Raw genomic sequence first — 144,179 nt, 5'->3', positions numbered from 1 at the left:
AAGATCGAGTTTGAAGTCGTGAACTGGGAATCACAGTATCACGCTATACTCGGAAGACCAGATTATGCCAACTCCATAGCTGTACCGCACTATGCATACCTCAAGCTGAAAATGCCTGGGAGCAACGGGACAAACATCACAGTCTATGGAAGTTTTTCACGCTCGGACAATTGTGATCGCGACTTTCAGAGGATTGCTGCAAAGTTTGGGTTAAAACGGGAAATTGCCGATCTTCCTTCTAAGTCATCGTCACACGATATTAAGGAAGAAAAACAAGTCAGGAAAACCGAGAAGAAGCCAGCCGACCTTGCTCCAGAAGCTTCGGCAGCAAAAGCTTCGGCAGTTGATGGCACATCAGTCTTAGGAGACAGCAAGAGACTGGCAATCGCTGTCGAGACCCCTAGTGAAATCAACGACGCTTCGAAAACCGCTAACGTGGTGGACAAGCCGGAAGATAAGAAGAACCTTTTCCTTGCTTAAAGTAGATGAATAATGTTTAGTTCTTCCTTTATTTTCAACAGGGCCTCCCTTTTTTCGCCCTTTAGTCACGTGCTTACTTTATTAATGAGAACTTAAGTTTTGATTCCTTGATAAGCATTGCAGTAATTCGGAGCATCTAATCCGCATCATCGTAAACCTTGCTTACACCCCTCGGTGAACGATGGTGCAACGTAGTACGCGGCAAAAGATTGTGCTCCGAAAAGGCCTCTACGAGTGCTAAAGGATGCAAAAACAAACAAGGACGGTGACCTTTCCCTCTGCTATAGATGCGTCTACGAGCGCCGTAAATAGCAAGAGTTTGGAAATACATATAATACAACCCACATTCGATATTTTACTTATGGAAATATCAAAGAACAACGGGCTCATCGGCAGAGTTAATGCTCCCGATATATTCGGGAGCTCCTGTCAGAACATGCATCGGTTGAAAGCAAAGTTGCGCATACAACGGGTTTAGCAAGATCTGCAACACGAGCTGATCACTCAAACAATTTGTTGACCAACGAATACACATACGTTTAAACGGGCAATTAAGATTTGCTCCTCCAAAATTTGCCAACGGCATTGACATGGTAAAAGTACATACACATGTATCTACCGAACAAAAAGTTTCAACTATGCAATCCAAACGCTTGGATGAAGTAGCCAAATTACCTATTTACAATAAGAACTTAACCCTGAATTACTCTTGCGGAGTCTATCTTTCTTCAGGTATCTTCGAATCCTTTTCAAGCTTGTCGACAATTATATTGGCGGGCAACACTACCTTTGGGTACAGCGTCTCCAAATCACCAACCGCATTGGCGATAGTCAGCAGATTCGCCGAAGGATAACGTGCAAGGACGAGGGCAAGTGTAAATCTGGCCCCTAGAAAAATCTGAGCTCGCACCAAGTCTCGAACTTTCTTGGTATTCCCAAATGCAGAAATCAGAGTCAACAGCGTAGGAGGGACCGCGTTCAAGGGGAACATCGTCCTCCAAATTACCCTCAGGGCTTTGTAGCACTTGTCGAAGAAATGGTGGACCTGCTGGACCCGATCTTGGAATTGTGCGACAGCCGAAGCTTTCGAGTGCTCCCTCCAGAAAATTTCCTCGGCTGATGATAGCTGAGTCAATGCGTTCACGCGCTCGTGAATCCGCTTGTTCTCTTCGGCACGGTTCAGGGCTATGACTAGCAAAGGAATTGACGAAAGATCAGGCAATGCGCTTTTGACAAAGAATAATAAGCACACGGACTAGGAAACTTACAGTTCAAACTTTCAGTGGCCTTATGCAGTTCAGTAAGAGCATAGCGCTCTACGTCGGCTGCAATCTCGCCTTTCTTCTTGATAATGGCAGCCAAGGCATAGGTATTGCCCAGATCATTTTCCATCTGCGCAATCCGATCCTTCATACGCTGGATTCGATCACCTTCAGAAAGAGCACCCGAAGAATCATCCACAAACGCAGGCACTGGGAAAACCTGCAAAAAACAGCGTTGATACGTCCAAAACTTATCTACTTTCCCGAACACTTTTGCTATTGTTTTGCCTCTAATTTGTGTATTTTGGATACAACTAACACGGACTAACGCTGTTTTCAGCAGAATTGCCCTGGTGTCTTGTTTTGTGCAGAAACTCAACTTTCAGGAAAATCCCCGGGATTAATTCCAATGGGCCTATTTTCACAGAAGATGGACGGAGCCAGAAGATCAGAAGGAGGGGGGCCACGAGGCGCCCACCCTACAAGGCGGTGCGGTGGGCCCCTGGGCCGCGCCGGCCTATGGTGGCGGCGCCTCGGCCAGCCTCCGACGCTCCCCGGCCCTTTCAACTGCTTAAGGGTTTCAACCTAAAAACGCACGGGGGTTAGACGAAATTGCCAGAAGACATCCAGAACACCGCCGCCATCGCGAAACTCCGTTCTGGCACCCTGCCAGGACGAGGAATTGGAGGAGATCATCGCCATCATCACCACCGACGCCTCTCCATCAACCAGCCATGCTTCCCCCATCCATGTGTGAGTAATTCCCCCGCTGTAGGCTGAAGGGGATGGTAGGGATTGGATGAGATTGATCATGTAATAGTCATAAGATTGTTAGGGCATAGTGCCTAGTATCCGTTGTTTGTACTTTTATGATATTGTTGCAACTTGTTATGATTAATGCTTGTCACTAGGGCCCGAGTGCCATGATCTCAGATCTGAACATGTTATCAATTCATGATGATATTCATTGCTTTATGATCTTACCTGCAAGTTGTATACACATATTGCTGTCCGGAACCCGAGGCCCCAAAGTGACAGAAATTGGGACAACCAGAGGGGAAGGCTGTGATATGAGGATCACATGTGTTCACGGAGTGTTAATGCTTTGCTCCGGTGCTCTATTAAAAGGAGTACCTTAATTACCAGTGGATTCCCTAGAGGCCCGGCTGCCACCGGCTGGTAGGATAGAAGACGTTGTGCAAGTTTCTCATTGCGAGCATGTACGACTATATATGGAACACATGCCTATGGTTGTTTAGTACTTGGATACTATTTTATTACTATCTGCAAATGACATACCTTGATTGTTACATGATTTCTCTTATCCATGCAGCGCCCGTTCATCCATCCCTGTGCCTACAGTATTTTAATCCTGTTGTTTACTATAATCACTACTGCTGTCTTTGTTGCACTGCTGCTGATATTTCACTACTGCTACTGCTATAAAACGGTTGCTACTGATAAACTCTTGCGAGCAAGTCTGTTTCCAGGTGCAGTTGAATTGACAACTCCGCTGTTAAGGCTTACAAATATTCTTTGGCTCCCCTTGTGTCGAATCAATAAATTGGGTTTTACTTCCCTCGAATACTGTTGCGATCCCCTATACTTGTGGGTCATCAAGACTATTTTCTGGCGTCGTTGCCGGGGAGCATAGCTTTATTTGCAAGTTCACCTGGATTGATATTGTTCGCTGCAAATCCTCCATCATGGGTAAACCTTGCGATACTAAAGTCGCCATATTACCATCCACTACAAGAAAAGGTACAACTCTGAGTACCTCTGCTGCTCTTGATTCACCATCTGTGATAAGTCAACTTGTTTCACCACCACAAGCTTCACGTGTTGGTACTTCTGCTGAAACTGAAAATTCCTCTGATAATTTTGATGATGCTTCTACTGTGCTTGATGATAATGGTTCATTAGGTCCTTTTCTAGATGCTACAATTGCTAGGTCTAGACAAATTGAAAATACTGAAATTCCTAATGAAAATATTGTTACACCTGTTAATTCACCTGAGTCTGTTGAATACTCTAGTGATGATCTTGATGAAGATTATGTGGAACTTGATGATGATTTTATTAATAAATGCAATGCTACTACTGATGCAAGTAATATTAAAAAGTTTCTTGCACAACGTGCTGTTAGATATAAACTGTCTCCTGATCCTAAATTTGCCACATCTCCTATAAACATTAAGGATAAGGATTACGATTTTTCTCTTGATTTATCTCATACATCTATTGTTGAGAAAAGACCTTTTTGTGGTACTGAAAAAGAAAGTGCTGTAGAACACATGATTGAGCTGTCTACTCTGAGTAGCTTGTTTTCTGATGATACCAAGAAGCGTACTTATTTTGTTGCTAAAAAATTTCCTTTCTCATTAAAGGATGATGCTAAAACTTGGTATAATAGTTTGCCTCATGATTCTATTGATAGTTGATACGTCTCCGACGTATCGATAATTTCTTATGTTCCATGCCACATTATTGATGATATCTACATGTTTTATGCATACTTTATGTCATATCTATGCATTTTCCGGCACTAACCTATTAACGAGATGCCGAAGAGCCAGTTGCTGTTTTCTGCTATTTTTGGTTTCAGAAATCCTACAAAGGAAATATTCTCGGAATTGGACGAAATCAACGCCCAGGGTCCTATTTTAACGAAGCTTCTAGAAGTCCGAAGGAGAGACGAAGTGGGGCCACGAGGTGGCCAGACACTAGGGCGGCGTGGCCTGGGCCTTGGCCGCGCCGGCCTGGTGTGTGGGGCCCTCGTGTGGCCCCCTGACCTGCCCTTCCGCCTACTTAAAGCCTCCGTCGCGAAACCCCAGTACCGAGAGCCACGATACGGAAAACCTTACTGAGACGCCGCCGCCGCCAATCCCATCTCGGGGGATTCAGGAGATCGCCTCCGGCACCCTGCCGGAGAGGGGAATCATCTCCCGGAGGACTCTTCACCGCCATGATCGCCTCCGGAGTGATGAGTGAGTAGTTCACCCCTGGACTATGGGTCCATAGCAGTAGCTAGATGGTCGTCTTCTCCTTATGTGCTTCATTGTCGGATCTTGTGAGCTGCCTAACATGATCAAGATCATCTATCTGTAATGCTATATGTTGTGTTTGTCGGGATCCGATGGATAGAGAATACTATGTTATGTTGATTATCAATCTATTACCTATGTGTTGTTTATGATCTTGCATGCTCTCCGTTATTAGTAGAGGCTCTGGCCAAGTTTTTACTCTTAACTCCAAGAGGGAGTATTTATGCTCGATAGTGGGTTCATGCCTCCATTAAATCTGGGACAGTGACAGAAAGTTCTAAGGTTGTGGATGTGTTGTTGCCACTAGGGATAAAACATTGATGCTATGTCCGAGGATGTAGTTATTGATTACATTACGCACCATACTTAATGCAATTGTCTGTTGTTTGCAACTTAATACTGGAAGGGGTTCGGATGATAACCTGAAGGTGGACTTTTTAGGCATAGATGCATGCTGGATAGCGGTCTATGTACTTTGTCGTAATGCCCAATTAAATCTCACTATACTTAACATATCATGTATGTGCATTGTCATGCCCTCTCTATTTGTCAATTGCCCGACTGTAATTTGTTCACCCAACATGCTATTTATCTTATGGGAGAGACACCTCTAGTGAACTGTGGACCCCGGTCCATTCTTTTACATCGAATACAATCTACTGCAATATTTGTTCTTTACTATTTTCTGCAAACAATCATCATCCACACTATACATCTAATCCTTTGTTACAGCAAGCCGGTGAGATTGACAACCTCACTGTTTCGTTGGGGCAAAGTACTTTGGTTGTGTTGTGCAGGTTCCACGTTGGCGCCGGAATCCCTGGTGTTGCGCCGCACTACATCCCGCCACCAACAACCTTCAACGTTCTTCTTGGCTCCTCCTGGTTCGATAAACCTTGGTTTCTTTCTGAGGGAAAACTTGCTACTGTGTGCATCATACCTTCCTCTTGGGGTTCCCAACGAACGTGTGTGTTACACGCCATCAATAGTCCAAGTGTTTTGCTTGATGTTTTCTTTCGGAAATACTTTCCTGCTATTGCTCAACATATTGCTTTGCAGAAAATTTATAGTTTTGACCAGGAAGATGGAGAGAAATTGCCTGAAGCTTGGGCAAGAGTTTGCTCTCTTATCAGAGCTTGGCCTGGACATGATTTGGAAAAGCATGACCTACTTGATATATTTTATAGTGGACTAACCATTGAGTCTAGGGCATACCTGGATAGTTGTGCTGGTTGTGTTTTCAGGAAAAGAACTCCAGACGAAGCGGAACAATTATTGGCTAAAATAGGCTGGAATCATGATGATTGGACTACACCTGAACCAACTCCAACGCCAATATTGAAGAAGAGGGGTATGATTAAATTAAATGATGAAGATATGAGGGAAGCCAAGAAATCTCTTAAGGAGAAAGGTGTTAAATCTGAAGATGTGAAGAATTTACCTCCCATAGAAGATTTATGTAAGATAACTCTCCCTTCATCCATGATTGAGGTACATTTTCTTCAACGCTTTAGTAGGGAAGATATTCCGTACTCAAAACCTCCTGACCAATGTTTAGATGAGTTTGATAATTATATTGTTAAGCAAGATAACTTTAATATGAGAGTAGAGAATCATTTAATGGAAAATTCTCGAGCTATTAGTAAATTGCATGATATTGTGGAGAGAACCTCCAATGATGTTAAGATGCTTGTTAAACATTTTCATATGGTTCAAACTCAAATTGATCAACTCACTAAAGTGCAAAACGACTTGTTGAAAAATAGTTCTAAAGAAAAACATGCTTATGAAGTAACAACTAGAGGTGGTGTTTCTACTCAGGATCCTCTATATCCTGAGGGGCATCCCAAAAGAGTTGAACAAGATTCTCAACGAACTAAAGAAATTAGTGCTCCTTCTAAGAAAAAGAAGAAGAAACATAAAACTGTTGTAGAATCCTCTGAGCCTGTTAATGATCCTAATAGTATTTCTATTTCTGATGCTGAAACTGAAAGTGGTATTGAACATGATAAAGATAATGATAAGAATGATGTTTCTGATAAAGATGAGATTGAAGATGAACCTGAAAAGCATGCTAAAAATAAAAAGTATACTAAAGAAGATTTTATTGCTAAGAAACATGGTAATGAAAGAGAACCTTGGGTTCAAAAGCAAATGCCTTTTCCTGCTAAGAAACTAAAATCAAAGGAAGAAGAACACTATAATAAATTTTGTGATTGGATGAAACCTTTGTTCTTGCAAATCCCTTTGACTTATGCTATTAAATTGCCTCCTTATTCAAAGTATATGAAAGATATTGTCTCTAACAAAAGGAAAATTCCTAATGAGGAGATTTCCACTATGCTTGCTAATTACTCTTTCAATGGCAAAGTTCCAAAGAAGCTGGGTGACCCAGGTATACCGACTATTCCTTGTTCCATCAAGAATAATTATGTTAGAACTGCTCTATGTGATTTGGGAGCAGGAGTTAGTGTTATGCCTTTTTCTCTTTACAAGAAACTTGATTTAGATAAGTTGATACCAACTGATATATCTTTGCAAATGGCTGATAAATCTACTGTTGTTCCTGTTGGTGTATGTGAGGATGTTCCTGTTCAAGTTACTCAAAATTGCTTAATATTAACTGATTTTGTTGTGTTGGAAATGCCTGAAGATGATAATATGTCTATTATTCTTGGAAGACCTTTTCTTAACACTGCAGGGGCTGTTATTGATTGCAATAAAGGAAAAGTTACTTTCAATGTTGATGACAAGGAACATACTGTTTATTTTCCCAAGAGGATTGATAAAGTATATGGAGTTAATACAATTTCTAATTTGAGATCTATCAAAGTGGGAGATATTGATTGTCCAATATATGAGCCTAAAGAAGAATATCAAACTCTTGTGATTGGATCCATAGCAATACAATACAAGGTAACATGATTGATTTGAGGTTTATTTCTTCTTATGACATGTAAAAATTATTTGGTGGCAAGACTTGATCAACCTTGTTAACAAGTATATTTTATATGCATAGAAGAGCTAAACAACATTTCTTTCTTTCTCCACTTGTTTTACTTGCTGTAGTACCACTTGTTTTGCAAGATGCTAAGTTGTTTAGAAGTTTGAAAATCTTTTTCTGTCCTGAATTAGTAATTTTAGCACCCAGAAATGTGCGTTTTTCGAAGTTCTCAAAAATTTACAAAAATTATACCGTTGGTCTTATTTTTCAAAGAGCAACCTGGGAGTGCCTGGGGCTGACCAGTGGGGCACCCCAGGGCTGCCCCCCATGGGCCGGCGCGTCCAAGGAGGGGGGCGCGCCACCCTGTGGTGTGGGCCCCTCCTTGCCCCACTAAGTCATCTCTTCCTCCCATTCTACTCTCTCTCCCGAAAAAACTCGTACCAACTTTCTCTCACTCGCGTTTTTGCTCAAGAGCTCAGGATTCTTCGATCTCTTTGCTCAGCCCAGATTTCTGTCTGAAATTGGCACATTTGCTCTCCGGTATGTGACTCCTCCGATTATCCAAATAGAATTTTGTTTGGTTAAGTATATCTTGAGTATTTTGCTGCTGTATGTAACATGTTAAGTGAGCTTGCATGCTTGTTCTAAGTTGTAAAAATTAGTTTTGATGCATGTTTAGTACTCTACCAAGTTCCTATAGTAGTTTCCCTCATTTATATGTCTCCAAATCAACTTTTATAATGTTTGTTGAAAAATTTCAGAAAAAGAAGATGCATAACCATACCTTTGGAGAAGTGTTCGAAAGAGAGACGACAAGCACGGGGAGGCCCTCAAGGGAAGCCACTCGAATTAGATGATCCTATAATGAGGATATCATCGCACCGAGCTTCGAAGTTGAAGAGGATAATGGAGTTCCTAATGCTTCATCCTTTCCATGCTATGACTTTTTGCGTAATGAAGGGCTGCTTGATGACTTCTTGTTCCTCATTAATAATGTGGGCTTATCTACCTATATGGAAGATGAGAGGAGTCAATACTACATGCTAACTAAAATCTTTGTTGAAAGCTTTAAGTTCAACAACACACACTTCACACCATCAGTTACATTTAGGATTTATAATAGGCCTATTACTATGAAGTTGAAGGATTTTTGTGTTGCATTGGATATTACTCCTGTAGGTATAGCGAAGAAGATCGAGAAAAGCCCCAAAGCTTTGACGGAGCTCTATCGAGAAGTTACCAATGATGATGGCCGCACCATTCAGCGTGGCAAGATAAGAAACATTCAACTCCCTGCCATTAGATATTTCGCTTACTATCTTGCTACTAGCATTCTTGGTAGGGAGAACACTAGCAACATTTCTAGTTATCATCTTGCTTTTCTAGTTGCTGCACTTACTGGAAATACACCTTATCATCTAGGTGCTCTTGTTGCTCGTCGTTTATCCAATAAGGGGCCTATTTTTGGAGGAATTGTTGCCTCACGTATTATGGCATATCTAGATCTTCCTCTTGATCCTACTGATGAGAAATTAACTCCTATAAGGCTTGATATTGCTGCTATGAAGAGTCACCAATTTGTCACAACTGACTCTAGTTTAGAAAATATTGTCTATAAAATGTTGTTTATTGACGGGGATGAGAGGGAAATCCCTTTGCCGCAGGCCAATTTGTTCAGTGTTCACAGGAGACCGTGGTCGCACTCTAAGGAGGAGGTGGATGAGCAGCTGAGGATACATGGTTTCCACCAGCAGCATGACTCCGAGGACGCCGAGCCCTCCTACGGGTACACCGTCACGTATCCTGGTGCGTCTTCCAGCACATACCCAGAACAGGATCCTTCTTCGTCATACTACGGAGGTGCCACTTCATGGGCACCATGGGATTGATCTCCACTTAGGCCAAAAGCCTAAGCTTGGGGGGAGGTATACCGGCATCACTCATTCATTGCATATTACAATTTCCGGATACTTGTACATACTTGTTTAGCTTCTTAAGGTGGTTTCTAATAAGAGGGAGATGATATTTGGGGAAGTGCTGTTTGAAAACAGATTCTGGACTGATACCAAAAAAATTCCCAAAAACAGCTAGAACGTTATTTTGCGAAGCCAATTTTTGTGCATGTTCCCCAGGTTATTATCTAACTTTCATTAGTTGAGCACTTTTCGAGTTGAGCAGCGGAAGATTTTCGTAAAAATAGATTAATGCACTGCTGTCAAGTTTGACGAATTTCTGCTACTTTGTGTTTATGTGACTCTTTTAACTTTCATTTTCTTGTTTTTTGCTTTGTTTCTTTCCTAAAACACAAAAATACTAAAAATATTTCTGTTGTTTCTCTTTACCATTTGTTTATTTGGTTTCTTGTTCCTATTTTGCTTTATTTACTATCGTTGGTTTGCTATGAGAAAATCAAAAAAGATTTTGCTTTATTTGCGTGTTTCCTTTTGTTCTTGTTTCCAATTCGAAAACACCAAAAATATTTGTTGTTCTTATTTGGTTTTGTAAAGTTCATTATGGAGTTCAGCGGTCTCCGGTGGCTGGAGCTTGGTTTTCGTTCCATATTATTCAAGCTACACAAGTGAAAGGCAATAATGACGATCTACGACAACTTGACTGTGGTGAGAGGCTGGTATGAACTCTATTTGTTTTCATTTTTTGTACATATACTCATCCATGTGAGCATGCTTAGTTGGTTCATGTGAGGTATATGTCATTTAAGAAAGTTTAGTAGTTCATGATCTCTCATGTTTAGCTCCAATTTATTAATATGAGTAGCATGTCATAAATATTTGCTTGCATTGTTTTATTCATAGATAGGTATGACATTGTGGTATCCTCCTCTGAATAACTCACTTGAATCAACTTGGCACATGCTCACGCATGCATATGACTGAACAAAAGTCAATTAAGCCTCGATGATTTACTTTGCTTCAGAGTTCTTGTATCACTCTTATGCCTCCGTTAATTTTATTTTGTCGCAAGCATGATTATGACAGTTTTTGCTCTCTTGATTGTCGCTTCCCAGTCTATTGCTAGCCTTCACTTGTACTGAGCAGAAATGCTGCTCGTGCTTCCAAACCCCTGAAAACCAAGTTATTCCAAAGTATCCACCGTAAATACCTATGCATGGCATTTCAAACAATTCCAAGTAAATTCTTATGTGCTACCTTTAAACCTTCAAAATACTTCTCAATTTGTGTCGATGTTTTATAGCTCATGAGGAAGTATGTGGTGTTTTATCTTTCAACCTTGTCATTTACTCCTGACAGACTTTCACCAGTGGACTAGTGGCACATCCGCTTATCCAATAATTTTGCAAAAAGAGCTGGCAACGGGGTTCCCAGCCCCAATTAATTAACTTTCATCAATAATTCTCTTCACATGTTTTGCCCTGATTTATCAGTAAGCAACATAATTTGCAAATAGACACTCCTCCATGCTATGTGAATGTTGGAAGGCACCCGAGGATTCGGTTAGCCATGGCTTGTGTAAGCAAAGGTTGGGGGAGTGTCATCCATAATGAAACTAAAATACATGTGTAAAGAAAAGGGAAGAGGGATGATCTACCTTGCTGGTAGAGATAACGTCCTTCATGGGAGCCGCTCTTGAAAATCTGGTTGACGAGGTAGTTAGAGTGCCCACTATCATTCGTTGACAACAACAAACACCTCTCAAAACAATTTTACTTCTGTCTTTAGAAAAATGAAAAGCTCTAGCACATGTTAATCCCTGCTTCCCTCTGCGAAGGGTCAATCTTTTACTTTTATGTTGAGTCACCATCCTTTCTTTGAGCACCTTCTTGAGAGCATAACTATCATTCTTAGTATAATATGCTTGTCCCAAAATATGATTAACTGTGGTATAACTTTGACGCTTTTATCTTTGATAATCTCTACTTCCAGTCTTTCCATGAATTTCGAAGGTGCCCGGGCATTTATGTTTTGCTATACAAATACGGGCAAGCGCGATACCACTTTATCATATCCTTTTATGAACATTGCAATCTTGCTGATAGACATGATTCATGATGCTTATTATTAATTTGTTGGTACCTTTTCCATGATTGACATAGTTATTAGATGAATTTATTTGCATGTATCTTATTATGAATTGCCTAAGTACTTGTCCATATCATGAGAATATTTACATCATATGAACAAATGTGTTCGTGAAAGTTCTTTTATCGCACTCAGTTGTTAACTGAATTGGTTGAGGACAAGCAATAAGCTAAGCTTGGGGGGAGTTGATACGTCCAAAACGTATCTACTTTCCCGAACACTTTTGCTATTGTTTTGCCTCTAATTTCTGTATTTTAGATACAACTAACACGGACTAATGCTGTTTTCAGCAGAATTGCCCTGGTGTCTTATTTTTGTGCAGAAACTCAACTTTCAGGAAAATCCCCGGGATTAATTCCAATGGGCCTATTTTCACAAAAGATGGACGGAGCCAGAAGACCAGAAGGAGGGGGGCCACGAGGCGCCCACCCCACAAGGCGGCGCGGTGGGCCCCTGGGCCACGCCGGCCTATGGTGGCGGCGCCTCGGCCAGCCTCCGACGCCCCCCTTTCGACTACTTAAGGGTTTCGACCTAAAAACGCACGGGGGTTAGACGAAATTGCCAGAAGACATCCAGAACACCGCCGCCATCGCGAAACTCCGTCTCGGGACAAGAAACTTCGTTCTGGCACCCTGCTGGGACGGGGAATTGGAGGAGATCATCGCCATCATCACCACCGACGCCTCTCCATCAACCAGCCATGCTTCCCCCATCCATGTGTGAGTAATTCCCCCGCTGTAGGCTGAAGGGGATGGTAGGGATTGGATGACATTGATCATGTAATAGTCATAAGATTGTTAGGGCATAGTGCCTAGTATCCGTTGTTGGTACTTTAATGATATTGTTGCAACTTGTTATGCTTAATGCTTGTCACTAGGGCCCGAGTGCCATGATCTCAGATCTGAACATGTTATCAATTCATGATGATATTCATTGCTTTATGATCTTACCTGCAAGTTGTATACACATATTGCTGTCCGGAACCCGAGGCCCCAAAGTGACAGAAATTGGGACAACCGGAGGGGAAGGCTGTGATATGAGGATCACATGTGTTAACGGAGTGTTAATGCTTTGCTCCGGTGCTCTATTAAAAGGAGTACCTTAATTACCTGTAGATTCCCTAGAGGCCCGGCTGCCACCGGCTAGTAGGACAGAAGATGTTGTGCAAGTTTCTCATTGCGAGCGCGTACGACTATATATGGAACACATGCCTATGGTTGTTTAGTACTTGGATATTGTTTTATTACTATCTGCAAATGACATACCTTGATTGTTACATGAGTTCTCTTATCCATGCAGCGCTGATACGTCCCAAACGTATCTATAATTTCTTATGTTCCATGCTACTTTTATGATGATACTCACATGTTTTATACACATTATATGTCATTATTATGCATTTTACGGCACTAACCTATTGACGAGATGCCGAAGAGCCAGTTGCTGTTTTCTGCTGTTTTTGGTTTCAGAAATCCTAGTAAGGAAATATTCTCGGAATTGGACGAAATCAACGCCCAGGGTTCTATTTTTCCACGAAGCTTCCAGAAGTCCGAAGAGGAAACGAAGTGGGGCCACGAGGTGGCGACACACTAGGGCGGCGCGGCCCAAGCCCTGGCCGCGCCGGCCTGTTGTGTGGGCCCCTCGTGACGCCCCTTGACCTGCCCTTCCGCCTACATATAGTCTTCGTCGCGAAACCCCCAGTACCGAGAGCCACGATACGGAAAACCTTACAGAGACGCCGCCGCCTCCAATCCCATCTCGGGGGATTCAGGAGATCACCTCCGGCACCCTGCCGGAGAGGGGAATCATCTCCCGGAGGTCTCTTCATCGCCATGATCGCCTCCGGATCGACGTGTGAGTAGTCCACCCCTGGACTATGGGTCCATAGCAGTAGCTAGATGGTTGTCTTCTCCTCATTGTGCTATCATGTTAGATCTTGTGAGCTGCCTATCATGATCAAGATCATCTATCTGTAATGCTACATGTTGTGTTTGTTGGGATCCGATGAATATTGAATACTATGTCAAGTTGATTATCAATCTATCATATATGTTGTTTATGTTCGTGCATGCTCTCCGTTGCTAGTAGAGGCTCTGGCCAAGTTGATACTTGTGACTCAAAGAGGGAGTATTTATGCTCGATAGTGGGTTCATGCCTCCATTAAATCTGGGACAGTGACAGAAAGTTCTAAGGTCGTTGTGGATGTGCTGTTGCCACTAGGGATAAAACATCGATGCTTTGTCTAAGGATATTTGTGTTGATTACATTACGCACCATACTTAATGCAATTGTCTGTTGCTTGCAACTTAATACCGGAAGGGGTTCGGATGATAACCTGAAAGTGGACTTTTTAGGCATAGATTCATGCTGGATAGCGGTCTATGTACTTTGTCGGAATGCCCTGATTAAATCTCATAGTACTCATCATGATATATGTATGTGCATTGTTATGCCTTCTTTATTTGTCAATTGCCCAACTGTAATTTGTTCACCCAACATCTGTTTATCTTATGGGAGAGACACCACTAGTGAACTGTGGACCCCGGTCCTATTCTTTACATCTGAAATACAATCTACTGCAATTGTTCTTTACTGTTCTTCGCAAACAAACATCATCATCCACACTATACATCTAATCCTTTGTTTACAGCAAGCCGGTGAGATTGACAACCTCACTGTTACGTTGGGGCAAAGTACTGTGATTGTGTTGTGCAGGTTCCACGTTGGTGCCGGAATCTCTGGTGTTGCGCTGCACTACACACCGCCACCAACAACCTTCAACGTGCTTCTTGGCTCCTGCTGGTTCGATAAACTTTGGTTTCTTTCTGAGGGAAAACTTACTGCTGTGCACATCACACCTTCCTCTTGGGGTTCCCAACGGACGTGTGTCTCACGCGCATCAAGACTGTTTTCTGGTGCCGTTGCCGGGGAGATCAAGACACGCTGCAAGGGGAGTCTCCCACTTCCAATCTCTTTACTTTGTTTTTGTCTTGCTTTATTTTATTTACTACTTTGTTTGCTGCACTAAAACAAAACACAAAAAAATTAGTTGCTAGTTTTACTTTATTTACTGTCTTGTCCTCTATATCAAAAACACAAAAAAATAGCTACTTGCATTTACTTTATTTAGTTTGCTTTATTTACCACTGGTAAAATGAATACTCCTGAGAACACTAAGTTGTGTGATTTCACTAGTTAGGCTTAATGGAAAACAACAAAAATATTAGAGATCTTTATAGTATTTATCTTGAGTTAGGACATGAGGTGTTTGAAGAGAAAATTAAAAAACCCATGGAACTTTGTTTGCAAAATAGTTGTAGCAATGTTATTAGCATGAACTCTTTGAACACTATTATTGCTAATGCTATGGAAGAATTTAAGCTTGGGGAAGCTGGTTTTGATGAGCATGATATTTTTAGTCCCCCAAGCATGGAGGAGAAAATTTTCTTTGATGATACTTTGCCTCCTATTTATGATGATTATAATGATAGTGGTCTTTTGGTGCCGCCTACTATGGAGAGTAAATTTTATTATGATTATACTATGCCTCCTACACTTGATGAGAATAATAATGATAGTTACTTTGTTGAATTTGCTCCCACTACAACTAATAAAATTGATTATGCTTATGTGGAGAGTAATAATTTTATGCACATAGCTCATGATAAGAATGTTTCATTTGATTTATATTGTTGAGTTTGTTCATGATGCTACTGAAAATCTTTATGAGAGAGAAAATATGGTTGTAGAAATTTTCATGTTACTAAAACACCTCTCTATATGCTGAAATTTTTGAAGTTACACTGGTTTTATCTTCCTATGCTTGTTGCATTATGCCTACATGACTTGTTTATTTACAAGATTCCTTTTCATAGGAAGTGGGTTAGGCTTAAAATTGTTTTGAATTTGCTTCTTGATGCTCTCTTTTGCTTCAACTCTTATTTCTTGGGAGTGCATCATTAAAACTGCTGAGCCCATCTTAATGGCTATAAAGAAAGCACTTCTTGGGAGATAACCCATGTTTTTATTTTGCTACAGTACTTTTGTTTTATATTTGAGTCTTGGAAGTTGTTACTACTGTAGAAACCTCTCCTTATCTTTATTTTATTGCAATGTTGTGCCAAGTAAAGTCTTTGATAGTAGGGTTGATACTAGATTTGGATTACTGCACAGAAACAGATTTCTTGCTGTCACAAATTTGGTCAGGGTTCTCTGTAGGTAACTCAGAAAAATCTGCCAATTTACGTGCGTGATCCTCAGATATGTACGCAACTTTCATTCAATTTTAGCATTTTCATTTGAGCAAGTCCAGTTCCTCTAAAAAAATCGTCTTTACGGATTGTTCTGTTTTGACAGATTCTGCCTTTTATTTCGCATTGCCTGTTTTGCTATGTTTGATGGATTTCTTTGTTCTATTAACTTTCAGTAGCTTTGTACAATGTCCAGAAGTGTTAAGAATGATTATGTCACCTCTGAATATATGAATTATGCACTGACGCTCTAATGAGTTTGTTTTAAGTTTGGTGTGGAGGAAGTTTTCAAGGGTCAAGAGAGGAGGATGATACAATATGATCAAGAAGAATGAAGAGTTTAAGCTTGGGGATGCCCCCGTGGTTCATCCCTGCATATTTTAAGAAGACCCAAGCGTCTAAGCTTGGGGATGCCCAAGACATCCCTTCTTCATCGACAACTTATCAGGTCACCTCTAGTGAAACTATATTTTTATTCCGTCACATCTTATGTGCTTTACTTGGAGCGTCTGTTTGTTTTTATTTTTGTTTTGTTTGAATAAGATCGGATCCTAGCATTCTTTGTTTGGGAGAGAGACACGCTCCACTGTTTCGTATGAACACATATGTTCTTAGCTTTATCTTTATTGTTCATTGCGAAAGTTGGACTATTTCATTCATGGACGTTGCTACGCGGCGGCGCCGCACAAAAACCTCACCCGTGCGGCGGGTGACGTCACCTGAGACAGCGACCGGTGGGGAGTGGTTAAGCAGGGTACGGTATGCATGCAGTCCACGAAAGAAATCAAAGGCCTACACTAGCTCCACTGCGTGTAGCAGTGCATATGCCACATTAAAAAATAGGTCACATGCGTTCAACGTGTCCTATCAAAAGCATCTACAATAGTAGCATGATCTTTGCATGCTCGGTGCCGCACAACGAAGAGAAACATTTCGGGCCTGTTTGGTTCCCAGCCACAGTTTGCCAAGCCTAACTTTGGCAAGTGTGGCAGCCACAAAAGTGTGGCTAGGATTTTGGAAGCCACAAAATGTGGCAAAAGTTGGCAAAAAATTCACTCTATGACAAGTGGGCCATATAATTAATGAAGTGTGGCAGCTCTAAAGTGTGGCAAGAACCAAACACATGCCAAAGTGCCAAACTTTGGCTTGGCAAAGTGTGGCTAGGAACCAAACAGGCCCTTCGTGTATCCTCTAGCTCACAACTTAGTGCCAGTTAATTGATATTTGTTGCCCATTACTAATTGCCAGGTTAATTAGACAGTGCCTGCTAGGTTAAGTACGCCTAACTGCCAGGTTAAGTCTAACTACCAGGTTAAGTACGCCTAATTGCCAGGTTAAGGGATAGGCTTAGTTGTTACTCCGTACTTGCCAGACTCATTACACAAGAGAGTACCTACCAGGTTAATTAGACAGCACCTGCCAGGTTAAGTATGCCTAATTGCTAGGTTAAGTATGTCTATTTGGGATAGGCTCAGTTGTTACTTGCCAGATTCGATGGTTCCAAATTATTCAGATACTAATTACCAGCTTAAGTAAGCCTCATGGCCAGATTTATTAAACATAATTGCCACATTAATTATGACAAATCACAAAAATTATGTGCCTAATTGCAAGACTAATTAGGACCGCACGAGCTACTCAATCCCCATTTTTTGGACCATACCGCTGCATCCAGATGGCCTCCGCCGCCCAAGCCTTTCCAGTACCGCCGCAGAAGCCCGCCGCCCTCCGCCGCTTGAGCCTTTCCGGCGCCGTCGCGCGACCCTATCCCGCACCGCCGCGGAAGCCCGCCGCCCGAGCCTTTTCGGCGCAGTCGCGAGCACACCGCCCTCTGCCGCGGAAGCCCGTCGTCCGAAACTTTCCAGCACCGTCGCGAGCCCGCCTGTCTCCATTGCAGGAGCCTTTCCAGCGGAAGCCTGCCGCCCTCGTGGAAGCCCGCCACCCCACTGCAACCCAGCTCGACGTCTTCCCCTGCCTCTGGATGTCTTCACGGCAGCTCGACGATAGGGTCCGATGCATCCTCGCCGCGTGGTGGCCTCTCTTCGAGCTACCGATGAACGCTTCCTCCCAGCGCTCGGCGGCGGCGTCCCGCTGCATCCTCACCGGCGGTAGCCTCCTCCTCTCTAACGCCTCTTCGCCCTCTCTACGCGGTGCTGCTGGTCTAGAGAGAGAAGAGAGATAATGAGTGGTCCAGAGAAAGTGAGAGCAACGTGGGGAGGGATAAGCCAGCGAGGAGATAATGTGATCGGTTCCTAAGAGGCGCGATGCATTTTTCCTAATCACAACGCGCGCCGCACGGAAGGCTTATGCATGCGGCGCTTTTAGTTAGATTTTCCCTTCATTCATTGCTATATGGTTGGAAACGGAAAATGCCGCATGTGGTAAATGGTATAATGTCTTGAATAATGTGATACTTGGCAATTGTTGTGCTCATATAGATCATGTTTAAGCTCTTGCATCATGTACCTTGTACCTATTAATGAATAACTACATAGAGCTTGTTAAAATTTGGTTTGCATGATTGGTCTCTAGAGTCTAGATATTTTCTGGTTAAGGTGTTTGAACAACAAGGAGACAATGTAAAGTCTTATAATAGCTACAATATGTTCATATGTGAGCTTTGCTGCACCTTTTATACTTGAGTTTGCTTCAAACAACCTTGCTAGCCTAGCCTTGTATTGAGAGGAATTCTTCTCGTGCATCCAAATCCTTGAGCCAAATACTATGCAATTTGTGTCCACCATACCTACCTACCACATGTTATTTCTCCGCCATTCCAAAGTATATTACTTGAGTGCTACCTTTAAATTTCTATTCTTTGCCTTTACAATATATAGCTCATGGGAAAGTAGCCTTAAAAACTATTGTGGTGAAGAATATGTACTTATGTGTCTTATTTCTTAATAAGTTGCTTGTTGAGCGGTAACCATGTTTCTGGGGACGCCATCAACTTTTACCTTTGTTGAATATCATGTGAGTTGCTATGCATGTTCGTCTTGTCTGAAGTAAAGGCGATTTTCATGATCAAATGGTTTGAGTATGCATACTGTTAGAGAAGAACATTGGACCGCTAACTAAAGCCATGATTCATGGTGGAAGTTTCAGTTTGGACACAAATCCTCAATCTCTTATGAGAATATTATCTGTTGTTGAATGCTTAAGCATTAAAGAGGAGTCCATTATTTGTTGTCTATGTTGTCCTGGTATGGATGTCTAAGTTGAGAATAATCAAAAGCGAGAAATCCAATGTGAACTTTCTCCTTAGACCTTTGTACAGGCGGCATAGAGGTACCCCTTTGTGACACTTGGTTGAAACATATGCTATGCAATGATAATCCGTGTTAATCCAAGCTAATTAGGACAAGGTGCGCGCACTATTAGTATACTATGCATGAGGCTTGCAACTTATAGGATATCTTATACATAACACATATGCTTTATTACTACCGTTGACAAAATTGTTTCTTGTTTTCAAAATGAAAAGCTCTAGCACAAATATAGTAATCCATGCTTCCCTCTGCGAAAGGCCTTTCTTCCACTTTATTGTTGAGTCAGTTTACCTATTCTTTCTATCTTAGAAGCAAACACTTGTATCAACTGTGTGCATTGATTCTTACATGTTTACCTATTGCACTTGTTATATTACTTTGTGTTGACAATTATCCATGAGATAAATATGTTGAAGTTGAAAGCAACCGCTGAAACTTATATCTTCCTTTGTGTTGCTTCAATGCCTATACTTTGAATTTATTGCTTTATGAGTAACTCTTATGCAAGTCTTATTGATGCTTGTCTTGAAAGTATTATTCATGAAAAGTCTTTGCTATATGATTCATTTGTTTACTCATTATCTTCATCATTGCTTCGAATCGCTGCATTCATCTCATATGCTTACAATAGTATGATCAAGATTATGATAGCATGTCACTTCAGAAATTATCTTTGTTATCGTTTACCTACTCGAGGGCGAGTAGGAACTAAGCTTGGGGATGCTTGATACGTCCCAAACGTACCTATAATTTCTTATGTTCCATGCTACTTTTATGATGATACTCACATGTTTTATACACATTATATGTCATTATTATGCATTTTCCGGCACTAACCTATTGACGAGATGCCGAAGAGCCAGTTGCTGTTTTCTGCTGTTTTTGGTTTCAGAAATCCTAGTAAGGAAATATTCTTGGAATTGGACGAAATCAACGCCCAGGGTTCTATTTTTCCACGAAGCTTCCAGAAGTCCGAAGAGGAAACGAAGTGGGGCCACGAGGTGGCGACACACTAGGGCGGCGCGGCCCAAGCCCTGGCCGCGCCGGCCTGTTGTGTGGGCCCCTCGTGACGCCCCTTGACCTGCCCTTCCGCCTACATATAGTCTTTGTCGCGAAACCCCTAGTACCGAGAGCCACGATACGGAAAACCTTACAGAGACGCCGCCGCCAATCCCATCTCGGGGGATTCAGGAGATCGCCTCCGGCACCCTGCCGGAGAGGGGAATCATCTCCCGGAGGTCTCTTCATCGCCATGATCACCTCTGGATCGATGTGTGAGTAGTCCACCCCTGGACTATGGGTCCATAGCAGTAGCTAGATGGTTGTCTTCTCCTCATTGTGCTATCATGTTAGATCTTGTGAGCTGCCTATCATGATCAAGATCATCTATCTGTAATGCTACATGTTGTGTTTGTTGGGATCCGATGAATATTGAATACTATGTCAAGTTGATTATCAATCTATCATATATGTTGTTTATGTTCTTGCATGCTCTCCGTTGCTAGTAGAGGCTCTGGCCAAGTTGATACTTGTGACTCCAAGAGGGAGTATTTATGCTCGATAGTGGGTTCATGCCTCCATTAAATCTGGGACAGTGACAGAAAGTTCTAAGGTTGTGGATGTGCTGTTGCCACTAGGGATAAAACATCGATGCTTTGTCTAAGGATATTTGTGTTGATTACATTACGCACCATACTTAATGCAATTTTCTGTTGCTTGCAACTTAATACCGGAAGGGGTTCGGATGATAACCTGAAAGTGGACTTTTTAGGCATAGATGCATGCTGGATAGCGGTCTATGTACTTTGTCGTAATGCCCTGATTAAATCTCATAGTACTCATCATGATATATGTATGTGCATTGTTATTGTTATCACCAGATTTTGGCCAAATCAGGAGGTGGGCCGTAAGGGAGATGGGCTTGGAAGATTACACGTGGAAGATCTCTGAAGCGGCCTTGCACGAAGAGTTTGGGCTAGATTGCCCGTGTATCTTTAATTATGGTAGATTGTATCTTAGATTAAAAGTTAGAGTTTTACCCGTGCACGGTTAGGTGCACGCCTGAATTAGAAAGTCCCCTGGACTATAAATATGTATCTAGGGTTTATGGAATAAACAACAACCAATGTTCAACCAACCAAATCAATCTCGGCGCATCGCCAACTCCTTCATCTCGAGGGTTTCTACCGGTAAGCAACATGCTGCCTAGATCGCATCTTGCGATCTAGGCAGCACAAGCTCCACGTTGTTCATGCGTTGCTCGCATCAAGCCTTGTTGATGGCGAGCAACGTAGTTATCATAGATGTGTTAGGGTTAGCATAGTTCTTCGCGTAACATGCTATCGTAGTGCAACCCTTGCATATCTAGCCGCCCTCACACCTATCTCAGGTGTGGGGGCGGCACCCCGCTAGATCTTTATTTAGTAGATCCGATCCGTTACGATCGCTCCTCGTTCATCGAGGATTAGTTTAATATCTGCAATAGTTAGGCCTTACAAAGGGTTGGAGGATCCAGCGGCACGTAGGGTGTCGTTTGCTAGTCCTAGACAGGATGTTCCGGGGATCAACCTCGTGTTGGTTTTTAGGCCCTATCTAGGATCGGCTTACGATCACCGTGCGTGGCCGCGAGGCCCAATCGTGAGTAGGATGATCTGATTATGCGGTGAAAACCCCAGATCGTCGTAGATCTAATTAGCTTTATCTTGATCAAGCAGGACCACCATATATTCGTGCACCTCGTACGAATCATGGGTGGATCGGCTCCCTGAGCCGATTCACAGGAAAACCTGAGAGCCGATCGAGGCTCGTATTTAATGTTTACGTGTATGCCATGCAGGAAACTAAGCGAGGCATCTCCATCACCTTCCTGACCAGGTATAGGTCAGGTGGCACGCCCTTGCAATCAGCATCGGACGTGTGACCAGAAGGCTTTGCGGGCCGTCGCTCGGAGGGACCTCGGCCAGCCGTAGCCCTAGGTTGTTCCCGGCTCTACTGTGTTGCCCGTCGCTGCCCGCCGGTGGGTTTCGGACGTCAACACATTCTGGCACGCCCGGTGGGACAAGCTTCTACATCAACCACATCGCCATCTACATCTGAGATGGCGGAAGACACGCCAGTCACGTACGAGGATCTGACCGACGAGCTCAAGAAGAAGTACGACGAGATCAAAGTCATCCTCAAAGCCGACCTCATCGGCTCTTTCCACAGAACCCGTTCACATGGCATCAGGTGGAAGGGGTTCTCGCCTAATGGTGCACTAGATGGGATAGACCTCTCTGCCCCGTCGGAAGAACGCACCAGGTCCCTGCGGCAGGAGATCAACTAATTGGTGGCTCACTCGCTACACCGCCACTCTGAGAACCTGGTCAACACGTTGGAGCGTGTCGCTCTTCGCGTGATCCAGGAGATCATGAGGCACCAGTACTCGCCGTCAGGACCGGCTCTTGGGACGCATCAAGGGGAGTTGCCACTCCAGTCCCGTCCACCACTGCCATTTGCGTGGGCAGCACCAGAAGTGCCAAATTCGCCGGCATTCGTCGTGTACAAGATCGGTGGTGACCCTAGTGACTGCCAGTTCTTGCAAGAGGCGCCTAAGGAGATCCCTCACGGGTACATGTGCACGTATGTGCCAGATTGCGGTAACTGGACGCTCGCAAACCAGGCCACAACATCAGGGACTTCTGGGAAAGCAGGAGGGACGTCAGCAACAGATCTTGAGAAGCAGACGTGGCTTACTAAGTACGCCACCCCGACGAACCTCCAGAGCTCAGCTCCTGCAGTTGGCTCAGAGCTGGAAAAGCAAACATGACTGGCTAAGTACGCCACCCCGGCGAATCTTCAGAGTTCAACTCCTGCAGCCAGCACAGCGTATCAGATCAGCAACATACTGAGAGACCAGTTCGGCATGGTGCCGAAAAGGAGGGCAATCGGCTATTCCAAGCCGTACCCCGACGACTACGAGATGATCCCGCTACCACCTAAATATCGGCTCCCTGATTTCTCCAAATTCAGTGGATCAGATGGTTCCAGCTCCATCGAGCACGTGGGCCGATATTTGGCACAACTAGGACCGGCTTCAGTGTCGGATCAACTACGCGTGAGGCTCTTCTCACAGTCCCTCACGGGATCGGCTTTCGGGTGGTACACCTCGTTGCCACCAGACTCCATCCGGACTTGGAAGCAGTTGGAAGAGCAGTTCCATATGCAGTACCATTCAGAGGCTTCCGAGTCCGGCATTGCCGATCTAGCACAACTACGTCAGAAGCGTGGAGAAACTGTGACAGAGTACATCCAGCGCTTCAGGAATCTTAGGAACCGATGTTATTCGGTTCGTATAACTGAAAAGGAAGCAGTCGAGTTGGCAGTAGCGGGCCTCGCAACACCGCTCAAGGACATGGCCTCCCAAGCAGACTATCCCTCACTGGCGCACATGGTTCAGAAACTGTCGGCATATGAACAGCGCCACCCGGACCTGTACCAGGACAAATTCAAGCGTGCAGTAGTCCTGGTTGATGCAGAGGAAGACGAAGTTTCTGCGGGAGATCAAGAGGTAGCAGTGGCTGAATGGACTCGGGGAGGAACCCCCGTGTCCTGCAGATGGGTAAAGCCACCAGGCCCGCCCATGGGGTTTGATTTTGACCTGACCAAAACTGAACAAATCTTCGACCTCCTGCTCAAGGAAAAGCAGTTGAAGATACCTGAAGGTCTCAAATTCCCCACGGTGCAAGAGCTGAACGGAAAGCCATACTGCAAATGGCACGACTCGCTCTCCCATGCCACCAACGACTGCAGGGTATGGCGTCAGCACATCCAAGCGGCGATAGAAAAAGGGCGTCTAATTTTCAACCAGTACGCCATGAAGGTCGACACCCAGCCCTTCCCCGCCGTTAACATGGTAGAATGCACTTACCCTGAAGGTTGCCAGCCAGGATCCTCGTTCAGCATCAACATGGTAGGACCTGGGCACCACTCTGGCAAAGATGGAGACGAGGGCAGCTGCTCTCGTAGCAAGGACACAGAGGAAGCCGCTCCACGCGATCGGCTCCATCATGATGGCAAGCGCTACGTCACAGAGGGAGAAGTGAAGAACATAAGATATCAGCGACCCCTCTCTGATCACCTCCTCAACAAATATGTGAGTCAGTATGACCAACGCCGACGATCCAGCGATGATGATGAAAGAGATCGTCTGGCTAGAGAAGCCAGAAGACATCGTCGGCACGATCACGATGAGGAGGAGCACGAGCGCCGTGCCAAAGGAGAATCAAGGGAGCAAGATGACAACGACAGGCACTAGGACTGCCCCTTCTTCAGACACTGCTGGGATTCAGGAATGAGCCGATTGCCCACAATCGGCAATTGCCCAGAATGCAACCAGAAGAAGAAGGAGGCAGCCAACGTGTCCGTGTTCAGGCGCTTAGGGCCTCTCCCGCCACAAAGCAAACGCGCTGAGTCCCCTCGGTGGGCAGATCTCGAGGATTCAGAAGACGAGGGACAAGAAGAAGAAGACAGGTACCACCGGCCAAGGTGGTGCCCCGATGGACTCAGCCGTTCCCAAAAGCGCAGGGTTCAGCGATTGCGCGGCCTGGAGGAAGCCGAAAGGCTATACTTGCATACGTTAAGGAAGGCACGACCTGATCTGGCTGCGAAAGTTCAGCGAACCCTGGACGAAGAGGGTCGTCCACGGAAAATGGAGTGGCGTCCCAAGCAAAGGAAAGCCGATGATGAAACATCGGCTGGTACGAACATGGTGCTCGTCCTTCCGACGGAGTTTAGTGCTCCACGATTACACGATGCACTCAAGGTGGACGACGGCAAGCGCATCAAGTCAGAGGTTGGGCTGGTTTTATCCACCAGCCTGGCCGAGTAGCAAGGGCAAACCGATGAGCAAACGGGGCAAGGCTGATCCTTGTGATCGGCCCCAAAAAATTATGAAGGAGCATTACAGAACCTTCAGTCAGCGCTTCAATCGATATGGAGGCCGATTCCAGCAATCGGCCAAAATTATCTTCACCACATGTTCTGCTTGTGTTCAGATTTAGCCATCGCCAGCCGGCCACGTCGGCGGATGAAAGTCAGCACGAATCCTCGCGGAGCCGACGTGCAAGTGCAGTGCCCTGGCTAACCACAAAAGCCGATATTTGCAGTCATCTGGCAGATTCGGCTCGGGGGGCATATAGTCAGATGAACATGTGCAGATAAACATGTGTAAACATGTGTGCAGTGAAACACTGGGAGCCGATTGGGAAAAATCGGCCCAGTAAAAAAATTTTAGAAGCCGATGCGTAGCCATCGACTCTAGTACAGTTACACAAGACCAAGACCTACTGGCTATGTGCTCAAAGTTCAAATCAACATCGACGTTCAGTGGAATAAAGCTGATCAACGATCTGTGCATCCTCGCCGGCATTCTCGCCTTGATTAAGGCTCGGGGGGCAGCTAACTTGGTAGATGTTCTGGTTTGGGAGCCGATTGGAGTCGCATCGACTGACCCTGCATCGTGATCTTCTCTGAAAGCAGTTCAGGTGTTGCAAAGGAAAACTGCTAAAGCTACGGAGAGGAACCGGAAAAGGAGGCCGTCGGCTTTACAGGTTTTGGACCGTCCTGTCGCTGCAAGAAAAGGAAAGGGACTGGATTCTCAAAATAGCCGATGAGTAGTCATCGGCTAAGGGATTGCGAAAAATTATGGTCAGATATCAAATCGCAGCCTGAATTTGAGAAGTGCTTGACTGACGGGCTAATCGACATGTGAGTCCGGCTTCATGGGCGTCCAAAGGAAAAGGAATCCGATACGTTGCTATCGGTCTTGGTATGACAAGCGGAAGGGGTGAAACTGGATTAATTGAAAGATGAATTGAAAGAACAATTTTCATTAATTCAAAGGAGCGGCTTTACAAGAAAGAGCCGATGGCTCTCAAAAGAGGGATCTGGTGCCTAGTGCACTGCTACTACTAGTCCTATTCTACTAGTCGTCGCTGTCCTTGTCATCACCGCCGTCGATGTCGTCGGCGCTGCTCCCAGGAAGCTCCTCGTCGCTCCTGCCCCAGCCCTTGGCCGGAGCCTCGTCTTCCTCGTCATCATCATCATCCTCGCTGTCCGCCCAGGAGCGGAAGCGCTTGATCGGCGGATACCCGATGGAGGAGGAGGATTCATCCTCCTCCTCTTCCTCCTCGTCATCATCATCATCTTCGCTGTCCGCCCAAGCGCGGAATCGCTTGGCCGGCAGAAGCTTAGCGGGGGAAGAGGGGCCGCCCTCCTCTTTTTCTTCTTCTTCCTCTACTTCTTCCCCCTTCCCGTCGGGGGAGGTGGGGTTCGCCCAGGGATGGAGGTCGTCTTCACTTTCGCTTATCAGCTCCCCATCGATGAGGAACTTGAGGTCCTCTTCCCCATCGGTCAGAGGCATGTCGCCCTCTGGCGCGTGATCAGAGTTCCACTCCGGCTCGCTCGAAGAGAAGGATTGGAGGGAGAGGCCGGACGAGACAGAGGAAGAGGAAGACATCGCTACAGGGGAAGAGGGTTTTTTGGTGCCGATAGCTGGAACAGAGGAAGGGGATGAAGAGGGCTAATCGATCGGCACAGTTAAATAATGAGAAGTCTGGTGGGAATTTAACGCCATTGCAGTTTCCGAGGAAGTGATGCCAAAGCTATCGAATTTTGCAGAGAAGCTGGAAGGACAGGGCATCATGATGAAGAATACTGCGGCAGGTCTGCTTTGCCACGACATGACCCTTCGGAGGAAAAACAGAGTGGTTTTGAAATTATCATTGCCAAAACCAGGGGGGCATGTGTTATCACCAGATTTTGGCCAAATCAGGAGGTGGGCCGTAAGGGAGATGGGCTTGGAAGATTACACGTGGAAGCTCTCTGAAGCGGCCTTGCACGAAGAGTTTGGGCTAGATTGCCCGTGTATCTTTAATTATGGTAGATTGTATCTTAGATTAAAAGTTAGAGTTTTACCCGTGCACGGTTAGGTGCACGCCTGAATTAGAAAGTCCCCTGGACTATAAATATGTATCTAGGGTTTATGGAATAAACAACAACCAACGTTCAACCAACCAAATCAATCTCGGCGCATCGCCAACTCCTTCATCTCGAGGGTTTCTACCGGTAAGCAACATGCTGCCTAGATCGCATCTTGCGATCTAGGCAGCACAAGCTCCACGTTGTTCATGCGTTGCTCGTACTGAAGCCTTGTTGATGGTGAGCAACGTAGTTATCATAGATGTGTTAGGGTTAGCATAGTTCTTCGCGTAACATGCTATCGTAGTGCAACCCTTGCATATCTAGCCGCCCTCACACCTATCTCAGGTGTGGGGGCGGCACCCCGCTTGATCTTTATTTAGTAGATCCGATCCGTTACGATCGCTCCTCGTTCATCGAGGATTAGTTTAATATCTGCAATAGTTAGGCCTTACAAAGGGTTGGAGGATCCAGCGGCACGTAGGGTGTCGTTTGCTAGTCCTAGACAGGATGTTCCGGGGATCAACCTCGTGTTGGTTTTTAGGCCCTATCTAGGATCGGCTTACGATCACCGTGCGTGGCCGCGAGGCCCAATCGTGAGTAGGATGATCCGATTATGCGGTGAAAACCCCAGATCGTCGTAGATCTAATTAGCTTTATCTTGATCAAGCAGGACCACCATATATTCGTGCACCTCGTACGAATCATGGGTGGATCGGCTCCCTGAGCCGATTCACAGGATAACCTGAGAGCCGATCGAGGCTCGTATTTAATGTTTACGTGTATGCCATGCAGGAAACTAAGCGAGGCATCTCCATCACCTTCCTGACCAGGTATAGGTCAGGTGGCACGCCCTTGCAATCAGCATCGGACGTGTGACCAGAAGGCTTTGCGGGCCGTCGCTCGGAGGGACCTCGGCCAGCCGCAGCCCTAGGTTGTTCCCGGCTCTACTGTGTTGCCCGTCGCTGCCCGCCGGTGGGTTTCGGACGTCAACAGTTATGCCTTCTTTATTTGTCAATTGCCCAACTGTAATTTGTTCACCCAACATTTGTTTATCTTATGGGAGAGACACCACTAGTGAACTGTGGACCCCGGTCCTATTCTTTACATCTGAAATACAATCTACTGCAATTGTTCTTTACTATTCTTCGCAAACAAACATCATCATCCACACTATACATCTAATCCTTTGTTTACAGCAAGCCGGTGAGATTGACAACCTCACTGTTACGTTGGGGCAAAGTACTGTGATTGTGTTGTGCAGGTTCCACGTTGGCGCCGGAATCCCTGGTGTTGCGCCGCACTACACTCCACCACCAACAACCTTCAACGTGCTTCTTGGCTCCTACTGGTTCGATAAACCTTGGTTCCCAATGGACGTGTGTCTCATGCGCATCATGCGCCCGTTCATCCATCCCTGTGCCTACAGTATTTTAATCCTGTTGTTTACTATAATCACTACTGCTGTCTTGGTTGCACTGCTGCTGATATTTCACTACTGCTACTGCTATAAAACTGTTGCTACTGATAAACTCTTGCGAGCAAGTCTGTTTCCAGGGGCAGCTGAATTTACAACTCCGCTGTTAAGGCTTACAAATATTCTTTGGCTCCCCTTGTGTCGAATCAATAAATTGGGTTTTACTTCCCTCGAAGACTGTTGCGATCCCCTATACTTGTGGGTCATCAAGCGTCAAAGGCATGGCGGATCGCATCGCTTCAGCATCAGAAGTAACTCCCATCGGGAGAATGCAAGCATAAATGTCATAACAAGGGTACACTAGCAGCATTGCTAGCACGGAATTTATTACAATCACAAGTTTTGCGACAAGAACATTGTTTCACATCAATTCAAAAAGAAGTTTGTTACAAAAATCAAGGGGCTTGAGTCTGGGTCGATAAACTTGGGCCAGCCGATGTTTTCTTTGATGAAACCAGCTCAAGGAGCTGACGTGCACACTTAAGAGCTTCCGTTTTGAAGGTGCTTAAATCAATTAACTGCCCATCTTGATCTTTCGGAAGCTCCCTAGACATCTCCTCAATATCGGACTTGAAGCCATGACCCATCATAAGTTAGAAGGCTAGGAGGGCACCATAGGTACGTGAAGTACGTTTGAATACCTCGATAACCTCCTTGGTGTCGACTGTGAAGGCATCGATCAGCTGCCCCAGAGTCTTGTCTTGACTGATCTTGGGGAAGATCATCGAGTGCATTCGCGCCATGCCACCTTTACCCTTATCAAGGAGCTCCCGTGTAAGCTGGTGTGCGGCAAGAGTCATTGACACAATGTTTGCCGGAGAGTTGTTTGGAATTTTATCCAAGGCATCGGCAGGGATGTCAGCGGCCTCTGCAAGGGAATGAAATGGGAAAAGTTACTATCAAAGGGTCGAATTTGCAAAGTGATAATCGATAGGGAAGCATAAAAAGAATTACCAAGCAAAGCCAAGGAAGACTGGTGAAGAAGTTCATCTTTTTCAGTCGCTCGAGCTTCGGCGACCAGCCTAGATGCTTCCTCTTCCTTCAGCTTCTCCGTCAGCCTGCTGAGTTCCTCCTTCAGGGAGTCGACCTCTTGGCGAGCTGCGGCGGCTATTTTGTTTGCGCCTTCCAACTTCAAGGAAGAAGAGTTAACTTCCTTCTGCAGCCGAACCTTGTCCGCTTCCAGGGAAGTAAATTGGGAGGCGAAGGCCTCCAAAGAAGATATAACGCCCCGCAGATCCTTAAGGAAAGGGGAAAAATAGATGTTCGATGAAGAATCATTAATCAAGGCACATTCAGGGAAATTCGCGTTGGAATCGAGAAAGGCTTACAGGTTTTCCTGAAGGAGGGGTCGTGGCGGCAGCAGTCGAAGGAATATCTTTCCCCCTAGAAAGGGAGGAAGCAGTCGATACTTGGGCAGCGGGGGTTGCAGTAGGAGCCGAAGCTTCGGAAGCTGCGACATCCGGCAGAACGGCGCCCGATTTGGCTTTCTTAGACGGAGGCCCGATGAAAACTTCGTCACTACGAAAGGGAATGGTTGGCGAGAATTATGAAAGAAATGCGAATGATAAAGGCAGAATACGGATTCTAGGAAAAAGGCGCTTACAGGTCAAAGAGATCATCCTCGTCGGCAAAGCCGCCGGTTGATCTCTTCGCGGGTGAAGCTCTGGCCTCCTCCACGGTTGCATTAACAAAGGCATCATGATCAACGTCGTCATCACGCACTGATCCCGCTGTGTCGCAAGTATCATTGGCTGGGGGAGGAAGATCGGTGTAGATAGCTTCAGAATCTATCGGGTCATCGTGATCGCTCTTCGAGTTCGTGTACTCGGCAGTATGAAAATCAACAGGGGCTGAGGAACCTCTTCCCTCGGAAGTGTCGTTTGGTAAATCATGCAAGTTTTCAGAAACTATGGGGATCTGTCGAAGAAAAGAGTAAATAAGAACAATAGTAGTTGTGTCAACAAAGTGGAACAGGGTAATAAGAGTATGAGAAGGACAATTTACCTCTGTCAGCGGATGATCGGCATCAAGAGGAGAATAAGAAGATACCAACGGGATCGAGTCTTCCTGGCTAAAGAGAGTGAGACGACGAACTTCATCAAGCAGCTCCTTTTCCGATAGTTCAGCGATGTTTATCCTGGTTTCATCCTTTGGACCTGAATACAACCACATCGGACGAACCCTGGCCATGACTGGCTGGACTCGACGTTTCAAGAACACCGCGGCCACCTCTGTGCCGATCATGGTTTGACCATCGGCTTCTTTGATCCGAAGGAATTTGGCAAATAACTCATCGGCTGATGTCCTTTCAGCAGGAGAGAGGATGTTCTTCCAAGAGTGCTTGGGCTTGGCTTCAAGGACGTCGGCAAAGCAAGGAAGCTGGGACTCGGTTGTTGAGGAATCCTTAACATAAAACCATTTCAGTCTCCATCCTTGCACGGATTCTCTCATTGGGAAACTGAAATAGTTGACTTCTGAACGGACAACAAACCCCACTCCCCCAATGACAAAGGGTCCATTGCTACTATTGTATCTCTTTACGAAGAAAATTTTCTTCCACAACCCAAAGTGAGGCTTGACGCGCAAGAATGCTTCGCAAAGGGTGATGAACACAGCGACGTGGAGGATTGAGTTAGGGGTGAGTTGCCACAGTTGGATTTCATAAGTCCGCAGAAGACGATGGAGGAACTCGTGAGCAGGAAGCGAGAGACCCCGATACAAGAACGACAGGAACATCACGATAAAACCAGCAGGAGGATTGGGCCGAGAGATCGCACCTGGGAGAATCACATTCCCCTCATCAGAGGAGATTAGCCCAAGGCTTCGGGCCCTCTTCTCATCACGCTTTGTGATGGAGGACGCTAGCCAGTCTCCGGGTTTGGCTACGGCTACCGAGCTTGGCGGCGCTGACGGCGCCGGAGCTGGGGGAGGAGCATCTGACGCGCTTCTCTTCGGAAGATTCGAGGAGGCCTTGGCGGCGGCGCCACCGCTCGTGGAGCTGGCGGCGGTAGCGAGGTTCTTCTTCTTCACCATCGCAAGATCTGGAGAAGATCTAAAAACGGTGGCAGCGGCGCAGCGGTTGTGAAAGAGAAAGGTAGAAGAAGAACAGGAGGATGCTACGATGAATATGAGAGAATGATAAGGATTTTATCCTGAAATTTTTTAAGAAGGGGAGAACTTGAGGATTGCGTGGGCACGTGTCGTTGCTGCCAGTTCATTAAGAGGACCCTTTCTCCATCGTTGATCGTGGAAATCGAGGAGGCACCTTGGTAACTGTACGAGGAAGGCGGATATTACTTAAAAACAGAGCCAGGCAGAGGTAGGATGGGCCCAGCGGGTCGCGTCCTGTCAGTCAAAATCAAAGTGTCAATAACGTCATCAGTGACGTCGTGAGAAACCCTCGAAGCATTCGAAGAAATGTAAAAGGTATCGGATGGTGAACTTGAGTCTATGTACGGATCGCGAGCATCCGCACCTAGACTCGGGGGCTACTCCCATCGGGAGCGCTGGACGCGCACCCGATAAAATGAGCACTCGAAGATATTCCTGTGAAGAAACATTTGAAGAAAAGGATGGAATGCTCAGCTCGAGTCTGCACCTGGTTACAAGCGCCCGTGTCCAGACTTGGGGTCTACTCCCATCGGGAGCGCTGGACGCGCACCCGATAGAACTTTTTTGCACTCCAGGATCATGCCCGGGGACTTGATTCTGTGTAGGGTGACGTTGTTTTGCCATTGGCAGTTAACCAGCAAAAGTTGGGCATGTTACTCATTATCCCTTACGCGCGGAAAACTTTTCGAAGAATACAAGCCTTAGTGCAAAAATATCGGATGACCCATGAAGACTTGCAGAAAAACTTCGGCAGAGTGAAACGCTCGAGTGGTACAACTTGAGTCTACGCACGGATTGCAAGCATCCATACCTAGACTCGGGGGCTACTCCCATCGGGAGCGCTGGACGTGCACCCGATAGAAGAAGATGATGCTGATACAAGATGGACAAAAACAATCAAGGAGAAGAACATTAGGTGGAGGCATGCTTTAGTCTCTACCCAAACTATCTTCGGCTAAACACTCGGGGGCTACTGACGTGGGCATTACCCTTCGGGTAACTGACATTGTCCTACCCTATACGATCTAGCTGGAGGCCCATGAAGGTATTCGATGGCAAGATGGGCCACTTGGATGACGCAGTAGAAGATTCCTTGGCGGGCAAGACAAGGAAGGAGCCGAACAAGGAAAGTTTAGAGATAGAACTACTGTAAACCTAGTCGTACTCGGTTAGATCTCTTGAGACCTGGCCTCTTATATAAAGGCCAAGAGAGGGGCTGCCGAGGGACACGATCAATCTTAGCAAATCTTAGCCACCAGAACTCTAGAGCTAGGTCACCGCAGCACTTAGCCTTTCGACGAGATCTCAGCCGAACCCTTCGGCACCCCATTGTAACCCAATATTCTTATAATCAAGATCAGACAGGCAGGACGTAAGGGTTTTACCTCATCGAGGGCCCTGAACCTGGGTAAATCGCTCTCCCCGCTTGTCTGTGAACCGATGTCTCGTGTCAGCCTACAGGATTCCATCAACCCTAAGCCCCAATCGGAGGGCATTGCCGAGGAGTACACTCAACACCAGTACAATGAAGATGGACAGCAGGACGTCTACGATAACTAGGACCACTCCTGACGTCAACAGTTGCCTGTGGAACAGATGGACCACGACCGCTACTTTGCTTCCGCTTTGTGTTTTGTAATTGGATCTCTAGATCCACTATGTTGTAAAGACTGGATCATGTGATCCTCTATTTGTAAGACGATTATGGTACGTAATGAATGATGTGTTGTGATATCAATCTATTATGTCTCGCAAAAACAATATTCCTGGGATTGCGATGTACTGCATAATAGGCATCTGGACTTAAAAATCCGGGTGTTGACACGTGAAGTCTTTAAAAAAATTGATACCTTAATTTGAAGTTAAAAAAATTGATGTTGATAATTAATGATGACTTCTACATGTGTGAAAAAATCAATACAAAATATTATGTATTCTGGGCTGTTTAAAAATGATGGGGATTTTATTATTGGTCTCACCATCCATCAGAACATCCACATCACAAGCAGCCGGTCAATGACCTGACGATATTAAGGGTATCTCCAGCGGTCCAACGCATTCTAGATATAATTTATATATGTTTGTGTTGAACATGGACACGAAAAGTGGTTAAATGTCTATATGTGTCTACCCCTTTCCGCAACAGAGACTATTTTTTAACCGCAAGGGCTATGTCATGCATTAACTAGGGAGGAGAGAGACTAAAGATACCTTTTGTGTGGCCATCATTGGCGCCAACACATGGACTGAGATCCGGTGCCCCCATGGTCACAGGTCACAACGTGCCCGGAGGCATCACATCCACCATCCAAATCCATCAAACGGTCACAGGACAAAGAACCCACAGTCAACCTTCTCCACGCACAGGAAACGCATCTGGCGACTGGCGAGCGGGCACACGCGCGAGCAAGGGCGCTGTGTCGCGGCCGTCGGCGCCACCGCGGCAAGCCCCACTCCGGCCACCTCGTCCACTTCCGGCCACCTCGCCCCACTCCGGCCACCTCGTCCACTTCCGGCCACCTCGCCCCAGTCCGGCCACCTCGTCCCGCTCCGCTTTGAGCATCTCCTCCGCCCCGCTCTGAGCACCTCGTCCCGGCCCGCGCCGACGGCGCCTTCACAGGCCAGTACGACGCCCTCCTCTGCGTCCTCTGACGGGGACTCCAGTTTGACGATAGCTGCCTCCTCCGATACACGCATCGCAGCGTCTGGCCGAGAAAACTGAAGCCATCCTCTGTTTGGACTGTCCCTGTTTCTTCAAGCTTCACGGAAATAGCACCATAGCTGAACATAACAACAGTAAAACAGCAATTGAAGTCTGGAAACCTGCTTATACAATAGAGTTGAAACAATCTTAGCACTAAAATTTGGAGTCACTAAGCACTGAAATTTTGCATCACTTAATACTCAAATTCTGGACCAACAATCTTTTCTTACATAATCCATCTGGTAGATAAATTTGGCCAATCTACTTGTACAATTAGGCCACAAAAGACTATAGTTAGCCCCAAAATCCAAAATACTATAGTCAAACCTGTCCAAAATACTACCCAACCATGTCCAAAATACTATCTAACAAGCTTGTACATGCTAGAACATATCATCATCATAAACACCATATGAGGGAGTTGTCAAGAGCTCTGTGAAACTCATGATTGCATTGCATTCTTGAAGCTCCACATTTGCTCCTTTATGGCTACCATCCTTCTTCTTCACTCCTACTTGAGGCTCTACACCATCATGTTTCTTTTGTTGCTGCAATAAAAATGATAGTAAGTAGTTTAGGAATGAATAGTAGCAACACATCATGTACAAATTGCTATATACCTTTGCTCCTTTGTTTTTTGATGTGGTAACTTTAGTTGGCTTCCGCTTCCCCTTGAGTAACTTATCAAGCCAAGTTTTCTTCCTCCTCAAATTCTTTGATTGTACCTCTTTCTTCTTGAGCTTTGCGGCACTAAGAAGCTCATTTGGTAGTTGCACATTTGGGTCAATATTTTCTTGATCATTGCATGGCTTATCGGAAGCATTGGTAGTTGCATTAAGTTTATCTTCTATTTGTGGACCAACAAAATCAATTGCATTTTCTAACATCAAACAACACTCTTCGGAGTTGGCTACTTTACGTGCCAAACTATGAAATTGGTGGGACAAATGCTTGTACCGAAGTTGAGCTTCCAACTTTGGATTTTCTACCACATTCCTTCATTTTCTATCTTGTATGCTTCCATTGCGTGCTTCTCTAGTCCATCTTTTTAGGATATAATGTGTTGGCAATGTCTTTATGTTCATTAGATCAAGAACTTTGAGACCATGTCCACACAATATTCCCGTCCTATTAAGCATTCCACAACTACATGCGGCTGTTTTGGTCAAAGGATCACCAACCACCATGCGCTCATCCTCAAATTTTAAATCACCATGCAAAATAGAAACCGCAAATTTGTTATCCTCATCGAACACTCTAGTGCACGCAGCCATGGCTCTTTCATATTCACCTTGAAAAGCTTCAAAACTAATTGGAGTGTACTCTTTGCTTGCTTGCACCAACATAGGTGTGTGCATCTTGATTCTTGGTATCTTCTTCCTTGCCTCAAATTCAGATTGCAATTCCTGTCTTCTTTTTACCTCCACTGTCCTCTCAAAATGCATCAAGAACCGAACAATATGAAAATCTGATTTCAAATGGTTTTTCAATGAATTGTTGAAGCTCTCACTAAGTTGTGTACTTCTCACTCCCAAACTGAACACATCTCTCATATAGCATTCAGCCCACATTTCTTTCAACTTGTAGATACTATCTAACCAACTTTGCTTATGCACTTTATGTCTCATATTGTCAAATGCTTCTTCAAATTCTGCTTTGTCCTCATAGCCATACATGCATTCACTAAAATCTGTGAGAATATGAGACTCTTCCTCTTCCTCTTCCTCTTCCTCTTTCTCTTTCTCTTCATCTTTCTCTTTCTCTTTCCCTTCATCTTTTTCTTCGCCCTTCAATGGAGATAAATGTTTGACAGCATTTTGCATTATATGAAAGGTGCACAATCCATGGTATGATTCTGTGAAGACTTTCCCTATAGCTTTCCCCATTGCGGCATCTTGATCCGTATAAATAGTTCGAGGCTGCCTTCCATTATGTGTAGCTAGAAAAGTCTCAAAAAGCCATACAAATGAGTCACATGTTTCATCAAATAGCAACGCAGCACCAAAAATGGTGGTTTCTCTAAACTGATTGAGCCCAAGAAAAACACCAAAGGGCCTATATTCTTTGTTTGTGCCAAAAGTAGTATCAAATGTGACAACATCACCAAAGTGTGCATAGTCAATAACCATTTTAGCATCAACCCAGAATATGTTGGCTATATTCTCCTCACAATCCAACTGCAGATCATATTGGAAAGATGGATTCTCGATGATCTTATCATGGAAATACTTCAGCATACTACCCGCTTGTCCAAAAGCCAACTCTCTTTGTCGTTTGCTTCGCAAGTAATTCTTTTGGTCACGACAAGTGTAGCCGAGGTTAAATGGTCCACCAACTCGACGACAAGATAACTCATGTGCAGCTTTGGGCATGATTCCAGAATCCTCAGCGGCTTCTATTTCAAAAGCTTGTACCTCAGAAATCTTTCTTTGTGATGACATCAAGTGGCAGGTTTGTGGCAACTGTAGGTAATGATTGTGTTCCAGCTGAATATCCGTGGCTTCATAATTGTTTTCCACTCGATCCAATGTTATGATCATCCGAGCTTTGCAATTTGTTCTTGTTTCAGCTCTACTACGCTTTGGCACATGATCCAATGTTAACCCTTTTTTCCGAATACCCTCATTCGAACAAACAAATCTGCATGAAGATACTTGACCATCACACTTGCTTATATGCTTGTTTCTCTTCCTCACATCAAAACCTGCACGACCCCCATATGAAAGCCAAAATACCCAAGCTTCATCTGGATTTCTGAACCTCATACCAGCTTGAGGTATCCATTTTTCATTTTCTCCCATTGCACAACACTTGCAAAGGCAACCAAATAATCAAATTTTGTCAATTTTCATGCCACTACGGTTTTCGAGGAAGTGATGTTAAAGCTATCAAATCTTGCAGAGAAGTTGATAAGGCAAGGCATCATGATGAAGGATACTGTGACGGTTCTGCTCTGCCACGACATGACCCGACGAAGAAAAAACAGAGTGATTTTGGAATTGTCATTTCCAAAACCAGGGGGGCATGTGTTATCACCAGAATTTGACCGGATCAGAGGTGGGCCGCGATTAAGATGGGCTTGAAGAATATACCTGGAAGAAATACATGAATCGGCCTTGTATACAAAGTTTGGGCTAGTTTGCCCGTGTATCTATAAATATAGTAGGATACGTGTCGGTTAGATAGAATTTGGCTCGTGCACGGTTGGGATTACTCCCACGTTAGAAAGTCTACGGACTATAAATATGTATCGAGGGTTATTGAGAAAGACAACAATCACGTTCATCACAAACCAATCTAGGCGCATCGCCAACCCCTTGTTTCGAGGGTTTCTTCCGGGTAAGCATCATGCTGCCTAGATCGCATCTTGCGATATAGGCAGTACACGTTTATTCGTTGTTCATGCGTTGCTCGTGCTGAAGCCTTGTTGATGGCGAGCAACGTAGTTATCATAGATGTGTTAGGGTTAGCATTGTTTCATCGTGTCACATGCTTTCGTCCATGCAACCCTTAGACGTCTAGCTGCCCTTACACCTATCTTAGGTGTAAGGGCGGCACCTCGCTTGATCATTGTTTAGTAGATCCGATCCGTTATGATTGCTCCTTGTTATTCAAGGATTAGTTTAATATCTGCATAGTTAGGCCTTGCAAATGGGTTGAAGGATCCAGTAGCACGTAGGGTGTAGTTTGCTAGCCCTAGATGAGATGTTCCGGGGATCAACTTCATGTTGGTTTTTAGGCCTTATCTAGGGTCGGTTTATTATCACCGTGCGTGGCTGCCAGGCTCAATCACGCGTAGGATGTTCCGATTATGTGGTGAAAACCCTAAATCGTCGTAGGTCGTTTTTAGCTTCATATTGATCAAGCAGGACCACCATGTGATCGTATACCTCATACGGATCATGGGTGGATCGGCTCCTTGAGCCGATTCACAGGACAACCTGAGAGCCGATCGAGGCTCGAATTTAATGTTTACGTGTATGCCATGTAGGAAACTAAGCGAAGCAAATCCATCACCTTCCTGACCAGGTATAGGTCAGGTGGCACGCCCTTGCACCAGCATCGGACGTGCGTGCCGAGGCTTTGCGGGCCGTCGCTCGAGGGACCAGGGCCAGCCGCAGTCCTGGGAGCCTCCCGGCTCTACTGTGTTGCCCGTCGCTGCTCGCCGGTGGGTTTTTGACCGCAACAGCACAACACATCACCCAATCAGCAATAATCCTGTCATGCAATACAATACACACATTACCCAATTGCTCACAACAAGTTTAATTGTTCACAACAAGTTTAATTTTACACAGCAAGATTTTTCATAAACCAATTCCAGTGCATATGGGTAAATCCAATAAGTATACATCAACAGCTCACGTTACAGTATACCTGTAGAAGTGGTCTCAAACCGCTGGAGGGAGGTCCGTCCTTGGCGTGGGGCGGAGGGCGCCGGGAGGTCCATCCTTGGCGCAGGGCGGAGGGCGCCGTCCCGTCGCAGCGGGGCAGAGGAGGAGGTCGGAACGTGGATGGGGAAGGGGAGGTAGTCATCGTCGGGCGGGGGCAGTTCATCGGGCGGAGGAGGTGGTCGGCGTGGGGGAAGCGCTGGCGCCCCGTCTCAGGCCTTCTCTCTTCCCCTTCCCGCGTTCGCGTCGGGCCGCCGGCGGCAGCGGAAGAGCTCCGCCCGCGCTTTTTTCCCCTTCCCGCGTAGGCTGTCTCTCCGTTTCCGCTCGATACTGTGGCTGCCCTGTGCGTGGACGAAGGATGATTGTGTAATTGCTCTGCTGGCCGTTGGATGCGAACGAACGGCGGATAGGAAGGCTCAGGTCACGTTGTGACCTGTGACCAAGGGGGCACCGGATCTCAGTCCCCAACACATGGGTCTGCCCTGCACTAAAGGAGGAGAGAGTGGGGTCAGCTAGGCAAAATGGATGCGCGGACGTGCTGCATATTTTAGCGGTGTTTACGTCTCTGCAGTGCGGTCACTATGCTTCGGGGCTTGGCATGGGTACAAATGCATATTTTGATCACACGGACGCAACCAATCATTTTGATTATGTTTGCGTCGAGCCGTTGGAGATGCCCTAATACGTAGTCGGGCATGTGTGTTGCCAGCTACAGAGTAGTATTTAGATGTCGCAGATGAAGGTAATCTTAGATAACTACCGTTGCTTCCACCCATCGGCCCACCAGTTGCACGAGGCCGACCAAAATCTACAATAGTGATATCTTAGCAGTGCCATGTAGGATAAACGGTGAGGTGTAGGAAATAGAAAGATGTAAAAAGACTTTGCCTTCTCTTAGCTAAGAGATCGATCTCTTAGCACAATCTCTCCCATCACATAGAAGTATTTAGGATGTCTCGTTACTAAAGGTAAAACTAAAAAATAATTCATTGTGCATCATGTTTTACTGTTATATCCAGATTAGGTGTCATGATTAAGATAAAACGGTCTTATCAACCATTGGATGTGCCCCTAACGGTTTAGAACAACAACAGATTTATGAAGATCTAGTGGGACCAGAAAAACGAAAGAGCATCTAAAAAAAGGGAAAGAGATTGAAAAGCGGAAAGATTCGAAAACCATCCGCTTTGAGAGACGCATGAGCCAGGACCCTGGCGGCGCGGCAGAATCGGCAGACGCCGATCGAAAAGAACGAAACCTTCGCCCAATACCATGCGTACCACTAGTGGAGAACAAGCCTTTCGTCCCAAGCCCCTGGCAGCAAATGTCACCGTTCTGAGGCAAATCGGGCCTAATGTGGGGCAATGGTCCCGGTTTGTGATACAAACCGGGCCTAAAGGCCAACCGGCAGGGCGCGACAGGCCTTGTCAGGGCTCGCCTGCCTTTTGTCCCGGTTTGGATCTCAAATCGGGTCCAAAGGCCCCCCCTTTGGACCCAGTTTAGATTACCAACCGGGACAAACTCGCCATCAGCCTATATATAACCTTGCCCCTGCCCAAGGTGAGCCACACTTAGCCATTTTTCCACTTCAAATCACAAGAAGGGGTGTATGTTGTTTGCTCTCTTCACATGCACAAGAGGTGTTCGATGAATTGCCTAAGAGGTTTTGCCACTTGAGTTCACACAAAACAAGCCGCACTTAACTGTTTTTTCTCTTCTCGATCAAGGTTAACAACTTTATCCTTTCATCTGTCGTTGATAAAATGCATGTGTATATATATATATATCGTTTCACTAATCGTGATTTTCTGTAATGGTTTTTGATAAGCTTAATTATATCATGCAGATGAATCGACAATGGATGTACATTGACCGACGCTTTGACGAGTTCGGGCCTGGAGAATTTTATCGCCGTGGCTGAGGAAAACAAACATGGTGGATTTATGTATTGTCCATGTGTTGACTGTAAGAATATCGTAAATTACGCTCACTTGAGAACCATTCACGGCCACCTGCTGCGATCCGGTTTCATGCCTAGTTACTATTGTTGGACCAAGCACGGAGAAAGAAGGGGTTATGATGGAAGAGAATGAAGAAGAGGAAGAGGATGATGACGGTTATCCCAATTTCACTGAATACGGTGATACTGCAGACAATGAAGACAATGAAGCAGAAGATCAAGAGGCACCAGATGAGCCTGTTGATGATGATCTTGGTCGGGCCATTGTATGATTTGATTTTGTTGGAGACAGGTAGTTGCTCAACAAATACTTCAAATTTATGTAAGTGTGTTAAATGGGGAATCCAACTCGGCTCATGGGTGCATATAAACTCGTTATGTGAAAATATATTTTAAACTGTCAAAAAATTCTAAAATAAATTTACAACTCCACTTACAACTAAAGAAACAGTTGCAACCTAACATGCAATTCATATACACGAATTACAATGCAATCTAATAATATAGGATGTGAATTGGCAATCCCATGTTGATCTGGAACTACTGGTGCATGAGCACACGGAATTATCTTACGGGTATTACGTGGCTCAACACGATTGGATACCCTGTAGCAGTTGTCCCGAGACTTTCTCATCCAGATTCACGATTGATAGCCACGTTATCCCGTAAGTTTAGTCCGTAACCAATCTGCCCGTAACTCTAGCATTTCCGTGCTCTGCTTATCTGTCCATGTGTTATTATAGTAAGTTCTGTATTTCACTCTGTCTCTATCGGCATCTACCAGCCAGACAGACACTTACATCATCCCTTACGGTAACACATGGCCTCCATTAAGTAAGTAAAGGAGAGCAGTTTTTCAGATAGGTGACCCCTGGACCAATCCATCCAGCGATATGCACTGGTGGAAAAACAGGCTTCGGGTGAGCCCCATAAGTCGCGATGCTGCAGGAACCGCGACTAATGGTACCTTTAGTCGCGGTTCGGGAGGAGAACCGCGACCAAAGGCCTGGGCCCAGGCGCTCGGTGGCCAGCCGGTGCACGTGGGGGGTCTTTAGTCGCGGTTGGCCAGGCCAACCGCGACTAAAGGTGCCCGAAGGCCTTTAGTCGCGGTTGGCCAGGCCAACCGGGACTAAAGCCCCTCCCCTATATATACCCATCCAGCAGCCAACACTTAGCCATTTGGTGCCATTCTCTTCACAAGCTTCACAAGTGGGTGTTAGGTTTGCTTTTGGTTCCTCTTATGCACATAAGGTGTTTGATGAAATGCCCCAAGAGCATGAAACAAACATGATATGAAGTGTTGGAGCCACACTTGAGCTTTCTCATTTATTTTTTCCTCCTCGATCGCGGTTAGCAACTTGAACCTTTGATGTGTCGTTGATAAAATGTGCATGTGTGTGTAGTTCATTGTTTAATTTATATTGTTTGTAGCTAGTTAGTTTAACAAATGCATGATGGTTAATTATATATTTTATATTATAATAATGCAGATGAATCGACAATGGATGTACGGTAACCGACTCTCCGGCGAGTTCAGTGCGGGTTTGAAAGATTTCCTCGTAGTGGCTAATGCGAACAAGCAGGGGGGTTTTGTTATCTGTCCATGTGTTAAATGTAAGAATCAGAAGGGTTACTCTTCCTCAAGAGATGTTCACATGCACCTGCTTCGGCACGGTTTCATGCCAAGCTATAATTGTTGGACCAACCATGGAGAAAGAGGGGTTATAATGGAAGAAGATGAAGAAGGGGATGATTTCATCGATGAAAGCTATCTTGCTCATTTCGGTGATACTTTCATGGAGGATGCTGAAGGTGAAGGGGAAGGTGAAGGGGAAGGTGAAGAAGAGGCACGTGATGATCCCGTTGATGATCTTGGTCGGACCATTGCTGATGCGCGGAGACGCTGCGAAACTGAAAAAGAGAGGGAGAATTTGGATCGCATGTTAGAGGATCACAGGAAGGCGCTGTACGGATGCGATGATGGTCTGAAAAAGCTGGGCTGCACACTGGATTTGCTGAGATGGAAGGCACAGGCAGGTGTAGCTGACTCGGCATTTGAAAACTTGCTGAAAATGTTGAAGAATATGTTTCCAAAGAATAACGAGTTGCCCGCCACTACGTACGAAGCAAAGAAGGTTGTCTGCCCTCTAGGTTTAGAGGTTCTGAAGATACATGCATGCATCAACGACTGCATCCTCTACCGCGGTGAATACGAGAATTTGAATGAATGCCCGGTATGCACTGCATTGCGTTATAAGATCGAGGCGATGACCCTGGTGACGATGTTGAGGGCCGAAACCCAGGAAGAGGGTTCCCGCCAAGGTGATGTGGTATGCTCCTATAATACCACGGTTGAAACGTCTGCTCGGGAACAAAGAGCATGCCAAGTTGTTGCGATGGCACAAAGAGGACCGTAAGTCGGACGGGGAGTTGAGACACCCCGCAGATGGAACGCAATGGAGAAAGATCGACGAGAGAGTTCAAAGATTTTGCAGCTGACGCAAGGAACATAAGATTTGGTCTAAGTACGGATGGCATGAATCCTTTTGGCGAGCAGAGCTCCAGCCATAGCACTGGCCCGTGACTCTATGCATCTACAACCTTCCTCCTTGGTTGTGCATGAAGCGGAAGTTCATTATGATGCCAGTGCTCATCCAAGGTCCGAAGCAACCCGGCAACGACATCGATGTGTACCTAAGGCCATTAGTTGATGAACTTTTACAGCTGTGGGGCAGACCTGGTGTCCGTGTGTGGGATGAGCACAAAGAAGAGGAATTTGACCTACGAGCGTTGCTTTTCGTAACCATCAACGATTGGCCTGCTCTTAGTAACCTTTCGCACTGTCAAATAAGGGATACAATGCATGCACGCACTGCTTACATGAGACTGAAAGTGTACATTTGCCAAATTGTAAGAAGAACGTGTACCTTGGGCATCGTCGATTTCTTCCGAAAGGTCATCCAGTAAGAAAGAAAGGCAAGCATTACAACGGCAAGGCAGATCACCGGCCGAAGCTCTGCGGAACACACCTGGTGCTGAGGTATTTGATATGGTCAAGGGTTTGAAAGTCATCTTTGGAAAGGGTCCTGGCGGACAATCAGTTCCGAAGGGAGCCGACGGGCACGTAGCCATGTGGAAGAAGAAATCTATATTCGGGAGCTAGAATATTGGAAAGTCCTAGAAGTCCGCTCTGCAATCGACGTGATGCACGTTACGAAGAATATTTGCGTGAACATCCTAAGCTTCTTGGGCGTGTATGGGAAGTCAAATGATACAAAGGAAGCACGGCAGGACCAGCAAAGTTTGAAAGACCCTGATGACCTGCATCCGGAACGGTTTCAAGGTCGTGCCAGCTACGCTCTGACCAAAGAAGAGAAGGTCATCTTTTTGAATGCCTGAGCGATATGAAGGTCCCGTCAGGATTCTCGTCCAATATAAAGGGAATAATAAACATGGCGGAGAAAAAGTTCCAAAACCTGAAGTCTCACGACTGCCACGTGATTATGACGCAATTGCTTCCGATTGCTTTGAGGGGGCTCCTGCCGGAAAATGTTCGAGTAGCCATTGTGAAGCTATGTGCATTCCTCAATGCAATCTCTCAGAAGGTAATCAATACATAAGTTCTACCACGGTTACGTAACGATGTGATCCAATGTCTTGTCGCTTTCGAGTTGGTGTTCCCGCCATCCTTCTTCAATATTATGACGCACCTCCTGGTTCACCTAGTCGATGAGATTTCCATTCTCGGTCCTGTATTTCTACACAATATGTTCCCCTTCGAGAGGTTCATGGGAGTATTAAAGAAATATGTTCGTAACCGTGCTAGGCCAGAAGGAAGCATCGCCAAGGGCTATGGAAATGAGGAGGTAATTGAGTTTTGTGTTGACTTTGTTCCTGACCTTAAGCCGATTGGTCTTCCTCAATCGCGGCACGAGGGGAGACTAAGTGGAAAAGGCACGATCGGAAGGAAATCAATGATATGTATGGACGGCCATTCTCTGACTGAAGCACACCACACAGTTCTGACCAATTCCAGCTTGGTTGCTCCGTACTTTGAGAAACACAAGAATATTTTACGCTCGGACAACCACAGGAAGCCTGAATCCTGGATTAGGAAGGCCCACATGGAGACTTTCGGCAGTTGGTTGAGAAAACATTTAATGAGTGACAATAAGGTTGTAGATCAGCTGTACATGTTGGCCAAGACACCATCTTCGACTATAATGACTTTCCAAGGGTACGAGATAAATGGGAATACATTTTACACGATCGCCCAAGATAAAAAGAGCACCAACCAAAACAGTGGTGTCCGCTTTGATGCAGCAACCGAGAATGGGCAAAAGGTCACATATTATGGTTACATAGAGGAGATATGGGAACTTGACTATGGACCCTCCTTTAGGGTCCCTTTGTTCCGGTGCAAATGGTTCAAGCTAACAGGAGGTGGGGTAAAGGTGGACCAGCAATACGGAATGACAATGGTGGATTTCAACAATCTTGGTTATCTTGACGAACCATTCGTCCTAGCGAAAGATGTCGCTCAGGTTTTCTATGTGAAGGACATGAGTAGCAAACCGAGGAAACGGAAAGATAAGAAAACGATCAGTACATCGTTCGATGATCCAAAGCGCCACATTGTTCTTTCAGGGAAAAGAAACATCGTGGGAGTGGAGGACAAGACAGACATGTCAGAAGATTATAATATGTTTGCTGAAATTCCGCCCTTCAAAGTGAACACCGACCCAAGCATTAAGTTAAATGATGAGGATGCTCCATGGATACGGCACAATCGTAAGCAAGCAGGGACACAAGGGAAGAAATGATGTGTAATAATTTATTGTACCAAACTTTGTTGAATGAATCATGTGAATTATATTACCCGTGATGTGTTTGGTGTCCATTTTCGAATGATTCAATTGACTCGAGATAGCACTGATGATACATGAAATTTGGAGTGACTAAGTCATACTCCTGCATGCATACATGAAATTTGGAGTGACTAAGTCATACTCCTGCATATAGGAAATTTGGAGTGACTAAGTCATACTCCTACATACATGAAATTTGGAGTGATTTAGTCATACTCCTGCCTAGGCGTATAATATGCATACTCGTAGTCTTCATAGCCGCCGCCATTGTACTGGTAGTCGTCGCCTTCTAAGTTGTCGGCGTCATCGTCGCTGCTGTCGTCGCTGTCGTCGGGCGGCGCTCGTGGCTCGAACTGAGGGTAGCGCAGGCGGGGGATATCGCCGGCCGTGATGTAGTCCATGACGCTCTGCAGAGTCCGGCCGTACCACCATAGCCGACGGCCGGCCTCGTGGAAGTTTCCGGGCGGCCGACAGTCCTCCTCATACACAGCGAGCGCCTCTCACGCCGATTGATGAAGAAGGCGTCCCAAGTATGCTGGTTATCGGGATGCCAGCGGGGATTCATCCGCTGCTCCGGCGTGAGGTCGAGGTAGTAGTGGTTCGTGATGGCCGCCCGGCGCGCAGTACCCTGAGGGACGGGAGGGACCGGCACGCCGCCGGCGCTTAGGCTCCAGCCGGCAGGGACGCGGTAGCCCGGAGGGCAAGGGTAGTTCGAGGCGCAAAGCTCCTCCACCTGCTGGTAGGTTAGAGTGGGTGCGGTGGAAGCCATGAGAGAGTGATGAGAGATTGTAGAGATGTGATGCTGGCCAAGGCGGGCTACCTATATGTAGTGACAAATGGCGGGAAAAATGGGAGCGGGAAGACAGGAGGCGGGAAGAAAGAGGCGGGGAGAAAGTGGCGGGAAGAAATTGGCGGGAAAAAATTGGCGGGAAGAAAGAGGCCGGAAGAAATTGGCGGGAAACAATTGGCGGGAAGAAAGAGGCGGGAAGACGAGGGAAGAAATTGCGGGAAGACGAGGAGGGAAGTGGGGGTAGGCGGAAATCGGGGGGAAGAGGGGGCCAACGAACTTTTGAATTGAATTAGTTTTATTTTTATGAATTTTTGATAATTTGTATTTTTAAATTTTTGAATTGAATTAGTTTTATTTTTCTGAATTTTTTGATATATTATTTGTATTTTTAAGATTTTGAATTGAATTAGTTTTATTTTTATGAATTTTTTGATATATTATTTGTATTTTTAAGATTTTGAATTGAATTAGTTTTATTTTTATGAATTTTTTGATATATTATATGTATTTTAAACATTTTGAATTGAATTAGTTTTATTTTTCTTAGTTTTTTGATATATTATTTGTATTTTTAAGATTTTGAATTGAATTAGTTTTATTTTTATGAATTTTTTGATATATTATTTGTATTTTTAAGATTTTGAATTGAATTAGTTTTATTTTTATGAATTTTTTGATATATTATATGTATTTTAAACATTTTGAATTGAATTAGTTTTATTTTTCTTAGTTTTTTGATATATTATTTGTATTTTTAAGATTTTGAATTGCATTAGTTTTTTTTTCTGATTTTTTTGATATATTATTTGTATTTTTAAAATTTTGAATTGAATTAGTTTTATTTTTCTGATTTTTTGATATATTATATGTATTATATGATTTTCAAAAAAGAAAAGTATTTTCAAAAAAGAGCTTTAGTCGCGGTTGGCCTGGCCAACCGCGACTAAAGGTCCTTGCGCGCGGGAAAATAAAAACCGGGCGAAAATACCTTTAGTCGCGGTTGGGGTCCCCGGTAGCGACTAAAGTACTTGCTTTAGTCGCGGTTGGCGACATCAACCGCGACTAAAGGGGGGTCCCTATATATTCCCGCACGGCGAACCGCCGCGCCACAGTTCTTCTTCCTCCGCCCGAACTGCTGATCGATCTGAGACGCCGCGCCGCCCTCGTCGTCTCCACGCCGTCCTCTCGTCGTCTCCACGCCGTCGCCGGCGTCATCGTCTCCGCGCCGTCGCCGCCATCGCCGGCTCCTCCATCTTCTCTTCTCGCCACGCCCCGTAAGGATCCAATCCGGCCAACAAATTAACGCGCGCCGCCGCCCGTGCCACGCCGCCGTGTCGCCGCAGCCACGTACTGAGAGGAAGGGGCGGCGCCGCACGAGAGGAAGGGGCGGTGACGCACGAGAGGAAGGGGCCGGGCGGCGCCGCCGGCCAGAGAGAGGCGCGCGCGCGCCGGCCAGTACAGGGGCGCCGCGCGCGCGGCGCACCCCCGGCCAAATTTTTTTTTCTTTTTTTTTTAGTTTTAGTTCTTGTTAATTTCGAAATTAAAATTAACTAAAATTGGACTTAAAAAAAACTAAAATTGAATCATCATATCTGAATCATCATATCTTGAGTGAAAGTTTTTTTAAAACTCACTCTAATCTCATGACCATTCGAAAGCTTAAAAATTGTTTTGTTTTGTTGGTTAGACACAAAATATAAATCCCAAACAACATAATTTGAATTGGATCTCATTGAACATCTTCCATGATTTAGTACTGCACCACATTGAACCTCGCGGTTATTCACAAAAAGTGTCTCAATTTTATCAAAATTTTAATGTATCTAAATATTATCTAGTAAGTAGATAAATCTAAATTTTAACAAAGTTGATACATTTTTGTTAGACGGACATCCAAAGAGTACGATGCTGTATCACGTGTTCGATATGACGCGACACCACCATGCTTTTGGCTGCAAGCTTTTGGTGTCGGAATCGAATCGGTGAGGAACCCAACGTGTCCTCTTTCGGCTCCTAGAGAAACGAAAATAACAGGAACCTAAAATTACTGAAAAGGGTCCATGTTTGAGAATATTCCACAAATACACACGCACGCTCGCGGCAATGATGAGTTCAATCCAGTCAGACCGCACCTCTCTCGGTCGCTCCCCAGCCGCCACTCCCTCCAGGTCCCCACTACCAGTCGGGTAGGGCCCACACGTAAGTGAGCGACGCCCCTCCCGCATTCCCACTCGCGGCACCCCGCGGTCAACTCGGTTGCTTCCCGAGACGCACACATGCAATAGCTAGGGCGGCGCCCGCCGGCGCACCCCCGGCCCCTCCAATCTCTCCCGGCGCACACACGCGCTCTTCTGCGACACCCTCTCCCACCCCTTCTAGCTCGCCGGCCCCCTCCTTTTGGCACCGCCCTTTCGCCACCGCCACCGCCCCCCTTCTTCACTTAATTAATTTGTTTTTACTACATGTTTTCAGGACTGACATATGGCGGACGATAGAGCTGACCCGATTCTGGACAACTATGATCCGGACGCTGAAGACCATATGTTCGGCATCATAAAAGGCGATTTTCCATATATGCCGACCGGAGAAGAAGAAGATGATATCTCTTCTTATCTGAACCTTGAGTGTGAAGATGAAGGGCGCCGTCAGCAAGCAGATGATGCCGAAGAAACGTCGATAAACGACGATCTTCAATTGGAAGTAGCAACCACCTCCGGCGCCGAGGTATATATATATACATATTGAGCGTCTGGTGATACAACTAACTGATTTGAATAAATGTGTGTGTACTAACGCGCGCGACTCTCTTTCTTATTTTAGCCCTCGGCCGGATCGTCGAAAAAATCGAGTACGTCGTCAAAGCGTGGCGCAACCAAGACGATGAAACCAGGAGAAACATGCACCATCGATGTTGTCGACGAAGCAACCGGCAGGCCGCTGGAGCCCAGCAAGAACGCCACCAAGTTTGTCAGCCAATGCGGAGCCGTTGTTAGAGACAACGTCTCGATCACCCGCCAGGAGTGGAATGAGCCAAAGAAGGCACGTGTTGGTTTCACTTTTGTCGATAAGAGAGAAAAAAAAGATTGCTTCAACAAGCTTATGGAACATTTCGTTCTACCTCCGGAATACCGCAAATACGATGAGGAGGGTAACAAGATTGCGGAAAACAAGGAGAGGCGCAAGCTAGTCAAACAGTTCGCTCTTTCTAGGATGGCCAACGCATTCCGGAAATACAAGCAAAATCTAGCCGATGACTTTGTCAACCAGGGCAAGACTCCGAATTTCAAAGGACAATATGAGAAACTGCAACATGATTGGCCAGAATTTGTGAAGCAAAAGAAATCGGAGCAGTTCCTTGAACTATCTAAAAAAAATAAGGAAAATGCGGCCAAGAAGGAGTACAATCATAAAATGGGGCCAGGAGGGTATCGCTTTTGGCAGCCTAAGTGGGAGAAGATGGAGAACGAGCTGAGGGCGCGAGGAATCCGTCCAGGTACGGAGGGATGGGACCCAAGGGCCAAAAGCTGGTAGTACGGGCATGGGGGATCGCTGAACCCGAAGACAGGGGAGTGTGTTTATCAGGGCAAAATAATTACACCCACCCAAAAGCTTATTGAGGCAATGAGGGAGGCTCAAGAGGGGAGGATCAGGTTCAACAGAGAGAACGACGCCCTGACAAAAGCCCTCGGGAATCCTGAACACGGAGGACGTATACGAGGCATGGGGCCCATTCCGTGGAAAGTAGGGTTCCCCCAGAACGATGACCCGTACGGTTACAGAAGCCGTAAGAGAAAGATGGATCGGGATGCAGATGTTGTGGCGAAGTTGGTAACGGAAATGGATGTGATGAAGAAAACCGTGAGTGTACTAGTCGCCGAAAGAGATGCAGCTCGGGCGCAGCATGCTGAAGATCATCCAATGGATCTCGGAAGCCAGCAGCGGAGAAGAAGCAGCGTGGCTTCCACGGAGGCCTCACCGGCTGGTGCACCGACGATAGAAATTACTGCACCGGAGCCTCTGGTGGTCGAAATTACTGCACCGGAGCCTCCTCGCTACCCCGTGGACGATATAAAGGAGATGAAAGCATGTCATCTGTATTATCCTATCGGGAACATGTCCATGAAGGTAGCCATCGGCAGTGCTTTACCACCTGGAGCACTCCACCACAACAACCCCATTCAAGATGGCTATGCTCGTGTGACGGTGGAGGAGATAGTCCAAGGGTTTGAGGACCTGGACATTGACATTGCTACACCTGAAGGGGTGAAAAGACTTGGAGATGTCAAGCGCCAGTTCATTCTATGGCAGAAGAAATTTATCAAGTTTCCAGGCGAGGCGCCAACAAGTCCACCCCCGTACGGTGGTGGTGGTGGCGGTGGCGGTGTTGTGGGTATACTTCATGGGTGTACCATCGACAGTGCCTAGATCCGGCAAGCCCGGGTGGCCCACAGACGGTGATGAGGCATGTGGCCCATCGGGCGGCCCAGTTGCTGTTGATCATGAAGGAAGAAGTCCAGCCCAGGATCAGCAGGCCGGATCCGCACCGACCTAGGAGTAACCCGGATCCAGGGAGGCCCATGAGGAACCCGGATCCAGTACGACATGTATGGAAGGCGGATCCGTGACGTGCACGGCAAGATATTGTACCGTAGCTAGGCTATCTGTAATCCGGCTAGGACTCTCCGTGTAAACCCTAGATCCGTGCGCCTTTATAAGCCGGATCCCGGGAGCCCTAGAGGCACAACCACAACTCATTGTAACAACGCGAAAGCGCCCAGATAATTCCAGACAAGCAGCAGTAGGCCCTGTCATCGTGCAGGTGTTCCGAAGCTGGGTAACTCGCGTACCACCGTCCCGAGAGCACTCCGCCCTATGGCCCCTACTTCTTCTCCCCCTCGTGAGGATCCCTCCTCCGGGGTACCGTCGATTAGGCAACGACAGTTGGCGCCCACCGTGGGGCCTGTGGCGTCTGGAGGCCGGAACCGGGAGGGTTCCGCCATGGGAAGCTACGACGACACCATCGCTGTGGGGCGCGTCCTTTACGCCGGGAATCTGCCGATCGTCCCTCCGGATGAGTGCTGGATTCCGGCTAGGACAAACCCCGTCAAGCTCTCCATCATCCCAATTGGCGGCATTCACATCTTCATCGGGGAAACCGTCGATTCCGACGGAAACCCACTGGTAAGTAACGCAGACGCGACCGCCGCAGAGCTGGACGCTGTCGCGAAGGTCCGATCTGAGATGCAGGAGCTTCCCAAGGAAGATTCCGCCTTGGATCTGGAAATTTCAAAGCCCACCCAATCCGTCCCTGAGCAGGAAACAAAGGTGGAAGACCAATGCAGATCCGCCTGGGTCTCCCAGGTGTTAGAAAAGCAGAGGTGCCACTTCGTACACTTCTTGGCCCACACCGCCGGAACCGCCCCTCAAGCAGTCGGAGCTGGTCCTGAGCAGGTAGAGGCACCGGAGCACAACGCGGATCCGGATCAGGCTCAGCTTGTCGGAGAAAGCGAAGCTCCGGTTGAAGAGTCGATCTTGGGCAATCTGAGCCCAATTTCCGGCGACACCCCGTCCACGGAATCTGATGACTTCGTTCGCAAGATAAGGGAGTACGGATATGGCGATCAGCCTGAAGTCGACTCCGCCCAGCCCAAGCAGGTTCTCGCAACGGTAGCAGCGCTGGGGCAAACTGGATCCGGAGACCAAGTCAGCCAATCTGACCCCCAACCATCCCATCAAGGATCTCCAATGTCTCGGGTGCGACCCCAAAGGGATTCTCCCTCGGAGGAAATCTTGTCAGCAGAAGAGGTGGCCGCGCGAGCAGTTCTTAACACACCTATAACCCCGGGCGACGCCGCAGATCTGGAGGCCCTAGAGACCGCCAGAAAGGAAATGCTGGCCACAGCCAAGAGGCTCGCCGACACCGAAGCTGCGTTAAGGATAGGAAGGGCAGATCATGCGGCCTGGACGGAAAACTTCGAGAGACAGGACCGCGAGATTGCTGCCACACTCGAGCAAGTCAAGAGCATGAGGGCTGAGTGGGAGGTAAAGATGACCTATGCGCAGGCGGAGGCCGATCGAATTGTTAGAGAAGCAATTCCGCCTCGCAGAATACCCTTCAACACGCCCGCAGATCACCAGCCGCTGGAAACTCCCAAGGACAACATACAGAAAGCAGCGGAATTGCTGAAGAAGAAGGACGAAGAAGTTGACATCAACTATCTCCGCACACTTGTCGCTTCAGCAATGCAGCGGCAGAGCAAAGGCGTATACTTCGCGCAGGTTGGAATCCAATCCGGATAACTGTGTATCTACCGCGCAGAAGGACGATGAATCGCACACCGGATCGTCGGAGCGCAGAAGAAGGGCCAGGGAGCACCCAAATCCGATCCCCGTTCCGTCACAGACGCCTCCGTCGGATCCAAGGAAGGGAAAGGACGCGATGTACTCCGGAAGAGACAAATACCGCAACCCCTCACCTCCACCCAAGGGTTACCCGCGACCCCCTCGCCGCCGTAGTCCAGCCGGAAACACCAGGCCCGTAGGGCATGGTGCGCTTGTTATCCGCGACAACGTGCTGCCAAGAAACAGAAACAGGGAGCGCTCGCCGGAACCTCGCCGGAATCAGAACAATGTTCATGAGCCCGAGCCCAGGAGGAGTCGGAATGAAGACCGCGGTCCTTAGCCTCGCCGGAACCTCGATCCAACCTCGTAGGAGCCGGGACCCAGAGCCTCGTCGGAGCCGTGACCCGGAGCCTCGCCGGAACGACCAGGGCAGCCAGCGCCAAGGCGAAGGCAGCCACAGGAGCCGGAGTCAGCACCAGGAAGGCCGAGGAGATTCAGACGGCGGAAGCAAGAAGTCAGACCGCCCACCTCGCAGGTCTCCCTCCCCACCACCTAGCGGTGGCGGCGGAGGTGGAGGCGGAGGCAATGGCCGGAGATCTCGCTCTCGCTCTAAGTCCCCTCGCCACGGCTCGCGCGACGCGCGGGACCGCCTTAACGAGTACAGAACCGACTACATTGGCCCGAAGTGCTTTGGCAGGATGATTCGAGAGGAACCAAAGCCAAGGATGAACCTCAAGCTACCCGGAAATCTGAAGCACTATGATGGCACCGAAAGGCCGGATACCTGGATCGAGGATTACTACAATGCTGTAACCTTCGCCGGAGGAACCCCTAACATCGCCTGCCGCATGCTCCAGTTGTACCTTGTAGGTCCAGCCCTGATCTGCCTCAGTGACCTCGAGAAGAACTCCATCTTTTGATGGGTCGACCAGAAGAATGATTTTGAGAAACACTTCAGGGGCACCTACAAGAGACCTGCCACAACAAGCGACCTACAGGCTTGCATCCAGAAGAAGGGCGAAACATCGAGAAACTTCCTCACCCGATGGTTGGCATGCAGAAACGAGTGCGAGAACGTTGACAACCGCACAGCAATGCACGCCTTCATTGGGGGCTTGCAGCGAGGAGGATTGCTGCGACACAAGCTAACCTGCATGGTCAATGCAAATCAACTGACGTTGGATGACATGATCACCATCGCTAGCGACCACACTGCCGCCGATGACGACGCAGGCGGTGATCTCGCAGCTACAGCAATCCCCCTGCACCAACAAAAGAAGAACCGTGACAATGGCGGCAGCAGCAGCCATAAGCGCAAGAACCCTGATGACCAGAAGAGTGGCGGATCCGAGATGGTCGCCATGGCGTTTCAACGCGGAGGTCCAGGAGGCGGAAGAGGACGCGGACGCGGAGGCGGAGCCGGCAGGGGTCGGCGGCATACCTCCGAGGTCACCGCTGCCGGATCCCGCGCACCGCAAACCTATGAGGAGTACAGAGACATGCCCTGCCTGGCCCATCTGGATCCGGTTACAGGGAAGTCCACTCATACCAACTGCAACTGCAAGTGGGTCAATGATCTAAAGAACGACCCGGAGGCCGGATACAAGCGCGCCCGGAAGCACCGCCCTCGCGGAAAAGGTGGCAAGGGCAAGAACAAGGACAAAGAGGACGATAGTTCCGAGGCGATGGATGAGGATGATAACTCGCCGGATCCCAAGGCAGGATCCGCAGAAAATCCAACCCATTCGACAAAAAGCGTGGGGGCTTACCACACTTTCCTCGGAACCCCAACGACGCGCCTCCAAGTCAGCTACCCGGATCCTGAACGCCATAGTTCCAGCTGTGCCGCAGTACGTCAGGTGGTCGGAAATCCCGTGCACATTTGATCGGAAGGATCATCCCGCAATTGTGCCAAAGGAGTGCTACGCCTTGGTTGTTAGTCCCCGCATAGACGGGTATGACTTCTCCAAGTGCCTCATGGATGGCGGAGCTAGCCTGAACATCATGTACCTGGAGACTCTAGAGCGGATGAACCTCACCAAGGAACAGCTCAAACACAGCACCACTGAGTTTCATGGCGTGGTTCCGGGTAAGAAGGCGAATTCCCTCGGCAGCATCACACTTCCCGTGGCTTTTGGCGATGTTCATAATTTCCGCGAAGAGAAGATCACGTTTGAAGTTGTGCCCTTCAAGAGCTCCTACCACGTCATCTTCGGCAGGCCCACCTACCACAAGTTCCACGCAAGAGCGTGCTACATCTACAACAAGCTCAAGATTCCGGGTCCTAAAGGTATGATTACCGTATCCGGAGACTACAAAAAGGCTCATGAGTGCGAGTTAGGCGAAGCCGCCTTCGCAGAGTCTGTGATATCCGGAGAAGAGCTGAAAGGCTATAGAGCCGCGGTGGATCCGGCGAGATGCAGACCACCAAGAAGCAAATCTCCGAGCAGAAAACCTCCTTCAAGCCCGCGATAGAAACCAAGAAGCATGACCTCATTCCAGGTGACTCTTCCAAGCAGGTTTCAGTCGGAGCCAACATGGACCCCAAATAGGAAAGCGCGCTTGTCGAGTTCCTCCGCGCTAACATGGATATCTTCGCATGGCAACCTTCTGACATGTCCGGAGTACCTAGGGAACTCGCCGAGCACTACCTCAACATAAATCCGGGGGCCAAACCAGTGAAGCAAGCTATGCGACGCTTTGGAGATAAGAAGCGCCGCGCCATAGGGATGGAACTAGCAAAGTTATTAGAAGCAGGTTTTGTAATGGAAGTTATCCACACCGATTGGGTCGCGAATCCCGTCCTTGTACCCAAAAAGAACACTGAAATACTAAGAATGTGCATCGATTACTCTGGCTTGAACAAACACTGCCCGAAGGATCCGTTCCCCTTGCCGCGCATTGACCAAGTCATTGATTCGACGGCGGGGGCGGAACTTCTGTGTTTTCTGGATGCGTATTCCGGGTATCATCAGATCCGGATGAAGGAGTCCGACCAAAAGGCGACTTCATTCATTACCCCGTTCGGTACTTACTGCTATGTTACTATGCCCTTTGGTTTGAAAAATGCAGGTGCTACCTACCAGCGTACGATGCAGCGGTGCCTGAAGGACCAAATTGGCCGGAACGTGCACGCTTACGTCGACGACATCGCGGTCATGACCCGGAAAGGATCCGACTTGATCAGCGACCTCACAGAAACCTTCGACAACCTCCGCAGGTACAAGATGATGTTGAATCCGCTGAAGTGCGTCTTTGGCGTGCCAGCCGGAAAACTCCTTGGCTTCATAGTCTCTCATAGAGGCATTGAGGTTAACCCGGAAAAGATCAAGGCAATCCTGTGCATCAAAAGGCCAACTTGTCTCAAAGATGTGCAACGACTAACTGGTTGTGTTGCAGCAATCAGTAGGTTTGTTAGCTGTCTTGGCGAGAAGGCACTACCTCTGTACAAACTGCTGAAGAAAACAGACAAATTTGTCTGGGACGACGCAGCTGATGCAGCTCTTCGAGGGTTGAAGGAAATACTCACCTCCCCGCCTATCTTGGCAGTTCCAGTAGAGTCAGAGCCAATGCTCCTTTATCTGGCAGCTACCAACAAAGTCGTCAGCCTCGTCATCGTGGTGGAGCGAAAGGAAGAAGGTCATGAATATGACGTCCAGAGACCTGTCTACTACATCAGCGAGGTGCTGACGGAATCAAAACAGAGATACCCTCACTTTCAGAAGCTAGCTTATGGCGTGTTCCTAGGCAGCCGGAAGCTGAGGCATTATTTCCAAGAGCATCCAGTAACAGTTGTGAGCAAGGCCCCGCTGTCAACAATTCTCAACAACGCTGACGCAACAGGACGTACGGCTAAATGGGGCATCGAATTATCCGCCTTCGACATCGCTTACAAGCCAAGGACCGCGGTAAAATCCCAGGTTCTGGCGGACTTCGTTGCAGATTGGACAGAAGCTCCGGATGCAAGTCTGGAGCCGGAACCAGAGACATGGGTCATGCACTTCGACGGATCCAAACAGCATCAAGGCTCAGGAGCCGGAGTCACCCTGAAATCCCCTACCGGAGAAGAATTGCAGTATGTTCTGCAGATCCACTTCGAAGCTACCAACAACATGGCGGAATATGAGGCTCTACTGCACGGTCTGCGCATCGCTAAGGAAATTGGGATCAAGCACATCATATGCTGTGGAGATTCCGACCTGGTGGCACAACAAGTAGCCGGAACCTGGAACGCCAGAAATTCCGTCATGGCGGCCTACAGAGACGAAGTTGACGAGATTGCCAAGAGCTTCCTCGGATACGAAGTCAAGTACGTCAGGAGAGACGATAACACAGCGGCAGACATGCTATCCAAGCTCGGATCCGGCAGAAACCAATTCCGCCGGCATTTTCCTGGAGCATCTCCGGATACCCTCAGTTAAGGGCGCTAACCCGGAAAACCCAGAGGTGGCAGTGTCTCCGGCTAGGGAAGTGATGGCTATCATTCCGGCTTGGACCCAGCCTTTTCTGGACTACCTCATCGATCAGAAGTTGCCGGAGGACGAGGTCCTCGCACGACGAATCATCGACGAGCAAGAACCTACACAATAGTTGATGGACAGCTCTACAAACGAAGTGCAGCGGGGTATTTCTTAAATGCGTCTCCAATCAAGATGGCATTGAAATCCTCGTAGAGATCCACGCAGGGATTGCGGGCATCACGCCGCTCCCGTATCACTCGTTGCAAAAGCTTTTCGGCTAGGTTTCTATTGGCTTACAGCTAAAGAAGACGCTGATAAAATAGTCAAGACCTGCCGAGGTTGTCAGTACTACGCTACTCAACCAAACGCTCCAGCCCAAGAGCTGAAGACCATACCTATCACCTGGCCATTTGCGGTCTGGGGGCTCGATATGGTTGGTAAGTTAAAAAGATCATCTCCTGGCGGTTTTGAGTACCTCCTGGTCGCTGTTGACAAGTTCAGCAAATGGATCGAGGCTAAGCCAGTGAGAAAAGCCGACGGTGCTACGGCACTAAAATTCGTCTGCAGCCTCGTGATGAGATTCGGCATCCCGCACAGCATAATCACAGATAATGGCACGAACTTTGCTCAAGGAGAATTGAGGGATTATTGTGAGACAATGGGGATACGACTGGACCTCGCATCTGTGGCTCATCCACAGTCCAATGGTCAGGTTGAAAGGGCTAACGGCCTAATATTATCAGGAATTAAACCACGCCTTGAAGGACCGCTGCGACGAGCAGCCGGAGCTTGGGCTGATGAGTTGGAGGCTGTTCTGTGGAGTTTACGAACTACCCCTAACAGATCAACAGGGTTTACCCCTTTTTTCCTGGTATACGGATCCGAAGCCGTACTTCCCTCCGACATCATCCACGATTCACCGCGAGTTTCCGCCTACAATGAAGAAACAGCTGACGAGGCCAGACAGCTATCTGTGGACCTGATCGAGGAAGCTCGGAACTTAGCAGATCAGAGATCCGCCATCTATCAGCAAAAGCTCCGACGTTATCACAGTCGTCGAGTCCGGAAACGCTCCTTTATGGCAGGAGACCTGGTCCTCCGCCTTCGACAGGTGAAAGACCATAAGCTGCAATCTCCATGGGAAGGACCCTTCGTCGTTAGCAAAGTGCTTCATAACGGGTCGTACTACCTTGTTGATTTCCGCGAGTTAAGGGATAGACCTGCTAACTGGCACCGGAAACGCAAGCGTGAGGATCCGGATGACATCTACGATGAAACAGATCGCCCTTGGAATATCGCACAGCTACGTCCTTTCTACACTTAGCATATATTTTCCGAGTTCTAAACTCTGTAATAGTTATACATGATCAATGAAATAAAGCTTCTGGTTCACTCTTTTGAGTCTTTTACCTCCTTTACTTGTTCATTTTAGATCGTGTATGTTTTTTCCGACTAAAACCGCAGAGCTGTATTTTTTCTGCCTAGGCGTGTATGAAAGTTGTGATTTTTCAAAATCGTCCTTTAGGACGTAAGCTTAAGTTTTCTGATTAAGTTGTTATCTGTTGCGAACTCGTGGATTCCTAGTAGCGATCTCCGGCACCTATGCCTGGGGGCTTGTTTCCGCGGTTATGGACGGACTGCCATTGGGCTTCGTCGCCGCTGGCGAGCGTTTCCGGCTAAGGTTTTCCGGCTCGTGGAAGGTCAAGCGAGCAAGCCGGAAAATAGCGAAATCAGTACTTGCTTTCCGACATAAAACGAAACATGCACATAATATTTAACGGATAGCAGGATAAGTGTTTCCGCCCCATGCATTATCGTTTCATTCCTAGCTACTTAAGAATTTAGTCTTATTACAAACCCTCGCTGGGGCCAAAATGATGCAACTTTTTTCAATGTTTCAAACAGGAACTCTACTGAGTCCTCCTCTTCGATTCTTTGGTAGCTGGAGCCGTCGTCACTGCCACCAGATCCGGCTTCAGAGTCGTCTCCAGAGTTTTCTCCGGAGAGCTCGCTGCTGGACCCGGATCCTTCCCCATAATACTCTGGCTCGCCCGCTTCCTCCTCCGCATCGGAAAAACCTTCGGGCAGATTGTGCTGCTTGTACCAGAACGAGTGATCCACTCGCCTGACAAACAGCTCTTCATAGCCTTCAGTTTCCGCGAGGAGGGCGCTCATGTCGGAACTCTCGGGGGCTCCGCGTGCAGCTTGCGCCAGGTTGAGTGAGGGGAAGAAAGCCTTGCAGGTGGCCAGGACTAAGGAGGCGGCTCCGCGCGCTGAAGACTTTTGCCAGTCCTTCATAAACTCCGGCACCTGTCGCATAAGTTTGGTCATCGTGTCGATGACACTGGTTTTGGCCTTCTTTAGCCGCAGAGCCGTGGCGATTCCGCGACAAGCTCCAAACAGCGCATCAATTGATTTCCGCGCTTCTTCGTACGCCTCCGTCCTCGTCAGATTTGAATCCTTTGTCCATTCAAAGCCAAGGCTCGCTGCGGAAGAAAGAGGATCAGTTCCGTCAGAGAAAATATGCAAAGGTGGTCGGAGCAACGACGCGGAAACATGCTTACGGAAGATAAGTTTGTCAATGGCTTCCGCCTCCGCTTCCAGGGCTTTGTTCTTGGTAATTAGGGAGAGCGCGCGACCTTGGCTTTTCTCCAGCTTGTCGATCAGTTCCGCCTTCTCACGAGCATGCTTCTCGGAGAGCTCCTTCCTCGCCTCAGTCTCTTTGCTTGAAGATTCTTTCATAAAGTTTTGGAGGGACTCGTTCTCCGCCTCAAGCACCTTGACCTTGGCGGATAGTTCATCAAGCGAGGAATGCTTGGCAGTTTCTTCTGAAAGCAGAATTGAACATGTTATGCACCCTGAACAACTGTCAGCACAAGTGAATATCCGGATCTCGTACCTTGAAGTCGGGTCTCAAGCAGCTGGATAGCCTTTTGGCTATTTTCCGCGTGTTCGCGCAGTCCCTCGATCTCCTTGATTTGCTCCAGCACGTGAATGCGCAAATCTTCGTGCAATTTCCGCGTGGACTGAGAAGCAGCAGAGAGTTAGTCGGATATTAAAATCTGGGGGGCTGGCGAAGATTTCAGACTTGGCGAAGATTTCAAATTTCCGCCTAACAGTACATTTTGAGAAAGCATTGGCTAATACATTTTACACGAAACTATATCACCCAATGCTTGGGGGCTAGTATTACCTGCCGCACTTCCTTGTGCTTGGCGAAAATTCCTTCGTGCTATCCTCCGGTTCATGAGATAACCCACTTCCTCCTCCGGTTTCCCCCATACCTTGTTCAGCATGGCGGAAACTTCCGCGTGACGCTCTGCGAGGGTAAGTTTTCGGAGGGACGGAGTTGGCTCGAGGCTGACGCGGGTCGCATTGGTAACTTGGAGGAGCTTGGCCTTTTGCTCTTGCTCCTCATCAGTAGGTCCCGCGAAAGCGGAACTTGGTTGATCTGGTGGAGGCATGGGAGAGGAGGTCCCCTGGGTGGAGTCGCCATGGTGGGCAGGGCCTTCCGGAAGGTCATCAAGGTCAATGATGTCCTTCGGATCCGGCTTGCTGGCAGATGAAGCCTTAGGTGGAACTTCCACTTCAGGAGTGATAGGGAAGGAAGCCGGAGATGGTTTGGCTTTCTTCTTGGTGACCCTTGGGGCCTTGGGAGGCTGGCTTCCGGAACTTCAGGAAAAACATACAAATATAAGAGCAAGTGTTAACCAGAACTTGGGTCTAGGAAGAAGACGCTTACCCGGAAGGCTTGAAAAAGTGCTGGATGGCAGGCTGCCCCTTGTTGCTGGTATTGATCAGCGCGAGGCGCTTCTTTTCCGCCTCAGCTTTCCGGGTAGCCGCGATGCTGAGAGTTTCGCGGGGGCGTTTCGCGTAAGGGCTGGAAGGGGCTGGCTTCATCCTCTTCGCGGGACGTGGAGCTTCAGGAGCTTCCGCCTCTGACGTGGCTTCCGGATCCGTGAGGCCGGTGGATGGGACTCGGAGGAGAGTTCCGAGCTCATTTTCCTCAAGCGCCTCGAGCTAGTTCAAAGTTACACTTAGCCAAAAGTTTGAAGAAAAGCGATAAACCAAAGTCAAGACGACGTACCGCAGTTCCGGATCCCTCCGTGTGGATGTCTTTGTTGCATACGTGAACGTGGAGTTCACGTGGGATCTTGATAAGGACCCGGATCCTTTTGTCGATGGCGTCGGCGGAGAGGTTATCCTTGGTGGCGCGCATCGGATCGTCGCGCCCTGTGTATTCAAACATCAGGCGGTCCCGATGTTGCAGCGGCTGGATCCGCTTCGTAAACCACGAGAGGGTTAGGTCTTTTCCCGTCAGCCCCTCCTCCGTAAGCTTGCAGATCCGCCTGACAGCGCGGGTCAGCTGAGGCGAGTCGGAGAAGTGGGGGCAGTGCGTCCAAGACGGAAGCTCGGTGGCGGGGCAGTTCTTGAAAGGTGGTAGCTTCTTGTCGCTCGCAGGGTCGGAGACGTCCTTCAGATAGAAGAAGCCCCCAGACCAGTATCTCGCGGATTCGTGGCGGTCGGTGGGGGGGTAAATGCGGCCCGGGCGGATGATGAAGGTGACGGATCCGCAAGTCGCCAACTCGGAAGTTTGGCGGATCTTCTCCTTCTTGACAGAAAAGTAGTATTGGAAGAGAGAGAGCTCTGGGGTTACCCGGAGGTGGCCTTCGCAGAGAGCAACGTGGTTGCTGATGGCGAGCACGCTGTTCGGAGATATGTTGTGAGGTTGGAGTCCGTATGTCTTCAGAATCTCCTGGAAGAAATCTGAAGGCGGAAACGAAAATCCGCGCTCCACCAGTGCCTTCGTCAGCACCATCTCGTTGTCCCTTGGAGCCGGAGCTGGTTCATTTGGAACTGTTCTCCAGCTTCCGGGTTGCAGGAAGCCCTCTGACTCGAGATTCTTTAACTCCATCTCGGTGGTGGTACAGGGCCACCACTTCCCCTTAGCTTCGGAGTCGCGCTTCCGGGCTTTTGATTTCTTGGCAGCCTCTTCTGTTTGCTGCTCCGACTGGCCCGCCTCGGAGGTTTTCTCCGGGTGAGCAGAGGTCCCCTCAGTCTCCTTGCCGGAATCCTTTGTAGGATCCAGCCTGATGGGAACAAAGGGAGGAGGGGCGGAGGAAAGGGGCGTCGCCATGATCGGTTCCGAGCTCGGAGGCGGAGTCGTCGAAGACATCTGAAGAAAAAAAAAAGGTTGGCGGAAACTTTCCTTAGTCGGATCTCAATTCGTCTTCCCCAAGTTCATCCCTACCAACTACGGCGCGAAGTTTGAGCTCAAGGATTTACCGTAATGGCGCGTGCGGTGGTCGGGGTTGCCGGCGACGAGTTTTTCCGCGCGGTGGTTCGCCGGAGTTAAGAACACGAAGAACACTGCGGCGGAGGGCTTGCCCCGGCGATGCTCCGGCGACTTTCCGGCAGGTTCCGGCGCGGCGGAGAAGAGGCTCGCGGGCGGCGCTCGGAGGAGAGGTGAAAAGGGGGTGAATGGGGTGAGAAGGGGTCGACGGCTGATATTTATAGGCTGAGGGGATAAGATTCGTGTTCCGCATCCTGTGGTCGGAACGCAAGCGTCGCGCCGTTGGATGCGTGACACGTGTCCCAAACCCTAGCGGTAAAAATGGCTAGAGATAAGTTACCGCGCAAATCGCGCGAAAATGGCGCCAGAATTGGCGGAACCGTTTGAGTCTTTTAAGATTCCGGGTGATTGCGTGAAAATAAGTTGGCTCTTGTTCGCAAGCAGGGAGTAACCCGGAAATGTTCTTTGGAACGTCGATGGATGAAGTCCCGCAGGATGAGAGCATTTTCCGGCTATAAGTTGGAAAAAGAAGAAAATGCAAAGTTTGAGCTCTTCAAGTTTCTCCGCGTTGCCGACGATGCCGGAAACCTAAGAAACAAGCATGGCGGAAACTGCTGGCGAAACTCGGAGAACTCTGGGGTCTACTGTTGTGGGTATACTTCATGGGTGTACCATCGACAGTGCCTAGATCCGGCAAGCCCGGGTGGCCCACAGACGGTGATGAGGCATGTGGCCCATCGGGCGGCCCAGTTGCTGTTGATCATGAAGGAAGAAGTCCAGCCCAGGATCAGCAGGCCGGATCCGCACCGACCTAGGAGTGACCCGGATCCAGGGAGGCCCATGAGGAACCCGGATCCAGTACGACATGTATGGAAGGCGGATCCGTGACGTGCACGGCAAGATATTGTACCGTAGCTAGGCTATCTGTAATCCGGCTAGGACTCTCCGTGTAAACCCTAGATCCGTGCGCCTTTATAAGCCGGATCCCGGGAGCCCTAGAGGCACAACCACAACTCATTGTAACAACGCGAAAGCGCCCAGATAATTCCAGACAAGCAGCAGTAGGCCCTGTCATCGTGCAGGTGTTCCGAAGCTGGGTAACTCGCGTACCACCGTCCCGAGAGCACTCCGCCCTATGGCCCCTACTTCTTCTCCCCCTCGTGAGGATCCCTCCTCCGGGGTACCGTCGATTAGGCAACGACAGGCGGTGACGGTGGCGGTGGCGGTGGCGGTGACGGTGGCGGTGGCGGTGACGGTGGTGGTGGTGCTTCACCTAATACACCTCATTCACGTCAGCCGACGCCGCCCCCCAGTCCTCGTCCAGCGGGTGATCAGACACCGGTACCGCCCCCCAATCCACCTCCGGCGAAGAAGCAGAAGCAGTCCTGGATTATTAACCCGGACCCTTACGTACCTAAGAAAACAAAGGTACCGGAGGTATCACTGAAGCCTCTCCCCAGGAGGTCTTGGGAAAGTAGTGCCGAGGAAGTCGAGGCGGGCGCGGCTGCTGATTTAGAGAAATGGAAGGCGAGCGTCAAGAAGAAAATAGAGGGCGAGCCCAAGCCAGTATATTCTGACAAGGAAAAGCAGTGGGCTAAGTCATTTTTGAACACACCGTCCCAAGCCGCGAAGAATCTGCCTGACGACTATTTACGTGAACTTCGTAGGCAAGCACTCGCGTTCAAGAACAGGAAAGAGTTGGCGGAGAAGAAAGCCGTGAAGGACGAGGCCGAGTCAAAATTAGAAAGGGGGAAAGAAGTTGCCCAGCTCGGGGAACAAAGTAAACAATCGATCGCCCCGCTCATAGTGCAAGCCGCCGATCCGGATGCCCCCGATATCATAGCAGCTGCGGCAGCACATGGATTGACTGTAACGAGTGCCAGAGAACAAGCGGCCGAGTTAGGTATCACTCTTCGTGCACTGCTAGGCCTTGATGAGGCGCCAATGAAGGACGTAGTATTTACATATGTGAAGAATGGCCCTCTCGTCAAGCCTGCGCAGGAAGAGGATCTACCTCGACAAATGCTAGGTCTGCTAAATTGGTACAAGGGTTACATAAAACATAAAAACGCCAAAGAGTATATCTATGCGGAAGTTAGATATGAGCATCACTTCAAACATTACTGGGTACAAATTCCTCTGAGTGAATTGTTCCAGCTGTTCAATCCGCGCGACCTCGACAAATCTATCATCAGTTGCTACGTTCTGTAAGTGATTTATTAATTTCTACCCCATCTCGTTCATTGCCGGCCTGCACTATATATATATATATATATATATATATATATATATATATATATATATATATATATATATATATATATATATATATATATATATATATATACATATATATATATATATATATATATATATATATATATTGTCCTAACTATCTTGTTGTGTACGCTATATATTATGCAGAATGAAGAAGCGGGAAATGCGAATAAGGAACATCCATGATGTTGGGTTCATTGACCCACACATCGTTAATTCACATGTGTTCGAACACCACCCCGCCGACGTGGAGGATGACCTGTGGCGGTTTATTAGAAAACAGCAACAGAAAAGTGATATTCTATTTCCTTACCATTTTGGGTGAGTGTTTCTGTCTTGAGCACATTCTCTTTTGTTTATGGTATGTGGCTAATCGATGAGTTATGCATGACTGTGCATGTATCGTGTCCGCAGGTTCCACTTTGGATTCTTATGGTAATTAAAGTTCAGACCTCCTCGCCTCGTCCACGACTCTCTGAATATGGATCCGGCGCTTTGGGCGACATGAGAAAAATGATGCAAAAGTAATTATTTTCATTCATTTGCGCTCTATATCGATCGGCCTATTTCGTTCATCATTTCCTAATATCAAGTAACTAATTAATAACTCTCTTGTTTATTTAATTTTCTTTGCCTCGTAGGATTTGGAGACGGTTCGTAGATACCAAGGTCGGTGAATTCAAAAAGGAGCTACATTTTAAAATGGCAGTGCGGACGACTGGGGATATTCAGCCACCGGGGACCAATCTATGTGGATACTATGTTTGTGAGAGGATCCGGAGATACTGCAATGAGCGGGACCAGACGTGTGAGAACAACATCCTGAGGAATAACCTCCGGAAGACGCTTAGTCCAGAAGCTCGCTTCCGACCACTTCAAGAGGAACTAGCTGGATGGTTGGCGAGGGAAGTCATCGATCCTAGAGGAGAACACTATTACGATGACGTAGAACTTTATATGCACCAGAATTTGTAACTAACTTGTTCAAAATTGTATATGGTCATCCGATATTGAATATATATTGTATATGGTCATCCGATATTGAATATATATTGTATATTCCTCTTGAATTCTTTTTGGTTCTAATTTCAAATTTGTTTGAAATTGTACATTCATATGCATGTATGTATACAGTACCGTAGAATATGTGAAACTCCTTCAAAATTAAAACCCAAAAGAAATAAAACAATACAAATTAAAAAGAAACCAGATTTAGGGGGAGGGGGGCTAAAACCCTAAACCCTGCGGAGGCCTTTAGTCGCGGTTGGCCAGAAGAACCGCGACTAAAGGTCCTCCGCCCTGGCGCTCCCCTGCGGCCCACGTGGACGGGCCTTTAGTCGCGGTTCGTAAGGAACCGCGACTAAAGGGGGGGGGCCTTTAGTCGCGCTGCTTTGGTCGCGGTTGGGCCACCGCGACTAATGGCAGTTGCCAACCGCGACCAAAGCCCTTTTTTCCACCAGTGATGGCGCCAATCCTAAAGCTCAGCGTCCTCGAGAGCGCCGTCGTAGCGCCCTCGCCGCCGGTGCCGGAGACGGACTGCTCCCTGCCACTCAACTTTTTCGACGTCTTCTGGCTCAACTCCCCGCCTGTGGAGCGCGTCTTCTTCTACCGCCTCACCCCAGGCACCGGCGACGACATCACCACCATCCTCTCCAACCTCAAGTCCTCGCTGTCCAAAGCTCTCGGCGTCTTCTACCCGCTAGCCGGCCGCCTCCGCCTCACCCCGGGGAACGACGACCGCTACGAGCTCCACTTCCAGCCGGGCGACGGCGTCACCTTCACCGTCGCCGAGTACGACGCCGACGTCGACGAGCTGGCCGGGGACGAGCCGAGGGAGGTCGCCAAGATCTTGCAGCTCGTGCCGCCGCTCCCGGTCGGTGTCGGCCCCGTACTCACCGTGCAGGCCACGGTTCTACGCGGCGGCCGCGGCCTCGCCGTCGGCTTGGCCCTGCACCACGCCGCCTGCGACGGGGCGTCATCGACGCGCTTCCTCCATACGTGGGCCGCAGCGGCCGGCACTGGCATAGGAGCACCGCCGCCCCCTGTCATGGACAGGACTCTCGTCGACGATCCAAGCGGCGGCCGCCCCCTATACAAGTTGCCGAGCACCGACGAGATGGAGCACGTCAAGATGGCCGACGACCAGCTCGTCGCCACCTTCACGCTGTCTAAGGAAGACATACAACAAGTGAAGGACGTCGTGGTCGCCGCCGCTGGCGCCAGGCCGCCGAGATGCACCTCGCTGGTCGCCACCTTCGGCTTCATCTGGTCGTGCTACCAGAGAGCTAAACACGATGCAGCAAGTAACAGCGGCGAGACCTACTTCGTCTTCCCCATCGACAAGCGCTCGCGGATGAAGCCCGATCCCATCCCGGACGAGTACTTCGGTAACTGCATCGGCGCCGTCATGCAAGCCGCACCCAAGAACCAGCTCGCCGCTGCCGGCTCCGATGGTCTCCTCGCCGCATGCACGGCCGTGGCTGCGGCGATCGAGCAGGCGGTGGGCAAACTCGAATCGCCGGAGAAGATCGCGCTTTGGGTGGAGCGGATAAGAGAGGCAAGCGCGTCCGGCGGCGGGGTGATGAGCGTGGCGGGGTCGCCGAGGTTCCGGGTCTACGACGTCGACTTTGGGTTCGGGCGGCCGGCCAAGGTGGAGATCGTGTCCGTGGCGAGGACCGGCGCGATGGCTGTGGCGGAGAGCCGCCAGAGCAACGGCGGCATTGAGGTGGGCATGTCTCTGCCGCCGGCTGGCATGCAGAGGTTCCAGACCTGTTTCCACGACACCATCACGTGGCTTCATCAGCAATAATGTGCTGAATTGTTTTTTCTATCACGAACGAATAATTGGACGCTTGATAATTCATCTTTTTTTTTTGCAAATGACGCTTGATAATTCATAATAACAAGCTGATACGAGCAGTATGTGAGGTTAATATTGGTCTAGTGAAGTGGTGGTCATGCAAGAGTTCATGACTAATTGTATCTTCTTCTTTTTTAACAGGAGAAATATGTATCTTCAAATCAAGGTTTAGAGTATACCAGTTTTTCAATAAATATATTATCCTCGCTTTCTTCGAAAATTTCACTGATCTATAAATAATCATCAACAACAGTACAATCAAGCCCAAAAGTAATAAAAGAAAGGACTTTGAGCCATATAGCAGCGACTACAAACACTAGCGCCAGCCGAAGGCACGCCGCCGTCCTCGCCCCTCTATCACCGGAGCCGAGCAAAGTTTGTTGTAGTAGAGCTTGTTGTAGTACACAGATGAGAAGTCCACGGACTAAGGTTCCAAAGAACCAGCGCACCAGAGCAGCAACCATAGCCAATGATGACAACCATAAATCGAAAGAGACTGGCCTAAAACGGCACCAATGAACACGAAAGCCGAACGGATCCCAGGAGATCCACTAGACACACGATTCCACGCGCCCTTCACAGACACTAGACGCACTACTAGAGCAACGATAGGGCAGGGAGTACCTTATACTGAATTCGGGGTGTAGCCGCCGCCTCAACATCTCGAAAAAGACACTGAAAAGCAACCTAAACAAAGAACGATAACCCTCTCGGTGGCAAGGGGTTGTGGTCGACCACACCGCCAAGGCTCCAAAGCCAATGGAGACGGAGCGAACCAGCGGCGTCACTGGCGAGGGGTGCGAAACCCTGGATGGGTTTCTCTAGCCGCCTCACGATGGCCTGAGTCCCTCCTGTCCTTTATCTTTGTGACAAGGTTAGATGATCTATAGTTATGGAAATTTTTGCTTAGATTATTTTGTAAGGGATGTCTTTTGTCTTCGCTCGCCTTCTTGTTGTTAATATAGGGGTCCATCGAACTCCATGAAGTCTTTTTTTTTTTATTTTTTTGATATCGATTGTTTGATGTTTTAAAAAATCTTAAAAAGAATCTTAGTTGTTGATAATGATGACTATTTCGCTTAAAATAGTGCAAATTTCCTAAAACTTCTTATTTGTCAGTATTTGTCATTTTGTGTAGATCGGAATACAAAATATTTCGCCTAAAATTTCCACAACGTCATTGTCAACATCTACGATTTTGCTTCGGGATATTGAAAATTTGAAAAAGCGGATTTTGAGGGTGAAGCCGGGATTGAATTTCTCCCAACACTTGTGGACGGTGTGGCCGACCTTACCACGTGGCTGGCAGTGCGTCTTGAAACCTTTGCTGTTGCTACCGTCGTCACAACACAACTTGACAATGGTGCTGGTTGTTAGATAAGGAGGCACCGGCTGATCAACTTGGAGCTTACTCCAAGTCACCTAGCTAAATACGTATTCTATATTTGTATTGTGTATTTGTAATTGTCTATAAATATATGAGGAGGGCCGAGGTACTGCGATCACGCAGCCCGGATTCAATCCAACTTTCATGGTATCAGAGCACCAGCCGATCCTCTCTTCCCTCTAAAACCCTAAACCTCAAAAACCCTAGCCCTCCTCCCTCTCTCCCGCCGCCACCATCACCACGTCTGCCGACGATCTCAAGAAGCTCGAACAAGAGCTCAAGGAACGTGAGTCCCTCCTCCAGGCTCGCCAAGCCGAACTCGACCGCCGCCTCGCCGAGATGGGCAAAAGCGTCGACAACACTACAACCTCCCCAAACCCTAGCCCCACTCCCTTCTCCTACATCGCCTCTATCAAAAGCCATGTCCCTGTTACCCTTGATCTGCAGGAATCCAACTACGCCAAGTGGCGGGAACTCTTCCTCGTCGCGCTCGGGCGCTACGGCCTCACCGCCCACGTCCTCGGCACCACCGGCGCTACGCCATCGGACACGTCGCCCACATCTGACTGGGCACGGGACGACTACACCGTCCTCTCCTGGATCTATGGCTCGATCTCCTCCGATCTCCTCGGCATCATCATGGCCCCTGGCTCCACGGCGCGGCAAATCTGGGACGCGCCGGCCAGCCTCTTCCACGACAACAAGAAAAGCCGCGCTCTCGCCATCGACGCGGAGTTCCGCAACACCCCGCAAGGAGACATGAGCGTCCACGACTACTGCTCCAAACTCAAGTCCTTCGCCGATGCCCTCGCCGACGTCGGCCAGCCTGTCTCCGACGAAACCCTCGTCCTCACGGTCCTCCGCGGCCTCAACGAGAAGTTCAGCCATCTCCGCTCGTTTCTCCCGTACCAGGTGCCGTTTCCCACCTTTCTTCAAACACGATCTGCTCTTGTCCTTGAGGAAGCACAGAAGAAGACCGACGCCAAGAATGCGGCTGCCTCCGCGCTCTGGGCCAGCGGCAACAGCATCAACACGCACGCTGGTGGCGAGCGTGCTCCTTCGGCTGGACGTGGCGGTGGCTCAGGCAGCACCGATCCCCGTCCCCCTTCGCCCTACCAGCCTGGCCTCTTCATCAACTCTGGCCGTGGTGGGGGCTACGGTGGTCGCCGTGGTCGCGGCGGTGGCCGTGGCCGCGGCCGCGACAACAACTCTCCCTGGATGTACAATCTGTGGACCGGGCTCCCGACCCGGGCCGCGCAGCAGCAGCAGCAACTCCAGCTCGCCCCATGGCAGCCACGCTGGCGCGCACCCACGGCCGGCGTTTTGGGCCCCCGCCCCGGTCACCAAGCCTACACCGCCACCGGACAGCAGCTTCCTCCCATGACGCCGACCTGGAACAACGGTCTGATGATTCCTCCCCAGCAACACGTCTCGCAGCAGCAGCTCGACCCAGCTCTTCTTACAGCACTTCAGAACATGCACCTCCCCGGCAACCAAGAGTGGTTTATGGATTCAGGCGCCTCGTCTCACATGGCATCCGATCATGGTATACTCTCTTCCCTTCGACCATCTTCTTCACATAAAATCATAGTCGGCAACGGTGCATCTCTTCCTGTTACACACATAGGTTCTTACACACTGCCCCTTCATCCTAAAAACATATATCTTCGTAACATTCTAGTTGTTCCTCATATTATCAAAAACCTTATTTTTGTTCGTCAATTCACTATCGATAATCTTTGCTCCATTGAATTTGACCCTTTCGGTTTCACTGTGAAGGATCTTCTCACCAAGACCGTGATTCTTCGATGCAATAGCTCCGGCCCACTCTACTCCCTCCGACCACCAGACGCTCAAGCTCTCCTCACCACTTCATCCTTCGAGCTTTGGCACCGCCGCCTTGGACATCCTGGCCACCACACCATGCAGCGTCTCCACCAACATCAACAAATTCCACCAAACAAAGCATCGTCGTCCTTATGTCATGCGTGTCAGTTGGGCCGCCACATCAGGCTGCCCTTTTATCCTTCGGAGTCCATTAGTGTCAAACCTTTTCAATTGTTACATTGTGATTTGTGGACATCGCCTATTCCTAGCACCTCTGGTTTTGGTTATTACCTCATTATTGTGGATGATTATACTCACTATTTTTGGACGTTTCCCATTCGTAAGAAATCTGATGTTTTCCTTACCTTCACTGCCTTTCATGCCTATGCTCGCACCCAATTTAACCTTCCTATCCTCGCTATCCAATGTGACAATGGTCGCGAATTCGACAACAAACAAGTCCACTCTTTCTTCACCAAACATGGCACCCTCTTTCGCTTCTCCTGCCCTCACACATCACAGCAAAACGGTAAAGCCGAACGCGCCATTCGAACCACCAACAATGTCATTCGCACCCTTCTCTTTCAAGCCTCTATGCCTCCCTCCCTTTGGGCCGAAGCCCTACACACCGCTACCTTCCTAATCAACATACGCCCCACCAATGCCCAGACCCTTACCACCCCCTACGAACTCCTCTTCGGCCTCACCCCTTCATATCACACTCTTCGCGTCTTTGGTTGCCTTTGCTACCCGAACATTACCTCCACCACGCCCAACAAACTATCTCCTCGCTCCACCAGATGTGTCTTTTTAGGATACCCCTCCCGTCACAAAGGATATAGGTGCCTCGACCTCGCTACCCGCCGCATCATTATCTCGCGTCACGTCATCTTCGATGAGCACACCTTTCCCTATGCACCAGACACACCAGTTCAACCATCGCCACCCCCAACACCTGATCTCTTCGATCCCATAGACTCACCACCACTTCCAGTACCCTCCCCTCGCCCGGCAGCGTCCCCTACCGCGGCAATACCTCCTCCTCCCGAGGCCCCTCGCCAGCCTCCCGCGGCACCGGTTTCGCCCGCTGCGCGCCCTTCTCCTGCCGCCGCCGCCACGCCTCCTGCACCTACACCACCTCAGCCTCAACCCGTACCACCTCCTGTCTATCGCACTCGCTCCACGACAGGTCGTCTCCCTGGTCCCAGAGAGAGGCTCAATCTCTCTGCCATTGTTTCCTCTCCACTCCCATCTACCTATCTCTTAGCTCTTCGTGATCCTAACTGGCGGCAGGCCATGCAGGAAGAGTACGACGCACTCACACATAACCAAACTTGGACTCTTGTCCCTCCCCCACCTGGTGCCAACATTGTGAGCGGAAAATGGATTTTTTGCCACAAATATAACTCCGATGGTTCTCTTGCCCGTCACAAAGCCCGTTGGGTGGTACGCGGCTTCTCGCAACAGCCCGGCGTCGACTTTGATGAAACCTTCAGCCCTGTAGTTAAACCCGCTACCATTCGCATCGTTCTCTCTCTTGCCCTCTCTCACGCTTGGCCCATTCATCAACTCGACGTCAAAAATGCCTTCCTCCATGGTCATCTCGATGAAGTGGTCTATAGTCAGCAACCCTCTGGATTTATCGATCCACAACATCCTAACCATGTCTGTCGTCTTCTCAAATCCCTCTATGGCCTTAAACAAGCCCCCCGTGCTTGGTTTCAACGCTTCTCTACGTTTGCTCGTTCCGTCGGGTTTGTTGAATCCAAATCTGATGCCTCTCTATTCATTCTTCGTCGGGGCTCTGACACTGCATACCTTCTCCTATATGTTGATGATATAATTCTCACCGCATCCACCACATCTCTTCTCACCCATGTCACCTCTGCTCTCAGTCGTGAATTCGCCATGAAGGATCTTGGTCCACTTCATCACTTTCTCGGCATTTCAGTCACTCGTACCCCCACCGGCATCCACCTCTCTCAACACCAATATATTCTGGATATTCTTTCTCGCGCAGGCATGAGAGATTGTCACCCCGTTACCACACCTATCGATACCAAAGCCAAACTATCCTCCACAGCCGGTTCCTCTGTCTCGGACCCGTCTCTCTATCGTAGCCTTGCTGGAGCTCTTCAGTATGCCACTCTCACCCGTCCTGACATATCCTATGCCGTCCAACAAGTCTGCCTACACATGCATGACCCTCGTGAACCTCATTTATCTCTAATCAAACGTATTCTTCGCTACCTTAAGGGCACTCTCCACCATGGTCTCACTTTGCACCGTTCCTCCTCTCATTCCCTTGTTGCCTACTCCGATGCTGATTGGGCCGGGTGTCCGGATACTAGACGCTCTACGTCGGGGTTTTGCATGTATCTTGGAGATAATTTGATAAGCTGGTCGTCTCGCCGCCAGACAACGGTCTCTCGTTCTAGTGCCGAGGCCGAATACCGCGCTGTTGCCACGGTGGTCGCGGAATCTTGCTGGGTACGACAACTATTGCAGGAGCTACGTCGTCCCATTGACACAGCCACTATCGTGTATTGTGACAATGTCAGCGCTGTTTACTTGTCGGCCAATCCAGTTCATCATCGCCGCACCAAACACACTGAGCTCGATATTCATTTTGTTCGGGAGAAGGTGGCTCTCGGCGCTGTTCATGTGTTACATGTGCCATCTACATCACAGTATGCTGACATTTTCACCAAAGGCCTGCCGACTATTTTGTTCAGGGAATTCCGATCCAGTCTTCACGTCGATGCTCTCCCAGGTTCAGACTGCGGGGGCGTGTTAGATAAGGAGGCACCGGCTGATCAACTTGGAGCTTACTCCAAGTCACCTAGCTAAATACGTATTCTATACTTGTATTGTGTATTTGTAATTGTCTATAAATATATGAGGAGGGCCGAGGCACTGCGATTACGCAGCCCGGATTCAATCCAACTTTTGATGGTAAACTGGCGAACAGAAATAAGATTTTTGATAATGTGTGGAACAATTAGAATATGACGAAGTAAGAAGTTTTTGGAATTAAGGGTGAAGGTGTGAGAGCCGGTATGTGTTACAGGGAGAGAAGCACCATTGCCCACTATGATTTTATGTGCTGAAAAGGGGACGGAGGAGGAGAGAATACCGTGATCGGATGCCATATGAGACGAGGCGCCGGAGTCCATGACCCACTCCTGGCCGCCAGGGAGCTGCAAGTTCTGGAGAGCTGTAAGAAGAGCTGGGTCAATCTGCTGTTGCTGCTGCGGCTGCTGAGTGATCATCATGTTACTGGAGGGCTGCTGGTAGCCGGTGGCGGTGTAAGCCTGGTACGGTGGCAGAGCTGGTCGAGGCCCCAAGAGGCTGGGGGTCGGGGCGCGCCAACGGGGCTGCCATGAGGAGGGCAGCGATGGCTGCTGCTGCTGGAGCTGATGAGCGCGCGTGGGGAGACCGGTCCAGGGATTAAACATCCAGGGACTGTTGCTGTCACGGCCACGGCCGCGGCCACCGCCACGTCCACGGCGGCCTCCGCTGCCACCACCCCGGCTGAAGTTGGTGAAGACGCCGGGCTGGAGGGACGAAGGAGCGCGCGGATAAGGAGGGCCACCGCCAGGACCGGCAGGAGGAGAGGCGCCCCCGGCGTGCGATGTGGTGCCGCCGTTGGGAGGCACGCTATTGCCGCTAGCCCAGAGCGCGGTAGAGGCCGCATGCTTGACATCAGTCTTCTTTTGCGCCTCCTCGAGAACCAGGGCGGAGCGTATCTGCAAGAACGTGGGGAACGGCACCTGGTAGGGGAGGAAGGAGCGGAGGTGGCTGTATTGCTCTATGAGGCCGCGTAGAACCGTGAGGACGAGGGTGTCATCCGAGATCTTCTCACCAACGTCACCGAGAGCATCGGCAAGAGACTTGAGCTTGGCGCAGTAATCATGGACACTCATGTCGCCTTGTGGCGTGTTGCGAAATTCCGCATCGAGGGCAAGGGCGCGGCTTTTCTTGTTGTCGTGGAAGAGGTTGGCGATGGAGTCCCAGATCTGCCGCGCCGTCGAGCCAGGGGAGATGACGATGCCGAAAAGCTCGGGGGAGATCGAGCCGTAGATCCAGGAGAGGACGGTGAAGTCGTCACGCGCCCAATCAGAGGTGGGGGAGGTGTCCGAAGGCGTGGCGTCAGCGCTGCCGGTGACATGGCTGGTGAGACCATAGCGGCCGAGGGCGACGAGGAAGAGCTCGCGCCACTTGATGTAGTTGGAGTCCTGCAGATCAAGGGTGATGGCGACGATGGTCTTGACGGAGGGGACGTAGGTGGAGGGGTTTTGGGGGGTAGGGTTGCTGTCGACGGCCTTGCCCATCTCGGCGGCGCGGCGGTCGAGCTCATCCTTGCGCGCCTGAAGAAGGGATTCGCGCTGCTTCAGCTCGGCTTCGAGCTTGGTGATCTCGTCGGGAGTCATCGCGACGGCGGCGTGAGGGGTGGGGTTTCGAAAAGTTTAGGGTTTAGAGAGGGGAGGGTAGGATCGGCTGGTGCTCTGATACCATGAAAGCCGAATAGAATCTGAGGCTGCGTGGTCAAAGCCACGGCCTCCCCCCTCATATATTTATATACCAAAGAGATACAAGTACAATGCAAATACATATCCGTATGCTGCTAGGATTCTTGGAGTCTACTCCAAGGCGACTTGGACGCCGTGTTTATCTCCTTCTCTAACAGGTTTTCAAGATTCTTTCTTTCTAATAAATAGTAAAACCATTATATTTGGTAGTTAGCTTCTAGGATGAAGCCTTGTCGACCCCTCTTAATTTTCTAGTGGATGTTTGGTGCAGAAACTCCAAATGAAGACCAATTCTGGGCTTTAAAAAATGTGGAATCATATTTCAAAATTTTAAAAACTTGCTAGATGGAGTCATGTATATTACAACCACGCAAAACCTCAGAGGCGAAATACTTTGTTGCCTAGCCTACAAAAAATGACTGAAGTGTGATCAGACTGTTGTGAACAATACAAAATTTCCAAACCCCGAATGCGGCACATTTTATTAATTTCATATAGCCTATAATACTACTCCCTCCTATCCAGATAATTTGTCATCTAGACATATTTTAGTGTATAGATATATGAGAATCTAGGCAAATCTGATAACTAATCTGGATGTGGGAGTAGTAAATTCACATTGAGATTTAATATGACTGTATTTTACATCATTGACTACATTTATTTTTTAGTTCTTTTAAAACATATAAATATGGTTATAAAAAATAAGTGGATCCCTAGAGCTTGGCCTCCATTTGTCCATGCTTATGTATGGTGAGGTTTTTTCTTCACCTTAATTACAGGCTTATAAGCCATGCATTGGGCTGAATGCTCTGCTTGTACTTTATCTTTCTAAAACCATAGTGGCTTAAGAACATAAGGACGAAACTATATAATCCCCAAACCTCTTCGGTGTTATTTTTATTGTGGTTATGCATCTTGAAAATATTAAGAAAATGTAACAAAACTGCTAATGGGTAGGGAACCTGCAAAGTTTCAACAAAAAAAATATTTTTATGCACAATATAAAGTAGAAAGAATGGTTTTTTGTTTTTGCATTTATTTAATAAATGTTCATAGTTTGCTCAGGAAATTTCCCCGTCATCATTTCGTAGCATTCCCTACCTATATGAATCTTTCCAATTTCTGAAACACAAAACCACTTTCAAAAACGAGATGAGGGTCTAAATTAAATGGTTTGATAAAGTTCACGGTGCAATATTGACAGTTTTCTAGTTTCGGGATTCAAAACAGACTTTAGCACCATACTTCACACCCTCCATCGTTCTCTCTTGTGCTTGTGTGACTCATGCGTTGTTGTCCACTCGATGTCTCATGAAAATGGATATTGTTGAGAGTTTTGATCAACGTTATCTTGTTTATGTTGTATATAGATGTTGTTGGATTTGTATTGAAAAAACACATTCTCATGATATCAATTTTTTTATCAAATAATTCTTATATATTTAGAATAATTTTTGGTCAAAACAAAATCTTAAAATATGTGCATCTTATCTATTGAAATACAATAGAGGCAGTACTACACACTCCATCGATCTCTCTTGCACCCGTGTGAGCCTGTCAATGTCCGCTCGATGTCTCGTGATATGTTAGCGGCATTTGTTTTTACCAAATTCAGTGAAGTAAGATTGGTTGTGTACATCTCTACACCCGACAGGTTTTCTCGTGTCAAGCTTGGTTGATCGGTATTTATCATTCTGCTGTTGTTAGCGACGTTTAATATTGCAAAATAAGTTTCTTCCGCTAACATGTTAATAAAGTCCATCGATGGGCTATCGCTAAAATGCATTGTTTGACGCGTCATCCTAAGATGCATTTTAAGAAACGTCCACTACAATGCATGGCTGTCGAAATCAAGAAAATCGGTGCCCAGTAGTTATTAAATTCGAGGTTTAAAACTTTTGTTGTCTCATAAAGACAAAAAAAAATATTCACTGGGAAGCTAAGTACATTTCCGTCGATTCCTCGGAGGGAATCATTCTCGGGATACTATTTCTGAGCGTTTAGGACATCTCCAGCGGCACGACGCAGTGCGTCTAGGCCCTGCTCCAGCGGGGCAACGCAAACTGACCGGGCCGTCCACGGAGACACAAACATGGTTCAAATATGGGCGATGTGTCTCCATGGACACTCCACGGTCGCGCAAAGTGTCCGCGTTGGGTGCATCCGAGCCCGGTCGGTAGTGACTAGGTAAGAAAAATATTTTTTTATTACTATTGATTTGCCAAAAGGACCATCTTTACAGAAATGGTTAGTCGAGTTAACCTTAAACTACAATGGTCGTACCTACCGCGCGGCATACACTGGCCTCGGTTACTCGCAGTCGCGCGGCCCACTACTGGCCGCCGGAGGGGCCGGTGCCGTCGTCGAAGCGCGAGCGCTTCGCGCACCGCGCACGCCGCAGATTGGCCACCCCCTCCCGACTGCGGCGTTCGAGGGCCTCGGCCAGAGAGGAGTCCCACAGGACTGCCCTGGCCATAGAGTTGGCCTCCTCCGCCGCCGCCCCGCACTGGGCCGCCGTCGCCTAGGCCGCCGCCGGCCGCCGCCGCCTCCTCCTTCGCCTGGGCCGCCTCCTCCTTCGCCTGAGTCGCCGCCTGCAACCCGCCACCTGGGTGACGAAGCGGGCCCTATCCCTAGCCGCCTCCGCCACCGCTTCGTCCCTGGCGGCGATGGCGACCTCCAGCTCCCGGTTCTCCTGCTCGACCCACGTGGGAGAAGGGGCCTCCGCTGGAGCGAGTCCAGTCGAGTCGGAGCACGGTAACCCCCGCCCATGGCGATCGCATAGTTGTTGGCTTCCTCCTCCGCCAACCAAGCCTGGCGGCGCTGGGCGTCCCCAGCGAGGGTCTCGAAGGACGCGACCAGAACGAACTGGTCGCCGGCGCACTCGAAGCGGCCGGGCATGGGGGTGTCGTCGTCCGCGATGTCGTGGATGACGGCGTCCGCTGGTGGGGCCGCAGGAGGAGCCGCCATCGCCGCCCGCGCCTCCACGAGCTCCGCCCTGGCGTCGGCGAGCTCGGCCATGGCGTTGGCGATCTCCGCCCTGGTCGCCGCGAGGCGCCATTCGGCGCGCTCGGCCGCCTCCGCCGCCTCCAGGTCCAGCTGCTGGGCCTCAACGCAGGCGTCGACTATCTCCTCCTCCTCCTCCGGGTGGAGGTGGCGGCATATCTGAACAACGTGCTCCCAACTAAGGTTCTGATCGGCCATGGATGGATGGTAGGGTTTACCTTGAGGTGTGCCCGTCAACCCCGCCGGCGTCCACCACCACGGCGGGGTGAGAAATGGTGTTGGCGCGCAGGTCGTTTCCCGCGCACGCGAAATGCCGGCGAAACTTGCCAATGTATTGGGCACGCGCGGGAACAGTTAATCGCCGACGGCAGTTCTCGACCGGACGTAAAACGCCATTAACGAGCTTGACGTTGTCCCCGCTAAAAAAATACGTCCGCACCGCTGGAGGTACCCGACGCAAACGGTCGCCCTGTGCCGCATGACGTTAGCGGGCCAACGCAAACGAACGTCCGAAATGCGTCGGCCCGCTGGATATGCCCTTATACTATATTTCGCCACAAAAAGTTGTGTTTAAGTTTAATAATTTTGGGCTAATGTATGCATGCATATGATTGCATTATCAATTTTTTTTTTGTTATGCCTCCTTGCACAATAATGCCAGGCTTTAGATGTACCGGTCCGCCCAACAGGTGCACGAGGCCGACCAAACTCCAATTATTAACGATCGAGAATTAATGGAGATCTGATCCGACCCGGACGCTAGTTAAAAGTTTCAAAAAAAATGCGAAGTAAAATTTTGCATGTACATATTATGTTGATACTTACTCGTGTGAGTTTTCACAAAAAAATACCATTGTGTGTGGCCTGTATAAAAATGACAAAATGTCCAAATGAGAATAGTGAATAGGAATTTTACTATTCACAGGAATAGGAATTTACATTTTGTCATTTTTGTGTAGGTCACACATAATGGTATTTTTCCGTGAAAACACACACGAGTAAGTATCAACATAATATATACATGCAAAAATTTACTTCACATTTTTTTGAAACTTTTAAATAGCATTTTTTTGAACTTTTCGTAAATGGGTGCGCGCGCACCCAGGTTCCATTCAGCATTTCCGAGATCTGATAGGACTAGAAAAAAGGAAAGAGATTGCGAAGCGGAAAGATTCGAAAACCATCAAGACACGGCCGACAAAACACAAACCAAGGTCGGCTCCTCTCTGCTTTCAGAGACGCGGGACCCTGGCGGCGCGGCAGCATCCGCAGACGCCGATCGAAAAGAACGAAACCCTCGCCCAATAACACGCGTACCATGAAGGAGAACATCCACAACACAAGCAGCCGGGCAATGGCAGCCGCGGACGCAACCGCGACCACGCCGCCGGCGCCGCCGCTGCCAGACGACATCCTCATGGAGATCTTCCTGCTCCTGCCGGCCAAGTCTATCCTCCGGTTTCGCGCCGCCTGTACGCCGTGGCGTCTTCTCCTCTCAGACCCCGCCTTCGTCCACGAACACCACCAACGCGCACCCCACGCCATCCTACTCAGCAACCCCATCATCGACAACGGCGACGCCATCTCCGCGCTCCCGTTCCCCTACGCCGACCAATCGACGGCGGCGCCCCTCTACTGCGGCACCACTTGTCAGCAGACGTTCCTTTATGAGTGCTGCGACGGCTTGCTCCTCTTGCGGTGGAGCCGCGCGCTTTCCGGTTGGCGAGGGCGACGCCACCGGAAGAAATTACTACCGCTACTTCGTGTGCAATATATCCGGCGACACGGGAGATGGCCAGCCTTCCCGCCGACCTCGACTCCGAGGACTTGGTATGCTTCGTGGGCTTCTACCGGCACGCGCCCACGGCGGAGTACCGCGTCCTCGGATACAACTGCGGCAGGTCACCGCCGTCCATAGGCCGGTATCGTGAGCGACGACGGCGACGCTGTAATCCTGGCAGTGGCCGCAGATAAGAAACGCTGTGGCGTGTACAGCCTTAGAAGCGGCGAGGTGGTCGGCGCTCGTCCCCGCTGCCCCCCGCCTGTCAGTGCACGCGGCTCCTTGTTCACGCACGACGATAATTAAGCGGCATATCCCAGAAAGAAAAACAAAAAGAAAAAGAAACCTCGATCCACTTTCGATTCCCCTACCTACCCCTGAAGGCCCCAAATCGCGCCTCCGGCCGCCATGGATGGACCTCCGCGTTCAAGCCCGGGCCAGACCTGCTCCTGGTCGCGCGCCCGGACCACCACCTCGCGGACGGCCTCCAACTTCACCACCGCCGCTCAGCTTCGTGTCTCCTCGCCCGCCACCAGCTCCACCCACCGCCAACTCCGCCCACCACTTCCCCCTTCTCCCTCTGCCGCTCCACGCGACATCACCAAAACCACGAGTCTCCCTTGCTCCTCCTAGTCTGGTGGTGCCCTCCCCCGGTGTTGGGCTAGGCTCGCCCACACCACCTCCGGTGAGCTACTCGTAAGGGTTCCCTTCTTCCTCTTCTACATGCTTGCCGTTTTGCCTTTGTTCGATTTTTTTCTCCATTTAATTATGGTTCGCACTTGCTAGCTTTGGTTAAACCAAAGATCAACTGGATTAGATTCAACAACGCCTGCAACTCAACTATACGATTAGTTGCTTTCGTCAGTAAATGGAGCTGCCTTTGACAAAAAAACGCTTGGTTCTGAATAGTCGACGTTTACAGTCATGCTTCTTCATGCATCAGCATGTTTAGTTTTCTTTCTAATCAGTGTTCCGTACCTACTTAGGTCGTGGGGAGTAGCAGCTAACTCGTCTGCTCGTCTCTTATTTGCAGGTCACCCACTGATTGGTGGCGGTGGTATTAGAGACGGCCGGCGTATTCCTCAACCACAACCAACACGAGGTGCTGGCCGCAACCACAGCTCGCACCTGTTGCTGCTGTGGTCTCGCACCACATGTCCAACCTCTCTACATGCTAACTTGATCCACGACACCGGTAGGTTACTGCCTAGGTTCAAAAAGGGGCTGTCCATCTCCTTGATTTAATCCACCTTCTTGGTTGGGCATTGATTGATGTAGTGGAGCTAGTTAGGCCTGCATTCTTGCATAAGTACCAAGCCTGCAACAGCAACCCCTCATCTGCTTCAATGTGTGTTTTTCAGGTTAATGACGCGCCCATGAACCCGGAGCTCCTGCTAGGCTGGTGGTGCCCTCCCGCGGCGTTAGGCTAGGCTGGCCACAGGCACAATGCCGCTGGGCGCTATGGCCTCCCGCGGTGTTAGGCTAGGCTGCCTTCCGGCACCATGCCGCTGGTGGCGGCGACTACATCACCTCAGGTGAGCTACTCGGGTTCCCTTTTTCCCTCTTCTATTCTACATGCTCTATGGTTCACACTTGTTCGATTTTACAGTTTTGCGCAAGCATGTTCTGATTACCCTTTAGCTTTCCGAGAAAAGACTAAAAGATGATTTCCTGGTCTGGTCCTGCTCAAACTGCTTGCGTTTCTTCATCATTACTTAATTTCTGGAGTGAAATTTACAAGTCCACATCTTATCTAACATTATGCAATTTAGTGACCTCCATTTATCCTTTTCTTTCTCTTGTTTCATCATTCAGATTGGTGCTCACCACTTTGCTGTTTGCATCAAACAAACACGTGTTGCAGGTTCACTTCGCAGAACGCGTGGGCAGAGTACTTTCAGATCTTGGTGGCGTGGATGGTTGATAAGGCCAAGTTTGTTGCCTTCGTCAAGGACTGCCTCGTTAAGATGGAATGACCCAATGATCTGTCTCGGCATTGATCACTAAGCAGAAGAAGGTTGAACCGCATCCTTGTCCATCTGCTTGTTTGATTGATTCAACTCTTACTGCTTCTCTTCTCATCCTGCCCATCTCCCTGTTTATTTGATTCGACTCTTACTGCTTCTCTTCTCATGGAATTTGTATTGGTCTGGGTTGCAGAAGTGGAGCAAAGGGAAGGAGAAGGTGAACAACGTGCTGCTGTTTGACCAGGCCACATATGGCAAGCTCATCAGCAAGCAGCTGAGGTTCAGACTCACAAACATTTTTGTAGCACTGCATGTGTTGTATGTGTCCGTCCGAGGATTGATTGTGGAAACTTACATGCCGTGCATCAGCTTTGCCTGATGTTCGTTGTTTGGTGTCATGGAGTTTCTCCTGGAGTTGAATGGTTTGTTTGAAATGTCCCGAGTTTGCTCTGTGATCTAAATGTCCGAAAAACAATAAGGTCATATCGAAATTCTAAACTCTATTTGCTGATTATGCTTTCGTTGATTATTTAGCTGCTCTAAAACTTTTGTTTCTAGAAGAAAATACTTCAACTTTCCTGGTTTTACTTGACCAATCTATGCTAGTCACTAGACTAGCAGCTAGCTTCAAATTTGATCGAGAGTTCATTTTCCTTGGCTAGCTTTATAAAAAGTCAATCCATTTGAAGCTTCTATCATGACTCGCCTGTCGCCACCCAACAGCGGAGGCTCCGGTTATCCTAACCCCTTCCTGCCATTTGTTTCTCATCTACATCTCCGTCTTGTATCTTTAGTAGTATTGTTCCATGTAAACATATATATCCAAATACGGCAGGTAAACACATTCGATTGCCAATTCAGCAAGATAAAGCAGCCCTCAATATCAATGACACGAGTAGTAATAATGGATTAACAACACAAGAACACACCTGCATCGCTGATCTAGGTGGGACATCCTATTTTAACATCTGGTTAACAATCTTGTGGAGCTAACCGTCGCTCGTCAAATGATGGGCGGGGTCCCGTAATCGACAATCACTAATTACCGTCACACCTACTAATCTAAGGTACATCATGTGACAACACTAGGATTCTATCTGCCCGCTACTTGAAGGACCAGCTCATCCAGAAAACCGATTTTATTGCGTGTACTGCTAGACACCTGGGTATGGCTATATTCTGTCCATTCCTCCCAATTACTACCTCCATCCCAAGATTTAAGGTTTTTTTAGAAAGTCAAACTATGTGAAATTTGACCAAGATTTTATCAAAACCCGTTAACATGCAAACTATAAAATCAATATCATTAAAATAGATAATGATATATATATATATATATATATATATATATATTGATAGATTCTTCTAAGAGTTTGGTCAAACAACCACATTAAATGCGAGACCTTTACCCCTTATTTACCGAGACCACCCAAGCCCAGGAGTGCATCGTCCGTGTTCGTTTCGTATTGACGTTTTCTTGCCCATATATGCATTTATTTTTTGTTTCGAAAATGCTTTCGGTTTTCCAGTAACGCCGGCACGGAGAGCTAGGCGCGACGAGACGTGTCGCTGCGCCTCTGTGAAAACATCACTGTCGTTGCGCGCCAATAACTTCCGTCGCGAGGTAGGCGACGGTTGGGCGTCGTTCGTGTGTCAATGACGTGTCGGGTCCGCCACTCCCCGCCTCACTTCGCGCTCTGTTCAGCGTGCCTGAAGTGTCCCTGTGGAGCGAGGACGGCCTCGGGGTGCCGGACAGCGTATTGGGTCGCACCGGGCGGAAATGGCTTTCTAGGCGCGCGACTGGAGCGATAAAATGTCCGACACGCCCAAAAAACCTTTGGGTGCAGCTTTGGAGGACGCGACTGGAGATGCTGTTAGTACCGATGGTTGTATCATCTAGATAGAGGTGACACACATGCTTCAGCCTGGCACGAGGACCCATGTCGCTTCAACACTATAGTGATCTGTGTTTTCCATCACTGAGCGAGATTCGGTCGCCGATCGATTGCATAAGACCCGCGGTAGCAATAGAACGGGGAAAGTATACAGAAAAGACAGTTCTTTTCAATTTTGATTATCTATATATTAGTATTAGTTAGTAGTATTAGTTAGTAGTACTATTCTATTAGTTACCGAGGAGAAAGGGGGCTCAGCAGGAAGAGGATTGTACCATGAGAGAAGCACGGAGGTCAACCCGCTTCAAATATCGAACATGGATTCTGGCAATGCAAGGGAGTTGGGTCCTCATATCGATCTGATCCGAATGAATCAGTCTTTCTACAGAGGTAAATTTGTGCCTATTAGGCAAGAGGATAGCAAAGATCAAAAGACTTAGGACCTCCTTGAAATTTGAGCCAAATTTTAATCATGAAAACATTACATATAAATATAAGTTTCATAAATTATACTGCTGGATTCGTATTTGAAATAAGTTTTCCCATGGTTTATTTCATGTGGCAAATAAATTATATTTTGTTTGTTTATTCTATGGTTAAAGCTAGGCTTATATTTCGAGAGGGCTTTATGATCAGTGCTAATACTGGTAACTTTTGCAGCTAGCTCTATCTAGCTCGCTCGTAGAACATGGAGCATCCATGGGTGAAACCCACGCAGCATGACTAAACAAATGCATGGTAGTGAAGAGCTAGTTGTAGGGATCGATCTAGCTAGTGCGAGCTACATCACCACATGTCTCTCCTCTTGAACCTCCACGAGTGTTTGACCTCCATCTCCCACGAGGCGTTTTGCTGCATACTTCCTCCGTTTCCAAGCATTAAGGCATAAATTCGCGGGCGCCTGGCCGATTAAGCAGCGTCTCACACTACATTTTCTTTTCAGTTTTGCCTCCCTTTCTCTTCCATTTGCATCAGTAAAGGAAAATCCATATTTACTCGCTTTCAACCCAGCTATGACCCGGAGCCGCCGCCACCCTATACCTCGCGGTGCCGCCGCCTCACCCCCCAAACATAGCATCGCCACCACCTGCGGCTCGCCACGATCCGTTGCCGTGCTCCTCGAAGCTCGCCACGCTAAGCCGTCATCCCATCCACCCTCAAGCTACGGTACACCGGAGTCATGATCGTCATGTAGTTGCTCTACACAGTCGTGCCCCTCGACGTCGACACGACATCGAGAATCGTGGTTCTACTTTTCCGTCACACCTGTGTCGAGGGTGGGATGGGGAAGCCGGCGGAGGTGTTCTGCCACCTTCTCGATGGTGCTGCCACTTGCATGGTTCCTTTCGACGTGATACGGGGACGCCGCTCCCTGATCAATCAATCGCCAAGGCCGGCTTGCTCCAGCTCCAGGCGCGTGGGAGGAGAATGAAGTATAGGGATGGGGATTGAGGGCTACTATTGGAAAACGGGGACCAAATGCACCATGTGCCTTGTTCTTTGACAAAAATCTGGAAAATTTATACGTCCTAAGCATATGGACTGAGAGGGTATACAGCATTATTCATACTACTCCATCCATTCATAAGTATACACCGTATAGTTTTTGTCGTGAATAATAAAGAATGTACTTGCAGGAAAAATTACATCCGAACTGAGCGGGATTAGAGCATCTCCAGCCGCGTCCCCCAAAGGGATTTGGGGCGCGCCGGACCAAAAAACCGTTCCAGCCGCGTCCTTCAAAGCCCATTTTTGTCCGGCGCGCCCCGATACGGTGTCCAGCGCCCCGAGCCCGTCCCCGTCCCACAGGGGACGCACCGGGGACGCCGGACACACCGAAAAGCGAGGCGGGGAGTGGCGGGGCCGACTCGTCAGCGGCACAATAAATTTTAACCTAACCGTCGCCTACCTCGCGACGGAAGTTATTGGCGCGCAGCGACGGTGCAGTTCCCGCAGCGACGCGTCCCGTCGCGCCTAGCTCTGCGTGCCGGCGTTAATGAGCGCCACCGTTCCTCCGCCTCCCTCCGGCCTATAAAAGGGCCGCCCCTCATCGTCCCTCTCACACACAAACCCTAGCGCCTCCCTCCCAAACCCTAGCCGCCACCATCTCAACAAGACTCGACGCTATGTCTGGTAGAGGCGAAGGCCGACCTCGCGGACGGGGTCGTGGTCGTGGTCGTGGCCGCGACAGAGGTGAACGCTCGTCGTCGCTGACAAGGTATCAACTTGTCAATGCCTATGGATTGTAGGCTAGGGTTTAGTTGGAAGTAGAGGGTAAGTAGATCTCGAAGGTTTCAGCCGAAAAGTACTCGACGAATATGAAAACTAGGGTTTGCAGACAATGATTCGATTGATTCTTCGTCCCTCGACTCCCCCTTTATATAGGAGGTGGAGCCGAGGGATTCGTGCTATACAAGTTTACAGAGTCCGGGACGGTTTCTAACTCATCCCGCCAGATTACAAATAACACTTCCTATTACAACTCTATCTTTTCCTTAAATACATCTTGGGCTCTCGAATCTTCTTATTCTTCGGGTAGTGGGCCTTCAATAAACCCCGGGTACTATATTCGGCAGGCCCATTTGGGATGCCTATGTCAGTAGCCCCCGAGATTTTGCTTGAATCGTAGAGTCAGGGAAAATCTCCACTGTTTATTTTTACTCGAAAGCTTTAACTTTTTTATATTTCTTCACATAAAATTCTATATTGTACAGGGATACTGGTAGTTGGGGCTAGTTCATCTGACGGATCAGGTACTAGTTAACTGCTCTAGTGGCAATCCGCAAAAACCTACTTCAAAATCACGTCCCTGGACATGATCTCGGGATACTGGTGTAAACTTCGACAGGTGCCGCTTAAGGTCTTACCATTCTGTCGAGTCCCAGTCAAATTTATCGGGTACCTAACGCGTCCGTTAGGATTTTTCTTCGTATCTGTTGATACGGATAAAGGTAGCAGAGCGCAGTCTTTGGCGATGCCACGCCCAGCAGAACGGATCTGGGGTCTTACCTTCGCAATTTTGCGGCATTCAGAAATTGATCGCAACTTCGGCGTTCTGAGAATATATTGTCGAGTGCTTTTCCGGCTGTTGGAATGGCACATTTTATCGAGTCAAATATGACTTATATTGCTCTCCCGATGGGAGTATATGTAGAGTTAACTATAACTCGAAATATACTCTCTTGCTTTTCTATTTTTCCTTTGTTAATTTCATCGGGCACGCGAACAGCGTTCCCGATGGGAGTAGCCCCCGAGGCTACAACCAAGAACTTGTGCTTGGTTGTAGGCTCAACATTTTAGTCCACCTTGTCGCTATATTGTCATTATTTCCCAATATGATCTTTTTCTTCTTCTCTCTTTTTTATCTCTCGGGTGCGCGAACAGCGCTCCCGATGGGAGTAGCCCCCGAGGCTACAGCCAAGAACTTGTGCTTGGTTGTAGGCTCCCGCAATTTCTATATTGCCATAGTCGAAATTTACTTTTTTCCGAAGTAGCCCCCGAGCATTTGGGCAAAAACTTGTATTTGATCAAAGGCTCCCGAAGTATTGAATAATTCTTTCTGTCGCCACTCTTCTTTTATTTTTCTTGTCGACATACTTTCCTTACTCAAATTTACTTCATCCTTCTCGAATAGTCGTGATTTTTCTGCCCTGTGGGTCCATTGCTTCTACCACGTTGACACGTCGTGCAAGTGGGGGACACACGTCCTCCGCTTTTTCTGGCGCACGTACGGTAACGCCTATCTCAGTAAAAATACCTTTTTACCCTTGCATCTAGAGGATCTATTCTCACCACACGATTTCTTCATCCAACGGCACACTGCTTCACCCAATTCTTATATAAACCTTTCTTCAACCTCCGTTCATCCCCTCGCTTGCGCCGCTCACCTGTTCCTCTTCGCAAAAACTTCTCCTGCGCCCAATCTTTCTCTGATCTTCCGCACTCACACACATTGCTCTGCCATTGCCGTTGATGCCACCGCGCGCGCGTCTGACTCGCCACAGCACTCCGGAATCCAAGATGGCCGCCGAGGATCTTGAGTGGGAGAGATCCAAAATCTCCAACCAAGACACCAACATGCTGAAGAGGCTTGGCCTCATGAAGAAGGAGGACGCCATCCGCTTTCCTAGCGAAGAAAGCTACCCCAAGCCTCCAATGGAGTATCGGGTTAGTTTTGTTGATCATCTCATCCGCGGCCTCTCGACCCCAATCCACGATTTCCTCCGCGGTCTTCTTTTTGTTTATGGGATTCAACTGCACCAATTGACCCCCAATTCCATCCTTCACATTTCTATTTTCATCACACTTTGCGAATGCTTCCTCGGAATCCCTCCCAATTGGGCTCTGTGGAAACGCATTTTCTGCCTCCGCCGCAATGGCTCCCACAACGTCACTTATAACATAGGTGGCGTTGTTATCTGTGTTCGTACTGATGTCGACTATTTCGACGTCAAATTTCCTGATTCTGTCCAAGGATGGCGCAAAAAGTGACTTTACATTCACGAAGAAAGCGCCAACTCCGTTGAGCACAACATAGTTTCTTTCGACGGAAGTGCCAAAATTCAACGCCGCCGCTCCTGGGATGCCGAAGCTTCCGAGGAAGAGAAAAAGGCGACAGAGGCGCTCATGTCTCGTATTCGTCAGCTTCAAAACACTCGAGGCAAAGAGCTGTCTGGTGTTCAAATTACTGCCTACTTCCTTAGGATTAGAGTGCAGCCTCTTCAGGCTCGCAAAAATCCCCTTTGGACGTATTCTGGTAAAAATGACGCCAACAGAATCTCCGGTGATCTTTCCACCAAGGACTTGGAGAAGTTGATTCGAAGACTTTCTCGCCTGGGTAAAGACCCAATTCCTTCCTCTTGTCGCGTGGAACCGTACAGCGCCGCCAATCCACTCCCCGAGGTATTTTGTCTTGCCGAGTTTTTACCTTGTTTTGCACTTTCTCTGCATCTCATTATATTGTCATCTCTTTTAATTTTCCTTCTGGTCACTATTTTTTACAGAACCATCCTACTATGACTTCCCTTCCTCCTCTTCCGGAGGGTGGAGAAGTCGAAGAACAGGCCATCGTTGCCGAAGATACTCAAGGTTCTACTATTCGTGAAAGTGAAGTCGCGGGTTCTCACAAATCTGCGGCTTCTCATGAAAAAGAACTTGAGTCTGAAGCCAGTGAATCGACGCAATCCCTTCCTCCTGCTGTTTCTCCAAGGAACAAAAGGAAAAGGACTGATGTTGAAGATTCTGGCACCTCTAAGGCTGAAGAAGTTGTTCCTTCTCATCCGAAGGCAGCTTATGATCCTTATGTTGAATCCCTCGTCAGCTCGTAAGTCGTCTTTATTTCTCCCTATTTTTATACTCGAAATATTTATCTTGTCTTGCTTTTTATGCTGCCGATTTTTTGATTAATAGTGATGACGAGGAAGAAGTTCCAACTACTGACGTGGCTCCTCGGATAAGCACGTCACGTACTGTACTTGCCTCAGACACGCTAGTTGAAGGAGAAGAAACCTCGCCTCCTCAACAAAACGTCGTCACCACTACTCCACCATCAAGCCCCCTTGCTCCTTCACCAAAAAGGACAAGGGTTGAAAAGATTGTTGAACCTGCCCCTCAGTTGGGTAGTTCGTCGACTCTGCTCTTAGATGATGTAAGCTTGTCGACATCTATATTTTCCTTTTTTTTTTTGTTTTTTCACACCTTTTCTCTTTTTCATGCCGATGTTTTTCTTGCTGTGTTCTCCTTGAACAGCCTATGATCAAAGATCTTCTCCGCATCGGTTCCCAATTTATTGGGTACCGTGAATATGCTAATAGAGCCGAAGGTAACGACTTTTATACTTGCTGTTTTTCCCTTGATTTTTTACTCCTGTTGCTTGTCGCGATTTTTGATCTTTCTTTTCTCTCCTTTCCATATCTCGACAGAGAAACTTGCAGAGGCTAACGAGCGCGCCGACGCACTTGCTCGAAAACTTGAGCAAAGTGAGGCGGCTCGCAAGAAAGCCGAACTCGCTGCTAGCAAAGCCAAGGTCGAAGCTGATGAAGCCAAGGCGAAAGCTGCTAGTGTCGAGGAACTGCAGAAAAAACTTGAGGATGCTACAGCTGCCTTAGATGAGCACAAAGCTGCGCAAGCTTCTCGTGAAGAAGGAATCCTCAAGCGCCTGAAAACTCAGAGCCGCCGCACTTTCAGTAATTTTACTGATCTCTTCTATTTTTATGAGAATCGTTGTTTCTTGTCTTTTCACTAATGCTTTGTTTCCTTGACAGCCCAAACAAACCAGGATTTTGATCTGACAAATCCTGTCGATGATCCTGTTCTTGACGCACTTTCCTATCTGGAGCTTCATGGGTCCGAGATTCGTGAGGGTGTGGCGAATGCTAGCGCAGTATTGTCGGCATTGTTCCCCTACTTCTTCCCGAAGAAAGAGGAGCCTGCGACTTTCCTCAACCTTGCCAAGATGTTCAATACGCCGGAAGACCTTGGACTAAAGATGCGCCAAGAGAATATGAAGGTTGCCGTTGAAAACACTGTCGCCTTGGTTGTCGACGGTCGACGTACTATCGACTGGATGAAAGTTGGCGACACCGAGCAAATAGAACAATCAAGGTGGAAGTCGCTGATCAAGGCAGCCAAGCCTAACACGAAGAAGATCTTGGCCTATCTCGGGATTAAGCCAGCGTCGACTCCTAGCTCGTCAAGGCCGGAGGTCTAGTTGCATGCCTATGTTTCTCTTTGTTTCTTTTGCTTTTGTCGCCAAAGTAGTCGTTTGGCGACACGTATTTCCTTAGCTCCACTGTAATGCCCTTGTAATTATTCCAAGAGATTAATGAAAAACTCTATCTTTGCTTGTCGTTTGATTTTATCCTGTTTATATTTCAGTTGATATTTGATAACTATACTCCAACTTCCGCTCCTTCCAATGTGTCGCCTTCTTCTCGCGCGAGGAGAGCTTTTGCTGATACTGCACCTGTCGACGATACCTTGTCGCAAGAACTGGATGAACTTCGAGAGCAGCTTCAGTATGCGAAGAAGCAAACACTTATGATGATGGAACAATCTCGCAAGTCATCTGAAGCCGAAAAAGTTGCTCTCCAGCAAGCTCGCGAGGCCGTGGCTGCTAAGGAAATTGCTGCTTCCGAGGCTGAAAAGGCGACTACCCGAGAAAATTTCATGCTCGAATTAATGAATGAAGCCAGTGCAGATATGTCGGGTATGCCTGTTTCATCCTCTGATATCTTTCATCTTCATGCTATTGTCTCTTAAAGGTTTCCACTTCTTTGTTTTGATAGGCGCCTTTACTGATGCTGCTGCCGAGGAAGAGAGGGTAAATGCCAGGACAAGCCTCCTTGTTAATCTTTCCCTGGACCATGGTTCTTTGTTTTGGGCTACCCCAGAGAGGACCCGCCAAATTGTCAGATTTCAAGATCGCGCCTCTCAAACTCGCGATTTCCTTGACTTCTGTACCAAGACCTTGTCCATGGTTTACAACTCCATGTTTCCTCGGAACGTCCAACCAAAAACTCTTCCTGAATTGATGGAAAGGTTCAAGGATGCTCGCAGCATCCATGATTTTGTCAAAGCTCAACTAGTAGCTGGCGCCAGATTTGCTCTTATCATGCTCCAGATCTGCCACTCGAAGCTTGACCTTACCCAGGTTGTCGAGAAGGTTCACCAAAAGGTAAAACGTCGGAGAGTTGGTGTTGACAGGATTAACACGAAGGTTACGCCCATAGCCGAAGAAATGATTGAGGACCTGCTTCGGATGGATGCCGACTTTTTTGCCGATGGCCATTATGCCGATTTTCTTGGTGCTGCTCCTGAGGAAAACAGAGTTACTCTTGATGACATACTGAATCAAGACTAGTTATTTTCTTCTTGTAGATATTTCTTCTTTGTAATCCATGACTATATTGTAAAGCAATCATTATATTTCTCTGTTTGTCTAGCCCCCGAGTGTTTCGGTGACTTTTTACTATATTTGTATATTTGCGAGGTTTTGAACCAAGGCATTTATATATTTAAGGCGAATATGAGCCCCCGAGCTTTTTATTGAGTACTATTTTGTATTTTTATTGACTCACGAGGTATTTGAATACCAAGGCAAGGTTTTTCTTTTGTCGATGAACTATATTGAAATTCGTCGGAGCAAAGACTTTGGTCATGTCGATAAAAAAGTTATATTGTCACTATCTTTATTATATTGCAGCACCGCGAGCCCGCCTCATTAAAAACCTTCTCCGGCCCCACTCGGTGCCCCGAAAAAGGAAAAGAGTGCGTCTGAAAACTCGCGGGCGTTTCAATACATTGAAGTTTTACAAGGACTATATTTCGACTCTAGGCGTAGAACCGCCTAAGTTGCGCCACGTTCCAGGGGTTTGGCTCCTCCACCCCTGTCTTCTTGTCCTTTATCCTATATGCTCCTCCTCTGATTACTTCCGTGACGATGTAAGGGCCAAGCCACGGTGACTCGAGTTTTTCATGACTTTTTTGCGTGAGCCGAAGAACTAGGTCGCCCACCTGAAAAGATCTTGGCCGCAAGCGTCGACTGTGGTAATTCTTCAAGTCCTGTTGATATTTGGTTACCCGAGATAATACTTCATCTCGAGCTTCATCAAGTGCGTCGACGTCGTCCTCTAGCGCTCTTCTCGATGTTTCTTCATCATATTCAGCGACACGTGGAGAGTTGTGCTCTATCTCGATTGGTAGTACTGCTTCTGCTCCATGGACCAGAAAAAACGGAGTTTCCTGCGTTGCTGTGTTTGGTGTTGTTCGGATGCTCCACAACACGCTTGGTAGTTCTTCTGGCCAGGTATGTCGAGCTTTTTCCTGTGGTCCTAACAAGCGCTTCTTGATGCCATTGCAGATGATACCATTGGCTTTCTCGACTTGCCCATTGGTTTGAGGATGTGCTACTGACGCAAAGTTCAGCTTGATACCCACCTCTTCGCAATAATCTTTGAATTCATGAGATGTGAAGTTACTGCCGTTGTCTGTGACGATGCTATGGGGCACTCCAAATCTGAAGACGAGGCCTTTTACGAATTTTACTGCGGATGCTCCATCTGGTGAATTTATCAGCTTCGCTTCTATCCACTTTGTAAACTTATCGACAGCTACTAGCATGTACTCCTTTCCTCCTGGCCAGGATTTGTGTAACTTACCCACCATATCAAGTCCCCATTGAGCAAAGGGCCATGACAATGGTATTGGTGCTAGCTCTGCTGCTGGAGAGTGAGGTTTTGCGGCAAATCTTTGACATGCGTCGCAAGTTCTTACTATGTCCTTAGCGTCCTCGATTGCTGTCAACCAGTAGAATCCTGCCCGAAAAACCTTGGCTGCGATAGCTCGACTACTTGCGTGGTGGCCACATATTCCTTCGTGTACATCCTTCAGAATTATTCTTCCTTCTTCGGGTGTGACGCATCTTTGCAAGACGCCTGAAATACTTCGTTTATACAGTTCTCCCTTGACCACCGTAAAAGCTTTGGAGCGCCGAATTACTCGCCTTGCCTCGACTGGATCGTCGGGTATTTCTTTCCTGAGGATGTATGATATGTACGGCTGCATCTATGGTACCTGTATCACCATGACCAGGTCCTGATCTTCTTCTTCTTCCTCTTGCTTTTCCTTGGTAGCCCCCGAGGGTTTCTTCTCCTTCTTTTTTGATTTTGTCGACTTAGTGGATCTTTCTGTTATCTCTTCCCAGAATACCCCTGGCGGGATTGTAAGGCATTGCGACCCGATGTTTGCAAGAACGTCGGCTTCGTCGTTGCTCAATCTACTAATATGATTTACTTCACATCCATCAAACAACTTCTCGAGCTCGTTGTACACCTCCTTGTATGCCATCATGCTATCATTGACTGCGTCACATTGGTTCATAACTTGTTGTGCCACCAACTGTGAGTCGCCAAAATTTTTCAATCGGGTTGCACCACAGGCTTTCGCCATCTTCATCCCGTGTATGAGGGCCTCATATTCTGCTTCGTTGTTAGATGCGTTGGGGAACGTCATCCGAAGGATGTACTTCAACTTGTCGCCTTCAGGTGATATGAGTACTACTCCTGCGCCAGCTCCTTCTAATCTTTTGGACCCGTCGAAGTTCATGGTCCAGGTTCTCGACAAATCTGGAGGTCCTGTATTTTGCAACTCCATCCACTCTGCGATGAAGTCCGGCAGTATTTGCGATTTTATTGCTTTTCTTTTTTCATACGTGATGTCCCGAGGGGAAAGTTCTATTCCCCAAAGGGAGACACGACCCGTAGCTTCTGGGTTGTTCAGTATATTTGACAAGGGAGCTTCATTGACCACTATGATCGGATGTGCCGAAAAATAGTGGCGCAATTTTCGTGCTGTCGTGAACACTCCATATGCTATCTTTTGGTACTGCGGATACCTTTGTTTTGATGGCGATAAAACTTCGCTGACGAAGTATACTGGCCTCTGCACGCCGTGGAGTTTTCCTTCTTCTTCCCTTTCGACAACTAGCACCGTGCTCACCACTTGGGGCGTGGCTGCGATATATAGCAGGAGAGGTTCCCTTTCTTTTGGCGCCACCAGAATTGGCGGTGTTGAAATTGTGCGCTTCAAATCCTCGAAAGCTCTGTCGGCTTCTTCGTTCCACTGGAATTTATCTCCTTGTTTTATCAAAGCGTAGAACGGCAGCGCTTTTTCTCCCAGCCTAGCGACGAATCTGCTCAAGGCTGCGACTCGCCCCGTTAGCTGTTGTATCTCCTTCAACTTTGTTGGCTTCCTCATTGTTACGATAGCCTGTATTTTGTCGGGATTTGCTTCAATCCCTCTTGCTGAGACTAGAAACCCCAAAAGTTCTCCTGCTGGGACGCCAAAGGAACACTTCGTCGGGTTCAGTTTGAGGCAGAACTTATCAAGGTTGTCGAAGGTTTCCTTGAGGTCCTCGATCAGCGTTGCCCCCTTTTTTGATGTTATGACGACATCATCAATGTATACTTGCACGTTCTTCCCAATCTGTGTCGCCAAACACTTCTGCATCATCCTTTGATATGTTGCTCCCGCATTTTTTAGACCAAAGGGCATTGTTCTATAGCAAAACACGCCGTAAGGTGTAATAAACGCGGTCTTTACTTCATCTTCTTCTTTCAATCTGATCTGGTTATAACCAGAATATGCATCCAGGAAGGAAAGACGTTCACATCCAGCCGTGGAGTCGATAATTTGATCGATCCTCGGGAGGGGAAAGTGATCCTTTGGACAATGTTTATTGAGACACGTAAAGTCGACGCACATACGAAGGACCTTAGTGTTTTTCTTCGGCACCAGCACAGGATTTGCTACCCATGTGGCTTCTGTGAATATCTCTTTGATAAAACCAGCTTCTTGTAGTCGATTAATTTCTGACAGCATGGCTTTGCGGTTTGGTTCCGAAAAACGCCGCAAAGGTTGTTTGATTGGTCTCGCTTAGTGGATCCAAGTTTAGGTGGTGCTCGGCAAGTTCCACAGGTACTCCTGGCATGTCACCTGGACTCCATGCGAAGATTTTCCGGTGCTCACGGAGGAACTCGACGAGCGCGCTTTCCTATGCGATATCCATGTCGTTTGCGATAGATGTCGTCTTTTCGGTCTGTCGGGTGAATCTGCACCTCTTTTGAATTTTTCTCGGTACTGAAAGTTGATTCTTTGTTTGGCCTTCCAACGTCTGGCAGTACGTCGTAATCAGTCATGCTTTTTGACGCCAAGTACTCAGCTTGCATCCCGAAGGTTTCTGACAACCGGTGAAAATCCTTGTCGCACTTATCGGCTAAGGCAAAGCTTCCTTTAACTGTGATTGGTCCCTTTGGTCCAGGCAACCTCCACAACAAGTATGTATAGTGTGGTACTGCCATAAATCTAGCATATGCTGGTCGTCCCAACAGAGCGTGATATTGCGACGGAAAATCCACGACTTCAAACTCGAGCCTCTCGATTCTATAATTTTCTCGGGTCCCAAACTGAACATCGAGATTGATCTTTCCCAATGGATAACTTGGTTTCTCCGGTGTGATACCGTGGAACCTTGTGTCTGTTGGTTTCAAGTTTGCTAAGGATATGTTCATCTTCCTCAATGTATCTGCATACATAAGGTTTAAGCTGCTGCCGCCGTCTATGAACACTCGAGAGACATCAAATCCCGCGATAATCGCCGAGAATAAGTGCTGGCCGCCCGGTCGAGGAACTTGTTGCGGATGATCTGCTATTGTGAAGCCGATATCTTGTCCTGACCAATTAAGGTACTCAACTGTTGGTGGAGGCATTTTCTCTGCCATAAACACCTGTCGTGAGATTACTTTCTGAGCTCTATTGGACGGCCTTCCCTTCGAATCATCGACATCGCTCCATTGGAATTAGGATCAACATAAGGTGGTGGTGCAGTGCTGCCGCTATTCTCGAGCCGATGCCGATTGTCGTCTGTAATCGCGGGAGGAGGCGGCAAGTGAATCTCGCTTCGGGTTCTCGAGGATCTCTCTCGTGCTGCCCGCGCATTAGCGTTCTCTGCATACCGCAACATTGCTTGAAAATTTCGACAATCCTTCCGCAAGTGCCCTGACCGTCTTTTTCCGTTCTTTGTCGAGGAAAAATGCATCCGGCACGGTCCGTTCATCATCTCTTCGGGGACACGAAAGGTCTTGGGAACCTAGGCCCGCTATTTTCCCTGTTGCGTGAATCATCCCTGTTATCACCTCGCTGTTCACCGCTTCTCCGGTAATCATCTCTCGTTGCTTCCTCTCCTGTATTTGTCCGAAAACCTGCCGAAATTTGTCCTGGAGCGTCGTAGTTCTGGTACGTCCGAGGAAATCTTCGCCTCGGTTGATAGTTTCGACCACGGTCCTCCTCTGGCGACCTGTGTCGTTTGTTGTGGACAGCGTCTTCTCCATCTGCCCATTTATTTGCTATCTCCATTAACGCGGATACTGTCTTTGGATTGGTCCTTCCCAAGTCTTCGACGAAATCTCCACGCCTGACTCCTGCGACAAACGCATCTATTGCTCTCTCGTCAGATATATTTTCTGCCGAGTTTTTAATGATATTCCACCTCTGGATGTACTTCCTCATTGGCTCATCTGGCTTTTGTCGACACGCTCTCAACTCCTCTAACGACGCGGGTTTTTTGCACGTGGATCTAAAGTTCTTGACGAACACATCCTCGAAACTTTCCCAGCTGTCGATGGATCCTGGAGCGAGTTTCTTTATCCAAGATCGTGCGGCTCCACTCAAATGCACCTGGATGCTTTGCATGGCTGTTGCCCTAGTTCCTCCTGTGAGCTTCACCGTCTCCAGATAGTCGACTAGCCAATCCTCTGGATCTTGAAGGCCGTCGAACTTCTTGAAATTATCGGGTAACTTGAATCCTGAGGGGACTCGAGTTTTCCGGACTCTCCTCGTAAAGCACGGCAAGCCACACATATCTTCGTCGGTCAATTCCGGAGATTGCCGATGATCCCTTCTGCTTTGCCGCGCTCTGTCGACTCTTGCTTGTGCTGCTGTGTCTGTTGCTGCACTTGGCCCTTCAAAGTCTTTGCCGTTGTCGCTGCAGGTCGTGGACTATTTTGCCTTGCCGCTCCTTCGGGAGGCGTTGATACAAACGCTGTCCCCATAGCTCCAACTCCTGCTACCGCCATATTGTACAATGTTTCCCTTGGATCACCTGGAGGTGGTTTAGACGCAAGGATAAAAGCATGTGTCGCCATATACCCAGCCTCTGGTGTCTTAGGGATGATGTTTCCTCTTGTATCTATCGACATGAAGGACATATCGAGGTTCTGGACCAAATGCTCTCTTTCTGCTTCGGGTATGTGTTGCAGCCTTGATCTTGCTCTGTTTCGCGCCTCCCGATGGCTATCACCCGTAGTTCTAGATTGTCGACTTAAATCTGCCCTTCTCCTGCTGGATGCAGAAGCTGCCTCCTTTCTCCTGTTTAACTCAAGTATCTGTTTTCCAATTCCCTGGCAGCTCGTGCGAGCCTATATTGATATGCTTGCAGTTCTTCTGGTGTGGCCGTGGTAGCCATTGGTTCTGTGCCGTTCATGGCTCTCGCGGCTCTGTCCCACGCTGCTTGTGAAAGTTGAACTCTATCTCGCGGCTCTGGCCCGACGTATTTGTTGCCCAGGCCTTGTCGCAGATTGGAGGGATCGACGTATGGATTTCCCAGACTGTCGAAAGCCTCAGATGTTTCCTCTTGATCTTCAATGGCGTAAATCTGATGATACTTTGTACTCAGATCTACGTTGGGTTTGGTGACATCATTATTGAGATTGATGAAGACCTTGCCCACTGTGAGAGATTTGTCGATGAAGTCGTAACTGTCGACATCGCTTGAGCCATCGCTTATATATGAGTCCGCAGATGACTCAAACGACATGTCGTTGAAGATCTTGGCGAGTTTCTCTCTTGTTCTGGTGCTGACGTAACGTGTCGCCGAGGTTTCTTCTTCTCCTGACTCAGTTGACGATGCATAGCTTGAAAAATCTGAACCGATCACCGACGATCCCGACGAAATCGGAATCTCGACACGATACGATCCTTCCTTCTCGACGCGAAAGTGAAACCTTCCGAACGTCATCTCCATGGGCTCCGCCAGATACGCATATGCATCCAAACGGGAGGGTGGGTGAGGAACAAAATCGACAAGACCAGCAGCGATCTGTTTACCTCGATCCATTGTGTTGCTTGCGGTTGACGATGTCGAAGATCTTGAGCGTGCCATCGAGATCAGCTCCTTACGCCTCTAGTTCCCACAGACGGCGCCAATTGACAAGGTATCAACTTGTCAATGCCTATGGATTGTAGGCTAGGGTTTAGTTGGAAGTAGAGGGTAAGTAGATCTCGAAGGTTTCAGCCGAAAAGTACTCGACGAATATGAAAACTAGGGTTTGCAGACAATGATTCGATTGATTCTTCGTCCCTCGACTCCCCCTTTATATAGGAGGTGGAGCCGAGGGATTCGTGCTATACAAGTTTACAGAGTCCGGGACGGTTTCTAACTCATCCCGCCAGATTACAAATAACACTTCCTATTACAACTCTATCTTTTCCTTAAATACATCTTGGGCTCTCGAATCTTCTTATTCTTCGGGTAGTGGGCCTTCAATAAACCCCGGGTACTATATTCGGCAGGCCCATTTGGGATGCCTATGTCAGTCGCCTCCCACGCCGTCGGCTTCATCGTCGGAGATGGACGTGGAGCCGGACGTGCTGTTCGAGTTCGTCCTCGTCCTCAAGGGCGACCCGCGCGGCATCCAGAGGCTACCGGACTCCTTCGCCGACTACGTCGCCGGCGACGACCGCCTGCGCACGATGCATCTGCGGGAGGCTTCGTGCGGCTACTACCGGTGGATCGTCGACGTGATCTACGACGCTCGTGGCAAGATGTACCTCAACATCGGCTGGGAGAAGTTCGCGCGGCACCACAGCCTCGAAGCCGGCTTCATCCTCCTGTTCTCCTACTTCGGCGACAAGGACATGAGCGTCAAGGTCTTCGACGAGACGCGCTGCCGCCGAGACTACCACGGCGACTGCACCGACGAGGAGGACGATTGAGTGTTGTTTCTTCGCAGCGAACACGTGCACGGAGGTTTCTGCCTGTTCGCCTCATCGGTAGAACCAACAAGGGCACCATCCTCCCGCTGGATTTTCCAGTTTAGGTGACTGGGTGTGCCCTCGAGTGTTCTTTCTTAGCAGCGAACACAGGAAACCTTCGATGCACGGCCTAGTTAGGTTTAGTTTCTTTGCAAAATTTTATATTTGTGTCCACAATGGTTCAAACTATGTATTAGTTTGTGGAAAACCATGTACTGTGTTTTCGTGTAAACCACGTTCCCAATTATGTATTAGTTTGTGGAAATTGAAATAAAAATGCCAAAAAAAGTATTTTAAATGTTTGGGGGCGGCGTTTGGGGACGCGGCTGGGGAGCGACGTCCCCCAAAGGCGGCACGAACAAAACACGTCCCCCAAACGCTCAATCCGGCGCGGTTTGGGGGACGCTTTGGGGGACGCGGCTGGAGATGCTCTTACCCCGGACAATTGTCGGGAGCACATAGTGGAGTTTGCATAATCTAATCCTAAAAAAAGTTGTCCACACAAGTGGTGCAATGCAACAAAGTCTATATTCCGGATTTTCTTAAAAAAAACTTCATTCCTTAATTAACGCGTAATATTCTTTCTATTTTCTCGTTTAAAAAAAAGGGACGGTCAAAAAGCCTTCACGAGTCTGCCTTTTTTTTGTGAAACACAATACAGACGTAGACGCTCACATATACGCACATACACTCACTCCTATGAACGCACACACGCACACCCTACCCCTATGAGAACCTTCGAGAGACTGTGTCCAAGAAACTTCATCCGGCGGGTCTTGAGATTGATGAAGTCATCACAGACGCCTCGCTGTCGACGGAAACGTTGCATCTCACTTAAGAATATATTGTCTTTAATGAGATACCAAAGTGTCAAACTGGAGTTTGAACTCTGGTGGGCTAGAGGTGCCACTGCCCTCCTAACCACCCAACCACAGATTGGTTCTCTCCCAAGTCTGCCCTCCCTCACGGTGTACGTGCCCCGAGAGAGAAAAATTAACCGTGTGTAGCTACTTAATAGGGGCATGACAAAAAAATTGAAAGGTGCATAGCTCTCTTTTGAAAGCTGCATAGCTCTCCTTAATCGACGTGCAGCATCGGATCCACGGGAACGGAGGAAGTATCTAATTTATGCGTACAACTACTAAGGAGTTTTCACAATCAATAATTGTCATAAAATGTAGGGGAATCAATTGTCACCAGAACATCCTGTGAGTGAATACGAAAATTAATTGCCACTAGTAGAAAATTTGGTGAAACATCCGTATAATTTAGTCCGTGCCTAAAATGTAAGGGAATTAAGAGCTAAGTGAGCAGAAAAATACAGGGGAAATTAATTTCGGAGGAATTAACTAAAGTGGACAGAGCAATCGGGGGAATTAATTTTGGGGCTGGATTGTACGGGATTCAGATGGTCATGATGTTCTCCTGCCGAATCAACTTGCATGTTTGTAGGAAAGTAATCACATAAATTAATTAGGGGAGCGGATATTTAGGGAATTAAACATCTCCTATCTTGTATAAACCCCAAAAATCTGAACTGCTCCGGGGACGTGATCAAATCCTTGCCTCTCCTTTATTTCCAGTGAAATCCCTTTCACGTGACAGACGAAAGGGTTAGCCTGCATCGTGACAACTCAACAAAGGCAAACTCATAGCAATTTAAGAAAGACACTAGGAAAAGTGCCCATGCGTTGCATCGGGGAAAAAACAAATACACAAATATTGTATTAATAAAATAATATATAAACTGGTGGATATTTACGTAAGGAAGCAGGATGTAACTAAGCATACATTGAACCCAGGTTTTAGTCCACGTCGAAGCGCGTAGATTTTTGTTGGTGTAGCATGTTGAACGCATTATGGCCCAGCCCAACGTGCAATGACAGATCTATCGAGCCCCATCCACCGCGGACCCCTCGCAGGCGCTCAGGCTCGCTCTGTTATCCTCTCCTAACTCTAGCAGTTTGTCTCCTCTTTTCCTCAGTCATTTGAGGCTTCCGGCTCCCGATGTGTTGGTTGTTGACTAAGGTGGGAGGGCAAAACGGTCCAATAAAAAGTTGGATGAAAATTTTGGCAGAAACCTTGACTCCATTATTATTAGGTATAGAATAGACATATATGCATATATATATATATGTACTTCCTCCGTCCTACATAATATGTCGAAAATTTATTAAAATTTAGATGTATCTACTATTTACTATCAAGATATATTCAACTTTCGACAAAAGCCTCGGACATGTTTCGTGGGGCGGATGGAGTAATAAACTTTGTAGTTGATTAAAAGAAATTGAGAAGTCAGGAATGTAAATGATAACATTAGACCAGTGGCGGAGGCAGGAATAAATTTATGGTGTGGCGGAGTCGATAAAGAAAAAAATGCAAGACTTCACAAGATAAATATTACTATGTGTTCACGGGTACACACGTACAGTCTAACTGCATAATCTTAAAATAAATAGTTTTCTCTTCCTTATCCAGGAACAACATTAAGATGCGGAGCCGGATTAGAGCTGCTACTGCCAGATGCTTTGGCAAAGAGGCTCTTTATATATGTACATCAATTCAACAAAATCACGGGAGCCAACATAAAACCAATCAATTTATCATTGAGAAAACCAGGCAACTAATCAGTCAATTAATCATACAGACTAGAGAGCACTATGTACTTTATACACTCGAGCTTATTTATTTCAGTCAACAACAAGATTAGTTTCAGAATTTGAAGTGCACTTTCATTTCCAAAATCCAATACCTTGCGTTCTGAATTTGGTGTTCTTCTTCGACGACATCCGTGGGCAATTCTTGCTGCCGTTCTGCAGGTCGTGGCCTAGGATCGTCTCGTTTGTCGACGGCCGCGGCCGCGGTTCTTGCGCTCGGTACGATCACCACTTCGCGATTCGGCGAGGCCAGGGTTTCCGCCAAGCAGGGAAGTTGCCGATCGCCCGATCGGCACGGGCAGAATCCTGTATCCATCAGCTGTTTCCGAGTCGTGAACTCGTGATGCCCCTGTGCTGTACGCCTGTACCGATGGCTACCAGGCCCAACAATCACAAGGCCCAACACGGGACTGAGCCAACCATTCTTTCCACGTGACGGATCCGTTGTTTCCGACTCCTATCGATGCCCATCGATGCAGTCATGCAGACAAGCCTGAACAGAAGTACAGAACCTGAACCTAACGCAGTAACGCATATATATACCTAGTATTAACGCAAAACTTTAGGTATGGCGGCCGCCAAACCTTGCCATATTGCTAGCTCCGCCCCTGCATTAGACTGTTTGGTTTCATATTTTTCCTGGAATCTTTTAAAAAGCAGTTTAATGGAGGCAATAAAAAATGCTTTGTGAAACAATTTATCGAGGTGGTGAGAACAATTAACCTTTTGTTTGCCAAAGTAGATGAATTAACATCGTTGATGTAGTTTATTTCGAATACAGGTAGCTGAGGTATTTAGTCAAACACGATTTTAACATAGTACAATTTTTTTTTCCTCCACGACTCGGCCCAGGTACTCCGAAGTACCAAAGTAAGTAGTTACTCCGTACCTCTTTTTTGCACGAAGCACTGGTAGCCGCGGATGACCTCCTCGGAACGAAGCGCCTCAACGAGTCTGGCGCGCTGCCGGCAACCGGCGCGCATACACGCTTGACGTCTGCTCGCCGCTGGTACGTAGCCTGCGTGTACGCGCGCATGCGCTCTAAGCCGGTCGGTCCTTGCTTTCTCTTCACACCGGCGGCGGTCGCTGATGGCATGGCGATCTACTTCTGCACGACTGCACCAATCTCCCGGCGCTAGCTGCCCGTAGGAGTTGGTTTCCCCACGGCACGATCTGCACCAGCACGGCTCCGTGTCGGCGGGAAGATCTGGTTTGTCATCCCGGTGGCATTGAATTGCACGCCAGCAGAGTTCACCATCTCCCTGAACCTGCGCGCACGTACGTACGCCCTGATCCTCTGCCGCCAGTCACATCAAATCCGAGCTGACCCTTACGGCCGGTGCCCGCCGTTTCTCCCTTCCCAAGCAAGCGCTGGCGGTTCGGTTTTCAAGGTTGTGTCTGGGTGCCATGGTCGTGAACCCCGCCGTGGCTTCCTTCCCAAAGCTGGCGTTGGTTGGCCATGGACGTGACCCAGAGCTCCCGTCGCTAGGCATTGTTCTACCTAGGCTCACGTTTGGACATCCGCTGCAGCAGGCTCCGGCCCTCTGTAGCGCCCGCCTGCCCCCTCAAAGCTTCGATCCAAGCCCGGGTATGTTCGATCCCGCCATGGATATTTTCGATCGGCAGGCACACGGCGTCTCCTTTGTGTGCGACGTACCCAGTCAGCACCGACCCAGTGCGGCTCCATCGTCATGGAGAGCATGGTCTAGGTGCCCGAAGCCAGAGCCACCTCGCCGGCGTGCGTCCACTGTCCGTTGTCGCGGACGTCCAGGTCCTCTCGCCGCTTGAACTTAACCTTTATGCGCCTTTCCGTTGTAATCAAGGTGTGGGACAGATTGCTTTGATGGAATTCGATCTGATAGCGAGATTTCGAGGTCTCAGAGGTGGCGGCCGATCTGATTCCAGAGGATGTGACCTAGCAGGATTCGTTCCCTACGTATATATGGGTAGGATACTGGAACCGACACGACTTGGTATTTCCATCCGGTGAGGTACGAAGACGTATTTTTTCCTGGAATCGATCGAAGGAAAAAAGGGCGACGGACGAAACGGACGACAGAAACACACGTACCAAACCACGGAAACGTTAGTCCCTTTATTATTAGGTATAGATATAGATATAGATATACCCATATATATTTGAGTTGGTACTCCGGCAGTTTAAGGGCATGTACAATGAAGACACGTAAGATTTTTTGCTTACATGGAGAAAAGAGATTGAAAAAATAGAAGGCTACCTTCTCTTAACTTTTAAGATGCTCTCTTATGAAATACTCCATTGTACCATTTATTTTCCCTTAGCAATACAAGGTACTTCTAATCCACGCCGTTCGGCAACCTTGAGGTGACCACCACTCTAGTGAACATGCTTGCTTTATCACCGTACTCTCACACCTCCACGTCGCCAAAAGTAGAGGATGGAGTAGAACCAACCATTGTAGTAGACATCATCCTCGCCACCATTGCATGAGGGTTCCGCCAGTCCCCTCGCCCCCCACCGTCGATGGCGAAGGCTGCGGCGCCGAAGCCGGAGCAAGTGATCGATGCATGGATTAGGACAAAATGTAAATAACAACAAGAAGAAATAGCTCATTTTTATGCTAATTTCTCCTTTTGAATGTACTTGTATTCATGTTAAGCTAGCATGCTGCGCCATGGAAAGATTGAAGGAATATAGCTAGCTGCTAACAAATACGAGTAAAAAATAGAGACGTGAAGCATTGAATCTAGGCAATGCACGTGCATGAGATTCATTTAGGATTATGCGTGATCGAAGATAAGAGAAGAGGATTAAATACGAACTTGTCCTGACGTTGCGCGGATCAGCCTAATTTGGATGCGTATGTACAGCTCATCTTTTGGTCCTTAAACCCAAAACGACAGCGCCAAATTAATGCGCACTACAGCGGAAAGTCGTTTTTATAGGTTTATTATACGTGACTCTCTCTTCCTTAATTTCTCTTCCAAAGACCAAAGTGCACGCACGTACTCCCTCTCTTCTTTAAGAAATATCAACTAGGAACAGAGCCATTTTCTTCTTCAAAATATTTAAAGTGCACCTAATTTCTACCATTACACAAACAGCGCACGTAATAACTACCATTACACCTTGATAAGTATTAGTATATTACATGTCTAAACAAAGCAGCACCTCGACGGCTCCCCTCCGCCGCCGCACAGCCGCTAGGCTCGTGCTCTTCTCTCTTCATTGCACTTGTTGGCAGTGGCGGAGGCAGGAATAAATTTATGGTGTGGCGGAGTCGATAAAGAAAAAAATGCAAGACTTCACAAGATAAATATTACTATGTGTTCACGGGTACACACGTACAGTCTAACTGCATAATCTTAAAATAAATAGTTTTCTCTTCCTTATCCAGGAACAACATTAAGATGCGGAGCCGGATTAGAGCTGCTACTGCCAGATGCTTTGGCAAAGAGGCTCTTTATATATGTACATCAATTCAACAAAATCACGGGAGCCAACATAAAACCAATCAATTTATCATTGAGAAAACCAGGCAACTAATCAGTCAATTAATCATACAGACTAGAGAGCACTATGTACTTTATACACTCGAGCTTATTTATTTCAGTCAACAACAAGATTAGTTTCAGAATTTGAAGTGCACTTTCATTTCCAAAATCCAATACCTTGCGTTCTGAATTTGGTGTTCTTCTTCGACGACATCCGTGGGCAATTCTTGCTGCCGTTCTGCAGGTCGTGGCCTAGGATCGTCTCGTTTGTCGACGGCCGCGGCCGCGGTTCTTGCGCTCGGTACGATCACCACTTCGCGATTCGGCGAGGCCAGGGTTTCCGCCAAGCAGGGAAGTTGCCGATCGCCCGATCGGCACGGGCAGAATCCTGTATCCATCAGCTGTTTCCGAGTCGTGAACTCGTGATGCCCCTGTGCTGTACGCCTGTACCGATGGCTACCAGGCCCAACAATCACAAGGCCCAACACGGGACTGAGCCAACCATTCTTTCCACGTGACGGATCCGTTGTTTCCGACTCCTATCGATGCCCATCGATGCAGTCATGCAGACAAGCCTGAACAGAAGTACAGAACCTGAACCTAACGCAGTAACGCATATATATACCTAGTATTAACGCAAAACTTTAGGTATGGCGGCCGCCAAACCTTGCCATATTGCTAGCTCCGCCCCTGCTTGTTGGTGACGACTGCCCGTGCTCCTCTTGTGTTGCACTTGTCAAAAGATCAACACACATAAGATGAACCACCGCACACGAGCTAGAACAAACAACACAAAGAGGACACCGCTGACCATTGGCTCCTCCAAAAAGATTCCTCCCTCTCTTCCTCATTTGCGTTCTCTCCTCGTCTCTTCTAGCAACAGGCGCCTAACGCCATGATTCTATCCTCTCTGCCACTACTAGCATTGTCACCACACCACACCATCGTCGGACCGGCGGCACCGTGGTTGGTATATTCGGATAACGTGCGCGACAACCAGCCTAGAACAATATTGTTAGGGGTGTGGGTGCATCAGCGCCAGATGAAGCTCATATAGTCATATGCATGGTCGGGGTGGACAAGGAGATTAGGGTAGGGCGAGGTGGTGACGTATCAACTCTTTGGATGAGAATTATGCATCAATTCATCTTGGACTTATGGAACAATCAAGTTTGGACTTCAACTCCAACTCGCGCGCAACCAATCTACCGCGGATCGGCCTGCTCATGACAACATCAACCGTCCAAAGGCCGCCCATCCAACGCTAAGAAGTTTACCTCACCCCCGAGCCCCAAGAAAACAAAATTGGGGGACAGAACAACCCTAAGCCTATAGAACAAAAATCCAAAGGAAACAAATGTCCACCAGGAGTCCACGACGACGAAGCGTTCCTACTAGCTCTTCTCATCCACATCATCCCAGGAAAAGGAACGTTGGTCGCGCCTGAGGGGGCAAGTCGGAATAAGAAAATCTGTGTACCTTTTGCGCATTGGGAGGTGGTGCGCGGGTGTGTGAGAGCCATATATGTTGGTCACGGCTTAATTTCACATGTCCCTAATTTGGCGGTCTAGCTGCTAGGGTTCTAGACGCCCTGATGTCGCTGAGGAGGAGATTCGATTTATTCTTTCAAGATGGTAACTCCATAATATGTCGACGTATTTGAAAGAGAGACTCGTAGGAACATGGATTATAGTCAAAAGTATCTGCAAATACACTTAGAAATTTTAGTCAAATATTATACTCGCCATCGTGGAGCTATCCAGTTACATGCCGAGTTCCTCCCTAGCACCCGCTAGACCCTCCCTTGTCGCACCGGTAGGGATCAAAATATATAGTGAGGTGGAGGAGAAGGTTATTACAAATAGAGACTTCACATTAGAATCCCAATGTATATACATAGCACACGACAAGTACACCAATGCCAATGGGTTGACGGCTCACCTGTGTTAATTAAGAAAAGTACAAAACAAAGTGCTTGTGTTTGTAGTGCTGGCGGGTAATCTGACCGTGATCACAGAGTAACACTCCCTTCTTTCCAAATTAGGATGCATATTAGTTTCGTTCAAAGTAATTAGGATGCACCTCAATTGGTTAATCAAATGGAGCACGCATAGGTACAAGAGAAAAGAGGACAAAGGTGACCCGAGGCTACCGCAAAACCCATCTAGGGTTTTGTCCTTTCGCCAGTGATGTTGCCGGCATGCTCCGCCTCTAGTGCCCTTTGGGGCTTGTAGGTGTGGCGGACCACGACCCCTCGCCGGTGGGGGTTTTGGTTCTTTGTTTATTTTATTTTTAAATGTCTTCTTTGGGATGGTGAGATGGTGGTGACATTCTAAAGTCAGAATAAGGCCACCCCTGCTCTATCCTCGCTTGGGTAGTGCGTCTAGCATCGATCGGCGGAGGGCGCATGGAGTCATGTGTATGGAAGATCTCCTGGGATTCGGTCAGTTTTCGTATTCATTGTGTGGTTTCAGGTAAGTCTCTTCCGATCTACGAATATCATCATTATCGACGGGTGTTGCTCTGGTGCGCTGGTTCTTTGGGGCCTTAACACAATAATTTTTCGTCTGTCTACTGCAACAAGCTCTACTACGACAAACTTAGTCCATATAGGGTGATGGAGGGGCAAGGATGACGTCGTGCCTTTAGCTCGCGCTAGTGTTTTTCATCATCGCTATAGGTGGTTCAAAGACTTATTTGTAAAATCTACTACTTTTGAAACTTATTGTACTGGTGTTGATGATTATTTGTAAAAAAAATTAAGAGGGAGAGGACCTCCCTGCCTACAACAACTATAGATCGAAGTAGCATTGTACCCAAACTGGTTCATTAGTTCTTGCATATATACATATGGAACAATAGAGATCAAGTGAAGAGCATGAATACCTGGCTAACTAATCAGATTCGAGACGATGGTACAAAAAAGGTCACCAAGATATATGGAAAAATAGTGTCCGACCGAAGGAACGTACCCAGCCATGCGTAGATACATGCATGCGTTAATCATCACATCCATCTTGCGGCCGGATAGGAAGACGAAACCCAGGCGACGATCTCTCCGAGATTGAAGCAACAAGCCAATCAAAACAAATCAGAACCAATCCCGTGGCTGCCGCGGACACTTGGATTCCTGCTCGAGTGCTCCCAGCGGCAGCAAGTCCGTGTTCCGGTGATCCGATGGCTGCCGCTTCTTCTCGCGCCCGTCACACGGATCGCGCTCCCATCCATCGCCTCTCCGCATTTCCAGCTGTTCCTCCTGCCTCGCAGCTGCCTGCGATGGCGCTCTATAAATCCCCCATGTCGCTCTGCGCTTCATCCTCCAATGTCGCCTCTTTCCTTCTCCACACACCTCACGGCGTCCACCACAATTTCCGTCATCTTCAGCTCGAGAATCTCCTGTAGTACTGGTCATACATGTTTTCCGGCGAGACAGTCCGGCAGAGGCTGGAACACAGCAGTGCACGGCATGGTGAGGAAAGGCCATGCCGCCGGATAAGACGCAGGCATGCTGCTTGAACTCTGTGCTTTCTTGATCTAATTCTTCAGTATAATCGTGATGGTGTCACACAGGCTTTTTATTATGTCTATTCTAAGTATTTTGACTACGCATTGTGGACTCGTGGTGCAGCGATTGAAGCCATGGTCCTAGCCGCCGGAGGTACAAAGGCATATATATGCCTGCCCTTGATGCGGTAGCGGTAGCGATAGCGGCGAGGGACAGCGGCAAGGGACAGGGCCCACTAACGCCAGGACCTGGTCAATCAATAGGAATGACAAACATTTTGATTACTCGTGTTGCTGACCGGTGGGCCCTGATTTGACCAATGCAAACACGCGGCGTGAACGCGCAGCGTCCATAGAGACGCAAATTCGATGCATATTTTCGCCGTGTTTGCATCTCCGTGAACATGCCGATCACTAAGCGTTGGGCCGCTGGGTCCGGTCCAGACGCATTTTTCGATCGCGGGGTGTCTCGCCCCGCTATAAATGCCCAAAGAAAAAAAACAAAGTGGAACGAACCCACTGTTTTCTTTTTTGAGGAAACTGAACCGCTGTTGGGCTAAGGTCCAGGTCCAACGGCCCACTCAGCCCTCTCATTCTCTCACTTCTCGCTTCCCTTTCTCGCATACAACCTCAAATCTCTCCGCCGTCGCTCGTCACCTCGCCGGGGTAACGTCCGCGGCCGCCTCGTCTCCCCAACTCCGATACTTCATCCTCTCCTCCCATCTGCCCCGTTCCTTCCCTACTAGCCCCACCCGCATCAGGTCAAGCGACACCGCCCAAGACTCCCAGATGGGACACGCGGCGCCGCCCAGGATCGCGCCCGGCTTGTTCGCTGGATGCACCACTAGTTTATTAGTAGCTGGTTCGTTCAGATAAGTGAGCTAGATGCGCAGCGTGCATGAGTTGGTGTTGGTCTTAGAGCTATTCAGGATCATGCACGGTTGATGATTTTGATTGGTGGATAATGACTAGATTGTGGTGAGGTCTTTCTCTGTGAACACTGCTATGTCGTCCTAATTAGCTCAAACATATGCATATCGAAATCCAATTTGTTTTGTGACTTAATCATGTGCCCCTTCAGGCCTACTTGTATATCTGGGATGGGCATGTTTTGTGATAGCCTACTAAGTGATGATGTTGTATGGAATATGGCACAACCTGGTACTGTTACTTTTTTTTTTCTTTTCGATAAGGGAGCATCGCCCCAGCCTCTGCATCAATTGATGCACACGGCTTCTTTATTATTAATCAAAAATACGAGTTCAACAAAGATCAATCATTACAATCAATCAAAATGTAGAGTCGATACTAAGATCAACCAAAAGAAAACACGGCCTATAGAAGAGCTATGCATTGGCTATTCTATTAAGATGCCGCCACCCAGTAGCCTGGAAAAAGCAATCCTGAGCAACCACTAGCATCCGGTTGTATCCAGTAACCATATCCTCCCGCAACTCCAATGGAAGGAGGAAAACCCATTGTTGAATCCAATGAGCAGCCCGTCGGATAACCTGCAAAAACTTAGTGCCAGTATTTTTTATTAAAAACGAGATCATTGCGACTTGTCCATATAGACCAACAAATCGCAGAAACGCCAAAGCGAATCTTTTGTTTGTCAGTCTTTGCAACTCCATTCAACCAATTACCAAACATATTAGTAACATTGGATGGTGGAGGAATATTATAAGAGAGATAAATGATGCGCCAAATCATTTGTATAAATGGACAAGCAATGAACAAATGATTAATGGTCTCAGTAGAATCACAAAAACAACATTTTTGACATCCATTCCACTTCCGTTTAGCTAAGTTATCCTTAGTAAGAAGCACTTTATTACTAAGGAACCACATGAAGATCTTAATTTTAAGGGGAATCTTAATTTTCCATAGATATTTCCTGAGATAAACTGTATGTCCATTCATTAAATCAAGATACATAGACTTAACTGAAAAAATTCCCGAGTCAGTGAGTCTCCAAATAAACTTATCAGATTCAGAAGTTAAAGTAATTGTCATTAATCGTTGACAAAGATGTAACCATTGCAACCATTTTTGATCATTGAGCCCTCTTCTAAAAGAGATATTTATAGGAACCGTGGCAAATACTGTTGAAACCAAAACATTTTTATGTTGTACAATGTTGTACAGGGCCGGGTATTGGTGTGAAAGAGACAAATTTCCCAACCAAATATCCTCCCAGAACCTCACACTTGTTCCATCTCCTATTTTAAAGTATCCTCTCTTAAAAAAGTCATTCTTAACATGCATCAGCCCTTTCCAAAAATGTGAATCTGTGGGTTTAGCTTCAACTTGAGCTAAAGTTTTGTTTTTTAAGTATTTGTTAAATACCAATTGCTGCCACATACCATCCTCAGAAAGGAGTTTAAACAACCATTTGCTAAGTAAACACTTACTCTTTAGCTCTAGAACCTCAATACCCAGCCCTCCTTGATCCTTAGGTCTACAAATAATATTCCATTTCGATAATCTATATTTCTTTTTATTTTCATCAGACTGCCAGAAAAAATTAGAGCGATAATAATCTAGTCGTTTTCGCACTCCAACAGGAATTTCCAAAAAAGCGAGCATAAACATCGGTAAACTCGTGAGGACAGAATTAATCAGGACCAACCTATCACCATATGATAACATTTTACTTCGCCAACCTCCAAGTTTAGATGCAAAACGGCACTCAATGGTGTTCCACTCCGCATTTCTTAAAGTTCTATAATGTATCGGAATTCCCAAATATTTGAGAGGTAGGGATCCAGACTCACACCCAAAAATATTTCTATATTGGTGCTCCATGTCTGCAGCCTTTCCAAAACAAAAAATTTCACTTTTATGGAAGTTTATTTTTAAACCAGATAATTGTTCGAAGATACATAAAATCAACTTCATATTGATCGCTTTTGCAATATCATGTTCTAAGAACAAAATTGTATCATCAGCATATTGGAGAATAGAAATTCCACCATCTATCAAATGTGGTATCAAACCCCCTACTTTTCCATCCTCTTTAGCTCTTGCAATCAGAATAGCTAACATGTCCGCAACAATATTAAAAAGAATTGGAGACAAAGGGTCCCCTTGTCTCAAGCCTTTCCTAGTTTGGAAATTGTGTCCAATATCATCATTGACCCTAATTCCCACACTACCGCCTTGTACGTAATGTCTTATCCTATCACACCATGTTGGATCAAAACCTTTCATTCGTAACACCTGCTGCAGGAAGGGCCATTTAACTTTGTCGTATGCCTTTTCGAAATCAATCTTAAAAATTACCCCGTCCAATTTTTTCCTATGCAATTCATGAATAGTCTCATGCAGAACCACTACGCCTTCTAAAATGTGTCTCCCAGGAATAAAAGCCGTCTGTGTTGGTCTAATAACTTTTTGTGCGACATCAGAAACTCTGTTGGTGGTGACTTTAGTGAAAATTTTGAAACTGACATTCAACAAACAAATCGGCCTATATTGCTGAATCTGTGTCGCATTTTCTTTTTTGGGGAGGAGAGTTATTACTCCAAAATTGAGTTTATACAAAGGCAGGTCCCCTTTTTGGAAGCACTCAAATAAAGCCATTAGATCTAATTTGATCACTTCCCAAAAATGTTGGTAAAATTCTGCTGGAAAGCCATCAGGGCCCGGGGATTTATTATGTTCCATTTGAAAAACAGCCTTACGAACCTCCTCCATCGAGAAGTCAGCAATTAAAAGGCTATTCTCCTCCACAGACAACTGCGGAATATCATCAATTCTTTCTTCATCTAATATTTTACTTTAGCTCTTTGCGCCCATTTCATCTCCTCTTCCCGGCGTAATTTATTTAAATTATCATTAGCCTTTTTTAATATATTCCGCTCATCCGCTGACAGCGGTATAGTTTCCGCTTTGATGTCAAGGGCATCTATGATAAGTAAAAGCCTCTCTTTTTCTTTTTTATATCTTCCACTTAAATTTTTTGCCCAACCTCGTAAGAAACGCCGCAAATGTCTAATCTTATTTTGCCAAGTTTGGATAGGGGTTTTCCCAACAGGACCTGCAGCCCATTCGGCTACAATTAAATCATAAAATCCCTCCTGTTCTAACCAAGACAATTCGAATGAGAAACGCGCCTTATTCCCAATGTGTGCCTGACGACCAGCGTCTATCAGCAAAGGAGTATGATCCGATCCAGAACGAGTCCTGATAATTAACTGCAAAATAGTTATGGTGTTTCTGTGCTTTCATAACCTGGTAAACAAGCATGAAAAAATAAATTGTGAGCTTTGCTGGAACCTTTATTATATTGTAGTGTTGGTACATAGCTCACGTGTCAAATAACCTTGTTATCATGCCATTTACTTATAGTTCATTCCAAATAAGGATGTAAAGAGTCATTTGTTAGATGTACATGTGAAAGATCTTGCAGATAACCTTGTTTTATAGTTGCCATGGTATATATTATTCATATTTTAAAGAGCCAAGATCTATTACAACGCACCATATGGCCTGCATGATAAGAGCTCACATCATCTCCTAGTTGTGCATATAAAAAGTTTTCATTATCCTTATTCTGAACCTGTGATCATGTTAATGATTGTTATTTGTCTTGATGGCATTATAGGCAAGTTGGTCACTCTTGTTTTTCATTATCATCATCGGGTGTACCACGGCTCCGATAGGCGTACAGAACACATCTAGTCCTCGCTCCCACCAGCGTCATGCTACTAGCGGTCGCCTGTCCCACTTGATACTCCTAGAATGCATGCGCCGAGGCCAGTTATGGGCCGGGTAGGGTGCGGGATGTGATGGCGGCATGCGGGGTGCAGGAGGACAAGCGGGTGCCATCTACCTAGGTTGAAGCAAGATACGTGCTAAGCTACAAATTTTGTATGTGCCTGCATTCATCGTTTATTGTAGCAACTATTAGTTCTTATTGTTTGTAGGATAATTGACTACTATTCTTAAGTTTCTTTTCCACACCAATTATATATTGTCGGGGTATAGCACTAAGTTGGAATCTTGCATTTCAATTTTTTTAGAGTAACTTTTGTCGCCACATATGAGATTTCCGTTACTCTATCTAGAGCATGAACTGTCTGTCTCTTTCAAGGACATGATATTTTCCATCTTCCTGCAACTAGCACTATTCCTAGAGGGGCTACAGATAGTCGATAATGATGATCTATAATATCTTTGTCTGTAAAGAGCTAGCATATGACTCTGCAAAAGCTAAACTTTAATATACATACATTCTATTTTTTCTGCTTATTGATCATTAAGCAACTGATTGGAAATATACATTTGATGCCCAAGAATTTGTTTCTTTTTTCATAAAAAGGAAGTTAAGAAAAGCTAGCATGAGTTCATGGCTTTTGTCATTAGCCAAAATTTCCTATTTGTATTATGGTGTAATTTTAGTCTTTGTATTTGCATGTACACCAAGGTGGTTTTGGACTGCACCAAGCGGTGGTTTCAGAACATGCTGAAGGAGGCGCTCCCTGGTGACGCCCCTCTGCAGGTCCTCATGGTCCAGATGTGTACACCAGCGGTTGTGCCATCAACAAGAATGAACACAAGGTGAGCCCATGCTTTTGTGGAATCTGGGGTTAAAAGAGATGCATTTTATTAACCTAGAAAACATTGAGGTGAAACAAGCTCAATCCGTATATTAGCTTCTTCAGATAGTTAGTTAGTGAATACTAAAGATTTCAATGTGTTTGATTATGTTCCTCTGTCGGATAGAAAAATTGCCTCTCTGAATGGCGAGAACATATGTTGTCAAGTATGACATGTTGGTAACTCATTATAGCATGTGCTGTCACAAGATTATCCTTACTTAGAATACATAGTTGTTCATATGATGTTTTTGGGGTAATTTAACTCTAGGCCTTGGCGTATGACACAGCCTTGCCGGCCTGAAGGTTTTGTTCTCTTAAATTTTATTTCCTGCTTGCCAGATAGATGTTGTAGTACCCGATGTTTTTCTGTCCTATTCGTAGCTATATTTCTCTAGTCATCATGGATGTCTTTGTACCTCAAGGGATAAACATTATGATGTTTTCTGTTGATGCAGTTCTTTTCCTTTTTTCCATGGAGACGTTGTGGTACGACTGATAGCTTCACTTGCAGCAACTATGTTAATGTTCTGTGTAGATCCGTGATGTAGGTTGTTGGTTACCTTGCTTGTTTACTTCCACGGTAGAGTATTCTTCTATGTAAACATTCACAGTTGTCTCCTTAGAGCTTTCGTCTTGCCCAGTTTGAGAGCTAATGCTGCTGATTCTTTCCTTGGATGCGTGAGCCCTTTTTATTTTCCCTACTTCATATTGTCTATTATAAATCAATTTAGCAGTCTTAATAGTATTTTCAATTGGCTTTTGCACTGCAAATGATGATGAAATCAAGGTTTGTTTCTCAAAACATTTGCAGTTGCCGCTGAAGAGCTTTTACCCGCTTGTTCCTTCGATGTCTGATGCAATTCTAAACATAGATATTTGTCTCTTCCATTTGGTTTTATTTACTTCACTGGATGGTAATGTATACCAATGATGATAAAATTTGGGCTTGTTTCTCAAAATATTCGCTGTTATCACATAAGGTCTTTTGCCCTGCTAGGCTTGAGAGCTAATGCTGTTAGATCCCTCCTTGGATGTCTGTGGGCATATTTGAGCTCACTGATAAGTTTGTTCTGTATTATTTCTGCAAACTAGTTTTCTCCTCTGACATTCTTTTTGGTCTTGACCTTGTTTATGTTTCTCATCTGTTTATTTTGGATAGTAACTTGGCTGGACAATGGTTAAAAACAATAAGAAAACACACCATTTTTCAGGACTACCTGGTGTGCTCAATGTGCTATGCTGTCAAATCTGTAATATTGATATATTGTTCCCCTGATATCCTCCGAAATAGAATTTCTCTTTTTTTGTGATTCAGATTTAATTTGCAGTGTCAAAATTATCTATTTGGTTCATGCTTGTCCGGTGAAAAAAGTTTACTAATCATACCATGTTTCTAGACTCATCGGTCGCTATGTGTTGTCACTCTCCAATTCTGGGGCCAGATTAAACAACTTTCGGTGATCGGCAAGTTGTGAGTCTTTGTCTTTGGCCAGATTGAACAACATGAACAAATAAACACACCATATTTCGGGATTGTGTCGTGCATTCCATGTGCCATGCTATCAAATCTGCATTCTGATGTTTAAATTAGCAATTTTGTTTTTCTTACTAAATTAGCAATTAGTAAGAGGTAAAATCCCATCGATTATCATTTGCTGCCAGTCAAGCGCAGGGGCGTCCGACTTCTCATTTACGCCACAAAAAATTTGTTCATTTTTCATAGTTACATAGCCACACCCTTGTCAGTCCTGCAGGGTAAAGATTCACATTAGGTGCATACCAGAAGTAAACTATTTCTTTTCAAATAAATATTATCCTTTAGTATAGATGAAGGTACATAACATATTTTAGATACCCTTACTGTCGATGTTGCGACTCTTGAGCAATGATTCTTTGTAAATTGCAAGTATTTTCACAACACATTTTGCGTCGGAGATAAGATAATTAAATGGATGTCTTCCAAACTTCTAACTTAACATATATATGTTGACAAGGTGTCGCATCATCTTCTAAATTTCCCTGGCAAGATTAGAAGGACATGTGCAGCATCTTCGTTTGCAAGAATATGATGTTTCTAACCATATATTGTGGAGATAAATTTACTTGGTAATTGACAACTATAGGAAAGCCTATCTTCTGAATCTAAAAAATTGTAATGATATATGTGATACAGACATACATTACTTGGTCCTCACTTGCTAAACTGGTGTCTGACTAATCATTTTGAATTGCTCAGTGAATTTTATGTATATGGAAGTATTTCAAAACACTAAAAGAATGGTGCCAAATTGGTACTTCTTAATATTTACTAGTGACCCTCTGTACGTGAATTTTCTTAATACAAGCACAATGAAAACTCAGGATGCCGGCTGCTGGGGAGCTTCTGGATCCACCATTAGTCGAATAAACCAACCACAATATGCATATTTCGTTACTTGGTTTCAGCCAAACTAAAATCTTTATCGACCAATATTTATTCTGCACTAGTGTCATTTTCAAGTTAATTTGTGTGACTGGTCAGCTACCATATGCTATTTTCAAGTTTGGTTGTGTCACTAGTCAGCTACCAGATGCCCTGTGCTACCAGGTATGCTAACTACTGAAGGAACTTATGCATGTGAGGCTGATGTTGGAGTGATAAGATTTTTGTGCATATTGCTATTAGAACATATCCGTAAGTGTTCGCGCCAAAGTGTGTCATTGAGTTGGCTGTATATTCTTTATATATTGGTGTAGGACAAATGATATTAACTCATCTGATGCTTTGGGAATCTTGTAGTTTGTAAATTTGGGGCTCTACTTAACTCATCTTCGATGATGGAATTGTTATGGTCTATCATGATGTTATTGAGGTGTATCTGCTTACTTGTTTGTGTGACTTTGGGGCTTGTTGTTTTAATCGATGGTAATATCCATCCATACTTTGCAGGGAAGCAGGGTAGAATTGTAGATGGACTTGGCCAGATCCGTCATGACCTAGCCATGCGTTGTTACCGCTGCTTGGCTGGCTGTTGCCTCGCACGAGGTGGTAGGCCCTGGCCGCCCTTGGTTTATACTACCTCCATTACCTACAGAGTTCGTGCTGTCGTGAGATGGCAGCGAGTTCACCGCGCCTCGGCCGTGGTCTTGTTATACGCCTTGAGGTGTTAGGGAAAGTTGGAGAACATCCATGAGCCCTAGATGGCTGGTCTTGGACGATATGCTTGCACATCACATACAAGTAGAACTTGAGTAGTCCTAATCGCTTGTCAGTTGTGTGTGTTGTTCGGCTGCCATACCTATTTTACTCTTAGCAATGGTAAGAACTGGTGAGAATTTCTTGTCCGTTGGCTTGCAGGTAATTGGCGAGCGAAGCCTTCTTTGGACAGTGGTAGCTGGACGTGATGTTGGAGCTGTCAGTCGTCGTGGTGTTCGCGAAAGGGAGAAGTGGATTCGGCCTTTATGCAGCAGTGGAGGCGCAGAGGTGGCCAAGATGTTCTTTTTAACCTGACAATGGATGGTGCTTCTCTGATCTGGGCGCATGTGTTAAGTAGCTACTATATATTTGAAATGATTCGAGAGTTTCACACGCCTAAGAAGTAAACTTCATGTATGTGCTATCACACCCTACCAAAGGAACTTGTGCATGTGAGCCTGATGTTGTAGTGATAGATTTATGTGCGTGGATTTATTGCCACCCGGTGGCAATGCCACCCCACTAGCTGTCGTCGGATGGATCGTTTGAGATTCGTGCTGCTGTACCGAACATGCAGCGCAATGCAGTTAAGCCTCCACGACTCATGCTGCAAACTAGTTAATATCCTAATTAGACGCTGAAAGTGTCAGTAGTATGCAGAACCATGCAGTGCATGACCCGTTTCGATGACCGGCTGTGTTGGTGCTGCTCCGGATACAGGCATGCATCATGCAACATCTAGCACAGGAATCTCTTTATGACCAGCCAAACCTCCAATAACTTCGTACCGCGTCTGTGCTCTCTACTGTGCTGCAGTACTGATTTGGACAGGATTATGATCACCATATACAATGCATGCGCCGCGTTTGCTCCTACTGGTTCATTGATGTTGTTCATGAGCACTCCTGGGTGCGGGACGGCGAGCAAGTGTGTGCATCTCCGTACTCAATTTCTGATATCGCGGTGCCGAACAATGATAACTTGCGTAGAAGCGATAAAAAACGTTAAAAAAAAAGTGTGACATGCTGGTGCTAATAAACAGCCTTTTTATACAATATTGCTGTGCTGAAAGTGGAAGGTAACGCTGCTCTTCTTATACACGGAAAGCAAAATGACCCAACTTACACATGGGGTGCTAGTTAGTGATCACACGGTAGGTGAAAAGCACACATGTATTATATTTTTTTTTACCCTGGCATGTATTATATTACCACTTGACGTGTGCAATTCCTACAGTAAACAACTAAAACTAAGGTCAGTTTGCGCTAGTGTGACACGCTGATAGCTATTCTTCAGAGGTTGTATAGTGTGACTCTCCTCGTATGCCGCTGCCTGCTGGCAGTGAATGACCTACCAGACGATGTGCTTGTACACTGTTGCATGCAAGTTCGACCATCTTTGACTAGGCTAACCACTGTCTGGACACCTCCTGCTGCTATGTCTCATTTTTCAGAATGCAACACTGCACTATGCTGCAGCCGATCAGAAGATTTGCAGTGTTGCTACTAATTAGAGTATGCTCTTGATTCAATCTCTTGCATGTAACACGAATCACTACGCTAGATCGGACGGCAGCGGCAGGGGTGGCACTGCCACCGGGTGGCAACAACATATTTTGCTATTTGGATATAGCTACAACATATCTGCAAGTGTTCACCCCAAAGGGCATCGTTGAGTTGGTTGTATCTTCTTTCTATATCGGTGTACGCCAAATGATATTAACTCATCTTTGATGCTATGGGAGTCGTGTAGTTTGCAAATTTGGGGCTCTACTTAACTCATCTTTGATCCTGGAATTCTTTCAGTCTGTCGCAATGTTAGTGTGTTGTATCTGCTTGCTTGATTTCGCTTAGTATGTAGTTGTTCCTCTATGTCAATCATAACTTCATGTATGGGCTTGTTATCTTAATCGATGGTGATGTTCATCCATGCTTTGCAAGGAAGCAGGGTAGAAGATTAGCTGGAGCCGTCCGGATCCATTGTGACCAGGCCATGTGTTGTTACGGCTGCCAGGGGCCCGCTGTCATGCGATGGCGATGAGTTCACCGCGCCTCAGCCAGGGTCTTGTTCTACACCTCGGTGTTTTAGGTGAGCCCAGACGTGGAGCACTTGAAGGACGTGCTAGGGCAAGTTGGAGAAGATCCGGGAGTCCAAGATGGCCGGTCTTGGACGATATACACATCCAGGTAGAACTTGAGCAGCCCTTACCGCTTGTCAACTGTGTGTTGTTCGGCTGCCATAATATTTTATTTTTAGAAATGGTAAGAGAATTGGTGAGGATTTCTTGTATGTTGTTCTGTACTGCAGGTAATTGGCGAGCCGAGCCTTCTTTCGCCAGTGGTAGTTGGACGTGACGCCGGATATGTCAGCTACCGTGGCACTCTCGTGAAGGGGAGGAGTGGATTCGGCTTTCATGCACCTGCAGCAGTAGGGGAGGAGCAGATAGGGAGCCTGATTGGTTGTGGAAAGTACTCCCTCCACCACGTAAAGCGCCGCCGGCCATCTCGCCCTTGCTGCTCCCGTGCTCCTACTAGCTGCCCCCAGCGCTGCTCACCTCCACCATCTAGCTCCCCGTGATATGCCCACTGTGAAGACACAGCCGACCAAGGTTCGACTTTCCTTTCAAATACATCACCGCCGCCTGGCTTCCCCATGCCGACTTGCCGGATATGCGAGCAAAGCTTCTGGATCTGCTCTCCGACGGCGAGGAGAAGGTCCAGGCCAGCATCCTCGTTCTTCAACGATGACACCGAAGCACTGGAGAGGAGATGGCGGGCCAGGGGACAGGGCACTTCTCCACATCACCGCCGACGACCTCGTCCGCGAAGAGCTCGCATCCACCGGCCCAAGATCCCTGCAGGTGAGGGTCTCCTTCTCCCGTCACACCTGGTTCCATGTCTGGCGAGAAGTACAGATCAATAGATGATTTTAGCTGAGAAGTTTAGGTTTTATTGCATCAGGTATAACTCGTATTATTAGACATGTGCCTAATTAGTGTGGTACCAAGTAATTCACGAAGAATGTTAGCTGAGAAGTACGGGTTGAATGACTTTTGGCTGTGCATATCGTGAAAGCTAAATAAAGAATCAGAGAGGTAAAATGCAAAATTAGGTAGCTTGAGTTCTTAAATTTGTTTCCCCATTCAAACCAGAAATTGTTCTTTAATCATTGTTGCTTTAGAAATTCTTCTTTAACTATCTATTTCATTGGGGGAGTTCCATGTATGCATTAATATATTTACCAATCTGTCGGCTCTTTTTTGTTTAGTCTGCGCAGATATGTTTTGATTGAAGTTCTATTTACCAAGCCTTTTGTACAACTTACCACCTAGATGTCTACAACTTGAAAAGTACTTAGTGGCAATGCCTGTTTTGTTTTCTAGGTTAAGATTAAGAGAACCTTGGAACTGTTGTTGAGCACCACATATCAACCTGAGTCCAGATTCATACTTGAAGAGAAGATATTTCCCAACAATGTTTCTATATCAAGCCAGAGTAAACCCACCTCCTACAGTCATACGTCCAACTCTAAATTTCTTGTTCTGGAGATATAGCATTGCTAGCTCCTAGGACTGTATTTCTTAACTATGTAGGCATTGCAAGTTCCTCACAATTCTTGACCTGTGAAATGTCTTTACTGAATCATCAGACATCGCTTGGACCCGTCGATGCCCGAGCAAGCTTCCAAAGTGGAATTTCGATGGCTCCAGCACTGCCCAAGCCATGGGTGACAACAGCACAGTCATCCTCCGTTATCCCCTCGAGCAGGAGTACACCCTTCTTCAGAAATAGTAAGTCAAAAACTGTTGAGAATGCTAGATTTTAGCTCAGCACTTGGTGATAACCAGTTCAAAAATGCTGAGCTTGACTGAGTAAATCATCACTTCCACTATAATTTTCATACTCCTGCGAACTTTTGGTGACTACCACTGGTGTTTATTAGAGATGTACTCCAATATTGTCTTGTCTTGTCTTGTTAGTACCAGAGGTACTGGTGTTAAAAACCTCAGCTCCACTATTTTGCATTATTAGGTACCTATTGTGTCAATAAAAACCTACAAAGAGAGTATTTGATATGATTATTTACTGCATTATTGGGAATATTGAGTCAGCCAATTTCATTTTCTGTGAACTCAAGGTTATTAATGCATTATTAGTTCTCAAAGATACTTGTTGAAGCTGATTTGTTATGTCCTCATCAATAATTTGCATTTTATCCCCCGTGTGTTCTCATTTGTGTTAACTTGGCCAGAAGAGGCAACAAAGGGGCACCAAGAACTATGCTGATCGCAAAGCTCCAGCATCGCAACCTCGTTCGACTGATTGGTTGCTGCATTTGTGGGCAAGAAAAGATACTCATATATGAATAAATGGCGAACAAGAGCCTGGACTTCTTTCTGTTTGGTATGCACTTAACTTATATGTGAGAATGGAAGTTCCCTAACTTTCAAGGAACAGAAACAAACTAATTTTATCTATGTTATCAGACAAATCCAGGTACCGCATAATCAAAGGGATTGCCCGAGGCTTGATGGACCCTCACCATGAATCGAGATACAGGATCGTCCACAAAGACGACGTGCAATATTCTTCTAGACAAGGACATGACTGCTAAAATTTCAGACTTCGGAATGGCAAGGATATTCAGTAGCGACGACTCTTAAATCAATGCGCTTCGAGTGGTTGGCACATAGTAAGTAGTTACAAAGTTTCGACAAACAATTAAATAACCTTAAATTGACGAATGACAATGTCAGTCCCCTGACATGGATGATCTTTACATGATTTGTGCAGTGGCTAGATGGCTCCTGAGTACGCGGTGGACAGGGTTTTCTTGGTGAAATTAGACATGTTTAGCTTTGGTGTCATAGTGCTGGAGATCATCACCAGTATAAGGAACAGAGGTGTCTACAGCTACTCCAACCACATGAACCTTCTAGCACGTGTAAGATCCTGAACAAATCTTATCACCAAGACCTACATAAGCACTTCAGTTTCTCACCTACCAGTTAATTTGACACATGATTCCTTCCGGTAAATGCATACAAACCTAGAGAACATGAAACTGGGTAGACGGCCTGAACAAATCTCATCACCAAGACCTACATAAGTAGTTCAGTCCCAATTCTCAAGGTGGTTCTCAGTGTTAGAGATGTATTGCCAACCCTCAGCACTGGTAGTTAAGAAATAGTACCCAGTGAGAGCTCCCGCACTGTGCGGGGTCTGGGGAAGGTGTTAGTGGCAAGTCTTACCCTCACGAAGTGCAATGTGAGGAGACCGCGACTCGAACCTGGGACCTCTCGGTCACAGGCGGTGAGGCTCTACCGCTGCACCAGGCCCGCCCTTCGGTAGTTAAGAAATAGTGAAGTCTAAAATTCATAGTCAACTGTATCTCTCTTTTGATACAGTTCTGATCAAATGCTGAGCACAAATGTGGATCACAACTCTGACCAAAATTCATGTACCTTCTTATTCTTCAGAGAGAAGAAGAAGCATGCTCGAGCATGGGCGACACTGGGGTGGCGTGGCCGCTGTGCGAGCTGGAGCTGCCGGCGAGACCGTGATAGTCAAGACAGCGAGACGGTGCAGACCATGAGAGTCAAGACATCGAGCCGGGGACCTCGTATTCCCCTCCCTGCTGCCTCTGGTCGCGGCTGCGAGGCAGGGCAAGCTTCTTATGGCTGTGTGGCGAGGCCTCTGGCCACGGCGGCGAGTCAGGGCGCAGGTTCCCCTGGCCGCAGCGAGACTTCCTTCCTCATCCTCGGCGGCGGACAGTGAGGGAGCTGCAGAGGCAGGGGAGAACGACAACAGGAGCGGCGCCGCCGCCGTAGGAGGGGCGCAGCTAGCAGGCTGGCGGCCGCCAGGTCGAGGCGCCCCGTGCAACATCAGCGAGCTCCTGCGCGTCCGCAATGCTGGCGTCCGCGAGCTCCTGCGCGTCCTCGGCGATGGAGTCCGGGAACTCGTGCACGTCCGGCCGTGCGGAATCCGCGGTAGGCCGGCATCCCCGCGAGGGAAGCAGGACGGCGACGGAGCAGACGATCGATGACCAAAAGAATCGAATTTGAAATTTGATTGGAAGCCCAGATACGAAACAATCAGATCGATTGTATTTGGGGGGTTTTGCAAAATTTAAAATGAACTGTGGGTAGGGAGGGGCTCCGACATGTTTTGCGTGACGGATGTAGTATAATGCTTTTTAAACCTGAATGGATATTCATTCTGTAATCTGATTTGGGCAGACTGCATGTGTTAAGTAGCTACTATATACGTTGGCATAATCTAGCTTTGTTAGTGCTTGGGTAAGTTTGGTTTTCGTGGCTGCTAGCAAGTCGGTATCATTGCTGCGTAACTTTCTCAGTTGAACGCTGGTCTTTCTTTTATGATTGCCATCAATTGTGTAGCCACCGATTATAATATACTAGTTGAATGCCCGTGCGTTGCTACGGCTTCGCAAATTTTATTACATTATCGCACATGTAAACATGATGCACATGAATGCTCCTGCTCCTAGTGATGTGGAGGATATGCAAAGAAATATATATTTTAAATCAATATTTTCTATGCAAACAAATCAATAATCACCAAAGGCTGGCACCTAGCACGGAGCCACATACTAATCTTCAATAAAATATAAGTTTGTGGGGAAGTAAACATATCTCTTGAGGGTGTCAAATACGTGCAGGTAGTGAATCTAGGTCTGGGAAATTCTTTGTCAAGGCCTCATTCATAAACACTTCATTTCTAGGCATAGACTGGGCTTTTTGAAGGCCACCCACACATTGTCCTAGCAATTGTGGATGCTGTCAAATATGCAAGCTGGCTGGAAGACGTGATTAGTTGCAGTCCTGTGGTGTTGTTCTAGCTTGAATCCTAACTGAAGTTTGCACATGGCAGCAGACAGATATGTAGTCAGTAAACTCATGTCTGGGTTTAGTTGTTTTTGAGTGAAGCTAGAACAACGCTGGAAGAAGAGTTAACGATCATGATGTGCTGAATAAAGTTTTATAAAACTGACAAGGTTTCACAAAAAATAATGCCTAGTGTTAGGATCTGAACTATTTGCACTATAAAACTGCTCACTAAAGAATGCAAGTTCAACACAATTGGAGAGAAAACATCAATGTAGATGACAATTTTTGCACTATAAAGGAATAACCCCTCAGACGCTTGGATACCGCAACACAATAAGCGTCGGCGCTGTGTTGGAGATCCGGTGACAACAATCATGGGCATCTGGCAATATAATAGTAAAGATAAGCTCTACTCCCTTTGCAACGTCACAAATGTTGGTTGTGTAAAACTCAATGAGTTTTCAACGCTCTTTGATATTCCCTCCATGGATGTTGTGTAAAACTCTCTGTGTTTTTGTAACTTACAACAACATTTCCTCCTGGCCTATGTTGGTTGTTTATTTCCGAAAACGCCCACAAAATTAACATCCATGAACTACAAATTGAAACATATATCGAAGTTCATTAAATAAAAATATGGCATAAAAATTTGTTGTTGTAAGGGAAAATTATATATGATTATAACAGAACATCGACAAAAAGAAGGCAAAGTTCATGTTCACCTGATTCGCCCGATAATTTTCTTGCGCTTTGGCCGAACATGGAATGCACCAACTCAAGAAGTCTGAGAAGTGATAAAATTGTAAAACTCTAACTATACAGTTGTAAATATTTCTCAATGACACCATGCACTTAAAACCCTAGCTTCTAGTTCACATAAATCCAGCCTGAACTTTACCGATGAACGAGAGGAAACAAGTTTTTCTTCCATATTGCACAATGCATGCAAATATATTGGTGTCAGTAACATCATTGGAATATACTCTGTGGAGAAGCACAATATACCTTTGGAAAGAAAAAATCAATGGAAAATTTAACACTATCATATCATATATGTATGGTTTCCAAATGAAATCACAAACTCTTCCTATATCTTTTCTTGCATGTCCGTCTGCATATGCTTGAATTGAATAGGGTGAATTCATGTAGCGATATATTATAAGTTCACATAAATAACATGCAAGATTCGATTCAGAAGTGAGATTGTAAAACAGCAAGAACAAACGATAAAAACATGTATGTAATGACACGAATAAAATCACATGTTTAGTTGGAAGATGCAAAACTAAAGGTACAGTGGGCAGTAGCTTGACAGTTGCAGCTTCATATGTTCCTAGGTGAATATGTTGTCACATGCACAACAACCAAGGTAAATGCATGCAGTATCAATCTTTATTTATCTTAGTGTCAGGATTCTTGAAGAAATGTAGACAGAAATCAAGCGTTTCTCCTTTGACAGATCAAGAGCTGTATGGGGACAAAATCAGTTCCACAATTTTTTCAGGATAATAGACACATTTATTAACAGTGGTAGAGGTCCAAGGCTAACATTTTCCCTTGTGTACTATTTACTGCATTAAACCTCCATTCAAAGTACATATTGTTATCATCTTTTGGAAAAGAAAAATATACAATGACTGGTTCTAAGCTTGTGTTATTCATCCAGTCAAAATAAGACTGAACCAGACGAGCTAAGTATATACAAAAACAAGATGTAAATGTTTTTAATAATTAATAAACTCAAAGCAGAACATATGGTATATATACCTTGTTGTGTCCGTCGTCCTTCTTGAGGCAAGTGCATCCAACTACGGAGTATTATATTTATGGACAGCTCCATGATCCCAAATGGAGTATGCACATCGATCTTGCCCTTCATGATGCACCTGATGCCCTGCAATTGATCATGTCAAAGACTGCATAGAATCCTAATCAATGGTGGTACGTACAGCTAGAAACTAAGACAAAGGGCTTCACGGATATCCTCAATAGCAGATAAGAAATTTAGTAAAGAGAGGTCCTTGTTATTAACTGACATAGCAGAAATGCTGCTGCACCTGCAGCGATACCGACACCGTCAGGTCTGGCCCCGCGCATCCCTCTCCGGCATCCTCCCCGCTGATCACAACCACCTGGAGCCAGTCCACTCCTGCCTGCGCAAATGCCATAAACAAAACTCAGTATGGCCATGTGATGCGATAAAGGAAAACCTGCAATACGACAATTATTCAACATCTGAAAACACTGCTATAATAGTCAGCAAGTAAATAACATAGAAGATTTGATAAATGGTTGTTACATGAGTGCATCCTCCTAACTGCCGAGTATAAGTAGCATCTCCTCACCAAGGATTGGAGGAAGAATTGAAATTAATGTTTGCTGAAGCCTGCAAAAAAGGCATGGCAAGTCAAATAAACATAGATTGTGTGTATAAAACTATAAACATGAATAAGTACGCTTGCATATATATTTGATTGTTGGATAAAATTCAAGGCTGCAATCCAGCAACCACGAATTTGTCGAATCTGTAATGCAGATACAATGGTACTTATACCTGTGAAAGCATTCTGGCAGCTCTGGAAATCAGCAATAGATTAGCAAACACCCGCCTCTCGCAATCAGCCAACAGCAAACCAATGGCTCCTCCATTGGTCGCACATGCAATCCCGGCACCGTGCACCGGCACACGTTCTAAGGCGTCTGACCAGTGACGACTGACGACTGCGTGGTACCCCGCGCCAGGTGCTGCACGCCCAAGCTCGGCATCGCCGCGCTCTACCTCGCGAGTCGCGACCCGCCGGCCGCCGCACGCACTCTGTTCGCTGGCGACCCGGCGCCAGACGTGTTCTGTTAGTCGGGCATGTTGACTGGGCAAATGCGCTGGGCTTGCTCCGCAAGGCCGCGACATTGTTCCCGGCCATGGCAAACGACGATGTCATCATCGTTGACGTCGTGCCCGCCGCAGTGGCATTCGCGGCCTGCGCTGGCGCCGAGGACCTCGCATAACGGTGAGCCATGGCAGGCGCTGGCTTTTAGCCTGCAAACGCGCGCGAGATGGCCTCATATCGACTCCGCACCATCGCCCGTCGCCATCATCTTAGTAGACGGCGCCGATCTAGGAAGATACGGTGCCCAGGTCGACACCACTCGCGTTGCCGCCTCCGCCGATCCGCCGCCGGGATGGACGCCAGTCCAGCCTGCGCACCTCCTCTCAACGGACAGCTCGATGAAGATGCGCACCTCCTCGTCGATCTAGCCCCCAAGCCATCTCGGCGCCCCCGCCCAACGAGGAATCGAAGATCTCGCGACGGCTACCAGAGACTACAGGGTACAGGTTATAGAAGAGGAGGCCCAGGCGGGAGGCCGTGGCAATGGCGAAGCGGAGGGCGCGCGCGACCGGGAGTGACCAGCCTCCGTGGCTGTGGGACTCCTCCAGGGGCCCCGAGTGCCTTCTCGTGATGGTGAGCCAAGGACTCCTGCTGCTTGGCGTCCTCGGGGAAGGCGGGAGGGTGGGCTGGGTGAGGGAGATGGGAGCGGCGGCGTTCACGGGAGGAAGTTGGGGATGATGGGTCGGGGGGTCGGCTTTCTCGTGGTGGCGTTTATTTTTCACTTATCGGTGGCATGAAGCCGTAATTAGCTCAGCCAGGATTACAGCAAGCTACTATATCGTTGGATGTACATTGAGCGGTTAGGATGATCCGAATCTCCTTCACCAAACGCGTTGTATGACCTACGACCAACTCCAATATAATAGTAAAGATTCTCTTTGCAAAACTGTATTTTTGGGGCGTGGCCTATACCGACTTGGGCATGATCCGGCTGTTTTGAGCATTTCCTCCTGCGTTGATGTATGTGCAAAAAAGGTTGTGTGGTTCATAACCTGATTCTTGTGTATGTGATATGGTAGATATGTATCGATCCAAAGAGTAGTTTCTTTGAGCTGTGGAACCACGATCGAATCTTGGCTCCTCCTAATCACTGTGTATAGGTGGAGCGACCCATTTAAACTAGTTACTCCCTCCATACCGATTTATTAGGACTCTACGACCAAGGTTAGCAAGGATTGGCCAGAAATTTTTTGCTTTCCGCTATTTTAGGCCATGTGAAGAGACGGAGTATGCTCATGCATTTGCATGCCTGCAATATTTTTATCTCCTATTTGTCCTCTGTGTTCGGCATGCATTGGTCACCAAGCAGTATTCACGTAGCGAAATTAATGGAGAGGAGGAGGAGGAGCGGTTTCAGAGCAGGAGTGGCTCCACGCACGGATATAAATCGTCATATTTATTGCTAATTGAGCCCTGTTTATGGGCATTGTTTGTTTTCAATAGGAGTCCAGTAAACCGGCATAGAGGAAGTACTGGATTTTTCAGGAAAGGGGTCATCGAAATTTCAGAAAAACGGAATAGCCGCATGAAACGTATTAATTATTCTTACAATGAATGGGTGAAAGGAAGGAAAACAAGTCAAAACTGCGGAAACAAAATCTTGCCGTACCCCGGGCATGTGGCATAAATTGCTCTGGAGTTAATGTTCTCTTCCAAATAAACCCACGTCCAGCGACCAGAAAATCAGGCCTCCGTCCAGCTACCCGCGATTTCTCGGAATGAGATTAATGGCCTCACATAATTAGTTAGCAAATTCCTTATTTTACGTGCCAGGTCACCAATCTGTGGCTACACACGATCTTGACGGTCCATCAAGTAAAACACATCTTCTTTGATGATGACGGATGGATGGATTGGGAGCCGGCAAGAAATAGCGAGAGTCGAACTTTGTCTGAAAAGATTAAATGGTGTGAAAGAAGATAATGTTTTACTAGTTTGTATCTTTTTACTCCTTTATAATTCTCTGGTATTTTTCTGTGGCTTACTGGCTGATACTTTCAATTCTAGAGGAAGAGAGGAAAAGCTGTTTTAGCCATAGCGGTACTACCGGTACCAGGAGCGGTAGTACCGCTACCTCTACTGGTACCGCCCGTGATACCGCTCTGAGGCTTGCACATGGAAATGCCCCACAGAACACGTTGCGGTACCTTCACGGTACCATGAGCGGTAGTACCGCTTGAGGGCGGTAGTACCGCCCACGGTACCGCGCTAAGTACCGTAACCTCGTGGCCCCACCTCGTATCTCCTTCGGTTTTCTGGAAGCTTCGTGGAAAAATAAGACCCTGGGCGTTGATTTCGTCCAATTCCGAGAATATTTCCTTTGTAGGATTTCTGAAACCAAAAACAGCAGAAAACAGCAACTGGCTCTTCGACATCTCGTCAATAGGTTAGTGCCGGAAAATGCATAATAATGACATAAAGTGTGTATAAAACATGTGAGTATCATCATAAAAGTAGCATGGAACATAAGAAATTATAGATACGTTTGAGACGTATCACGCCTCCGTGAGCTCTGCCCTGGCGCCGGCGAGCTCGGCCATGGTGCTGGTATTTGGGTGGTAGCGGGATCAACTCGTAATCGTTGGGGTACGGCTTGGAATAGCCGATTGTCCTCCTTTTCGGCACCATGCCGAACTGGTCTCTCAGGATTGTGCTGATCTGATCCGTGGTGCTGGCTGCAGGAGTCGAACTCTGAAGATTCGCCGGAGTGGCATACTTAGCCAGCCATGCTTGCTTTTCCAGCTCTGAGCCAACTGCAGGAGCTGAGCTCTGGAGGTTTGTCGGAGTGGCATACTTAGCTAGCCACGTCTGCTTCTCAAGATCTGTTCCCGAAGCTCCTCCTGTTGTTGCAGAAGTCCCTGCTGTCGCAGCCTGGTTTGTGAGTGCCCGATTCTGCGATGCGGCACGTATGTGCACGTGTATCCGTGAGGGATCTCCTTAGGCGCCTCATGCAAGAACTGGTAGTCGCTAGGGTCACCACCGATCTTGTAGACGACGTATGCCGGTGAATTCGGCACTTCTGGTGCTGCCAACGCGAATGGTAGCGGTGGACGGGACTGGAGTGGCATTTCTCCTTGGTAAGTCCCGAGAGCTGGTCCTGACGGAGAGTACTGATGCCTCATGATTTCCTGGATCACCCGAAGAGCGACACGCTCTAAAGTGTTCACCAGGCTCTCAGAATGGCGGTGTAGCGAATGAGCTACCATGTAGTTAATCTCCTGACGCAGGGACCTGGTGCGTTCTTCGGACGGAGCGGACAGGTCCACTCCGTCGAGCGCGCCTTCAGGTGAGAACCCTTTCCACCTGACGCCATGTGAGCGGGTTCTGTGAAAAGAGCCGATAAGGTCGGCTTCGAGGATTGCTTTGACCTCGTCATACTTCTTCTTGAGCTCCTCGGTCAGATCCTCGTACGTGACTGGAGTGCCGTCCGCCATCTCAGATGTAGATGGCGATGCGGTTGATGTCGAAGATGGTCCCACCGGGCGTGCCAGAATGTGTTGCGGTCAGAAACCCACCGGCGAGCAGCGACGGGCAAAACAGTAGAGCCGGGAAGCTCCCAGGACTTCGGCTGGCCCTGGTCCCTCTGAGCGACGGCCCGCAAAGACTCGGCACGCACGTCCGATGCTGGTGCAAGGGCGTGCCACTGATACGTCTCCGACGTATCGATAATTTCTTATGTTCCATGCCACATTATTGATGATATCTACATGTTATATGCATATTTTATGTCATATTTATGCGTTTTCTGGAACTAACCTATTGACAAGATGCCGAAAGGCCAGTTGCTGTTTTCTGCTGTTTTTGGTTTCAGAAATCCTAGTAACGAAATATTCTCGGAATTGGACGAAATCAACGCCCAGGTTCCTATTTTCACCGGAAGCATCCAGAACACACGAGAACCGCCAGAGAGGGGGGACAGGGCCACCAGACCCTAGGCCGGCGCGGCCAAGGGGGGGCCGCGCCCCCCTATAGTGTGGGCCCCCCAGAAGTCCACCGACCTTGCCCTTCCGCCTACTTAAAGCCTCCGTCGCGAAAACCCTATGACGTTCGACGAAACCCACAGAAACTTTCCAGAGCCGCCGCCATCGCGAAGCCAAGATCTGGGGGACAGGAGTCTCTGTTCCGGCACGCCGCCGGAACGGGGAAGTGCCCCCGGAAGGCTTCTCCATCATCACCACCGCCATCTTCATCACCGCTGCTGCTCCCATGAGGAGGGAGTAGTTCTCCATCGAGGCTCGGGGCTGTACCGGTAGCTATGTGGTTCATCTCTCTCCTATGTACTTCAATACAATAATCTCATGAGCTGCCTTACATGATTGAGATTCATATGATGATGCTTGTAATCTAGATGTCGTTATGCTAGTCAAGTGAATTTTACTTATGTGATCTCCGGAGACTCCTTGTCCCACGTGTGTAAAGGTGACAGTGTGTGCACCGTGTGGGTCTCTTAGGCTATATTTCACAGAATACTTATTCACTGATGAATGGCATAGTGAGGTGCTTATTTATATCTCTTTATGATTGCAATGTATTTTGTATCACAATTTATCTATGTGCTACTCTAGCAATGTTATTAAAGTAGTTTTATTCCTCCTACACGGTGTAATGGTGACAGTGTGTGCATCCGTGTTAGTACTTGGTTTATACTATGATCATGATCTCTTGTAGATTGCGAAGTTAACTATTGCTATGATAGTATTGATGTGATCTATTCCTCCTACATATGCATGAAGGTGACAGTGTGCATGCTATGTTAGTACTTGGTTTAGTTGTATTGATCTATCTTACACTATAAGGTTACTTAAATATGAACATTGAATTGTGGAGCTTGTTAACTCCGGCATTGAGGGTTCGTGTAATCCTACGCAATGTGTTCATCATCCAACAAGAGTGTAGAGTATGCATTTATCTATTCTGTTATGTGATCAATGTTGAGAGTGTCCACTAGTGAAAGTCTAATCCCTAGGCCTTGTTCCTAAATACTGCTGCGTTACTACTGCTTGTTTACTGTTTCACTGTGTTACTACTGCTGCAATACTACCACCATCAACTACACGCTAGCAAGCTATTTTCTGGCACCGTTGCTACTGCTCATATATATTCATACCACATGTATTTCACTATCTCTTCGCCGAACTAGTGCACCTATTAGGTGTGTTGGGGACACAAGAGACTTCTTGCTTTGTGGTTGCAGGGTTGCATGAGAGGGATATCTTTGACCTCTTCCTCCCTGAGTTCGATAAACCTTGGGTGATCCACTTAAGGGAAAACTTGCTGCTGTCCTACAAACCTCTGCTCTTGGAGGCCCAACACTGTCTACAGGAAAAGGAGGGGGGCGTAGACATCAAGCTATTTTCTGGCGCCGTTGCCGGGGAGGAAAGGTAAAAGGTACTCACACTCCGGATCTCGGCTACTAAGCTATTTTCGCCGTTGTAAGTACTCGAAGCTATTTCCTTTAGATCCTGCAATTGCATCTTTTTGTTTCTTGTTTACACTAGTTTGGCATAATGGACAAGAATGAGCTTCTTATTCTATTTCCTGATTTAAAACATGGATTGTTTGATGCGAAAATTAAAAAACCTATGGAATCTTATTTGCATGCTGGTAGTAATATTAGTATGAACGCTTTGAACACCATTGTTGATAATGATATAGAAAGTTCTAAGCTTGGGGAAGCTGGTTTTCATGATCTTTTTAGTCCCCCAAGCATTGAGGAGAAAATTTTCTTTGATGATACTTTGCCTCCCATATATGATGATTATAATGATAGTGGTCTTTTGGTGCCACCTACTATGGAGAGTAAATTTTGTTGTGATTATACTATGCCTCCAACACTTGATGAGAATAATAATGATAGCTACTTTGTTGAATTTGCTCCCATAACAACTAATAAAATTTATTAGGCTTATGTTGGGAGTAGTAATAATTTTATGCATGAGACTCATGATAAGAATGCTTTATGTGATAGTTATATTGTTGAGTTTGCTCATGACACTACTGAAAGTTATTATGAGAGAGGAAAATATGGTTGTAGAAATTTTCATGTTACTAAAACACCTCTCTATGTGCTGAAATTTTTGAAACTACACTTGTTTTATCTTCCTATGCTTGTTACTTTGCTCTTCATGAACTTGTTTATTTACAAGATTCCTATGCATAGGAAGCATGTTAGACTTAAATGTGTTTTGAATTTGCCTCTTGATGCTCTCTTTTGCTTCAAATACTATTTCTTGCGAGTGCATCATTAAAACTGCTGAGCCCATCTTAATGGCTATAAAGAAAGCAACTTCTTGGGAGATAACCCATGTGTTATTTTGCTACAGTATTTTGTTTTATATTTGTGTCTTGGAAGTTGTTTACTACTGTAGCAACCTCTTCTTATCTTAGTTTTGTGTTTTGTTGTGCCAAGTGAAGCCTCTAATCGAAGGTTGATACTAGATTTGGATTTCTGCGCAGAAACAGATTTCTATCTGTCACGAATCTGGGCTGTTTTCTCAGTAGAAAAATCAGAAAAATATGCCAATTTACGTGCGTGTTTCTCAGATATGTACGCAACTTTCATTAGTTTTGAGTTTTCTGATTTGAGCAACGGAAGTATTTATTAGAAATTCGTATTTACGGACTATTCTGTTTTGACAGATTCTGTCTTTTATTTCGCATTGCTTCTTTCGCTGTGTTTGGTGGATTTCTTTGTTCCATTACCTTCCAGTAGCTTTGAGCAATGTCCAGAAGTGTTAAAAATGATTGTGTCACCTCTGAACATGTGAGTTTTTGATTATGTACTAACCCCTCTAATGAAGTTTATGAGAAGTTTGGTGTGAAGGAAGTTTTCAAGGGTCAAGAGAGGAGGATGATATACTATGATCAAGAAGAGTGAAAGCTCTAAGCTTGGGGATGCCCCGGTGGTTCACCCCTGCATATATCAAGAAGACTCAAGCGTCTAAGCTTGGGGATGCCCAAGGCATCCCCTTCTTCATCGACAACTTATCAGGTTCCTCCCCTGAAACTATATTTTTATTCCGTCACATCTTATGTGCTTTGCTTGGAGCGTCGGTTTGTTTTTGTTTTTTGTTTTGTTTGAATAAAATGGATCCTAGAATTCACTTTATGGGAGAGAGACACGCTCCGCTGTAGCATATGGACAAGTATGTCCTTAGTTTCTACTCATAGTATTCATGGCGAAGTTTCTTCTTCGTTAAATTGTTATACGGTTGGAATTGGAAAATGATACATGTAGTAATTGCTATTAATGTCTTGGGTAATGTGATACTTGGCAATTGTTGTGCTCATGTTTAAGCTCTTGCATCATATGCTTTGCACCCATTAATGAAGAAATACATAGAGCATGCTAAAATTTGGTTTGCATATTTGGTTTCTCTAAGGTCTAGATAATTTCTAGTATTGAGTTTGAACAACAAGGAAGACGGTGTAGAGTCTTATAATGTTTACAATATGTCTTTTATGTGAGTTTTGCTGCGCCGTTCATCCTTGTGTTTGTTTCAAATAAGCCTTGCTAGCCTAAACCTTGTATCGAGAGGGAATACTTCTCATGCATCCAAAATACTTGAGCCAACCACTATGCCATTTGTGTCCACCATACCTACCTACTACATGGTATTTCTCCGCCATTCCAAAGTAAATTGCTTGAGTGCTACCTTTAAAATTCCATCATTCACCTTTACAATATATAGCTTATGGGACAAATAGCTTAAAAACTATTGTGGTATTGAATATGTACTTATGCACTTTATCTCTTATTAAGTTGCTTGTTGTGCGATAACCATGTTTCTGGGGACGCCATCAACTATTCTTTGTTGAATATCATGTGAGTTCCTATGCATGTTCGTCTTGTCTGAAGTAAGAGAGATCTACCACCTTATGGTTAAGCGTGCATATTGTTAGAGAAGAACATTGGGCCGCTAACTAAAGCCATGATCCATGGTGGAAGTTTCAGTTTTGGACAAAATCCTCAATCTCATATGAGAAAATTATTAATTGTTGTTACATGCTTATGCATAAAAGAGGAGTCCATTATCTGTTGTCTATGTTGTCCCGGTATGGATGTCTAAGTTGAGAATAATCAATAGCGAGAAATCCAATGCGAGCTTTCTCCTTAGACCTTTGTACAGGCGGCATAGAGGTACCCCTTTGTGACACTTGGTTAAAACATGTGCATTGTGATGATCCAGTAGTCCAAGCTAATTAGGACAAGGTGCGGGCACTATTAGTATACTATGCATGAGGCTTGCAACTTGTAAGATATAATTTACATGATACATATGCTTTATTACTACCGTTGACAAAATTGTTTCATGTTTTCAAAATCAAAGCTCTAGCACAAATATAGCAATCGATGCTTTTCCTCTATGGAGGACCATTCTTTTACTTTCAATGTTGAGTCAGTTCACCTATTTCTCTCCACCTCAAGAAGCAAACACTTGTGTGAACTGTGCATTGATTCCTACATATTTGCTTATTGCACTTATTATATTACTCTATGTTGACAATTGTCCATGAGATATACATGTTATAAGTTGAAAGCAACCGCTGAAACTTCATCTTCCTTTGTGTTGCTTCAATGCCTCTACTTTGAATTATTGCTTTATGAGTTAACTCTTATGCAGGACTTATTGATGCTTGTCTTTAAGTACTATTCATGAAAAGTCTTTGCTTTATGATTCAGTTGTTTACTCATGTCATTACCATTGTTTTGATCGCTGCATTCATTACATATGTTTACAATATGATCAAGTTTATGATGGCATATCACTCCAGAAATTATCTTTGTTTATCGTTTACCTGCTCGGGACGAGCAGAAACTAAGCTTGGGGATGCTGATACGTCTCCGACGTATCGATAATTTCTTATGTTCCATGCCACATTATTGATGATATCTACATGTTATATGCACATTTTATGTCATATTTATGCGTTTTCTGGAACTAACCTATTGACGAGATGCCGAAAGGCCGTTCTTTGTCTGCTGTTTTTGGTTTCAGAAATCCTAGTAACGAAATATTCTCGGAATTGGACGAAATCAACGCCCAGGTTCCTATTTTCACCGGAAGCATCCAGAACACACGAGAACCGCCAGAGAGGGGGGACAGGGCCACCAGACCCTAGGCCGGCGTGGCCAAGGGGGGGCCGCGCCCCCTATAGTGTGGGCCCCCCAGAAGTCCACCGACCTTGCCCTTCCGCCTACTTAAAGCCTCCGTCGCGAAAACCCTATGACGTTCGACGAAACCCACAGAAACCTTCCAGAGCCGCCGCCATCGCGAAGCCAAGATCTGGGGGACAGGAGTCTCTGTTCCGGCACGCCGCCGGAACGGGGAAGTGCCCCCCGAAGGCTTCTCCATCATCACCACCGCCATCTTCATCACCGCTGCTGCTCCCATGAGGAGGGAGTAGTTCTCCATCGAGGCTCGGGGCTGTACCGGTAGCTATGTGGTTCATCTCTCTCCTATGTACTTCAATACAATAATCTCATGAGCTGCCTTACATGATTGAGATTCATATGATGATGCTTGTAATCTAGATGTCGTTATGCTAGTCAAGTGAATTTTACTTATGTGATCTCCGGAGACTCCTTGTCCCACGTGTGTAAAGGTGACAGTGTGTGCACCGTGTGGGTCTCTTAGGCTATATTTCACAGAATACTTATTCACTGATGAATGGCATAGTGAGGTGCTTATTTATATCTCTTTATGATTGCAATGTATTTTGTATCACAACTTATCTATGTGCTACTCTAGCAATGTTATTAAAGTAGTTTTATTCCTCCTACACGGTGTAATGGTGACAGTGTGTGCATCCGTGTTAGTACTTGGTTTATGCTATGATCATGATCTCTTGTAGATTGCGAAGTTAACTATTGCTATGATAGTATTGATGTGATCTATTCCTCCTACATATGCATGAAGGTGACAGTGTGCATGCTATGTTAGTACTTGGTTTAGTTGTATTGATCTATCTTACACTATAAGGTTACTTAAATATGAACATTGAATTGTGGAGCTTGTTAACTCCGGCATTGAGGGTTCGTGTAATCCTACGCAATGTGTTCATCATCCAACAAGAGTGTAGAGTATGCATTTATCTATTCTGTTATGTGATCAATGTTGAGAGTGTCCACTAGTGAAAGTCTAATCCCTAGGCCTTGTTCCTAAATACTGCTGCGTTACTACTGCTTGTTTACTGTTTCACTGTGTTACTACTGCTGCAATACTACCACCATCAACTACACGCCAGCAAGCTATTTTCTGGCACCGTTGCTACTGCTCATATATATTCATACCACCTGTATTTCACTATCTCTTCGCCGAACTAGTGCACCTATTAGGTGTGTTGGGGACACAAGAGACTTCTTGCTTTGTGGTTGCAGGGTTGCATGAGAGGGATATCTTTGACCTCTTCCTCCTTGAGTTCGATAAACCTTGGGTGATCCACTTAAGGGAAAACTTGCTGCTGTCCTACAAACCTCTGCTCTTGGAGGCCCAACACTGTCTACAGGAAAAGGAGGGGGGCGTAGACATCAGCCACCTGACCTATACCTGGTCAGGAAGGTGATGGATGTGCCTCGCTTAGTTTCCTGCATGGCATACACGTAAACATTAAATACGAGCCTCGATCGGCTCTCAGGTTATCCTGTGAATCGGCTCAAAGAGCCGATCCACCCATGATTCGCACGAGGTGTACGAATATATGGTGGTCCTGCTTGATCAGAATAAAGCTAAAACGATCTAGTACGATTTAGGGTTTTCACCACATAACCGGAACATCCTACTCGTGATTGAGCCTCGCGGCCACGCACGGTGATGGTAAGCCGATCCTAGACAAGGCCTAAAAACCAACACGAAGTTGATCCCCGGAACATCCTGTCTAGGGCTAGCAAACTACACCCTATGCGCCGCTGGATCCTTCAACCCTTTGTAAGGCCTAACTATGCAGATATTAAACTAATCCTTGCAGAACAAGGAGCAACCATAACGGATCGGATCTACTAAATAATAATCAAGCGGGGTGCCGCCCCTACACCTAAGATAGGTGTAAGGCGGCTAGATGTCTAAGGGTTGCACGACGACAGCATATGATACGAAGAACAATGCTAACCCTAACACATCTAAGATAACTACGTTGCTCGCCATCAAAAAGGCTTCAGTACGAGCAACGCATGAACAACGAATAAACTTGTGCTGCCTAGATCGCAAGATGCGATCTAGGCAGCATGATGCTTACCCGGAAGAAACCCTCGAGACAAGGAAGTTGGCGATGCGCCTAGATTGGTTTGTGGTGAACGTGATTGTTGTTTATTTCATAAACCCTAGATACATATTTATAGTCCGTAGACTTTCTAACGTGGGAATAATCCCAACCGTGCACGAGTCAAACTCTAACTAATCGACACGTATCCTACTATATTACAGATACACGGGCAAACTAGCCCAAACTTTGCATATAAGGCCGATTCACGTATATTCTTCCATGTATATTCTTCAAGCCCATCTTGATCGCGGCCCACCTCTGATTCGGTCAAATTCTGGTGATAACAGGCTCATATGAGAAGAATACGGTTCTACTTCATATAGCTCATCTATTTTCTTTTCCGCATATGTGTAGAACTCCATGGCTCAAGGATTGTTTAGGGATGTGGGAAAGAAGAACAAGAAAGGCAACAAGATTCTTGGCAAGCCATTCACCTTGCATCATTGCTATGACGTGCTAGGGAATGAAGAGAAGTGGAAGACGCGCGGCAAGTTGGATGCGGCAACTATGGCGGCCCATGCTACCGGTGATGCAACAATCATCGATGATGATGATTCAAGTGATGAAGGGAAGAAGAGTAGCTCCACTCCTCACTCCGTCAACAATGGGCGGAGGAATGTGCATGGTAGGAAGACCGCCAAGGAAATGAAGGGAAAGAAGGCCAGAGATGATGACATTGCCATGGCTATGGAAAGGATTGCAAATGCAAGGTTGCAAGCAAATGAAGATAGAAAGATGCAACGAAACTTGGAGAAAGAGGCTATGGATGCTATTGAAGCTAGGAGAGCCGCTTTGGAGGAGAGGATTGCCGCCAACGAGGAGAAGAAGTTGGCTTTGGAGGAGAAGAGGCAAGCCTCCGAGGAGCATGCACGCCTAGCGCAGGAGGAGAGGAAGCTTTTCTTGATGGATACTTCCCATATGGATGAGAGGCAAAAGGAGTACATCAACCTTCTTCGCGATGAAGTGTTGGCCAAAAAGAGATTGTTGGTAGCCAACATGAACACTTCCACTACCGGCATGTTTGGAGGAGGCATGCCGACGTTTGGACGAGGCATGGGAGGCATGGCCGGCATGGGAAGCATGCCCATGCCCACCATGGGAGGCATGGCCGGCATGGGAAGCATGCCCATGGCCGGCATGGGAGGCATGGCCGGCATGGGAGGCTATGGAGGCATCGCCGGCATGGGAGGACCAAGCTATGGAGGAGTCTTTGGAGGGACCATGGGAAGCTCGGTGAGTGGTGTGTATGGGAGTATGGGAGCACCACCGGGAGGCTTCGTGTCTTCCATGAATGCTACTATTCCTCCTTCAACCCAAGATGACGAGGAAGAAGAAGAAGCTGTTGACTTGGAAAATGCGGAAGTGTGATATGCATTTGTGATATGTGTTCCATTTTGTCCAGTTGAACCATATGTCGTGTGTCATTGTTGAACTACGTCATTTTGTGTGTCGTTCTTGAACTATGTGATGTATGTTGCACTTTGTGTCCACTTAAATTATGGTACATTATTTGTTTCATGAATTATGTGTGATTATTTGATCTTTGTGATTGCAAAATAGTATACAAAACTGTTTTCCGCGCCCGCGCGCGCTGCCGCGCCCGGCGGAGGATGATTTTTTCCGCCCGCGCACGCGCTGCATTTTGCCGCGTCCGGTGGGGGAAAATACGGCCCAACGCGCGCTAGCTGTTTACAGCGCGTACAATCAAAGCTTTAGTGCGCCGCGATATAGCGCGCCTGTTGGAGATGCTGTGTATTTCACTCCGTCTCTATCGGCATCTACCAGCCAGACAGACACTTACATCATCCCTTACGGTAACACATGGTATATACTGCAGTATGACCTCCATTAAGTAAGTAAAGGGGAGCAGTTTTTCAGATCAGGTGACCCCTGGACCAATCCATCCAGCGATATGGCGCCAATCCTAGAGCTCAGCGTCCTCGAGAGCGCCGTCGTAGCGCCCTCGCCGCCGGCGCCGGAGACGGCCTGCTCCCTGCCACTCAACTTTTTCGACGTCTTCTGGCTCAACTCCCCGCCTGTGGAGCGCGTCTTCTTCTACCGCCTCACCCCAGGCACCGGCGACGACATCACCACCATCCTCTCCAACCTCAAGTCCTCGCTGTCCAAAGCTCTCGGCGTTTTCTACCCGCTAGCCGGCCGCCTCCGCCTCACCCCGGGGAACGACGACCGCTACGAGCTCCACTACCAGCCGGGCGACGGCGTCACCTTCACCGTGGCCGAGTACGACGCCGACGTCGACGAGCTGGCCGGGGACGAGCCGAGGGAGGTCGCCAAGATCTTGCAGCTCGTGCCGCCGCTCCCGGTCGGCCTCGGCCCGGTGCTCACCGTGCAGGCTACGGTTTTGCGCGGCGGCCGTGGCCTCGCCGTCGGCTTGGCCCTGCACCACGCCGCCTGCGACGGGGCGTCCTCGACGCGCTTCCTCCATACCTGGGCCGCCGCGGCCGGCACTGGTACAGGCGCGCCGCCGCCCCCTGTCATGAACAGGGCTCTCGTCGACGACCCAAGCGGCGGCCGCCCCCTGTACAAGTTGCCGAGCACCGACGAGATGGAGCACGTCAAGATGGCCGACGACCAGCTCGTCGCCACCTTCACGCTGTCTAAGGAAGACATACAACAAGTGAAGGACGTCGTGGTCGCCGCCGCTGGCGCCAGGCCGCCGAGATGCACCTCGCTGGTCGCCACCTTCGGCTTCATCTGGTCGTGCTACCAGAGAGCTAAACACGATGCAGCAAGTAACAGCGGCGAGACCTACTTCGTCTTCCCCATCGACAAGCGCTCGCGGATGAAGCCCGATCCCATCCCGGACGAGTACTTCGGTAACTGCATCGGCGCCGTCATGCAAGCCGCACCCAAGAACCAGCTCGCCGCTGCCGGCTCCGATGGTCTCCTCGCCGCATGCACGGCCGTGGCTGCGGCGATCGAGCAGGCGGTGGGCAAACTCGAATCGCCGGAGAAGATCGCGCTTTGGGTGGAGCGGATAAGAGAGGCAAGCGCGTCCGGCGGCGGGGTGATGAGCGTGGCGGGGTCGCCGAGGTTCCGGGTCTACGACGTCGACTTTGGGTTCGGGCGGCCGGCCAAGGTGGAGATCGTGTCCGTGGCGAGGACCGGCGCGATGGCTGTGGCGGAGAGCCGCCAGAGCAACGGCGGCATTGAGGTGGGCATGTCTCTGCCGCCGGCTGGCATGCAGAGGTTCCAGACCTGTTTCCACGACACCATCACGTGGCTTCATCAGCAATAATGTGCTGAATTGTTTTTTCTATCACGAACGAATAATTGGACGCTTGATAATTCATCTTTTTTTTTTGCAAATGACGCTTGATAATTCATAATAACAAGCTGATACGAGCAGTATGTGAGGTTAATATTGGTCTAGTGAAGTGGTGGTCATGCAAGAGTTCATGACTTAGAAATATTTATCTTCTTTTTTTAACAGGGGAAATATGTATCTTCAAATCAAGGTTTAGAGTACCAGTTTTTCAATAAATATATTATTATCGTTTTTTTTGAAAATGTCGCTGATCTATTTATAATCATCAACAACAGTACAATCAAGCCCAAAAAGTAATAAAAAAAGGTCTTTGAGCCACATAGCAGCGACTACAAACACTAGCGCGAGCCGAAGGCACGCCGCCGTCCTCGCCCCTCCACCACCGGAGCCGAGCAAATCTTGTTGTAGTAGAGCTTGTTGTAGTACACATGAGAAGTCCACGGGCTAAGGTTCCAAAGAACCAGCGCACCAGAGCAGCAACTATAACCAATGATAACAACCATAAATCGGAAGAGACTGGCCTAAAACGACACCAATGAACACGAAAGCCAAACGGATCCCAGGAGATCCACTAGACACACGATTCCACGCGCCCTCCACAGACACTAGACGCACCGCTAGAGCAACGATAGGGCAGGGAGTACCTTATACTGAATTCGGGGTGTAGCCGTCGCCTCAACATCTCGAAAAAGACACTGAAAAGCAACCTAAACAAAGAACGATAACCCTCTCGGCGGCAAGGGGAGGCTCCAAAGCCAATGGAGACGGAGCGAACCAGCGGCGTCACGGGCGAGGGGTACGAAACCCTGGATGGGTTTCTCTAGCCGCCTCACGATGGCCTGAGTCCCTCCTATCCTTTATCTTTGTGACAAGGTTAGATGATCTCTAGTTATGGAATTTTTTGCTTAGATTTGTTTTGTAAGGGATGTCTTTTGTCTTCGCTCGCCTTCTTGTTGTTAATATAGGGGTCGATCGAACTCCATGAAGTCTTTTTTTTTGAATTTTTTTGATATCGATTGTTTGATGTTTTAAAAAATCTAAAAAAGAATCTTAGTTGTTGATAATGATGACTATTTCGCTTAAAATAGTGCAAATTTCCTAAAACTTCTTATTTGTCAGTATTTGTCATTTTGGGTAGATCGGAATACAAAATATTTCGCCTAAAATTTCCACAACGTCATTGTCAACATCTACGATTTTGCTTCGGGATTTTGAAAATTTGAAAAAGCGAATTTTGAAAAGAAAATCGAAAACAGGATTTTCTCCGTGGTGAAGCCGGGATTGAATTTCTCCCAACACTTGTGGACGGTGTGGCCGACCTTACCACGTGGCTGGCAGTGCGTTTTAAACCTTTGCTGTTGCTACCGTCGTCACAACACAATTTGACAATGGTGCTGGTTTTCAAGATTCTTTCTTTCTAATAAATAGTAAAACCATTATATTTGGTAGTTAGCTTGTAGGATGAAGCCTTGTCGACCCCTCTTAATTTTCTAGTGGATGTTTGGTGCAGAAACTCCAAATGAAGACCGATTCTAGGGCTTTAAAAAAATGTGGAATCATATTTCAAAATTTTAAAAACTTGCTAGATGGAGTCATGTATATTACAACCACGCAAAACCTCAGAGGGGAAATACTTTGTTGCCCAGCCTACAAAAAATGACTGAAGTGTGATCAGACTGTAGTGAACAAT

General features: G+C 47.2%; 3 protein-coding genes, 3 long non-coding RNA genes, 1 other non-coding gene and 1 pseudogene across 11 annotated transcripts; 6 read left to right on the top strand and 2 right to left on the bottom strand.

Moving 5' to 3' along the window:
- Positions 1-34,788: 34,788 nt before the first annotated feature.
- On the bottom strand, positions 34,789-37,403 carry LOC127338195 (protein FAR1-RELATED SEQUENCE 5-like; annotated as a pseudogene).
- Positions 37,404-41,696: 4,293 nt separating this feature from the next.
- On the top strand, positions 41,697-142,519 carry LOC127341424 (malonyl-coenzyme:anthocyanin 5-O-glucoside-6'''-O-malonyltransferase-like). The gene is made up of 2 exons (XM_051367270.2): positions 41,697-41,773; positions 141,084-142,519. The coding sequence occupies exon 2, from the start codon at positions 141,113-141,115 to the stop codon at positions 142,457-142,459; it is 1,347 nt and encodes a 448-aa protein (XP_051223230.1). The 5' UTR covers positions 41,697-41,773; positions 141,084-141,112; the 3' UTR covers positions 142,460-142,519.
- On the top strand, positions 48,628-67,808 carry LOC127339315 (malonyl-coenzyme:anthocyanin 5-O-glucoside-6'''-O-malonyltransferase-like). Its single transcript, XM_071827165.1, has 2 exons — positions 48,628-48,766; positions 66,400-67,808. The coding sequence occupies exons 1-2, from the start codon at positions 48,628-48,630 to the stop codon at positions 67,746-67,748; spliced, it is 1,488 nt and encodes a 495-aa protein (XP_071683266.1). The 3' UTR covers positions 67,749-67,808.
- LOC127339316 (uncharacterized) lies at positions 69,526-71,135 on the top strand. Its single transcript, XM_051365183.2, has 2 exons — positions 69,526-70,732; positions 70,966-71,135. The coding sequence occupies exons 1-2, from the start codon at positions 69,526-69,528 to the stop codon at positions 71,001-71,003; spliced, it is 1,245 nt and encodes a 414-aa protein (XP_051221143.1). The 3' UTR covers positions 71,004-71,135.
- Positions 79,876-82,812, top strand: LOC139838406 (uncharacterized). Of its 2 annotated transcripts, XR_011754811.1 has the most exons (5): positions 79,876-81,027; positions 81,365-81,526; positions 81,693-81,866; positions 82,196-82,348; positions 82,492-82,812. It is a non-coding gene; the product is annotated as an uncharacterized lncRNA (long non-coding RNA). The 2 variants fall into 2 exon arrangements; XR_011754810.1 differs by lacking the exon at positions 79,876-81,027 and having other exon boundaries at positions 81,165-81,526.
- Positions 115,948-116,068, top strand: LOC127346397 (small nucleolar RNA SNORD14). The gene has a single exon (XR_007879559.1). It is a non-coding gene; the product is annotated as a small nucleolar RNA SNORD14 (small nucleolar RNA).
- Positions 120,529-124,490, top strand: LOC139838405 (uncharacterized). Of its 3 annotated transcripts, none has more exons than XR_011754809.1 (7): positions 120,529-121,060; positions 121,583-121,694; positions 121,849-121,990; positions 122,455-122,603; positions 122,687-122,892; positions 122,994-123,144; positions 123,680-124,490. It is a non-coding gene; the product is annotated as an uncharacterized lncRNA (long non-coding RNA). The 3 variants fall into 3 exon arrangements; XR_011754807.1 differs by having other exon boundaries at positions 120,531-121,060; positions 122,452-122,603; XR_011754808.1 differs by lacking the exon at positions 121,583-121,694 and having other exon boundaries at positions 120,534-121,060; positions 122,452-122,603.
- On the bottom strand, positions 125,173-128,612 carry LOC127341425 (uncharacterized). 2 transcript variants are annotated; one of them, XR_007875502.1, is made up of 6 exons: positions 127,605-128,612; positions 127,350-127,436; positions 127,087-127,203; positions 126,818-126,944; positions 125,773-126,517; positions 125,173-125,645 (listed from the first exon to the last, which is right to left on the bottom strand). It is a non-coding gene; the product is annotated as an uncharacterized lncRNA (long non-coding RNA). The 2 variants fall into 2 exon arrangements; XR_007875503.1 differs by having other exon boundaries at positions 127,108-127,203.
- Positions 142,520-144,179: the final 1,660 nt, after the last annotated feature.

The sequence above is a fragment of the Lolium perenne genome, chromosome 3 (genome assembly GCF_019359855.2).
Source record: "Lolium perenne isolate Kyuss_39 chromosome 3, Kyuss_2.0, whole genome shotgun sequence".
NCBI lineage: Eukaryota > Viridiplantae > Streptophyta > Magnoliopsida > Poales > Poaceae > Lolium > Lolium perenne.
This window is presented reverse-complemented; position numbering and strand designations above follow the sequence as displayed.

Excerpts from the sequence above, each read along its gene's own strand:
- LOC127339315 (XM_071827165.1), top strand. The coding sequence starts at position 48,628 with ATGTTTGAGAATATTCCACAAATACACACGCACGCTCGCGGCAATGAT. Across the intron at positions 48,767-66,399 it reads CAGTCGGGTAGGGCCCACAC|TGATGGCGCCAATCCTAAAG; the intron begins GTAAGTGAGCGA and ends TTTTTCCACCAG.
- LOC127339316 (XM_051365183.2), top strand. The coding sequence starts at position 69,526 with ATGGGCAAAAGCGTCGACAACACTACAACCTCCCCAAACCCTAGCCCC. Across the intron at positions 70,733-70,965 it reads TCACATGGCATCCGATCATG|GATCTTCTCACCAAGACCGT; the intron begins GTATACTCTCTT and ends TTCACTGTGAAG.
- LOC127341424 (XM_051367270.2), top strand. The coding sequence starts at position 141,113 with ATGGCGCCAATCCTAGAGCTCAGCGTCCTCGAGAGCGCCGTCGTAGCG.